Source organism: Sphaerodactylus townsendi, linkage group LG12 (genome assembly GCF_021028975.2).
Source record: "Sphaerodactylus townsendi isolate TG3544 linkage group LG12, MPM_Stown_v2.3, whole genome shotgun sequence".
Classification (NCBI taxonomy): domain Eukaryota; kingdom Metazoa; phylum Chordata; class Lepidosauria; order Squamata; family Sphaerodactylidae; genus Sphaerodactylus; species Sphaerodactylus townsendi.
This window is the reverse complement of record NC_059436.1, coordinates 6109787-6253965: the sequence shown is the minus strand read 5'-3', so window position 1 is coordinate 6253965 and position 144179 is coordinate 6109787. Positions and strand designations below refer to the sequence as shown.

General features: G+C 44.7%; 1 protein-coding gene and 1 long non-coding RNA gene across 2 annotated transcripts; one reads left to right on the top strand and one right to left on the bottom strand.

The window, feature by feature from the left end:
- Positions 1–75333: 75333 nt before the first annotated feature.
- On the bottom strand, positions 75334–139505 carry LOC125442125. The gene is made up of 3 exons (XR_007245945.1): positions 139100–139505; positions 131415–131513; positions 75334–75592 (listed from the first exon to the last, which is right to left on the bottom strand). It is a non-coding gene; the product is annotated as an uncharacterized LOC125442125 (long non-coding RNA).
- Positions 138547–142455, top strand: ZNF703 (zinc finger protein 703). The gene is made up of 2 exons (XM_048513275.1): positions 138547–139036; positions 139839–142455. Exons 1-2 carry the CDS (start codon positions 138755–138757, stop codon positions 141294–141296), a joined length of 1740 nt encoding a protein of 579 aa, XP_048369232.1. The 5' UTR covers positions 138547–138754; the 3' UTR covers positions 141297–142455.
- The last annotated feature ends 1724 nt before the right edge of the window (positions 142456–144179 follow it).

The window sequence follows — 144179 nt, the reverse complement described above, 5'->3', positions numbered from 1 at the left end:
CAGATGCATTTATCCCACATGCTACTGCTAACATATTATTCCTGATGGTGATGGGATGTCATCCGTGATGCAGCAGAACAACCCACTCCCTTATTTTCCATTTGCACAGGCACTGTAGCATTACTGCGCAGTTACATTTTGAAGCAGCAATTCAAAAATGTTTCAGACTCCCCTGCATTTGTACCATGAAGAACTACCAACCCAAAATGGAAGCCACTCATGGGGAAAAGATCTGAAACAGAAAACTACAGTTCCCATCAGCCCTTGGAACTCAGTACATTCTGAGCGAGCAATAGGTACCAGCTGGCTGCATACGCAATGATTAATGCCGCCAAATGCACAGATGAAGATAGATTTAAAATACTGCTCAGTTTAAACTGTGAACAAATCATCAGCACAAGTGAATTGGAATGCTCTATTCCCAAGAAAACTGACACTAAGAGCAGGATACATTTGATTTTCTAACATGCTATGTGTGAGAATGACAATACTACTACTTGCCAAGATGCTATATTATTCTTCCATAAATCTTTGGAATGAAGCTTATTTTTTAAAAACGAAAGGCAGGTGGAGGATCTACTCTTTGAAGCTCTATTACTTTTAGTGCCAGAGACTATATTTAACTAGGACTTGCTGCAGCAAACCAGGGCCTGATTAACAGATGCCAGACCCTGAGCCATGCTGTTTAAGAAGCCCCAGGGCATGACTACCATTAGTATCTCCACCCTGCAATTTCATAATGTTGGGGGGGGGGGTTAAAATCCCCTCATAATCTGAGACCTAACTATGTACTTGGCTTGCATATAACCAGCTGTGGTACAAACCTGATCATAAGGAGAACGATTCCACTGCAGGTCTGAATAGAGCCCTGGGGGCTTACAACCTGTGGTGGGATTAAGAACATAAGAACATAAGAACAAGCCAGCTGGATCAGACCAAAGTCCATCTAGTCCAGCTCTCTGCTACTCGCAGTGGCCCACCAGGTGCCTTTGGGAGCTCACATGTAGGATGTGAACGCAATGGCCTTCTGCGGCTGTTGCTCCCGATCACCTGGTCTGTTAAGGCATTTGCAATCTCAGATCAAAGAAGATCAAGATTGGTAGCCATAAATCGACTTCTCCTCCATAAATCTGTCCAAGCCTCTTTTAAAGCTATCCAGGTTAGTGGCCATCACCACCTCCTGTGGCAGCATATTCCAAACACCAATCACACGTTGCGTGAAGAAGTGTTTCCTTTTATTAGTCCTAATTCTTCCCCCCAGCATTTTCAATGAATGCCCCCTGGTTCTAGTATTGTGAGAAAGAGAGAAAAATTTCTCTCTGTCAACATTTTCTACCCCATGCATAATTTTGTAGACTTCAATCATATCCCCCCCCTCAGCCGCCTCCTCTCCAAACTAAAGAGTCCCAAACGCTGCAGCCTCTCCTCATAGGGAAGGTGCTCCAGTCCCTCAATCATCCTTGTTGCCCTTCTCTGCACTTTTTCTATCTCCTCAATATCCTTTTTGAGATGCGGCGACCAGAACTGGACACAGTACTCCAAGTGCGGTCGCACCACTGCTTTATATAAGGGCATGACAATCTTTGCAGTTTTATTCTCAATTCCTTTCCTAATGATCCCCAGCATAGAATTTGCCTTTTTTACAGCTGCCATGCATTGAGTTGACATTCCCATGGAACTATCAACTAAGACGCCTACATCCCTTTCCTGGTCTGTGACTGATAGCACTGACCCCTGTAGCGTGTATGTGAAGTTTAAATTTTTTGCCCCTATGTGCATCACTTTGCATTTTGCTACATTGAACTGCATTTGCCATTTCTGAGCCCACTCACCTAATTTATCAAGGTCCGCTTGGAGCTCTTCGCAATCCTTTGTGGTTCTCACCACCCTACATAATTTGGTATCATCTGCAAACTTGGCCACCACGCTACCCACCCCTACTTCCAGGTCATTTATGAATAGGTTAAAGAGCACTGGTCCCAAAACGGATCCTTGGGGGACACCACTCCCGACATCTCTCCATTGTGAGAACTTCCCATTTACACCCACTCTTTGTTTCCTGTTTCTCAACCAGTTTTTAATCCATAGGAGGACTTCCCCTCTTATTCCTTCATTGCTGAGTTTTCTCAACAGTCTCTGGTGAGGAACTTTGTCAAAAGCCTTTTGGAAATCCAAGTAGACAATGTCCACTGGTTCACCCCTGTCCACATGCCTGTTTACACCCTCAAAGAACTCTAGTAAGTTTGTAAGACAGGATTTGCCTCTGCAAAAGCCATGCTGACTCTTTCTCAGCAGGTCTTGCTTTTCTACATGTTTTATAATTTTATCTTTTATGATAGAACATTTTGCCCTCAGGCTGCCTCTATGACTGCAGATCCCTTCTCCCACTGGACACCACCCGAAACTGAGGAAGGGAAAGAGAAACAGCCAACTTGCCTAGCCAGTTGCATGTGACTTGGCCTGATGCCCCCTTTGAAAGAGGATTTGTCTGTGGGGCATATCTGGGTGTCCTTCCCTCAGCATGGGGCTTGGGTGTTCCAGGCACTCTCCTCGCAGAGTTGGGCTTTGCTGGAATGGCTACCCTAATTCCTGCTGTGGGCAGAGACAGTATCTAGTTTACGGAAGGGAAAAGAACCTGTCTGGCTCTAATGCGAACTTAAAAACTCTATTTTTACTGAAAATAATTAAAACATTTATGTAACAGAACCACAACTCTTAATCAACAACAAAGTATACATAACTAACAACAAGATAATGAATAATACACACAGAGAGAATCCCAAATACAAAAATATCAAGTCTCTGTAATAAAGGTATCACTTTCAAAGAGATCCAGTAATAGTGTAGATAAGAAGGATACCAAGTGTCTGATGCCTGCAAGCACTCAATGTCCGTGGATGAGCTTCATGTACTCATAGGTCAGTGGTGGCGAACCTTTGGCACTCCAGATGTTATGGACTACAATTCCCACCCGCCCCTGCCAGCAAGGCCAATTGACCATGCTGGCAGGGGCTGATGGGAATTGTAGTCCATAACATCTGGAGTGCCAAAGGTTTGCCACCACGGTCACAGGTGAACGTACAAAACATCAGGATGATGATGAAATTCTTGGCTGCTGGTCAATAGAAGGTGGGAGTGTTACGTCTTCTTCAGCCACTTTAGGCACAATCGTTCTATCATCATCATAATAATAATAGTCAGACGCGTAGCTCCAAGGGGACGGCGGGCACGATGCATCGGGCACACGCCTCTATGGGCGTGTGGCAAGGGCGTTCCGGGGGCATAACAGGGGCATTCTGGGGCTGGACAGGGGCAAAGGATGCACCAGTGCACTGGGTGCTTTTCCCCTTGCTACGCCTCTGAAAATAGTTGATAAAAGAACAAAGAAATAACCCCACAACACTGTCATGGGAGAAACTGTCCCTGTAAAACTTCTTTCTGATCTAGAATGCCTAAAGGGTCTTTGAGACTACAGCCACCCCAGTTATTGTCTTTTCAAGGTATGCTGATTGGCACTTCTTCTAAGATGGCCAATGTAATAGCCCACCCTTTATTCACTTGAAAGAATTTAAAGCTGTGCATTGCATAGCTCTAATGCTTTCTATTTTTTTTTCAAGTGGCAGATTTGCAAAGAAAATTAAAGGGCCAGTTTCAAAGCCATCAGGTGTTAACTCTGTTGCTAAGCCTCCTTTCATCACACAAGCTAGGAAAACTGGTGACTTCCCACGAATTTGCTCTGTAGACTTAAAATGGAGAAATGTGTGAACTTCTGACCACTTCTCTGAACCTGACTTCCCAAGCTTTTGAAGTTCACCCATCCCGACCTCAGAACCCATGTGGAGAAGCCATCAGCTAGGAAAACAGAGTTGGAGAACATCAAAGCGGTGATTGGAAGCAGCTGTGTAAATTGTCGGGAAATTGTACAGAGAGACACATACCTATGTGTTTATCTACTTAAACCTATAGCCTGCCGGGTGCATCTCGGGGTCTTTCTGGAACACATTTCTAATGAAACTGGCATTTTCTGCGGCTTTCCTTCTTGGCACAAGCCAACGAGTCTTGAACAGAGTGCAATGTCTTCTAGCCAGTATTAATAAGACTCCTCTTACAGGGCTTTTTGGGAAAGAAATGGTGCCACTAGACAAGCTCCTTTATGGAGAAAGGTCAGCCCCGGGGCAAGTGTTTGACGGATGGCCTGTAAGCCGGGAAGGAGGAATAGGTCATGGAGAGGCTGTGAAAGGTGGTTTGTGCTAGTGCCAGCTTCAAGGCGGAAGGCATGTGCGCATGATTGAAGGCTGCATCTCGGCTTGGCTCTCATTCATTATCATCAATCACACCCGGCACTGACAGCTCAACAATTTGTAAGTCTCCTAGCTGACCCGTGCCCCATTCAAGTGTTTAGCCTGTATGACTGCTCCAGCTCTGACCCTTCCCAGTGACAGATGACCCTTTGCAAGTCACCAGAACAAAGTCTATGAGAACCACTGAGATCCTAATAGGTAGAATCAAGTTCAAAAGTGATAGGGAAAAAAAGAGGAAATAAATAAGGTGATGATGGGAACTGAAGTTTGAAGCTCAGGTCCCAGCAGGACCTTCCTCATGTATGCCAGCTCTTCTATTTGGCAGGAACAGTTCTGATTTTCACAGTCCCTACTTCATCCTTTCTTTTGGCCTTATTAAACTTTTGCTGTTTTTCAGGGTTTCAGTTTCTTCCCTGGCATCACTAAAATTTAAATCTCTGAGCAGGCAATTGATGAATCATACTTCTAGTGCCCCAGGGTGTAACTATTTGTGTGTGAACACTAAGATGCCATGTAGCATAGTCTGTCAAAGCATGCAAATACACACACATGAACGTTATAGTCTAATGTTGACCAACTTGTCATTGTATACATATAAACAAACACTGAGGCATCATGTAGTTGGTGTTTTAAAAGTGTTGGATCTGAGAGTTCCAGACCCAACTTGGGTTCCCTGTAGTCACACAACAGCTGTGATATTAAAAGAAGAAGAGAGACCAAACAGATTTGTAATACCACTGCTGACAGAGAAAGAGGTCCTGGTAATTCTCCCTCATGGAAACCATGCTGGAAGCAACAGAAATGAATAACTTCACCTCCCCATACTGTTTCTGCCCAGAAAAATGGTTTACGAATGAAGGCAGGAGTGCTTCTGAGCCAGTTTGGTCACTATCTGTCTAGAAGCCATCCCTTGCAGTGGTTGAATGGCTGCAGTCAACCTGAATCCAGCTCTTAACAAACATAATTTTACCATAAAAGAGCAAATATCTTCAGCAGGGCATGATACTGGGGATGTTGGGCTTGCACAGAGATCCTTGGTACAATAATATTCTACCAGTGTCTGAGAATAGTTTTCTTTGGAGAATGGGTTGGGTTCCTTTAAAATTCCTCACAACTTAGACTGTGGGAGGCTGTTTCTTATCAGGGACCAAAGGCTACACTTTCAGTTGTGTGGAAAGATTAAATATTTTTTTGCGATGTGAAACTTAAAACACACACACACACACACACACACACACACACACACACACACACACAAGTGTATTAGGGAGCCATGTCTGAAAGTAAGGGGAGATTTCCTGTACTTAGATGATGGGAAATTATTCACTAATCCCAAAAGAATAACTAAAATTATTAATTATTATTAATTAATCAGGATAACCTTCATATGTGGGATACCTTGTTATTAACATATCTTTTCAGGCCATATGCTATTCCAAATTTTGATAAATAACAATAATTTACCTACTGAGGAGGCAATCAATTAATCACCCAGGTCCAAAAAGGAGTTTAATTTAGATTAGGCAACCACAATAGAAACATCAGGAATGTAGGAGCCCTTAGGATTTGTCTTCCTCTGAAAGATCTTTTCTTCGTGTAGACCTTTGGACACAGCTGGGTTAGAATGACATTTTGCATGAATCCAAGCCTGGACATTTTGCATGAATCCAAGCCTGGTGCCAAATATGTTTCTGGAAGGGAAGCTAAAGGGAGACTTGGAGTTAGGGTTCCCAACTCTGCTGCGACAAATGCTTGGGGGAGAGTAGAATTTGGAAAGGATGTGATGTTACTTGTAGGCGGCACTCTCATATTTCCTTGTATTTATGGTAAATACCATAGAGGCTAGTTGAAATCCTCAGTTACTCACGGGCAAAAGATGGGACATCAAATTCTCTGCAGGGCCTGTTCAATTGGGCAGCTGCTTAGAGTTTAAACAGCTATGCCAACTTAAAGCAGCACAAATTGAAATGGCAGCCCAATATGCTTACGCTTACTTAATTTCTTCATTGTAATGGAATTAGATTTTAAGCACCAGGCACCTAGGTGCTCATTCTAGGGTGACCACTGATGGATATTCTGTTCAGAAAGGTTATAGCTATCCCATGTAACATTATCTGATTATGCAGCACTTGAGCTTCCAAAACACAAAACCACAGTCTCATTAGTGGCAGTGTTAATGTTTCATCCAGGTACGTGGCCAAAGCAGAGGAAGAGATAGGCCTGAAGACGACAATTTGAAATAGATAAAGAAGGTTTTTATGAGGGGAATTTGTTTGCCTAGTCAAATTTCCACTGATCCTTCTACAGAAGATTTTTTTTTTGCTACCTAGTCAAATACAAGACAGTACAATCCTAAACCAAATTACACTCTTCTAAATCCATTGAAGTGGGTTTAAAATGCTGTAACCTTGTCTAAACACTAGAAGTGCCGTATTTTTGCTGCGTTGCTCTTATGGTACAACAGGTATTAATCTTGGTAGCTAGCTAGAACCTCCATGTTCAGAGGCACTGTTCCACTGAATATCAGTTGCTGGGAATAATTTTGAAAAGACAAGTTAGGGCATTACCTACAATGCCTCACCCCTTATACTTTTTGGGTTTCAAGGTGCTTCTAGATTGGTTTTAATATGGCTTTTATGTGTGTCTGTTTTAACGTTTATTTTCTCCCAGTTGTTTTTATATTGTCGTAACCCACCTTGGGTCCTGAGGTGCTCAGGTGAAAGACTGGTGTATATAAATATTTCATATCAGTACGTATTTGAGGGAGAACGTTTTAGAACACATTGGAGAATAACTTGATTGTTGATACTGGCAAAAATGAGTATTGATTGCCCGCTGGAAATCATTGGCATTGAAAATACTATATGGGGCATAGGATTGCTAATTAATTGGCATTACAGGAGTAGAAAACATGACATGCAACGTGGTTTATATTTTTGTCAAACGTAATTTTAGTGGTGTCAAACATTGATATACGTTTATGTTAATCCTGAAACGTGCACGTTGTCTTCTCATTTTGTATTGGAATACCTAAAAATAATAAAGTTTTCAACTGCTCCCTAGCAAAGAAAAGGCCAAGCAAAAATCCCAGGGATGCCAGCCTTCAGGCAGGAGTTCCCCTGGAATTGCTGCTCCTCTCCAGTCAACAGAGATCACTTCTCCTGGAGCAAAGAAATGCTTTGGAGGGTGGGCTCCATGGCATTGTACCCCACTGAGGTCCCTGTCCTTCTCAGGCTCTGCCCCCAAATCTCCAGAAATCCCCTGATCTGGAACTGGCAGCCATACCTCTCCACCCCCACAGGTAGCCGAGATGGGAGGAGGATCCTGGCTATCCTACCAATAACTGCCACTAAGGAGATTCTAGATCAGTGTTTCCCAACCTTTTCGAGGTCAGGGTACCCTTGATCTCACTCTTTATATCTCACGATACCCCTGCTGCCACCTCCACCTTCCCCTCCCATTGCCCCTGCTTGCCACACACCCAACCTTCCCCTCCCAGGGTGAAGGGTAGCACTGGTGGTGGTGGTGGCTGCTGACCTTGTGGCAGGCCCTGCCCCATGGGCCAGCTCCATGTCCTTGCTGGCGCCGGTGGGAGACACCACAAAAATGGGGGGGGGGGGGGGCGGTAGTGTTGCCGTGGTACCCCTGGGACATGCTCACGGCACCCCAGGGTACCAGGGAACCCTGGTTGAGAATGGCTGTTCTAGATGTTCATACTACATATGGTAAGGGAACTTCAGAGAGAATCCTTTTGGACTGAGGTAAAAGGGACTGGAGCATTATGTTGTGAACCTTGTTCCAGTCTACTGCCTGAAAATGATACAGTCTAGGGTTGGTACAGACTAGGATTGCCAGCCTCCAGTTGGAACTTGGGAATCTCCTAGGATTACAACTGATCTTCAGAATACAGAAATCAATTCCTCTAAAGCAAGGGTGTCCAATTCTGGCCCTCCAGCATGCTGACAGGGGCTGATGGGAATTGTAGTTCATGAGCATCTGGAGGGCCAGAGTTGGACACCCTTGCTCTAAGGGAAATGGCAGCTTTGGAGGCAGGAGGATTCTATCATACCCCTGCTGAGCTCCCTCTTCCACCAACTGTGGGTTAGGAAATTCCTGGAGATTTTGAGGTTAGAGCCAGGAGAGGATGAGGTCTGGGGAGGGGACAGAGCTCAGCTGGGTATAGAACTCACCCTTCAAAGATACTATTTTCTCTAAGGAAACTGACCATCGTCATCTGGAGATCAGTTGTCATTCCAGGAGATCTCTTAATTCCACTTGGATTTTGGTAATCCTATTCTTCCCAACTATGCCTCCAGTTTTCCAGGAATTTCCCAAGCTGGAGATGGGCCACAAGCAGTTATGCCCTAGAGTTAGGCCACAAGCAGTTATGCCCTCTCCAGTTTGGGAAACTCCTGGAAATCTGTGGATGGCATTTGTGGAGCTCAACGGGGTTATGATGTCATAGAGTCTGCCCTTCAAAGCTGCCGTATCCTCTAGTAGATTGATCTCTTTTGTAGTTTCTGGAGAATTCCTTGAAGTTGGCAACCCTAGCTATAAGGATTCTTCTTACATAGCGTCACACACTCAGTAACAGCTACCGTAATGCAGCATATGTACACCATAGATCCATAGGGAATGGCATCCTTCACCCACACAGGTGTATGTATCATACACTTAGCTGTCTTGTCCCTGAGTAGCAAAGTCTCCCAACAAATGTCCCTCAGGATCTAGGACTTTTCTAAGACCAGGATTGCTTTAGTTTTATAGTCATGTTGGTCATGGATGAATGGAATCAAGTAAACAACTGAGGTATTTTGCCTCTGACTGATCAGAACATTCAGAGAAAATTCAGAGTGGTTTCCCCTCCTCAAAACTCTTAGGCACCCTTTGTTTGAAGGGGGATGAAGGCGAGGGAGTGAGAGGTGGTCATGGGACAGTGGTCAGCATAGAAAAAAAGTCTCTGTGTATGTGTTTTTTGGGGAAGGAAACTTTAATTAGGCGAGCTTGCAGGCTGGTTTTAACGAAAAGCCAGTGGGAGTCCCGTTTGATCTCCTTGTGGGTCAGGCTGTTTAATTCATCATCGGCCTGTTGAGGGGGATGGACACCTGCCTGTCACATGCTTTGAATCCTTGAAGAGGGCTTTGATCTCCCCGGGCTGTGTGGGAGCGGGGTCATAGAAGTGCATGTTTCCAAGTTGTATTCATGCTTTGCTAGCAGAGGCACTGGGGGGAACAAGGAATCTTCCCAGAGTCACCACCAGCCCCTCTGCATCAGATGTGCTCAGGAGATGCCGAAGCTAACAGGAGTTCATTGAGAGGGGAAAGTTCATCCATAATCTAGGGGGAGGGAAGCCACACATTCCTTGGGAGAATGAATGGGAAGGAGGATGCCCATTGGGGTCTAAAGCTGCATAGATGGTTTGCTTTACTAAGGAAAGATTTACTCAGAGCAGCCGAAGAGATACTTTTGAATTGGAACTATTTCATGTGCATTGTTATTTCTTCACTGAGCATGCCAGTTGCCAGTGGGTGCTAAATATGTACAGAATATTGCCTCTCATTTGCCTTTTTTATTTATTTATTTATTTATTTATTTTTTAAACTTTTATACCGCCCCACCGCCCCACCCCCCAGCCCCCCCGCCCCCCCCCCCACCCCCACCCCCCCCCCCCCCCCCACCCCGCCCCCCCCCCCGCCCCCCCCCCCCCCCCCCCCCCCCCCCGCCCCCCCCCCCCCCCCAAAAGCCCCCCCCCCCCCCCCCGGCACCCCCCCCCCCCCCCCCGGACCCCCCGCCCCCCGGACCCCCCCCCCCCCCCCCCGCACCCCCCCCCCCCCCCCCGGGGCCCCCCCCCCCCCCCCCCCCCCCCAGCCCCACCCCCCCCCCACCCCCCCCCCCCCCCACCCCCCCCCCCCCCCACCCCCCCCCCCCCCCACCCCCCCCCCCCCCCACCCCCCCCCCCCCCCACCCCCCCCCCCCCCCACCCCCCCCCCCCCCCACCCCCCCCCCCCCCCACCCCCCCCCCCCCCCACCCCATGGAATATGCTGCCACAGGAGGTGGTGATGGCCACTAACCTGGATAGCGTTTTAAAAGGGGCTTGGACAGATTTATGGAGGAGAAGTCGATTTATGGCTACCAATCTTGATCCTCCTTGATCTGAGATTGCAAATGCCTTAACAGACCAGGTGATCGGGAGCAACAGCCGCAGAAGGCCATTGCGTTCACATCCTACATGTGAGCTCCCAAAGGCACCTGGTGGGCCACTGCGAGTAGCAGAGAGCTGGACTAGATGGACTTTGGTCTGATCCAGCTGGCTTGTTCTTATGTTCTTATGTTCTTATGTCCTAAAAACTGGGTAAAAGGAACAAACCAGTTATCCAGCAGTGAAAGTGGGGGGGGGGAGGGGAACATCTCATAACACAACTATCAATGAAAAGGAAGGTCATGTTCATAGAAGGGCCCTGCTTAACCTCCTCATGATACCACAGCAGCTTTCATTCCTATCTAGGTCTTCTTCAGCCATATACAGTTGGGGGTCTAACTTTTAGCCCCATGGCACAGAGTGGTAAGCGACAGTACTGCAGTCAAAGCTGTATTTACAACCGAAGTTTGATCCGGACAGAAGTCAGCTGCAGGTAGCTGTATCAAAGTTAACTCGGCCTTCTAGCCTTCTGCGGTTGGTAAAATGAGTACTCAACTTGCTAGGGCTAAAATACAGACAAATGGGGAGGGCAACAGAGAAGCCGATAACAGAGTGGCTGTATGGTATAGCGGTTTGTGTCCCATTAGGATGTAATAGACCAGGGCTCAACATTCCATTTATCCATGAAGGTCATTGGGTGATAGGGTGGGTGATTCTCCCACACAAAAAATGCCTCTAAATACCACCACCTCACTTCTGTCCATTGTAGAGACAGGCTTATCCCACCTCATTGTTCCCTAGTCTTTTTGTCTGCTAACCTGCCTTGTCTGCAATAGTAAGCATGATTCCATGTGCACCAGAATAACAGGTGCAGACTATTGGACAAAAGGACATGAAAAGGGCAGAGAGGACAACAATGGGAGATGCCACTAGTTGATTTTTCACATCTTTGGTCATTTTCAAGAGATAAAGGATGACCAGGCTTCCACCTAGCAACACACACTGGAAAATCTCTTTTAAACAGTCTTCAATCAACCTGGTAACCAATGACAGAAGGGAAATCGGTTTTTGTTCTCATTTCCCTCTCTTCTTCTTATAATCTTTTAATTCTTTGCATCTGTTGCTCTGTGACTCTCATCACTCAACACTGCAAAATCGGACAGAAGTTGAGTGGGGATGGGAAAAACAGGAACAATCAATTTGCCCGTTACAAGTGCAAGACCTCTGCACAAAAACATGAAGGATGATTTGAAACTTCTCACTGTTGTACTTTTTGACCTGATAATCCCAGTATTCCAATTTCTCTCTTCCTTCATACAAATCAAAATGGTAAATGGGTGATTCTTTGCTTTTGTTAATGCCATTTCCTATTCCCTTGTCATGACCTGGATGGGCCAGGTTAACCCAGTCTCATCAGATCTTGAAACCTAAGCAGTGTCAGTCCTGGTTAGTATTTGGATGGGAGACCACCGTGGCAGTCCAGACAAAGATTTTGCAGAGAATGTTTCCCACAAACTGTACAAGTTTCTCTACATTATTAGTGCATCAATAAATCATCATTAAATAGTTGTCATATATTTTATGTATAAATTGTACAATTGTATATGTGAGTAAAGGTAGTCCCATGTGCAAGCACCAGATCATTGCTGATCCATGCAGTGGTGTCACATCATGACATTTGCTAGACAGACTATGTTCATGAGGCTGTTTGCCATTGCCTCCCCCAGTCATCTACAATTTACCCCCACGAGTTGGGTACTCATTTTACTGACCTCAGAAGGATGGACGGCAGAGTCAACCTTGAGCCGACTTCTGCTGGGGTTGAACTCAGGTCATAACCAGAGCTTTGTCAGCAGTACTGCAGCTTATGGAGCTCTTTATGCGGAAGTACAATCTGTCAATTCCATATAAATGATGTATCAAAACTGTACTTATGTTATACAGTACCACAACAATCTAGGGAACCAGAGAAGTAGAATCTGGGATAGAAACATAAGCAAATCTCAAATGAAAAGGAATAAGGACTTTTTCCTTATCCATTTTTTTAACTGTTATGTCTTTTTTAACTGTTATGTCTTTTTGAGAAGTCTCCACAGTCATGATCCTCAATGTGCTGCCTATGAGCAATATGGCACCCACAACTGAGTTCCCTGGCATTGACTTCTTCCTCAAAGGATCTTTTCCCCAGGCAAAGAGCCATTCTGGCTTTCTCTCCTTCACTGGAGCTGGAGGTACTTCAGAAGACTCCAGGAGGCATTATCTCTTCAGGGAAGAAGAGTTCGGATTTATATTCCTGCTTTCCTTTCCTTTAAGGAGCCTCAAAGGGGCTGACAAACTCCTTTCCCTTTCTCTTCCCATAACAGACACCTTGTGAGGTAGGTGAGGCTGAGAGAGTTCCAAAGAACTGTGACTAGCCAAAGGTCACCCAGCAAGAATGTGTAGGAGTGAAGAAACAAATCTGGTTCACCAGATGAGACACTGCCACTCATGGGGAGGAGCGGAAAATCAACCCTCATTCTCCAGATTGGAGTCCACCTGCTCTTAACCATTACACCATGCTGGCTCTCCATTCAGAAAACAGCCAATTTCATGATAGGAAGACATTTGGCTTGGAACCTCTCAGCAGTTGGTGACTGGTCCCAGATGCCATGACAACCATTTGGTGATTGGCTGAGCCTTCCATAGCAGCCATTTATGGTGACGCTCCCTAACACGTTCTCAGAATTCCCAACATGACCACAGGCTCATCAAGGTTGTGGACCTTTGTTCTATAATGTAAATACCATCTCTTAATATCTGGGAAGGATGTTTCAGAGGAAACACTAAAATACTAGTCTAAAGGAACAAAAGAGAGATGAAAGAAGATAATGGGAAATACATGGAGAAGCACACAGTTCTTTGAGTAACTCCTGGGATTTTTGTGGAATTGATCAACATGTCTTAGATTGGGCAACCTACTGAAACTTTTTGGAAAAGCAAGTTCTTCCCAGGGGCCCAAATCTACAGCTTGCTTAACGTATTAATCTACCCATAAACTTGAACTTTTGTTTGTTCTATTCCCTCACATTCACCTTCAGTTTTTTTCCCCTCAAGAATAGAATTTGACAAGCCAGCTCTGAGTACAATTCAGATGCAAACTCTTCATTTTCTTTTGATATATCTGGCACTGAGGTGATAAACTCAGGGCTGGGCTTCATCTGCAGCTCATTAGGTGGAATATTCCTTCATACAAAAACCACACAGAGAAGCGGCTAACACACTGATTAAAAGAGTAACAGATAAATGTTTATTAGGAACTACTGTACATTTGGGATAAGAAAGAGGGAAAGATAGCATGCTGCTATCTTGCAAGCTAAAAAGAGTCTCTGCTACTAACTTCCGAGAAGAAGCAGGATATTAGACATGAGAGTATCAGTCTATGGACAGACAAGAGGACAGACAAAAGGACGAGGGGTCACTAACTTTACAGCCCTCTCTAGCTGATCACTTGCCCGTCCCCTGCTGTGTCTTCTTCTCAGTTCCTTTGCACATTAGACATTGCTGCATCCAAAAAAACTTATTTGCATACAGCAAACTAGCTTGTCAAGACAGAGAAAACCTCTTTCCCCTGGCCACCTTTGACTATTAAGTGCAGAGACATTTTAAAGAGCCATGTTGGTTTAGAGCAGTGGTCCATCTAGTCTGGCATCCTGTTTCTTACAGCAGTTCTCCTAATGGACCAAAAACAGGTCACAGAGGTCAATTCCTTCCCATTATGGTGCTTCCTGGCACTGGTGTTTAACTAGTTTGCTGCCTCCAACTATGGAGGTTCCTTTTTGTCACTATGAATAGTAGCCACTGAAAGAACATTGCTTCATGAATCTGTTTTTCTATGAAGGAGGCTTCAATCATATAAGCCCCACCTGTGGTTTAAATGACCAAACAGGTGTATCCCCTCAGTGAAAACTGGACTCCAATCCTTCTCTATCAGGCAAACTCCTGAACCTGAATCACATTATCTGCGAGTGTAATGCTGGGTTGAGCTTGGTCTCCAAATCCCAGTCAGGTTCAGGTCTCTGCTGAGAAGTGAAGTCCATGTTCTATGACACAGAGGGGGACCCAGCCATGTGACTCTTTAATTCAGCCAGGACCATGACCTCTCTGAGAGACCACACAATGTGCCTGACACGCTGTTTAACGTAACACAATGAAATACTGAAAGAGCTTTGAAGTCCCAACGTGTCGAGGCAGAAGTCTACAGGAGATGTTTAATACTAATTCTATTAGGCATCTGAGTTAATGAATCACAACTGTAAGAAATCATGATAATCCAGAAAGCATTAGTGACAGATTAGCTTCAGAGCTGCCATAAAAGTGCCACAATGCTTACCTAGAGTCATGATTAATGCCGGCAATACTTAGTGGCATTACGGCAAGGAATGGGGTAAAGCCTTCTTCATGACAGCCAGCTTTGCGCTGGCCAAAACCACAGTGGGGAAACAGAGCATAGCTAAAGTTGTTTACAAGGTTTCCTGGGCACACAGCATCCATTCAGCTAGGATACACCCTCCTGTACTTCACAGATAAAAACAAGGACATTTACAAAGTTCTTGTGTCCTCAGACTAAAGATCCCTGTGCAAGCACTTCACGCAGCGGGGGATCCCTTCACAAACCTTCTGCCTAACAAATATCTCTGCAGGAGCCCTCCAACAGACAAGGATTTCTGCAAAAGCCCTCCTCCAAGGAAGGATCTCCCCATGCAAGCCCAAAAGGGACCTCTGCACAAGTCCTCTGATTGTCAGCACTGGGTTGGAAAACTCCTGGAGATTTAGAAAGGTATCCTGGAGAGGGCAGGGCTTTGGTAGGTGAGGAACCTCAACAAGGTATAGTGCCGTAGAGTCCGCTCCCCACCCAAAGCAGCCATTTTCTCCAGGAGAACTGATCCCTGTAGTCAGGAGATTAGTTGTAATCCTAGAATGTCTCCATCCAGAGATTAGCAACCCTACCTCTGCCAAACAAGACTCTCTGTTTAAGCTCTCTATTTAACAAGGATCTTGATGCAATCCATTTCACATACAGGATGTGAGACATCTTACACTCGTATCACTTCTCTCTAATTGTTGGGTAACACAGATCATCATTTCTTCTTTTCAGCTTAAACCCTATGCCGCTGAAAAATAAATTGTATAGGAGATCAGTAACGAGCAATACATTGCACACAAACACGTATAACTAAATTGTGACCATCTCTTCAAAGGACTGCATCTTTGGGAAGGCTCCATTTGTAGCAGAGAAGTGATGGGGTTGTAGGAGATACCAAACCCTTTCTCCAGCTGCTACTTTTCCCATTGAAACTTCCCTCTTTCCATTCCTATTAAATGACAGGAATGTGTTAGTGAGGGCAAACTCACATCTTGAAGCCTGGAAGAGGAAAAGTGATTCATTGCAGCAGAAAGTGACAGGGAGGGAAAGGGTTAAGTGCCTTTTCCGGTCTCACCAATTCAGTACCCCAAAACTGTCCGTTCCAAAACTGTCTTAGAAAGAGGGGGACAAAGTAAGGTTCTATTACACATATTTTGTCACAGCTGTTCAGCCTTAAAACTAAGTGGCAATGGATAAAATAACAGATATTACACAAATGGAACAAAAGGTGATGTGGCAAGAAGTTCTCCTTGTCTGCGGTGATCCAAATTTTGTATTTAATAATCCCATTACAGCTTGTTCTTTCTTGTACCCCTTCTCCAAGAAGTTGTGAAATGAAAAGTCCATCGTAGGTATTGCAGCCATAAATCTGTTTTGGTACCATAAATCAAAGTAAACAATGGGGTTGGTACACCGCCCACTTGTTAGCTTTCAGACATCATGAAACAAGCAGTCGGGTGCAAAGTCAAGCAGCTAAGAATCTCAGTATAACGCCACTATGTCACAGTTTGATCTACATTCATTTTCTTTTAATGCCTCTGTTGTCCTGTAGCAAGGCCGTTGTTATTGTAAGTCATCCTCTGGCAGATACACTAGCTGGGCACTAAATGTTTGCTTGCTCGATTTGCCATCTGTCAGAAGTGCTTTGATTGTGTGCTCCTGCATTGCAGGGGGTTGGGCTTGATGGCCCTTGTTATCTCTTCCAACTCTTATGATTCAATGAAAATGAATTCCCCCTTTTTTTAAAAAAAACAACTGCTTACAAACATACTGGGTTTTTTTCCAATGGGGCTCCTGAATGTTTGCAGCCATAGACAATAACAACATTCCTTCAGGTTGTCTCCTTTGCTAAGTCATCCTAGCCAATCACGGATCATGTAATAAAGGTAATGATGGTGCAGTGCTACACAGTCAATCATATTTGTCCACACAATAATGTCAAGATGCCAATTCAAAATGAGGTCAATGCTTCTCAATGAACCGAAGACCAAATAAGTCCCCATTGAACTAAACAAAATGCCTCATTGCAGCAGTGGGGGATTGTTTTTCTACCTCTTTATTGCTCAGGTTTGCTTAATTCTAAAATGGGCTTGTGCCAAATTGCCTATCAAATTACCTACTGGCAAGTGAACTGAAATTAGTTCATCTCCATGCAGTGCCTCCATGTTTGACTTATAGCCAAGCAAAATATGGGTTTAATCATGGGGAAAATTGAACATCATGTTTTAGCAAAAGATACCAGGGTCCTATCGTGGCAGTAGATGCAGAATCAGTTTGCAAACAGAAAGTATTCAGGATTGTCTCCTTTAGCGAAAGAAAGAAAGAAAGAAAGAAAGAAAGAAAGAAAGAAAGAAAGAAAGAAAGAAAGAAAGAAAGAAAGAAAGAAAGAAAGAAAGAAAGAAAGAAAGAAAGAAAGAAAGAAAGAAAGAAAGAAAGAAAGATTTTGCATTGTAACATCCACCTAAATGCTAAAGATGAGTTATTTTTCTCATGTTCCAACCAAAAGTAGTTGGCATATCAAACATTTTTCATTGTACATGAACTAGTGATAAATGCACATGTGATATTGCTGCAATTCCTCTGTCATTTGTAACTTTCTTTTCAGTTCCCAGTTTTACCATATAATGGTGATGTCTATAGGGTGACTGATAATTTTGTGCTATGATATAGCAGAGTGCATCTGCTTCATCTTGCACTTTCAACCATGTGTAACAGCCTTGATTTCTCAAAGAAGCGTTCAAAATATTATGGGTGCAAAGACCTTGTCTCTTGTAAGCAAGCATTCATTTTGATTTATTTTTGAGTTACATTTGTACATGATCTCCCAATTCTATTGGGTTTTTCCTCAAACTAAAGAAGAAGCCTGGAGACCTGGGAACAGTCCTCTGCTCCCCAGCATTTTAAAATGGAAATAGCAGCCATACAGAACCCAGATTTGGATCAGGATGGCATTGGGAAGGGGGTTGACACTATTCCACATAAGATTTCACCAGTCAGAACCAACACCCAGGTCAGAGCATGCAGACATAATACACATGCATACTAAGGAAGCGTGTATTGGTATTTGGGTTTGTATGTATGCTTTTACACTGCTCCTGACTTCAGGGCATATATCCTTCTCTTCCTGCTTTGGGCAGCAGAGGGAAAGAAGCGAGCTTGTTGACAGCATAATCAGTTGGGCATACAAACAGCAATGACTGCAGATCCAGGCCCACTGCTGCCACTAGCTCCTTCATCTGACTGAAAGCAACAAAGTTGCCCTGCTCACTCACCTGCATGTCTTCTGGAGTCACTCCCCACTCCCCACTCCTCCACCTGAGTGACAGAGACTTATCTGGTGAACCAGATGTGTTTCCACACTCCTACATTCCTGCTGGGTGGCCTTGGGCTAGTCACAGTTCTTTGGGACTCTCTCAGCCCCACCTCCCTCACAAAGTGTCTGTTGTGGGGAGAGGAAGGGAAAGGAGCTTGTAAGCCACCTGGAGTCTCCTTACAGGAGAGTGGGGGGGTATAAATCCAAACTGCTGCTGCTGCTGCTGCTGCTGCTACTACTACTACTCTTCTTTGCATCTGCCTTCTTTGGGAAAGGCCCGCTGGCCCAGAAGGTACTGGTAGAAACTGAGCAATACCCTTCTGTGGCACACCAGATCACAGAACAAGCTCTGCTCATTTCCCCATCCTCCTTTTGAAAAGGCAACCAGGGCCAGTTCCTGGTTCCAGAGGGCCATGGCAGCTACCAGACCCTCCTTCTTGGCTATCTTGATGCATGGATGGGGGATCAGCAGCACTGAGCCAATTAGAAGCCATGGGCCAGACAACTTCCCCACCTCAGAGTATGTTGATGCTGGCCCAGCAGGCAAAGTGGAATCATTTAAACTTGAAGGCATGGCTGCAGGCCTAAACAGGTCTACTCAGAATTAAGTCTCATGTTATTCAATGGGGTGCACTTCCAGGAAAATGCCCTTAGGGTCACAGCCTTTTCACAGGGCCAAACTGGAGGAAATATATGGAGTTTTTAAAAACTATACTTTTACTATGTGTGAGAGGGGGTTGGAATTTAACTGAAGCAGAAATGTGTGCCCGGAAAGGCGTGTTAATACTCTCTCCGCACAGCACTTTGCTGATCAAAACTGCCCAACCCATATTTCTTTTCCTTCTGCAGGGGAAATGTCTGGTGAAGCTGCTATCTTTTCTCTCACAGGTGGGAAAACAACTTGAGGGGGTAATTTTGATCAGGAAAACAGCTTCACTGCTGCTCTCAGTGCTTCGCACAGCTACAATAAAGTTCTAAGGAAAATCAGGATAAACACTCACATCAAATGTAACTTGACCCTCATGGGAGTGGAACCTCTGTGTTGGGGCTGTACCACCTCAGTGTTTGGGCTGTACCATCTCTGTGTTTGGGATGTACCACTTCAAACCACAGGTCCAAAGGTTGATGGGATCATCTTCCATACTGAAATGTTGCTGGCACGTAGAAAACCAGCGAGAACAAAGCTTGCCTTAGCTGAACGTCAGAGTCCAATCCATGGGCCCTAAAGCTTGCTGCATGAGCTCCTACAAGTAAACATTCTGTTGAATTTAACAAGTCAGAAGCTTTTTCTTATTCACATGATAGGAGGAGGCTTATTACACAGAGCAGAAATGGGAGATCAATACAAGAAGGAAAGACAAAGGCAACTCCAGTGGTGGGCACATAAGATGTCTTCCTGCCATGAAATATGAGGCAATTGATCAGAGCATTTGACAGAACTGGGAGATCAGTCAGACCACTGAGCAAGCTACTGACAGCCGAGGAAGCTCTGGACAGGCCTCCTGATGACCTTGCTGTGACCTAGCACCTCTGGCTTACCCCGATCTCCTAGTGCATAAAACCGGTCCTTCTTCTTTCTTAAGGGTCTTTTAACATGGAGATTACTATTGTCTTGGAGGCATTTTTCTAAAATGCCAAAGGTGGGGTCTCTAGCCTTGTTCAGGTGTTAATTTGGGTCCCACCAGAGTCCTACATACTAGCCTTGACTCCGGCACCCCATGAATTCAAGGGTAGTGTTTTCATGGAGTCTGATCGTTCCTGTCAGAAAACATGTACCCTGGCAAACGCAGGCATCTAAGGATGAAGGAAGAGGGAAAGCGGCATGGTATGGCCTGATCTCATCATATCTCAGGAGCTAAATGAGACCAGTACTTGGATGGGAGACCACCAAGGAGGACTCTGCAATGGCAAACAACCTCTGCTTCTCGCTTGCCTTGAAAACCCCTTGCTGTCATCACCATAAGTCCATTATGACTTGATAGCACAAGTACTTATGATGAATGGCTGAAGGACGAGGCCCATCACTGGCTTGAGCAGCCAGGTGGACTGAGAGGGGTATGTTTTTGTGGTGAAGCTACAAGGGCTTAGCTGCTAAGTGAAGAAAATGAGGCTTATCATCTCTTAGCAATTTTTTACATGCAGGCAAGACAGCTGCTGTGACTTAGGAGTTATATTGTCAGACAACTGGGTTTGAGTCTACATTCAGCCATAGAAGCTTACTGGGGGTTACCTATGGCCATCCCCACCCCTCATTTTAATCTACCACACAGGGTGGTTGCAAAGACAAACTGCTAGAGGAGCGAATGATGTGATAAGATGCTTTGGGTCCCCACAAGGGAGAAAAGTGGGATATAAACAAAATATGGCTGAGATAAATTAAACTGGTGGAGCCAGTGTGCATTTACCGAAAACGCTACCAGGCTGTTTGCTGGAAACAACCTGTGTTAAAGTTAGGGCTGTTGATTTGAAAATAAATGTGTAAACAATCATTTCCTTAACCTTTTTTATTTACTTCATGAAAAATGAAACTGCCATGTAAATGCTAAGAACTGTTACAGGAAAGAAAGACTCATGGCGACCCTAACATGACTACTAATATTGAGTGATGAATTTCATGCAACCCTAGATCTAACACCACAGACTGCAGTGATCTTCAGCAGAATCAAATCAACCAGGCAAGTGAAATAATACAAAAATAAAGGAAATACATCCCCTGGTGTTACACAACTATCCCTGTTTTCTTCTAAGAAATGTTGGAAAGCATAAGATAAATTCAGGAATCCATATTTCTGAGAAATGAACAGAAGTTCTAAGCAGATTTATACCTTGCTAAGGTCACTAAGTTGATGGACTTAGGAGGCTGTAACTCTGTCTTGTCAAAAGCTTTCACAGCCAAAATTAACTGGCTGTTGCAAGTTCTCCAGGCTGTGTGGTCGTGGTCTGGTCATTTTTGCTCCTAATGTTCTGCCCACATCTATGGCTGGCATCTTCAGAGGCAAGTCAGGGCAGGATGTGTTTTTCTCTGTGATACAGTGTGGACTGACTGTGTGGTGGGGTACATATTTTGTCCACTTCACAGGGGATAAGGCACATTTGTACAGTTCTGGGCAGAGGCTGTAACACTGTTTAGGGTGACACTGTGAGCTGTGACATTCCCTTCTTGATATGTGAACCCTCCTCATCGTGTGTTTCAGTGCTGAATGGACATTTCTTTTTCCTGAAGAGGAATGAGGAGAGCTGAATATACTTGCCCCAATTTCCTTCAGAGCAGCATTTTAAAAAGGAAAGGGGGTAAAAAAAAATGTTCCCTCCCCCCCCCCCACACACACACACAAACACACACCAAATTTGTACAAGTTACCAAAGTGAATTACGAGGGAAGGGCTGCATGATTAACAACCTTCCTGCTTTTAGGCATCTCAGTCATTACTCACTCGAAACCTGAGGCTTCTCAGTTACATACCCTGGCGCAGACCGGCCATTTTTTTTCCCAATGACTGAAAACACATTCTGACAGAAAACAAACTTTTGATCCTGAAGGCTTGGCACGCCTCGGGTCCCTCACCATATTTAATCAATGGGAAGCTAAACACTTTCAATCCGTGATGGCTCATTTGGAGAAGGAGCTCTGGGCCTTTGCTCGTTGCCAGATGTAATAACTCTCCCCTTTTCTTTTCCGAGGACTACTTTTATAATTTTGCTATTTTTCAATGTCAGGCCCATCTTTTGAAGAATTTTTATTGGATTTCCTGCTAGACATCGCCGAGGATTTTCTTTCGCTGGCAGAACTATCAAGCAGAACTGAGGGAGAAAAAACCTCAGTCATCATCTTGGAAATAGGGATTGCATGCAGTCCCAGAATAAGGACAGCCAGAAGCTTGTAATAGAAAGGGCCAATTTCATTTACTTGTTTACATGGGTCAAAGGGGATCTGCCATGCCTGTGGGTCAAAACCCCATTCCAAACCTACGCACAGTGCAAGACATTGGTGGGATACAGATATATCACTCCTCCTCTTGTTTGAGCACCCCTGAATTTATGTGTGAGGCCACCCTCGCTCCGAGTTCTGAACTATCACATACTGCAGCTTGGGCTTTTCCTGGCCAAGCCTTCATGATGCTCAAGAGGCATGCCATTTCCTGTATCTCTAGCCACAGGTCCAGAGGTGGGATGCAGCCTATTCGCACCTATTCTGTAGAACCGGTTGTTAAAATGTTGTCAGTTCGGAGAACCGGTTGTTAACGATTAACTCCACTAGGGACAAGGGGATAATTTCTGTCCCTGGGTACAACAAATCTCGTCAAGGGGGGGATGCAAAATCGCCCCCCGCGGCCCCCCTGCCCCTCATGGCATTCCCATCTTCAAAGGTGTTCACAGAGGGATGTCTGTTACACACTTGAGTGGCTTCAAAGAATGGACAGTGGAAAAAGACACGTTAGTTTTCTTTCAAGGGGAATAGATAAAGTAGTTATAGGAACCTGAAGGATAAGTAGAAAGTACAGGGGAAGGAAATATGGGAAGGAGGGAGGCAAAATAGCAGAGCAACTGTATTTTTGGTGATGTTTTAATTGGGGGAGTTCAGAGAGATAGACAATTAGATATGTTTGTAATACTTTAACAATTGTAAACAGTTTTTGGTTTCTCTCCTTACTTTTGTTATCATATAAAATCAATCAATATAATTATATCTATAAAAAAGAAATAATACACTACCTTTTTTAATACTGTAAACTGTCATTATTTAAATACAGAGGCGGAGCGAGGGGGAATTGCACCTGGGGCGCGTAGAATCGGTGCCCCTGCCGCAGCACTGCCCACCCAGCTCTGGAACACCCAGGCCATGCCCCCACCGTGCCACGCCCCACCCGGCCCCGTTGGCCCCACCACAATCGAAACCTGTTGTTAAAATTTTTGAATCCCACCACTGCACAGGTCTATGGGTCAAGGATAACGACACCTCTTAAGAGATTCCTGTCCCAGGTCCATGAAGGCACTGAGAACCCAGGCCCGATCTGAGAGGTTAACCTTTCACCATCCAAACAATGCCCCAGGGCACTCACCTAAGCTGTACTGCTTACCATTCAAGCAACTTGACCCACACTGCTACTGCAGAGGTAGGCAACCACAAACCTGTTCATCTCTGTTCATTTCTTGTCTTGAAACCGCTATGGAGTTGCCATAAGTTGACTGTACCTTGACTGCATTTTCCACCAGCACCTTGCTTCACTGTAGTGTGTGGAAATGGCAGACTATGCAGAATGCCTTACTAATCATGTGCTGGGGGGCGGGGATGCTCCACTTCCCATTCAAACATTTATTCCCAGGGACACTTTCCTGGGACTAAGCCCCACTGGAGAACATGGGACTTAGTTCTGAACACGGTTGTTTGGGATTGCTTCCATCCCATCATCTCTACACCTCCCAAAGAAGCAGCTGAGCTTTAAAGAACAACTTGAGTCACTCACACTCGATATTTAACAAGACAAACATAAGAATAAGGATTTATCAAATGGGGACCAGAAAACATGCAGGCTGTTTGAGTGTATGTGTGGAGCACAGCCAGAGCCTTTTGAGTTATGGAGGTAGGTGGAAGGAGAAAGAAAGAATGAGCCAAAGGACTGATTGTAATAGTAATAAATATTGTTTAATGCTCAGTCCTATTACACATGTGCCGCTGAGTTCATTGGAACATATGACCAAAGAGATGCAGCAAGGACCAGAGATGTCCATCTGTTGTATCCCACCAGCAAATAACACAATCTGCAAAAGTCAGGCTTGGATTGGGGCCCTGCAAGATGTTTTCAACCCCCACTTGATTTTGCTAATTTAAACCATGATCCCTGGGCTGTTGGTTGCATTTTGAGCAAGAGCAAAAGCACATCTTCCCCTCCTCCCCATTTCAAACTCTATTAACAGCGTGGGAGGTCCAGTTTCAATTGCTAGGGTTGCCAGCCTCCAGATGGTAGTTGGAGATTCCCCGCTATTTGACAACAGATCTCCAAATGGCAATGCTCAGATCACCCGGAATAAATGGCCACTCTGGAAGGTGGACTTTATTGCACGATATCCCAGTGAAGTCTCTCCCTTCCCCAAACCCCACCCTAGCTCTACCCCCAAAATCTCTAGGTATTTCCTAACCCAGAGCTGGCAACTCTAATTAAATCCCTGACTCCTCCATAACTCAATCAGGGCTGCTTGGGTACACTCAATTTGCTAATGTGGTATAGTGGCTAGAGCACTGGGCTAGTATGGAAAGACCTGGGTTCAAATCCTCACTTGCCATAAAATTAACTGGGTGACCTTGGGCTGGTGAATTTCCCAGCCTGACCTATCTCAAAGGGTTGTTGTGAGGTAATACTGGAGTAAAAGAGAACTGTGTACTTCACTCTGAATTGAATGGAGGAAGGGTGGGAATTTTGGAGGAAGGGAATGGAGGAAGGGAAGGGAATTTTTTAAATTATATTTTTAATTACTATTTTTAATTATATTTTAAAGAAAGGTGGAGATTGATGACAGATATCACACCTTTGGGTGACCTGAGTTCCAGGTAAATATGCTCAGATTTGCCGCAGTAGAGTAGAAGGCACAGCACAGAATGGGGATATCCGAAAAATCTTGGTAAAACTAGTATTCCTCCATCATATCCCACCATGATCTGGAAGACTATTGAAAGAGCCCTCTTAAATGCCTCAGACCTGTTCTGACCTGGAAGCAAGCTTCCTTGAACACTTAATTCCGAGTAGGAAGTTTAGGCATTGACTGCATATTCAAAATGCAGACAGATCTGTAGGACCCTTTTCCAAGAATTCTCCAAATCAGGGCCCTCTGAACAGAGCTTTTAGTACCAAGGATTAAGTTGACAGGAAAGATGAGAGCAGTACTTGTGTTCTACACTGATTTTAATTGGCATTTTACAAAAAGCGGTTGCATCCTTTTACACTTCTGAGATGAAGTTGTGTTAGAATGGGAAATGGGACAGGGGTGTATCTACTTAAAACAGCACCTTGGCCTTACCCAGGCACCCTGCCCCTACCATGTACGAGGTGCAGGTGATGGCTGGCAAGCTGGACTCATCCTGCCCACAGTCTCCACATGAAGACTGCAAACAGGGCCAGCTGGGTTTGTCCTGTCCGCCCATCTCCAAGTGGAAGTGGAAGTAGCAAGGGCCCCTTTGAGCCTGGCTGATACAAGACGAATCCAGCTGCAAGATCCAAATCTGGTCTCAGCCCAGTTCAGACTGAAACCAGAAGCTCGCATCCCTCTAGCTGTATACTGTTGGCTCCGCCCCCAAGCTCCAAATTGGGTTTGAGATGGAGCTGGGGGTGGGTGGGTGGAGCCAACAGTATAAAGCTGGATTCAAGCCTGGCCGTTGTTGCTCTCATCTGGAAACCAGGGCTAGCCCACACTGGCTTGCTACATGGAGATTGTGGGTGGGGTGAGCCTGGCTTGCCAGCTTTCAACTGCATCCTGAACTCCATGGGAAGTTCCTCACTGGGGCACAGTTGATTGGGGGGATCACAGATGTGTCCCCCAGAAGTGGAGCCTAGGGCGGTAAATGTTGCCAAGATTGAAGACTTTTTGGTCAGACGGGAAATACTTAAACCCTGAGTTAGACTTTAGGGGTTTTTTGCTCGACATAAATCTGAGTCACTTCTTGACAGAAGAGAAGTTTACTTAGTTCCCTCTGACCCTAAATGCTTTCCAACTCTTAAAAAGAAGGAATAGACCATAGAGCTAGCACTCAGGTCTGTATATATATTTCTTTTTTTTATCCTGCTTCTCAAGAAGACACAATTTATAGTTTTCTATATTTATTCTCCCAACAACCCTGCCAGGTAGGCTAGGCTGAGAGAAGCTGACCAGCTAAGGTCACCACTAGTGAATGGAACCCAGGACTCCTAGGCAGATACTCTAACCACAACACCAGACCGGCTAAGAACCCTGAAGGAAACCCAGCTCTGAGTACTCTGTGCTGACTCCAGCTGTGGCACTTGTGTGTGGACTGGGCAACAAGTCAGGGGAATGGCGTGTTTTTGTAATCTGACCTTTTGCACACAGGTTTTGCTTATGAGCTCATAGCCTCAAATCAAACGCCTCTTGACTGGTGGTGTGTCCATTACAAAGATCTGAATCTTGCAGCCTGCATGCATTAGGAGTGTTCTCACTCCCACACGTTCCCATCGGAGCTGAAAGAATGCCGTCTTCCGCCCGAGGAGCAAAGTCTCTCCTTTGTTCTCGAAGCAAGTTTTTGCTGTCTCAAGGCTTTCCTGGGGCTTTTAAGCCTTGCCTCCCCCGCTCCTTTTCTGTCTTTCTCTAGTGCTGAGGTTAAGAAGTATGCTACAGTATTCAATAAATCGCTTGGCCTGGCATATGACAAAAAGAGAAAATGTAATTCAGATTAAAGTCACCCTCTGGCTAAAGTGATAGTTTATTAAGTAAACTGCAGCGCTGCCAATCAAATCTGCTGGCAAGCGATCCTTTGACATTAATCTTTTTTGATGTGATTTAAGGTACACCTGGGCCTTTGTAGAAGATCTCCCATAATTTCTTTCCCATCTCTCTGGATCAAGCGGCTGAGCTTGGCCTGGTTGACAAATCCCCCCTCCCCCTGTAATCCCTCAAAAGATTGAAGAAATGCTCCAAACGCCCCATTAAATTTATTTTCCGTGCTTTAAGAGACCCAAAACTATGTCCAATAAATAAGTGTTCCCTGTGATTTATTGAAATGCTGCTCTGATTTAAAGTTATAGAGGGGAAAAATGTCGCCCTTGGGAGTTTGAAGACCAGCTTTGCAAGTGAGTCCAGATGTGCCATTTCTAGATGGAGAAGAGGAGGGACTGGATCGGGAGCGGGGGGAGGCAGGGAAAAAAGGGGGAAGAGATTAGCCAAAAAACGCTAAAGGTTTCCGAGTGACAATGGGAGAACCTTGTTTCCAAGCTTTAACATAAAAGGTCCTCGGTTGTGTTTTCTTTCGCACAAAATTTATTGCGCTTGTAGTTACTGGGGGAATCATCAAAAGCCTCGTTCTGGCCCTCGCTTTTGCCGAGCTCCTTTGATAAATATGATACTTAGAAATATGCCTCCCACAAGACAGAAAAGCCATAGAGTTAAAATGAAGTAATCTGTCAGTAAACTCACAGGAATCAAAGCCAGAATGAAACCTGTAAAAGAGAAGGGAGGTGGGGGGGTGGGGGGTGGGAGGAGAAAAGCCATGCATTGGAGGAAAAAAGCAAGAGATTAAGGACTGTCCTTTCCACACTATTTTTATCTGTAAAGTTAAAGAGGGAGATTTATTTTTAAAAGGCCCTCCCCGTTTGGCTTTCAAACAGATGGACTCTGTTCCTTCCTGGCTTTCTGAAGTCCTCCGCAAAAAGAAAAAAAGAAACAACAACCCTACTTTCCTTTTCTGTCTACAATGTGCAACGTCCAGTGACATCATGTCACCCTTGATACAAATGTTTGTGGCAAGAGGAGGTTTTTAGGCTCCTTTCAGGTCTTATGCTTTGTGACATTCCTGAAAGGGGACAAAAGGAAGTCCTCATCATACAGGGTCAGCTCCTCATATGGATCTTGCTGCTGCAGGATATAGTGATGGTCGGAAGGGGATTCAACAAATGTATGGTCCATCAGTGTCTACTGGCCATGGTGATGGCTGAAAAAAAACTCAATGTCCAAAGCCGTTGAATCTTTAAACCACATGCTAAAAACCAGACTTCCTCTGCTCACAAAGAACATTTTGGTCTTTTGACACAGTTGCCCATACACTCAAACTGCTTATACACCATTTTTAAACCATTTTTAGACATTTTTGATTGTATATTCTGCTGCTTCATCTATGTATTGTCAACACTGATTATCACTGTAGACAGCTAGTTGGTAACTGCTCTTGGTGTACATTCAAAATTGCGCAAGACATCATGAAAAGTGGCATGTATAGGGTGTCACACAGTTGCTTCAGCAACGTGATGCCTTCCCCCACACAAAACCACAGTTCCCAAGTACAAATCCAGGCACATATAGTACAAAAAAAGAGAGGGTAAGCTAAGTCCACTTTTCAATCCAGTTTGGAACATGCATCTCCCTTTGTGGCTTAGGAAGAAATGAAACTGACAAGGCGGGGGGGGAACAACTGGTGTTGATGGGGCAAGCAAGCCCATGTATTTATGTGTGTAGGCACTGAAGCGTTTCACTGAATACTCATAAATGCCTATCAACATTTTTTGAGTGTTTGACAGGGGTGATTGTAAAAATGCAAGCAGCCATTAACTGAACATGAGAATGTTTGCTCATCAATCAATATATGACATATTTGGATGCTCTTATTAAGAAACGAAAAAGAAAAAGTCAGCTTAACCCAAGGCTACCCTGTTTATCAACACTTATGGAATGTTTGGCCCAAGTGCTGGAAGTGCCAGGGGCAAGCTAACTAAGTTTTCAGTGCCATCGCAGTTAGAGTTACCAACTTCAAAGTGGGATCAGGAGTTTTGGATTTACGACGGATTTCCCGATTTCCCCTGGAAGAAATGACAGCTTCAGAGGGTCAACCCACCAGCATAACGTCCCTTTTGAGCTCCTACTGTTCCCCAAACTCCATCCTCCCCATTCCCAAATATCCCCGATTTTTCCAAGCTTGAATTGGAAATTCTAACATCTGCAGCTACTGAAACAGGTTGGGAAAAGTTGGGGAGGGGAGGGGGATGCACATCTTATTGTTCCTTAGCCAACTGCAATAAGCCACATGAGAAAGAAGCCCGTGTTAGATTACATCAGGCACCAAATGATTGTGTGGATTAGCTCTGAGACCCAAAGGATGATGATTTAATGAAATTTCATCAGTTGTGGGCAGGAAGTTTGTTCCTCACAAATCCTTTCCCAGGTTCTTGTCCTACATAAACTCAAGAGCTACATTTGATGGAACCCAAGCAGTACTACTCTGCTGGACAGTGCAAATGAGGACGGCATGACTGAATGTTTTCCCATCTTAAGAAAAGGAAGGAAAGCATACAGAAATCTAGGCTATCAGGGAGAAGGCTGTGTTCCCTGACCTGCTTTCCCAAGTCAGAGATTTGTGAAAGAGTATTCAATCATGCAGTCTCCCCCAAACGTCTGTCAGTCCCTGGACTGCACCCCATCTTTTCCCTAAGCACATTGATCATCCCTGCTGTGTGGAGCAACTTATTCCTCCCACCCCCGCCCTGTGCACAGTCTTCTGCCTCCTGCATTGTCTCGGCTGGTTTGGATGGAGTTAAAAGGGAATTGTGCAGCAGCACCTGTGTTTGCACTGCTCAATCTTCAGTTTACTGTAATAAAATAATTTAATACAGTCATAATTTTGTTGGCAAGGCCTGTGTTTATGGTGAGTGATATGGAATGAGGCTGACTGACAGCCGCCTGATTAAAACAGTAAATCAAACGTGAGGCTGCTTTTAACAGGAAGCAACATGAAAATCCAGTTTGAAGCTCAGGCTTCAGTGTGTGCGGCGCAGCCATGCTTAGCAACTTCTGATGGATGCACACCTCTCCTCAGAACCTCCGCCAAGCTATCCCCAGCCACCCCACTACAAAAGAGGCTTGGAAATCGCAAGAAAACAAGCTTTCCCTTAAACCCATTGTACATGAGAACCCTTGGGTTAAGAAACAAACATAGTGGGGAACCCCCTGAGCGACAGAAACGAAAGGATGTCTTAAAGACAAGATGAGGAGAATCAGAGTGAGGACTCGAAGGAAGGTTCCCCAGCTTCCTAACATCAGACAAGTTACTTTTGATCTTTCCCCCTCCATTTCCATTTAACAATAATGTTGTGCTCTGCTCTCCAGTCCCAACATAGTGCAAAGTACAGAATAACCTTGGCAAGCAAGATTTCCTTTGGAAGAGAGGAACACAAGAGAATTGCCTTGGCATTATAAAAATCTTACAATGACATTGTAAAACACTGTTGTTGCTATGAGAAGGAAACAACCCAAATGCAAGGTGAGGCTAAGCTGAAGCAACTGGTGTTTATGTAAAATATTCCTTATGATTCTACCACCTCCCCTGGCCGCCATTTTGGAGACAATGCTGGCAGGCCTGAGAAATGAGGCAAACACACTCTTCCACTCACAGTAAGGGCAGGAAGTGATGTCATCAAGCTGGCTATATGGTCCGTGATTGGCTAAACTGCATAACCAGCAATGTTCGCGCAAAATCTGCTTCCAAGAGAGCCACAAACAGAAGGAAAGCAGCACAAAATCCCATTTGCTGTTCAGAAAAAAGATGTCCACAAAAAATTGACTGAGGATTAAAGCAGGTAGTATTTGATCAATAATAAAATCAGGGAAAGTCTTTAACTGGGGATCTTACCTGAAGACTCACTTTCCAGCAACATCAAATATGACACATCCCCCACAATTCCTATTTCTAATCCACAGATCAGTTTGTGTGTAGCAACTTGGAAATACCCTGGTTTTACAGTTTGCTATACATTAAACATAGGCCCTTTCTGCACAACACAAATAGAACATCTTGAGGACATGAAGGCCTTCAAGCTTTCCCTTCACAGTCTGCAGTGGATCAGGAAGGAATCAGAGAGACTGAATTCTGCTGCTCCACTGTTTCAGTTTCCAAAATCCCATTTCAATTTTGACCCCCCCCCCCCCTTTGTTCAAGCTAAGTCTGTGGTTCTCTAATTTTGGGCCATTTTCTGTTTCTTTGTGTGAAAATATTATTTTAATAGGGTTTTTTTCCCTCCAATTGCATATAAATACTGTAACAGTGGTGTACAGCTGCGGTCTTCAATCTTTCCAGATCCACAACCCAGTTTTAACCCTGCTTCTTCCCAGCAGAGACATGGGACCCAGTGAGCTGCAATAGTGTCAACATCACAGTCACATGACAGGAAGAGAGAAAGCCAGCATATGGTTGCCAACAGTGGTGGGATTCAAATAATTTAACAACTGGTTATTAACAAACACCATTTTAACAACCGGTTCTGCCAAAGTGGTGCGAACCTGCTGAATCCCACCACTGGTTGCCAACCATAGTCTCTATAATAGTCTCTAACTATTATAGCTGATCTCCAGACAACCAACATCAGTTCCCCTAAAAAAAACCAACTGCTTTGGAGGATGGATTCTATGGCAATATACCCTTCCCCAAACCCCATCCTCCATAATCTTCATCCCCAAAATCTCCAGGCATTTTTCAACCTAGTGATGGCAACTCTAGGATCTCATTGGAGGGTGAACTCTATGGAATTTCATTCCACTGAGCTCCCTTCCCAGGACCCATCTCCAAATCTCCATGGATTTCTCAGTCATTGAGCTGGCAACCCTAATTCTGGGGTGCAGACCAAGAGAGCTGGGGACAGGAAACACAAGCTGAGAACCTGAAGATGTACCATTGTGAATAACAAGCCACGACAAAAACCTCTTTACCACTGAGTAAGTTGCCCTCACTGTCCTGTTATTCTTCTCTGTAACTATGAAGAAAGGCGGGAGATGGGGTACCTTCATTCTCTACACAAGCAAAACCAGACCAAAATGTGATGGATATTTAAGGACCTCCAAACCAGTAGGTGGGCCCCGACCAATGGGCTGACCCTGGTTGGTCCCAGGAAACAAATTAATAAAAATACAAGCAGTGGATGGAACAAAGAACTCTGAGGGAAGACATAAAAACAAAAAAAAAAATGAAAAGGAGCATGTCTGTACATGCTTAAAGAAGTCCGATAAGGATCTAGGGAAAGAAAAAAATGAGTGGGACGATAGGGCAGCTGTGAGAGAACCAGAATGGTGCAGGGTGTGGAGCTATACTTCCCTGCTCACTGGGTGGCCAAACAAGACAATATGTTTTTAATGAGGACAGTGAAGATGTGCATTGACATGAATTATGAGCATAAAATTAACACTGGCGCATGATAAACAAGCACCGAAGGGTCAGGCCTACGTGGAAATCAAAACAGTGATTTGGGGGCATTTTCTTTGCCAAACTGGCTCGAAAAGTTCTACCGCAGTAGAGACGAATAAACTGGCCTGAAAACCACTTTACATGGAGCCGGCAGCATAAATAGTAGTTAAAGTGGGTGTAAATTTCAATTATACCCACTTGGAAGCGCACTTACGCTGAGCCTTTGCAATATATTACCAGATTAGATGAAATATTAATTAAAATTAATCAACCACAGACACTGAGATCCCTTGGGAAAGGAGAACTATAAATACACAGCTTTTAAAAGAGAGAAGGGCATTTCCTTTGCTTTTATTTGGATGTTTAAATATTAAAATGTTTGTCAAAGTGGGGAAAGACAAGGCAGGAAGAGGAGGGATGGGTGTCTCAGATCTCCTGGTTTGTCTTCAGTGCAACTAGCAAACAATCACAATGTTGATTTGTATGAAATGTGGCAAGGCGGAGGGAGAGAGTTTGGTTTGGGATTACCTAAAACACACTGAACCTCAAGATTTATGAGCATTTTTATTATGGGCAAATGATTGATCTGTAGTCAGGTTACCCATGAGGGAAGGATGCTTACACTGAGTTCCACCAAATCTCTACAATAGATTTGTCATTCGCTCACCCATGCTGAGTAAACCCCCAGCCTACCCTCGCCCCAGTCTCCCATTCTTGAGACACTGAGGAGGGGGAGAAAAAAAAGTTCCATAGTGACACTTCAGGAATTTTCCGTGTTTCAATGGGCTTTAGCACAGAGTTTAGGGAAAATTCCTAGAGTGCCACCTGGAAGTGACATTACATCCTCTGCTAACTTCACCCTCCCTAAGCACTGCCCTCAAATGTTTTGGGCATTTCATAGCACACCCATAGTAACCCTACTCTTGGATCTGAGCACACAACATGTAGGTTCCTGAGGCCTCTCTGATGCCCCAAACCAAGGGCAGGGAGCTTTTTCCCATCTTTCTTATTACTGTGTGATAATTTCAAAGAGCAACAGCTGGTAATGGTCAGATGAAGCTGCCTTTTCCTCACACCACTGGTCTGCCTAGCCCATTACTGTCTTATGTAGATGGGCAGTGCTTATGCAAAGATTAGCACAGAAATCTGTCCAAGCCTGCTGTCAGAAATCCTTGAAAGTGGACAGCCAGGAGACTTGTATTTAGGGCTTTTCCCCTCGTGTGAGGCCTAGGCAGGAAGGGTCAACAGCAGCTCTAATTCAACTGTCCCTCAGAGTTAAGACCCAGTCTAGACTTAAATGTTGTGTTACCCTTGTCATGCTAGGCTAGGGATCACCAACAATTACGGATCATTACCAGATTACAGAGAGAAAATAGATGGTTTAGAGCAGTGTTTCCCAACCTTTTCGAGGTCAGGGTACCCTTGACCTCACTCTTCATATCTCAAGGTACCCCTGCCGCCACCCTCCACCTTCCCCTCCCATTGCCCCTGCTTGCCACACACCCCACCTTCCCCTCCCAGGGTGGAGGGTAACACGGGGGGGGGGGTGGCTGCTGACCTTGTGGCAGGCCCTGCCCCGTGGGCCAGCTCCATGTCCTTGCTGGCGCCAGTTTGAGACACCACAAAAATGAGGGGGGGTAGTGTTGCTGTGGTACCCCTGGGACATGCTCATGGCATTCCAGGGTACCAGGGAACCCTGGTTGAGAATGGCTGGTTTAGAGGGTAGACACTATGACATGTATCCCACTGGAGTCCCTGTCTTCTACAGGTACCATTCCCAAATTCTAGGAGTTTCCCAGCCTGGATCTGACAACCCAACGCCCATATCTGCCACCAGTGACCAGGAGGAATCTGCAATCCTAGACTAGGCTGTATGTAAACATGTTGGATATTGTGCTGTTGCTATGTGTTTGGATTTCACAAGAGCCTGCTTTCATTCAGTCAAGCAAGAGTTAACTGCTGAAGTCACATGTCTAGAATCACATGAGTTTCTGGAAAGAGTTCTGTGTTTCTTCCTCCAGCAAAAGAGGAGAGTCAGACAGACAGGAACAGATAGGCTGCTCAGACGCTCAGACTGAGCACTTGTATTGATAGTTTGCTGCTCCTATGTTTAGTGTAAATTTACTTCCTATCTACTGAAGTTGTACAAAACAAATCACTTGCATGTCTCCCCTGTTATTTGCTCTGGTAATTCATGGCAATGCAACATATAGTAATCATTTGCAACAGAGAGCAGTTTGGAGAAGTAGTGAAGAGTGTTGTTCTGGGATCTGGGTGACTTAGGTTTGATTTTCTACCTTGCCTGTGGGAGCTTGACAGGGTGATCTTGGGTCAGTCATTTTCTTTCATCATAACCTATTGCACAGGATATTTGTCGTGAGAATAAAATTAAGGAGAGCAGAGCGATGTTGTAAGCTGCTTGGGTCCCCGCTGGGGAGAACAGCAGGGTATAAATACCTAAAAGGAATTGGTTTTTTAAAAAGAGACCTGGATTATATTGTCAGCATAGGAAAATCCACAGGAAAATCTCATGCTATGATAATGCAATATCCAGATAAGTGCAACTTGGTAACCAGGTTTGTTTCCCCACTCCTCCACCTAAAGTCTGCTGGGTGACCTTGGGCCCGTCACAGGGCTCTCAGAACTCTCTCAGCCACGCAGAGGCAGGCAGCAGCAAACCACCTCAGAATGCCTGTTGCCTTGGAAACCCTATGACCGTGGTGGCGAACCTTTGGCGCTCCAGATGTTATGGACTACAATTCCCATCAGCCCCTACCAGCATGGCCAATTGGCCATGCTGGTAGGGGCTGATGGGAATTGTAGTCCATAACATCTGGAGTGCCAAAGGTTCGCCATCACTGCCCTATGGAGTCGGCCAAGGTCAGGTGAGACTTTATGGCACTTTCCACCATCATCCTATCTACGGAGTCTTCTCTATTGACCCTTTGTCTCCACTAAGGACCACTGCCACTCAGAGAACCCTGACAACCCTGCCTCCCCACCCCTCAACCTAAAATATTCAACTAGAATTAAACCGAGGTTTAGAATCCTGGCTGGTGCGTGGCAAACTCCAGTTTGTCAGAACACCTGCAATTGGAAATAACGGCAAAGTAGACAACTGGGAAGTTTTCAATCAAGCTTTCTTGATTGAGAAGTCAGGAAGAGGGAGTGGCATGTGTAAACAAGCTGTGTTCATGTCTGATGCCAACAAACTTTTGTTTAATTATAGGTTGTCACCATGTCTAAACACCATCTTTGGCTGTATTCTTTGAACTTGTGATTGTCAAGGTTTTAAAAGAAAAGCCAATCCCAAAATGCCAGCACCCGCTCCCTTCCTCTCCCCTGGTATGCCATAAAGCATTCTTATCTGGATGCAAAGTGAGAAAACTCTGGTATCAGAGAAGTTGGTAGCTGGTTTTCATTTGCATTAGTCACAACAGCATATATAGGAAAAAACCCTGGGAAGTAAGAATTCCCTAAGACATACTGCAGAGCACCACACAAACAGGCCTGATTTATGGATCTGAGTAGGATATAGAAAGGCTAATAAAGGCATATGTTTACATTACCAACATCAGAAACCCTTACATAGAAAAAGCTTGCTTGAAGAAATAAGCCTTGCACTGTCTTGCAGCATGGAGCCTCCTTAAAGCTCCCTAAAAACATTTTTTTTTCATCTTTTAATATTTGAGGGAAAAAAGTCCTTCTGGCATTACTCCTTGAGAGGCACATAGAAGTTCTTCACCTAGGTCACAGAGCAATACACTGTGATTGGTGGAGATCTGCTTGTATCCCAAAGAATTTGCCTGTTCTTCACAATAGAGTGCAGAAGCTAGGGGTGCCCAGATCCCTCATGGCTGCAGATGGGGATATGAAAGAGGGATAGGAGGTTGCCAGATCAGGTAGGGAAGATAAGAAGATTTTGGGTACAGAACCTGGGAGGACCTCTGGGATGAACGTGGACCTCAGAGAGTTACAATGCCATGGCAGAGGCAATGTGGTGGCTGAACCTTTCAGCACTCGAGATGTTATGGACTGCAGTTTTCCCATCCCAGCCTCCTGCCAATGGCCAATTGGCCATGCTGGCAGTAGGCTGATGTGACTGTTGTCCACGCTTATCTGGAGTGCCAAAGGTTCGCCACCATGGCCATAGAGTCTACTTGCCAAAGCATCCATTTTCTCTAGGGAAAATGATATCTGTTTTTTAAATACGAGGTGTAATTCCAGGTGAGATCCCCAGGCCCTAACAGGAAACTGGCATCCCTAGAAGAAGCACATGGCATCTCTCCTGTTGGACTGACCTGTGTCAAACTGAAAATGGGAGATTTGTGTGCCTCAGTGGTCCCCATGTAAGAATACCAGACATGGACTTTTATGGAGTGCATTCAGAGCTGCCATCTTCTGCCTTTCATTTGAAGTGGATCCATCTAGTGGGAGCTGAAACAAATGATTCTGTTGGCCATATAGTTCAATATCACACTCATTTCAGAATGAAAAGTGTAGCTGTGGAGTCCTCATCCTGGGTAGTCTCGTTAGCTGTCATACAAATTGTGGATTTCCTTCAATTCTTGTGTATGGGGTGCCCAGCTTAGATCAGGACTGCAGTGGACAGATCTGCAGTAGACAGGGCCATGCTGACCCCGTGCCATTTTTTTTTCCAACCTGAAACAGCTCCAGTAACCTATTGGGCTATCCTCTGACATACGCATGTGTTTCCGCAACATGCAAAATAGGGCTCCTCTGAGACTTCTCTAGGTTGGGAAGATGGTGGGGAAAGGGAGGGTCATCTGAATGAGGCATCACACCCATGGGAACTGAGGGAAACCTGCAACTCACCTCTGAATGTTAAGGCTGACTCAGCATGATGACCCCAACCTAAGAAGTGCAATCTATGATGTGTAAAACTGTCTGGGTATGGTTGTCAGATTCCTGTTTTTGGCACTAAGGTTCAGGGTTCATTTGCAGAACTATTGGGGTGCAGGGCCTCACAAGGTGACTTCTGCAGTGCCTGTCTGTTTCCAATCCAATCCAAAAACCTTTATTAGGCATAGAACCAGAAGTACCATACATTCCAAGTACAACAACAGGATAATTGTTACACATCATGGATTAAAAATGTGGCAACTGCTTCAGAAATTTCTACATGAGGGCTATTCAATAGCTTAGACATTTTTAGTTTGTCTGAGAAAAACATAAATTCTAGAGGTAGTAAAACTCCCAGATTGGTTATAATATCATTATACCATTATACTATTTTCATGTGGTAAATTGTTCATTTCTTCAAAGCCACTTGGCTGTGAATGCATACTCATGCAGGTACCGGGTGGTCCAGCTTCTAGTGATATGTAGAACAACTATTTCCTACTTCTAATCAGAAGAAAGCCAACCTATAGTGGTTAAGAGTGATGGAGTCTAATCTGGTGAGCCAGGTTTGTTTCTCCACTCATACACACAGTACCTACTGGGGGACCTTGGGCTAGTCGCAGTTCTCTGAGAACTCTCTCAGCCTTGCCTGCCTCACCAAGTATCTGTTGTGGGGAGAGGAAGGAAAGACAATTGTAAGCCACTTTGGGACTCCTTACAGTTGAAAAAAGTTGGGTATAAATCCAAACTCTTCTTCTTTTTCTTCCAGTCAATATGATATCTCAAGGTTCTACCTCATGAGACTCAGGGTTTAGGATGTTGGTAACTTGGCAACTGTGCATCTGGATGAAATGTTTGTACCTGTCCTTTTCTAGTTAATCACTATACTGAGGTCCTCTCTGATCTGGTTGCTTCTTTTTTAAAAAAAATTTCAAAGCTATTACCACTGATTAACATGATATATTAATTTTGAGGGCAATTGGCAAAGCAATAAGCAAGGCCATACCTGGCTGCAGAGCATGAACAAGGAAGCTTCTCTGCTTTTATCAAATCCATCATCAGTTTGGCAAAGGAGAGTGGAAGCAGTATAAATGAGAAGGCTAGCATTCAAAGAGCACAACTGCGGAAGTTAGATGAAGTGAAGTGGTTCAGTTTCAAATATATAGCATTCCTTTTTTTAAAAAACCCTGAGGAGCTATCTTTGTAGATATACAGACACACATAAGAGATTTCTAGCCACTCAGAAGACAGGTCTGCTGCCCGTTGAAAAGCGTACGCTTGACCTTCCCTCCATGGACCACCTAGGGTTTTTCTGAGTGGTAAGAAAAAAAACTGTCTGTCTATGGAGGGCAGGTCAACCCATTGCTTTTCAACGGGCAGCAGACCTGTCTTTTGAGTGGCTAAGATTCTCTTATGTGTGTCTGAGTAGCTATGAAGATAGCTCCTTGGAAGTAAATAAAAACAGGAATGCTATATGTTGCCAGAATTGGCAGGACTAGGTGAGTACAACTATGTACTTTTCAGGCAGAAAAGGTGCCCAGAATCAGAGCCTGCAGAGCAAACATCTTGGGGCTGCAGAGCAAATGTCTTCGGCCAAGAAAAATAAGATGCCTCCTGAGCTCTTCATTGTGCACAGCCAGGCAGGAGATGTATTGGAGGTGGCTTAGGGAGAAAAGGTACACTTTGAAGCTTAAAAAAAAGACATCTTGAGCAGAAATAAGGCATCCTAAGGACATCTTGGAAGAAAGGCTGTGTGGAGTGCCTTCCCAGGGTGCCTTTTTTGCATCCTCAGGATGTCTTATTTCAGCTGTGCGGAACGGACCAATGATGTGCAAATTAGATTGAATATATATTTTGCAGGAACAATTCAGTAAAGGGACATGGAAAATGACACAGAAATGTTCAAATGAACAATTTGCATGTCAGAGAAGCAAACTTAAATTGGGGCTGGGGGAATGAAAATACAAAGAAGGAGATCTTCAAAAACATACTTAATCCACATTAGGGCCTTTGAGGAGGCTCTCAACTGCTTGGCAGGCTCCTTGTGATCTCCAGCGATCACAGCCTGTGGTTCCCTGAGCCATCTTGGGCTTTTGTGTCCGATGCAGGCCTTGAATGAAGATGAACAAAGGGGAAAGGTGTGTGGCTGTCTGGTGTGTGTGTGTGCCTCTGTGATGGTTAAGGAAATGGGATTCATGATAATTTCCTGCCAGATGCCTGAACTTCTCCAGCTTGCCGACATTTCACATACTGGATATCAAAGAGTTCCTAATAACAAATGTATTTCCTGCCATATTGTATAGTGCTAGTAAGGGAGCTGGGGAATAGAGTGGGGAGGGGGGAGATGAACCAGTGCAAAGTCTGTATATGTGCTGAGAAGTATATGTGTGAAAAAGAAAGCGATCCTGAGGCATTTATCATCCTAATTACCACTTGGTGCTAGCCGTTAAGAAACGTTTTCATATGGCCTCTCTCTTTATGTAAGGGGAGGGGCACTCGCTGGTCACACACTCCCCAACTAGTTGCCCGGGAATTTGTGAAATGTTATCCTTCTCCCTGGTTTTTAGGAAGGGAAGTCTGTGCCTCTGCAAAACACAGTTACACATATTGGATCTGACAGCTTGAATTAATATGTCAAATTCTATGATCCATATTGGCGACAGGCCTTTTGACCCTATCAGCACATTGCTTCCTTGGCTGAAAGTCGTGAGGCTTCAAATTGATTTGGAGTTTTCGAAACATCCTGACGTCAAGGTTGACAAGGAGGGGGAATGAGAGAGAGAGAGATTTATCACCACAGCAGTATGTTTTTGTGTTCAGGGCTGAGAGGGCTAAATTGAGGCATGAAAAGAAAAGGTCCTCTTCTCCAAACCTTATGGCGATATTTTTATCCCATCCTTCTTCAAATGAGTTCAGGGTGCACATACAGGCTTTCAATGTATACTCACAACAACCCAGTGATGTCACATAAACTAAGTACAGCTGGTGTAGCGGTTAAGGGCAGGTGAATTCTAATCTGGAGAACCGGGTTTGATTCCCCACTCCTCCACCTGAGTGGCAGAGGCTTACAGTATTTGGTGAACCAGATGTGTTTCTGCACTCCTACATTCTTTCTGGGTGACCTTGGGCTAGTCATAGTTCTTCGGAACTCTCTCAACCCCACCTACCTCACAAGGTGTCTGTTGTGGGGAGAGAAAGGGAAAGGAGTTTGTAAGGAGACTTTGAGTCTGCTTACAGGAGAGAAAGGTGGAAAATAAATCCAAATTCCTCCTCCTCCTCTTCCTCCTCCTCCTCTTCTTCTTCTGCAGGGCCAGGATCATTGAACCCTGAGAGGGAGTTGCCAGGGCCCAGGTCTTCTGTTGAGGCCTGCTGACTACCACTGACCACGTACCTCCCCTGCTGCCTACTCACTTGTTGCAAGCACTCTGCCATCCTTGCGTCCAGCTGTATGCAATGCCCAGCCTCATCAGGGAACAAACCCATGGGTGGTTCAGGCATTTGCCTGTGCAGGTGGTGAGCAGACTTCGTGAGGGGATGGAGGAATGATGCACAGGCACAGGGTCAGAGGGTGGACAGGGAGAGATGAGATGTCTGTTGGTGGGCAGATGGGGAGTTGGGACTCTGAAAATCTGGAACCAGCTCTGGGCTCGAGCTTTGTTTTAGCATGTGGGATTTGCAACTAGGTCTTGTATCCTCTGTCCAGGTCCTGCAGACCACATGAGTTGCCTTCACCAATCCAGTTTAACTTGGAGATGTTGTATATGAGGTTGCCAACTTCCAGGTGGGGCCTAGAGATTTCTCAGAATTACAATTGATCCCCAGGGTACAGGGATCAGTTCCTCTTGAGAAATGGCTGCTTTGTAGGGAAGATTCCATGGCATTATAATCAATGGAGACTCCTCCAGACTCTACCCCAAATCTCCAGGAATTTCCCAGCCCAAAATTGGCAATCATGATTCTGTTGGTAAGCCTAGTAGTCATAGCCATTAGGATGTCTGCATGTCTTAGGCAGCAATGAATCAGCCATTCCATTTACGTTCAGAGGACAGAATGAATCCAATGATATGATGATTGGAGGAAAAAAAAAAAAAAAAAAAAAAAAAAAAAAAAAAAAAAAAAAAAAAAAAAAAAAAGAAAAAAACAGGAAAAACCTAAAAAAAAAAAAAAAAAAAAAAAAAAAAAACCATTTCATGTATGGAAATGGTACTTGTGTGTGCATGTGTGCAAAACTATTTTTGGCAATGCTGAAAAATAGAGGGATGTATGCTCACTACACATAATGACATACATTTTCCTGTGCCATGAACTCCTACAGGGAATATGTCATGCACAAAGCAGTCCCTAGCCACCAAGTCCTACAACATAGACCTGAGGTCTGTTGATCATAACTTGGGAAGGAGCTGTAGCTCAGTATTATAGCTTCAGCTTTGCATGCTAAAAATTTAGTCCCAGTCTTTGTCACTGAAAATAATCTCATAATGTAGTAAATGCCGGGATATATCTGACTGTTAGGCTCTGTAAAGTCATGGCCAATTACAGCAGACCATGAGGTAGGCAGGACCAATGGTAAAGCAAGCTATGTCCTTTCAAGTGCCAGAAATACTCTGTATGGCTGCATTTTTAACCTTGGAACAGACCTGCTTCCCTATTTGTTTCCCCTCTTGGCATTAACGAGGGTTTAATCCCTGATTGTTGAAAGCTGGTTTGTGCGTGGGAAAGTCATGCAAAGGACCCAGATAATCATAAATCAATATTAACTGTGCATTGCTTATTTTTTTTGTATTTGTTATCCATTGGCCTAAGAAGTTAATATTGACTCACTTGGAGCAAAATGTCAATACCCACAGACCTTGAAGGTCAAGGAAGCATGATACCAACCAAATAAGAATGCAGGCTACCTTGGGAAGGATTAAGGGGGCACCATTTGTATTCCACATGGACAAGCCTGTATTCTGCGATGCCAAAACAGCACAGCAAATTGTGAAAAGATGCGTACTATTTGGCAGAGAATCAGAGCTCTAATTTTTAACCATCAACACAAAATTAGCAAGTTGCTTGGTCTTCTGTGAGCCATGATAACAGGTCTGAAAATTTGTGTGAAAAGTGTCTTGGAGAAGGACTGAGCAGATTTCCACTGGTGAAGCATCCCAGCTTTGGTGCCCTATATCTCTTGCCCCAACCCTAGCAGAATAGGATAAATGTATGCACATTTACTTGATTTCCATATATCTGAATGATTTCTACAGATCATACAATTTGGCTTCACTTTGTGCAGAATTCAAATTACTTGTAAAATCTTGATTGTTGCAAGAACTTAAAAACACCAGCTTGATCAGAGCAAAGAATTTAGCCTAGTACCCTGTTTCTCAGGTCAACAAAGCTCAAAAGACAGCAGTCCTCCAAAGAAGCCAAGACCCTGCAAAAAAAAGGAAAACCCAAACCCCCTGGTTTTTATCTTGGGAGATCTACACACACAGCATTTCCCCACTCCTCAGTTCTTCAGAGGCAGGAAATTGGGACTGAAACAGTGATTCTATATGCAAAAGGGATAAACGAGAGACCTTTTGTAGTGTAAGGTCTTCCTGGATCATACAACACTCCCTATTTTCCAATGTCCTTATTTTGTGCCGATTTTACCTTTCAAAAAGAGCATTTAAAATCTTTTTTATTAGAAGCTGCTAGCATTGTCTTTGTTCAGTGTCTCTAGAGTCCAACTCCTGTTCACGTGTTACAGTGAATGCACATACATCCTGCATGTATATGTATATCTATACATGTACATGCAGGATGTATGTGCATTCACTGTGTTCAAGAAAGTATCAACAGGCATTCACTTTACAAATCAGGCTAGTTTCTGGTACCTGGATAAATGTGGGGCGTAAATCAAAGTTGTAAATGTGTTGCACATAACTTCAGAATTACTGAACGCACATATAAAGAAAAAATCAAGTGTACCCTGCACACAGATTATACATGTGTTCCGCTCGTATGATTAAGTGGGTGGAGATGGGGAGCATTGTGCCAGGATATAGTATCACCCCCAGTAAAAAAACTGGAAGTGACATCATGCTATTGTGACAATGCTCTAGAATATGACAAAACATAGCCTTGGTGGGGGGAGAATCCTAGAGTATCACCCCCAACACATGATATCACTTCCACTTTTCTGCTAGAAGTGACCTCATGAACCAGCACACCTGTGTTCACTTCCAGAATCCTCTTCCTGAACCAGCAAATCTACTAGCACACATTCATGCAAATACGTCCTTATGCATTCTAAAGCACAGACTGCCATTGTCCGCCCTGCTCAAATATGTTTTGAACTGTGATCAGAGCAGTGTTTCTGACATTCCTTTACCAAAATCACTTTCATGGCTTACAAATCTGTGGAAGGCAAAGCAAATGAATACAGCGGGCAGAGAACCGTCATTAGTAATGTGAAATAATGGAAGGTGGATTTAGGCAGAGGTTCGGAGGGATGGAAATTTGAGTACTTCCCTGTTTTCACCTGTGAAGTGTCAGAGAGCATAAATCAAACCATCCAGTCTAGCAGGGGCTAGACAGCTACCACTATGGGGCTTACGAGCGGAATGCAAACAGCATGTTGTTGTGTCTTGCAACAAGTTCAAGCAGTGGCTTTGCGGTGGCTTTGCAGCCCTCACAAAACTGTAGGTAAACCAGGACAGATGGCATTAAATTTCAGCCAGTTTGCTACAATGATCTGCATGAATTCTGGAGCAGGCCGGGCCCCAAACCAAGGTGGGCAGAAGTGAGAGCTCCCTTAGCATAGTCTACATTTTATCCTGTAACTTTAGATAGCATTTTCTATCAACAGGGTCCATTAGCTAGGGTAACAGAACTGTTAAGAAAAGAAGATCCCAGGTTTAGCCCGTTCCCTTGGCCTTCCCATCTCCAGCATGGTGCCAGAACAGTATAGGGGTTAAGAACAGCAGACTCTAATCTGGTGAACCAGATTTGCTTCCCTGTTTCTCCACATGAAGGCTGCTGAGTGACCTTGGGCTAGTCACAGTTCTCTCCAAATTCTCTCAGCTCTGCTTACCTCACAAGGTTCCTGTGCTGGGGAGTGGAAGGAAAGGATATTGTAAGCCCATTGCAAGCTCCTTCTTCTTACCCGCACCTCACCCCACCCTATGACATGACATGACATATCCCCCTAGGGGGCAACGGAGCCCCAAGAACAGCAGGAGGGAAGAATTGGATGTCTCCAGCAGAACCAGTAAAAGCCAACACCTTTTTCCATCTGTGGAAATCCCATGCAGTATTCAACCCAGTGCCTGTAACTAACTGGAAGCCCAGAGCAGATTGCATCAGCTGCTGGCATAGCTACCATTCAACAACCCATCACCAAATGTAAGCAGAATCTTTGGGCTGGGAAATTTCTGGAGATTTTGGAGGAGAGGACAGTTGGGGGGGGGGGGGGGGGGTAGACCTCAGCAGAGTGTAATGCCACAGAGTCCACCCTCCAAAGCAGCCATTTTCTGCAGGGGACCTGGTCCCTGTTGTCTGGAGACCAGCTGTAATTCCAGATCTCCAGGGCCCACCCCACACAGAGGGTGCCAACCGAAGTAGAGTCCCTGAGGTAACAGGCTAGCCAAACTGCCAAATTGCAGCTTTTGGAGCAATTTTGCCTTTGTTTCAAAGCCTCTTTCCCTCCCTCCTCCCTTCCTTCTGGCGCCCAACAATATGTCTGTATAGAAAACACAGCACCGACAACAATGATTGCCCTGCCAGATTTCCGTCGGCTTTACAACGAAGGAATCACAACAAAGAAATGCAACTTCAAAAGCATCCCGGTCTGTTTCCTATTCAGCCCTTCAAGTACAACTCAATAAGGGAAGCTGACAGGCTGCTCTGTTGAGTGATCACAGCTCCGGCTGTCGCACCCTTTTCTTCAGCTGTCAGACTCACCTTCCTCTCTCCTCCCCCAACCTTGTCTTCTCTTCAGAGGAGTGTAGGAGGAAGAGCAAGCCAAGGCCTGTAGCCTCTTCTTCCAGTCGAGTTCATTCCAAGGAGCCCAGCTGAAGAGGGTACAAGACAGGAGCCCGGGATCAGCTCTTCCCACCACATCCTGGTTCCTTTCCTTTGTAAACACTGTTCGCCTTTGAAGGCTTTGTTGGGCGACCTCTTCCTTACAAACCTTAGGCCAAGGGGAAAGTCGATGAATTGCAGACTTCCTAAGGCGATTCTGTAGATTCACAGTTCAAGGTGAGCTTGTAAGCTGGATTTTCCCCACCTTGGAAGTGTGGCGAAATCTGCTCTCTGTTTTGATTGCCTGTCACTCTTGATTCGCCCAATCCTTTTAACAGGCCCAAAGGCTGGCTGTGGTGATCAAGGTTGCTGGCCTGCATGTGGTGAGCCAGTCACCCAATCATATTGTGAAGATTTAAACCCAAATTGGGGCACTCCAATCAAATTTGCCATTGCTAGGTGTAGACCACCAGAGCAAGGCCCTCCATTAATATAACATGTGGCCAGCTTTTTGTATTAATTCCATCATTGCCACATCCATTGAGAGCCAGAGTGGTATAACATCATTCTAGATGCAGGAGACCACATTCAGATCACCACTCTGTTACAGAAGCTTGCTGTAGGACCTTGGGCCTGCCATACACTCTTTCTGTCTCACCTACATCACCAAGCTGTTTTGTTGTGACAATAAAATGGAGGTGAGGCAAGGTTTCCAACTCACAGTTGGATCCTGGGGATTTCCTGTAATTACAACTGATCTCCAGACTATATAAATCAGTCCTGTGGAGAAACTTTCTACTTTGGAAGGTGGAACTCTATGGTATTATGCCTTGGGGAGCGCCCATCCTTCCTCAGATTTCTCCTGCCACAGACTCCACTCCCAAAATATCCAGGAATTTCCCAGCCTGGAGCTGGCAACTATAAGGTGAGGTGAATTATGTTGTAAATACAATACAAAGAAATAAAGTCTTCTGAAATCCAGCACTGCATTCTCAAAAGTAACACAACACTGAATGCAAGCACTTGTGTGGGTGAAAAGCTCAAGGGCTCTGTGGATGAAGTCAGAGCCCTGTTCTTTGTTGGCATCCTTTGCCGTTAAAATTCTATCTGTCGAACTGAGCTGGGGGAGGGGGAATTCTCCAGTTCTTCTTCTTCTTTTTTTGGATGCTACAGTGTCATTTTGTAAGTGCTCCAACCCCAGTCACATCCGTCACTTCTTGTTAGGCTCTATCAGCAGCATAATGTGACTCGACTGATGTAATCGGAGTTGGCACGCCAGCCGAAAGGATCTCCAGGAACCTTCCACGACGTGGTTTCCAAAACCACATGCTTTTCGGCTCTTTCCTTAGAATGGAAGTTTAAAGGGGAGGTTCGGCTCTGTGCGTGAAAATTGGGGTCATGCACTTGCAAATCAGAGTACCGTTTTGGTCGCTGACTGACGTTCTTGAAAGTTTTGCAAAGCTGGCCCGTTTTCCACCAGCACGCAAAGCAGATTCCACCCTCAGAAGTGCTCCTTTGAGATGGCAGTGCTGCCTGTTGCCACGAACTGCCCTTCATCTGGAACTGGTCATTGATTCCTCAAGTAGAAACTGGTCTCCAAAGATGTTTTGAGTATAACCTGTTATTACTAACCACCCGTAATTGATGATATTCAAGAATTCCTAAGAACTGGGCTCCACCACTCCCTCTTGCTCATGCCATGAAGACATGCGGTAACGTTTATGGAACTGAGACTCTGTTTGCATGTTACATGACTGTCTCTAGAGAACCCTATGATGCTTGCAGCATGGATTCCTCTAGAAGGGTTTCTGAGCAAGGATCTTGGATCTTTTGGCATGGTAGTAGGTGCTTCCAAACTTGGTTAATTCAGGAAGATAAGGCTGGGGACATAGACTATGAGAGAAGCCCTAGGTTCCCCTCCCCCATTATATCCACTAATTTTGATTCTGTTGCATTCTCCCTATCCCAAAGCTCAAGTCAGCTTGAATAGTAAAGATAAAATAAAAACCATGAATCTGATGTAAGAGTAACCTTAGTTTCTTCACACCAATTCCATTTGAGAGAAGAAATGGACCTGGGTGGATGAATAGAAGTGGGGTGAGGGTGGGGGAGGAGTTAATGATGTCTCCAGCCTATAGGGGCTCCACTTGTCCTAAGCAACTCACCCTAACAGTGGAGGCCAAGTCCCCTGTCTGTCCATCAGTGGTGCTATAGCCAAGCTGAGCAGTAGGCATGACTTTCCCAACCAGTCTGGGTCTTCTTTCATGAAGGGGCATGGGTGAAGGGCATGACAGGTAGGCCTCCTATTTACCTGCCTGGGGAGGGGAGTTCATGCTCTGCATTCCCACTCCTGAGGAACTGAGCAAGAGATAAATTGACCTCTACACAGTAACATTCTGGGAATTTCCCCTGGTCTCACTGATAAAGACCATACAGACTAGCAAAGGCAGCCTGGAGCACTACCCATAAACTCCAGCCTTCCCTGGCATCACCCCCCAAATCTCATGATGTTTTCCAAAGCAACATTGGTAATCCAATTGACAGGGGTGTGGTGGGGTCTTTTCCAGGGCCCCTTTGGCCTCCTAGTTCATTCTAGGGGGAGTCATTAGTAGTCAAAAAGGGGGAAAATACAGTTGTAAAACAGTCCCATTCCCACTACAGTTGTAAAACAGTCCCATTCTCTAGTAAACCTTTACCTCCAAGAATATTAAAATATAAATGTGGTTTATTTAAAGCCTTCCAAAAATTTCTTACCAAAGTTTCTGCTTGGCTGGTTTTTTGTAATGTTGCTGTTGTAGCTCTCATGAGTGTTTAGCCCTCCTTTATACTTCTCACATGAAGAACACCACCTTCTCCTCCTCTCTCCTCAGACATTTTTCTACTCACTTTCTCCTCAGAAATCTCTCCTGTTTTTCCCTCAACAATCTCCTGCAACTCCTTCTCAGGGACAAAACACCTTTTGCACCCCAAGCCACACTTAGGGGACCAAACATTTAGAGCAGTGTTAAATAGAATCTCTAGTGTGGCACCCTTGGGCCAATGTGTTTTCAGGTGCCCACTTACTTCCTAAATCATAAGCATAAATCTGAAAGCTCCTGAATGAAAACTAAACAAAAGAAACTCTGGATGGCTTCCTACCAGCTAAGTTATCAGGAAAATGCTGAGCTCATGCTAAACAGACTGTGTACTTTCCCTTTGCCATAGCAGACTTCTTTTTGCCTTTATCATATGCCAAGGAAAATGACATCAAAATGGGTGAGATCTTATCAAATATACTTTCTCATACATGTGGCACCCAAAGGCATTATGAGCTATTTCCAAAAAGATGGTGTCAAACCAAGATTGGGAAAGATTGTATCAAGGCCGGGGAAACCCCAGAAAGTGAACAATTAGGGGATAACATCATGCAGATGCGCTAGAAAAATCCACTTCAGTTTGAATAACAAATCTGAGCAAAACATCCATTTGTGTCTCTTGCCCATCACATCCATTTCCAACTCTGCCTAGTCAATTCCTATTATCTTTAGGGATGATTGTCAACTTATTGTTCCTACTTTTTGATCTGAAAATCTCAATTTTGATTTTACTTCTCCCCGGTGTAAGTCAAAACCATGCTTCTTCTTTTCAGTGTGTTTTCTGTTTCTTCACACTGAATTTTCCCCAAAGAATAGGTGCATTTTTCAGCCCTACTTGTGGATCTGTAAATCAGCATTATATGGTATGTATATTAACCATATAAATGACATCCGTTGTGTGTATACTTTATAAACTATGTATAAAACCATGCCACATGCATACACAATGCAAACCAAACAACAAAATTAATAGGCCAAAAGCCAAGATGGAACACCAGGGAGCAAAATATAAATGTTTATTAGGAAACGATATGAAATAGCACCTTTTCCTCATGAAACCCTGGCATATATTCAGCCATGCAGTGAAGAAAATCTAAGCACCCTTAAATTTTCTGGTAGTCATTTCTCCACTTACACTGTAGCCACCTGAGCCCTCTGAAATTTTGCATCTGTGGGCTCTTATGAACAGAACTGTGAAGGGGCTGCTTTGGAAAAGGAAAATCAGCTGAAATTGCCACTCTTATTAAGAAAAACAGTGCTGTTAAATCTTCAGAAAATGGTTACATACTGGACGCAATTCCAATTTTATTTTTTGAAAAGATGCTGAATGCTTTTTTTAAAAAAAGTTTTAATATGCATGCAATAAATATTTTTGAGCTACTTCCTGGGACCTCTAGAAGTAGAAAGTGAGCCAGTGTGATGCAGTGGTTAAGAGCAGCAGACTCCAATCTGGGAGAACCAGGTTTGATTCTCCTCTCCTCCATTGCTGGGTGACCTTGGGCCAGTCATAGTTTTCTGAATGTGTTTTTTGGCAGCAACTGTTGTGTTGTGAGAACATGAAATCCATTGTGAAATTAAATGTTCCATGAAACCTTACGCTTTGTTTCCCCAGTGAACTGCTAGGGTCAAGTATGCTGAAAAATAATCGGATGGGTGATTGTGGATTCAATCAATATCATGCACAAAGTTGTCAGGCAAGAACCTCTGCTGATGCCTATAGGGGCAGGGTGGAGGCGGGCTTAGGCAGCCATCTTCGTTCAGGATGAGGAAATGATCCCTATTTCGCTTTGTTCTTTCTCATTTTGTTTTGTGTTTTCATCCATTTCATTTCTCCACGTTTGGTTGATTCTCTTCCATGGTGTTGTCCTGTTTGGTGCACAACTTAAACATACAGTGCATGTCATTTATATATATATATGGAGAGAGCAGGGTCTCCACTGGCACATCAAACCAGGTATATTTAGGACTCTCTCTACCAGATAATTCATGAGGAAAGTTCTGTGTCATTCTGGGCAGGCCCATCACAGCTATGCATTCTCAGTTTGGGCAAGGATGTAGACTTTCTTGTGGGTTTTTTTAATCTGCTGCAGCTATGCAGGAAAACGTTTGAAATGAAACCATGTCCTATAAAGCAAAGAGCTAACCCCAACTTTCCTTGATCTCTTCAGTGAAAAAGGAGCTTCAGAAGAGATAAGGCAGGGGTGCATTTGAATCTACAAGGAGTGCTCATTAGAAATAGGGGTCTCCATCCTTACCTTGAAACATTCTAATATCTTATGGGCCCACCAAGCATTTTGTGGGACCTCCCAACATGGTCCTGCTTCCATGGAACCATTCCGGGGCACTGTGTGTGTGTAAAATATAATCAACTCACAGCTGACTTATGGCAACCCCAGGAAAAGGTTTTCAAGGCAAGTAAGAAGAGGAAGTGGTTTGCCATTGCCTTCTTCTGCAAAGTCTTCCTTGAGTGGTCTCCCTTCCAAGCACTGACCCTGCTTAGCTTCCAAAATCTAATGAGATCAGGCCACCTTCCCTGCCTCTGGGCACCTGTTCTCAAAATTTCAAAGGCACTTGCAGATTGTTGCATAATGATGCTTTATTCAAGTAGCACATAAAATGCATATATTTCACATGAAAAATTAAGAACAACAAAGCAGAAAAGGGCATAGTAATAAAGAACCACAGGTTTAATGTGCAAAGGTGCAAAATCCAAATAGGAATTTTCCGGTCAAAGCAACCTAGATGAGAAATTAAAAATCATCCTTATCCTTGACATGCAAATCAGGTTGTTCCTACATTTTCACACTATTTTGTACTATTTTTGGTTGGTCCTAACAGGCGTAATGCACAGTCATTGTTTCTGAATTCTATTTTTTGTCAGAAAAATGCAGATGAATTTGCAGTCAATTTTTATGACTCCAGAAGTAATGGAAGATGGTGAGGGGAGAAATGTAGCTGCGAGACAGAGAAAACGTTTGTCTGATGTCCATCTCTCAGCAAAGAAGCCTGATTTAGGGCTACCAACCCAGTGTAGGAGATCCTAGCAGAACATGCGTCAGCTTTTCTATTCCTGGGTTCAGTCATCACCCAAAAGGGAGACTGCAGCCAAGAAATTGGAAGTTTGCTGAGACAGGGAAGCAAAGCCATAAAGCAGCTGGAAAAAGTCCTTAAGTGTCAGCCTGTGTCACTGGTGACCAAGATCAAGATAATTTATGTTACAGTGGAACCTCAGTTTTCATCGGTGATTCGTTCAGAAACACCCGACGAAACCTGAAACCGACAAAAACCAAGATACGCCATTTGCGCAGGCGTAATGCAAATGATGCAGCAAAGTTACATAAAAGTCGCCTTGGATTATCTGAGGCAACCAATGAAAACCAAGGTAATACAACGGCTGGCAACGATCGATGATATCCGAAACCGACAAAATCCGAAGTCGTCGTAAACTGAGGTTCCACTTGGTTTAATATTCCCAGCTATTGTATATGGATTTGAAAGTTGGACAGTGAAGAAAGCTGACAGGAAGAAAGTTGATTCATTTGAAAAGTGGTTGGCTGAGAATTTTACGGACACCCATGGACAGCTATAAAAACAAATGAGTGTGTTCTAGATCAAACCAAACCTGAATGTTCCCTAGAATCTAAATGACTCAATGTTCTTTGTACTTTGGTTACACTGTGAGAAGACAAGACTTGCTGGAAAAGGCAACAATACTAGGAAAAGTTGAAGTCAGCAGGAAAAGAAGAACATCCAACATGAGATCGATTGACTCAATGCGGGAAGTTTGCAGAACTGAATAACATTGTTAATGTTAGGATGTTCTGGAGGTCCTTAATGCATTTGGAGTAACTTAATGGCACATGACCCAAACACAGAGTCTTTCCAAATTTCTCATGTTTTCCTCAGAAATTTGAAAGAAATTCATTGGCTTTATGTCCAGCATTCTAACTGGCACACAGTGCCAGGAAGAGGTTTCAGGACAGGAACACCAGAGAAAGGAGTTACTTCTTCTCCCATACCACCCAAACTGGAGTCCTACACTCCATACAAGGAACTTTAAGCATGGTTTGGTCCTCTAGCCCAGCCAGTAAAATGGCAACTGGCAAACTTGAGATGACCAGTTATCTGAGATTACTTTCCAAAGTGAAGCTTAACATTTTAATTTTAAAAAAAAATCTGTGTGTTCCAAAGACAGACATTTTAGTGTTGCGCCTATGCCTAAAGGTTCTTATCTGTCATAGCTTGTAGCTATGATAGACTGATTCTCTATGAAGTTGTTGAATCAGATTACCGTGGTGCTCTATCTTGTCTCCTGTTCCATTTAACATCTACTTGAAACCACTGGTGAAATCATCCAAAGAGCTGGAGCAGGTTGTCTGTATTCTGATGATGTGTAATTTCATCACTCCTTGACATCTAATTCTAGGGAGGAAGTGGAAAGCCCTAAACCAGTGCTGGAAGGCAGTAAGGAGCTGGATAGGAACGCTCAAACAGAAACTTAATTCAGGAAGAATGTGAGTATCTATGCGTCAATCTTGTTTTTATCCCGCCCTTCCTCCAAGGAGCTCGGGACTGGGCACACGATTCTCCCATCTGTACTTGATCCTCTTGACAATTCTGTGTAGCAGGGACTGGTTGACAGGGAGTGACTGGCCCAAGGTCAACATTCCCTCATATTTAACTGGGTTTTAAAAAAACTGGTAATTTGTGGATTGTATCTAAGATCAAGTGACAGTAATTAATTTGAGAATAAGGCACAGAGACTGATGTACAGAATGTTTTAGTTGCTGATTGGATTAAAGTGGTTTTCAACCATTCTTCATCTGCTAGTCTTTATCACTGAACCGAAAACATTTTACTGCAAGAAAGGGTCTTAGCTAAGCACTGAGTAGTTTTATTGGTAGGGGATAGAGCAGATCTGCCCTGACTCGAAAGACCCGGGTTGGCCTGATCTCAGTGGATCTTGGCAGTTAAACAGGGTTGGCCCTGGCAAGAATTTGGATGGGAGATCTCCAAGGAATACCAGGGAAGTTATGCAGAGGAAGGTAATGGCAAGCCACCACTGTGTCTCTCTTGCCTTTAAAAAAAGGAAAAGACAAAGCCTTATAGGATTACCATCAATCAGCTGTGATTTGAGGGCACTTTACCCCTGATCTGGATAGCCCCAGACTAGCCTAATCTCACCAAATCTCAGAAGCTAAGCAGGTTCGGACATGGTTAGAATTTGGATGAGGAACTTGCAAGAACAGAGAAGCAGACAATGGCAAACTACCTCCCAAGATCTCCTGTGTTGAAAACCCTGTGGGGTCACCATAAGTCAGCTGTGACTTGACACACAAACACATACACAGAGAGCAGATCTGGGGTTTGATTTATAACTCTTCCCAACAGGACTGTACTCTCCTTAAAAAACAGATTTGCAGTTTATTTCTTTGATTTATTTAAAGTATTTTTATGCCGTTTTTCCACCCAATCAAGGTCTACAAGGCAGCAGGCATTAAAAAACATTAAAACATTTGAAGAATTAAAGAGAACATTTAAAATTATTTTAAAAATTAAAGAAAAACACATACACCAATGACACCAGAACCAAGGAGGAAGGTCAATAACCATTACTGAGAGGTACGCGAAATGAAACCAACAAAAAAAGATGGAAGTGCATCTGCACTCAGCTCTACAACCTGAGAAATAAGTGGCAAAGGCCCTTTCCCCACTTACCTTAAGCCCCGCGCTACTCTCCGCAAGTAGCGCAGGGTCCCACTGCACTCCCCACGTCAGGGGCGGCAACAGCACAGCCGCCCCAATGCTGCCGCTCTTGCGCCCCCTCAGAGTGCGGCATCCCTGGCGCTGGCCCGGCGGCACCTTTACGGTGATGACCATAGGCAGAAGCTGCGGAGTGCGATGGGGAACGCCGGGACTCCGCGCCAGAATGCCAGCACGCGCTGAGAGCAGCACGCAGCGACGGCAGCAGGAGGAAAAGTGGGGAAAGGCCCAAAGTTATCCAGGCATCTATTTTCTCAATAATGTTGACTCACCAGCTGCTGCCACTGCTGGAAAATACTTATCTGGCCAAAGCCTTTCTTGCCTTGGTAAAATCTAGATTGGATTAGTGCAAAATGTTATATATGGGCTACCTTTGAAAAATGTCCAAAAACCCCACAGGAGTATATAGTCAGGTGTTCCCAACCCTGAAAAAGATCTGATTTTTTAAAAATTAAATTGGGTCTACAATATCCAACACTGTAATATTCGACATCTTCCAAACTCAAGACAAAAAAATTCCCAACAATTATTGAAAAGATCCAGATTTGGGTCATATTGCACCTGCAGATTGTTTTTGTTTCCCCCCACAACTGTCAGGTAAACTGGAGCAAGAGGATAAAGCAGAGCATTTCTCCCAGCCAGTTTGATCCCAGAGAGAAATCAGGAGAGCTGTTCTTGGCCAGTGGTTACGCATAACTCTGTTAGTAGATCTTAGCAAGGAAGATTCTGGCCAGATTTTGATAGGAACATAAATGCTTTTTGAAAAGTGAACAAAATCTGCTGTAGTAATGTTATTGTCAACTTCCAACTGAATGATAAACATACATAAAAACTAGGAAGGTCTGATGACTTCCAACAGATGTTCCAGTGAGGTGGATCCAGCATTTTAGCTATTTTGATCTAATGGTGTCAGAATCAAGTCTCACTGTGTTTTTAGAATATCACTCTGCTATTTGCAGAGGTAAAGTAACTTCCCATAAAGCCTGTGTCTGCATTATATCATCAATATCAAGAAATCCCACCTGGTCCAACTTACTTTCTAAAAACTCTTGTGGTTGCCAGGAAATGGGCTGGTGGATGGTGTGGTCCCTATAGGTCAGTGGTGGCGAACCTTTGGCACTCCAAATGTTATGGACTACAATTCCCATCAGCCCCAATTCCCATCAGGTGGGAATTGTAGTCCATAACATCTGGAGTGCCAAAGGTTCGCCACCACTGCTATAGGTGCTGCATTGGAGACCTCTTATCTAAAAGGTCACAGACAGATCTCGGCCTAAAAAGACACAGTGGAAATACTATTATTTCTATTACACCAGAAGTCCCCAATCAAGTATTTTTAGGAAATGGATAAGGCTCACTGGGGCTCCTGCCCAGCACTGGAGATCTCATTGCCCATGCAGATTAAAAAGCCATTGCTTTGGCAGACAAAATTCTTGACTTTAATGAAAGGATAGGTAAACTAACAGAATATGCATCAATGCCGAAATTAACATCTTTAGTGCATAATAGACCAATCACAGAATTTTGAAAAAAATGGGATATATTATTAACGTACACAAACTTAGGATAAGAGAAACTATAGAATTAGTTCTATAAAATATAGAATTAGAAACTCATCGATAAATGAGTAGTGGGTATGAGTAGAAAGATATAGTAGATAGATGCTGCTAGACGATCAAAATGAAGAGTAAACGAAAATGTTTTCTAAACTTGTGAATATATCCAAATTTAATAAATATGAATTGTAATAGTTAGAAAAATGTAAGATGGCAAGTTTCATGCAACTGATTTTTCTCTTAATTGTGTTGTTTGTCAAAATTTTTGAAAATTCATTAAAAAATGTAAAAAAAATGACATTGCTTTGGCAGCCTCTGCTACCATGGTATTGGTTCTATTGTCTCTCTTGCTCCTCTTTCTTGATATATTTCTCAGTACCTTTTAATGACTCCTGTCCATGTGTGGGGTCAGGGGATCCACCTGCCATGGTAGCCATTGTGTGATTGCACCCATCACTCTGTGGTCAAATCCGCACTTGAAATTTGCACGCAGATCCAAACCTGTTCGTTGTGAAACCGTGTCCTCTTCATCGGAGTTTCTCCCTCCCCACCACAGCGAGCACACAGCAGACACACCCGGTTGCAGAACTCTTAGCAATCCCCACTACCAGGCAAGCTCGCTTCGCCGGTCTCCCCTGATTGGCTGGCGTGCCTTGATGGGGCAGGACCTTTTTCCACTGCGGAAACGTACATTGTAGGGGCATGATAAAGTGTGTAAAGAAGGTTTGCGTTTGACTGCATTTCCAATTGTACAAACGATTCATTAAATTTATGTCATGAAATGATTAACTTGATTCAAAGTTACACGTTTCACTGTTTAACGTTTGCATCCCCTTCTGCTGGCCAATCGCAAAAGCGGAAATGAAACCAAGGAAAGGCTGCGCGCGCATCACAGCGCTGATTGGTTGCCCGAATTCCACATCACACTCCAGGGCAGGAAACGAGTCAGGGTTTCAACCCTCATCCCTCCCCACGGATCAGCTCTGAACCATGTCAATGGGATCTGTGCCACTTGCAACCAGGTCCTGCTGGAATGTGGACTAATGGGGAGAACGAGCGCCAGAAACAGAATCTGCCACGCAAGTAATGGGGAGGTCGTCCCTCAAACCTGGTTAGTTTGTGTTCTGAAACCTGGCTAAGATGGTAGTGGGGATTCGACCTGTGTCAGAATGCCAAAGGTGCCCACAAGCTTAGAAATGCTAGTGACCACTGCCTTATTCATTTTAAGTTTTGACCTGAATTTTCCAGATAAAGATTTTTTTCCACGTAAAAACTAGGTTTTGGTACTTACGCTCAATCACCTGCTGCTTCAATTTATATCTTGCTCACTGGTCACAAGCAGAGAACTGGTCATTCACCTAGCTGTTGAAATGCATCAGAGCTAATGTGGATATTTCTGGTTTACACAATTACAGAGCTTTCTTGCACAATTGGACTGTACAGAGGGGATAAACTGCAAACAGTTTTGTGTTTCACAACACAGCTTGGTCAACTTAATGATCTGCCCATGATCCCAGGGATACTGTCTGCTCCCCGGTAAATAAGATGATAGAGTTCTCGGTCTAGACACAAGCTAGAATGACCTGACCCTGGACCACACAGCTACAAAGTTGCCTGGCATAGTGCGATGCTTGACATGAACTTTGCCAGGAAAGGTTAAGTGTGATCTGATTGAGATCTCACTTTGTGTATAATCAAGGGGTTTATTTATTTAGAGCATTAATTATCCTGACTTTTTTCCCAGTGGGGACCTGGGACCTGAAGTGCCTTACAATTATATTTTTTAAAAGGTAATTTTAAGCAAGGGAAGGTTGCTTTAAGATCTTGTTTGTGCCAATTTTCTAGTTTTAGCAAGCCTGGTTTTAGTTAAGCACAGAAGAATCATCTTGTTGTGCTGTTCTCACCTCCTGTAAATTACTGTACAAACCAACCTACACCCAGGAGCATTACAACCTGTTGACCAAGTTTCAGAGAGTGTGATTTTGGTCAATAACAAGGTTCTAAGCAACAGCCGCTCACACGTTTTCTGCATGTCCTCTGCTTTAGAACCACAGCACACCTTTCCAGCCCAAACAACACCCAGCACGTTGCCTTCCAAATAAAGTAATATTATCTTGTGGATTCTAACCGATCTCTTCCTTCACCGCCTTGGGTGGGATCAAGACAGAATCCTTCTCACACCTCCGCCCTGTCAAAGGGAACAGGCCTTGAAGAGGCTGACGACAGGGGAGAGAATGCCGGCTAATCTCACCTGTCTCCCTCTCGCAGGTGAAGCTGTTTGACAAGCTGCCACATTTTCCCATCACCAGCTTGACAAAGTCATCCTCAAGGCCTGTACCACACCTGTTATTTGCCGTTGTCAGAGATAGGAAGGATCTGGGGCCCACTGACGCGGCATCTGAGCTGCACCTTTGCTCCTGTGTGAAATGTCACACAGAGAGAGCTTTAATGCCACAAGAAACAGGTCTTCTGTGACCATTCTTCCTTAGAGGAGCAAATCTGCTATGGTGGATAAGGTTTACCCAATCCCATAAAGAGGGTGGGGCTGCAAACTTTCGGAGGCCACTTTAGCAAGATGAACAAAAGCTTATTTTGGGAAGCTTGTACACACATTTTAATGAACATGAGTATCACAAATTTCGAGACAGTGATGGACAGTCTCCTGCTGCCCCGCCCCCACCCAGTTGCCCATTACTGATCAATGTGGCAGTGTGAGGGAAAACATGACATCACCAAGACCATGACATAATTTCTGGACAAAACCCAGAACTGCCATCATAGGGCCTTTCCCCACTCGCTTCCATCCCCCCTATGCCGCGCACCCAGGCGTCCCCACGACCCCGCGCTCTGTGCGGGGTCGTCAAAAGGCGCCGTTCAGAAGAGCGTCTGGGATGCCGCGCGCTGGGGGGTGCAACAGCAGCAGCTTCGGGGCAGCTGCGCTGTCGCCGCCCCTCTCAGTGGGGAGTGCCGAGGGACCCCGCGCTACTCTCCTCAAGTAGCGCGGGGTTTAAGGGAAGTGGGGAAAGGGCCATAGCCACCTTCCAACACTCTAGGAAACTCACAAATCTCCATGGTTATTACCCTAGATCAGGGGTCATTAATCTATGGTCCTCCAGAAGTTCATAGACTATGATTTCCATCAGCTCTGCCAATTGGCCATGCTGGCAGGGACTTTGGGAATCAGAGTCCATAAACATCTGGAAAGCCATAGGATGGCTACCCTGCCCTAGACATTTATGACTTTCCTAGAGAGTTGCAGGGCTCTGCACTAGCCCTATTTATGTTAAAATGCAGGCATACTGCACATACATATATAATCTGTTTGTAAGAAATGGCCAGCTTACTTCACTTTACAAATGAATCTGCAGACCAGTTCTTGGATAAATGTGGGGTTTAAACCCCATGTTCAGGTATACATTTCTTGAGCATTGATGCTCATATAAAGAAAAATCAAGTGTTCATTGTAAATAGATTGTGCATGCATTCACTATAACTTGTGAACAGGAATGTAATTTTTATTTGGACACAGGCTGAATAATTATGTTATATTCAATGCACATGCAGCCAAGTTCATTTAAAATGTTTTGAGGCTGAAAATAAAATGTTTTGGGAGGGAACTAGGAAGAACTCCTCAGAGGGAATGTTTTATTTCTTGCCTCAAAAACATTTTATTTTGGTTGTGTGAAACAGGCCTCTGTGTGACGGAAGGAAGGATGACAGTTAACAGATCATCAGTGCAATCCTAAGAATACTTTCCTGGAAGTAGGCCCCACTGAACAGACCTTAGTCTGATTCAGAACAGATCCGATTAGGATTGCTCTTGGTATCTGCCATGCTGTAAATACTTGTGATAAAAAGAATATTTTTTAAAAATAGTGGACCATCTTTTTAATTGATCATGAAGGTTTTTAATGTGACCCATGAATACAACAAACGTTTCAGCTCTAAAATCAATCCTGAGTCCTTAATAACTAGGATTTTTTTTTTCCCTGTGGAAATTGCGAGCTCCTAATGAGTTGGTTTCATTGCAAACCTGGAAAACAAATTAGAAGTCTATAATGCAAGGCAAAGTCAAGTTCATTAGCAATATCATCAGTGGCCTTTACATACACAAATCGCAAATAACCACACAATAGCACCAGCGAACACAGACTATGTGAAAGTACTGTATAGCGATAACACTTTTAAATATGCAGGCCGCGATACAAAAGGTTACATCTTTGCAAATATCAATTTATACTAAAATAATAAAATATAGGAAAGTTTCACCTTTCTTTGCCTTATGCAACTGGAGCAAAATTTTGCTTCTTAGCAGGAACAATAAAGGAATGTGTATGTGCATATGCACAGCGATTTAAAAAAAAACACATAATCTATCCATTGGGCTCCATTCCATTCCACAATTCTCCACAATATACAAGAGCTGTAGGAACAAGCTTTAGGCTTGTATATACTTTCCCATGTGAAATCAATTCCTTGTACACATATATGCCAGTGAGTTAAATTCAATAATTGAGGACTCTTCCATTGATGGTCTGATTCAATATAATGGTCGTATTCAGTATAAGGGACCTTCACATATTCAAGGTTGATTTGGCATGTAATGCAGGACACAGACTTTTAAAAGTTTGACTAACAGCCTCTAAAACTGCAGTGGGGTCAGTCAGAATGGTCTTGTGGGTATTCAAACTGTGCCCATTCACAAACTAAGCTGTCATTTGATGGACTTGCTTCTTGCGCTTTCTGGTCACCATCTTCATAAGAAGCAATGGATGGTCATCTGGCATAGTCCTTTGCAGGTGGGATAGTCACCCAACCCAAAGCATGCCCAAACTTTAGAATTATGGTTATAGGATGTACCTATTACAAAGCCATCTGCAGGGCAAGTTGCAAGGATTGGCATGACACCTGGAATACCTGCAAAGACCTGGCAGAAGGACCTAGAGACTCATTGACCCAACACTAGAGGCTCTATGGCCCATTCACTTCCACTAGAAGTGGAAGGTTGACCCTGAGATACTTACAGTGCCTTCTGAGTAATCTTACACTGAATGCTGGGAAAGACACCTGGATGCAGTAGAGTGTGACTTTGCTGAGGATGACAGGGCTGAGTATCCCACGACATAATTGCACTCCACACTTTCCTCCAGCAGTGTGTGTGTATTCAATGAGATGGCATGCTTAGTGGAGACTGTATAACATCCTTGTGTGACATCAGGTTGTGACCTTAACTGACTCTGAACATATGGAAAATCAGCTTCATATTCCTGGGTCTACCTGGAAATTTCTGGCAGTCCAGCCATGCATATGCTGATGGATCAACAACTAGGAAGAAGTGATGGGTGTGATATAGATAAAAAGCGCTTCTGCATTCCTGGGACAAGGACTCATTGAATTCCATGCTGTTAACATGTCTGTATGAAAACAAGAAACTTACATGGGCAAGATATGCAAACGAAAGCTGTAACTTGTAATTACAGGGGCAACCCCCGCTTGTTAATTGCAAAAACAAAACCTCTTGCTGCACCCAGGATGGATTTATGACAAGCTGAAATCTCTTCTCAACATATGCCATAATGCTAGAGAGGAATTTGTAACAAGGGAATGAGTGTTTTAGAGGTGTGGTGCTTTGGTGGCACAGTAGCATGGACATTTTTTTCTTCTGGGAATGTTTCCAGTGACACCAAGGTAGAGAGTTTTAAAGGAAGTAGCACAGAACGTTGCATTCTGACTGTTTCACTGGGAGAGATGAGGACTATCAATCTTAAAATGTGGGTAGGACTGCCAGTAAAGTCTGTAGGGATGTATATTGCCACAGAGAATCATGTATTTGGTCCATTTTCATTATTCATGTTTCAGGGTGCGTTTTTTTCTTTTGCACCACAGTATGTAGTTTATGCAAAAATAAGCATCAATGTTTACAGCAGTTTTTCTAACAATTTTTATAGTATGGGGGGGGGGGGTGTGTGACTACAATTTTGTTCCAAAGGGAGAACTCATGTCAAAACTTGGAATTTCCAAATTAAAATGTGTCACTGTAGAATTCAGTAGCAACTAGAAAATTCAATCATGCATTTACAACTTTAAAAAATATATATTAGTTTTTCTAAGATAAAACTAAGTGGAAAAAGATGAACTGAATAATTAACATAATATCTCATGTAGGAAGTTATACAAACAAATTATTATTTATTTATTTAATTTGTATACCGCCCGATCCCCGAAGGGCTCCGGTAGCGAACCTTAGGACCATGGTAGCGAACCTTTGGCACTCCAGATGTTATGGACTACAATTCCCATCAGCCCCTGCTAGCATGGCCAATTGGCCATGCAGGCAGGGGCTGGTGAGAATTGTAGTCCATAACATCTGGAGTGCCAAAGGTTCGCCACCACTGATTATTAGGACATTGGTTGTTGTGGGTTTTCTAGGCTGTGTGGCCGTGATCTGGTAGATCTTATTTCTGACATTTTGCCTGCATCTGTGGCTTGCATCTCCAGAGGTGTATCACAAAGGGAAGTCTGTTACACACTATGTCCAGCCCACAACAACCTGTTGAATCTATCCATGAAAGCCTTCGACAAATTAGGGCATTATTACTGAGCAGAACTGTTTAGACTTGCTCATATTTGTAGAGATTCATTCGGTAGGACAGAGCGGCCTGATGTTGTCAGTGCCTGAAGCCTAAGCTGGATTGGTTACCTCTGTTCATCTCTTCCCTTGGAAGCCCCCTGGGCCTGGGGCTCCCAGGAATGAGTTGAAACCTTATGTCACACAATTATTATTATTAGGGTGATTGGATAGGTGAACGAGAGAGACCTGGGCCTAGATCGAAACACAAAAGAACAGTAGATAACTTGTGATGCTCTGGTCTTTGCAAACAATGGGCTCAAAAACTACATGCAATCTGCTTTCATGGCCCATTTTTCTCTCTCAAGAGGACCATCCCATACTCTCACATTGCTGGTTTGTTTGCAATGTAAAATAAGTGGCATTAGGAGGGTATTCTGCATCTGCGCAGACAACATCATTGCATTGGCAGACGGATCTCCAGATTAGGAGCTGTAAAACTTCTCTTGAACTCCTTCCCCCACCTCAAGTGAGATCAAATAAGAAGTTACAGTGTATTAAAGATTTATTAACTGAAGGCTAAAAGACAAGATATATGCAAATATGCATAATTAAATCACAACAGCTGCTTCTCCTAGGCAAAACACCTTATGGAGTTGGTGATGGATGGTAGAAAGGGGAAAGGAGGAGGTGCTTAACCATTTCCCTGCTGATTTTACACTACTCGAGTCTACTGCTTCTTTTATGGGAGGAGGGTGTTGGTAGAATAAATGTGTCTGAAATATCACTGGCTGTGGGCCAGCTGAAGCAGAAAATAAGAGTTTGGATTTATACCCTGCTTTTCTCTCCTGCAAGAAATCTCAAAGCAGCTTACAAACTCTTTCCCTCCTTCTCCCTGCAACAGACATCTTGGCTGATTTTTCACAGTCAAAATGCTCCGTGGTAGACATGAAGATCTCCTGGCTACACCAGACTATTCTCCATGCCAACAGTGGGGCATTTTTACCATGAAACATCAGCCCCTTGTGAGGTAAGTGGGGCTGAGAAAGTTCTGAGAGAACGGTGACTATCCCAAGATCCCCCAGCAGACTTCATGTAAAGGAGTAGGAAAACAAATCTGGTTCACCAGATAAGAGTCCACTGCTCATGTGGAGAAGTGGAGAATCAAACCCGGTTCTCCAGATTAGAGACCATCTGTTCAATCACTACACCACACAGGCTCTCAAGCAGTTTGTAGTGCCTTTGTAAAAGTGATTTACACTTGAGAAGCAATGTGGGGAGGTGAGAAGTCATCCTTCCATTGGAAGCTACTTTGCTACTACCCTCTCAGACCACCCCCTCACCACCAATTCAGATGTTTGCTTGCACCTGGAACCCAGAGATGGACAAAAGAGCTGATGAGTAGCACCGGAAAACCAGAAGGTGGGACAAAGGGGTAAGCACTTCTCTCTGTATTTTTTCACTACAAATGGCACTCTACAGAAGGTGATTTGCTGGATAGAAGTAGCCTTTGGGGTTTGTATGTAACGTGGTCTGTAGTTCTGACCTTAAGTTACAATTTTTGAGAGTGGAGGTGAGGAAACCTGGCTAGGGCATGGGTATCAGTTCAAGTCCTCAGCTTTGGTTTGGGTTTTTTTGGAGGGGGGGGGTGGAGGAAACAGAAGAAAAATAAATGAAACTTCGGAAAGGACAGCTGAAGTAAGCCAGCATTAATAACAGGGTAATTATTCAGTCTTAAGTGCACAATCACTTTTCATTTTGTTAAAATTTATGACAGGTGATGACAAGTTAGTCAATGAGATGTTTCGCCAGTACTTAAATAGCTGTTAACCAAGCACCTACCGGCAGTGGGTAGCCCCAAGCAAGAAGTGGCGGCAGGGAAGGGGGACTTAACTCCCAAGCCAATGGGTAGAAACAGGTTATTTTGGTTTGCTGAACTAGCCCTTGCAATAAATCATCATTAACAATGCTGTCATTTATCAAAGGGAAAGCTCTTGTTGCAAGAGGCTTTGAAGTCCCAGAACCTATAATTTCCAACCTATAAAAAGGTACCTTTGTGTCTGAGTCATGCCTGAAATTGACAAGAGAGCCAGAAGGGATTGAGGAGTTCATTACTGCAACACACCCATCCAAACAAGCATACTGCTAACACAGGCAAGCTGGTGCAGTCAAGTCTTTCATTCATTGCAACAGGGCACTGAACTGTTGTCTGCCAGGTTTGGGGCCATCACTTTGCTCTTACAGCTATTCTGGAACCCTTGTTTTTGACCCACAAATGATGTCGGCTTGTCATAATAAGAACTTGAGAAGAGCCCTGCTGAATCAGATCAGTGGTCCATCTTGTTCAGTGCCTAGTTTCATGGAGTAACTAATCATTGGGGGGCCATCAACTGGAGGACCATCAAGGCCAAGACCTTCACCTGAAGTTTCCTCCTAGAATTTGGAGATTCTCTTGAGTCACTATGGACCTCCTCCATGAATCTGTCTGATTCCCTGTCTGTGCTTGTGGCCATCACTATGTCCACTGACAGTGAATTGCACAGTTTAATCTCTCATTGAGTAAAGAAGTATTTCCTTCTGGCGTGCAGCCAGCTATTGTGAGATGAGGCCTCAAGAGAAGGGGCTCATTGCAGAAGAGCCTAAACAGAAGTGAAAGGGAGCCAAGTTTGTTTAAAGGAATTGAGTAATACATTATTAACCAGGTAACTTTTTAAAAATTAATGAGTACAGAGCTGTCTACATGCTTCTCCTCTCCTCCATTTTGTCCTCACAACCACTCTGTGAGGTAGCTTAGGCTGTGAGAGAGTGTGGCTGACCAAAGGTCATTCAGTGAAGTTTGTGGGGATTTGAACCTGGGTCTAGTCCAACAGTCTAGCTGGGACAACTCTGGACTCCTAGATGTTAGAAAGGCTTAGCACTTGTCAGTTACCCCTATCGGCCAACATACTAAGGGACAAGTTCATTTGTTGGCTTCTTTTACTTTTTAAAATCTACAGTAATGCCACAAATTGGGTCCCAAAGGAGCTACCAAGAAATGTGCGCAGTGGTAATTCTTAGCTGGATTCAGGCATGCACAGGAACATATGACTTCTCTCCAACTGTCTTCTGATGGTTGTTGATAGCACCCAGAAGCAGGAGAGGAAGTCTTTTAAGTTGGAGTTGGATTCCTGCATGGTGGTGTTATAGGCAGACGTCTCCAATCAAGGCCGGAGCCAGTCCACAGCCAATCCAGCAGTTTAATGCCCAATAGGATATCAGAGCACTAAATGCAGAGGGATGTATCAAAGCCAAGTCAGGAGTACAAACCAAAGTCAAAAAAGGGATTAAGCTACAGGAACAAGATCAGTGGATTCAGAGTTAAAACACAATGTTGCTGCCACACCACAGCTTGGTTTCCAGCCTCTTATATACTAAGCACCCCACCCAACAGTATAAATCCCATATAACTGGGTTGCCTCAGTCTGGCTCCTGAGAACACTTCTCATTGAGACCAGCTCACCCCCAGAGCTGCTGATCTGCTGCTGCGCCTCCTCTCCTGTAAACTGGCACACTGCTTCTTTCGTCATTGCTCACAGGGCTCTGTAACCAAACAGGGTGAGTGAGCAGGCACTGACTCTCACGTATCCGACTTGGTATAAGGAGGCTGGGGAGTCTCAGGGCTTGAGTCTGGCTGTGGTTTTGCCTGACTCTGTGGTTCTGGTCCTGCAGAGACTACTGGAGGCTCAGAATCTGGGTCTATATGCATTGCTTGTATCTCTTGAACCAAACCTGTGCAAGCTCCCAGGTCTACTTCCTCATCTGAGAAGCCCCCAGTTGTGTTGGGCTAGGTTGTAACATGTGGATGGGTGCAGTTTATTCACTAATGTGCCTTTGGGTCAGGGACGGAGTGAGGGGGAATTGCACCCGGGGCACGCATGCACCCTGCGCCCCTGCCACACCCCCATCCACCCCCGCCATCCCCTGGAATGCCCCACCATGCCTCCACAGGGGTGCACACCCGGTGCAGCACCCCTGTCCCCCTGGCGCTACGCCACTGCTTTGGGTAGACTACTGCCTAGATTTTTTCTGTATATTGCCCTGCAATGGCTTTGGCCCTGTCAAATGTCTCGCCATGCATCTCATCCAGAAGCCAGCAATTTGATTAATGCTGCATAGATTTCTTGAAACCTTTGCTAAGGGGTGAGAATGGCTCTCAAGACCTTTCTGTGTTCAATTACAAAATGTGCCTTCACAAAAGAAACTCCTTAGGAGATCCAAGCAAGATCTCAGGAAGAAAACAAGCCCTTCCTGATGGCCTGATTTGAGATCTATCTTTTCCCAGTGATGAATCCCTCCAAAGGACTAGAGCCAAATGAAAACAAACAAGGTCTGTGGAACCACCAAAAGCTGAAGTTGCTGCAAATTCTTACATCCCACAACAACTTAGGTCCCTCCCTTTTCATTTCCATGTCTCTGCATTTTGCACTTCTCACTTTACCAATAGCCCCTTTCCAGGCAAATTTCTTAGTTTTATCTCTTTCCTTGACATGCTGAGCAATCCTAAGGAGAGTCACATCCTTTCAGCTGAGGTTCTGATCCCCTACCGTGAGCAATTGCTTACTTTTTCATCTGGCAGTTCAGCTGTTTATAAGCAGTTCTTGCTTATTTGATGAAATACTTCCCACGTAGTCATACAGTATCAGCATCACTTCACATACCCGTGTTTTTGCACAGTCCAAAACTCTACCCGGAGATATGTTCCCTCCCCAAACACTTGACTCTTGCTATGTGTTTGCAATAAAGAGACCCTTTACCCAAGTTATTTGTAAAAAGCTCACTGCACCAGTGATATATACAGTGGTTTGCCAGCTCAGCCAGACTGAAATGGCAGTCAGACAGCTCTAATTTAAAAGGCTCTGTGCCACATTTCTGCCTAATTCAAGGGAGATCCCTTCCCTTTCTGGACTTGCCTTCCGATCAAGACTGTGTGCAAGATTTGTTCTTTTTTTTACATAATGGCTTTGCCTGGGCTTTTGAAACATTTTGTAAATAAGAATGACACTCATGATGTATACCTGACTTGAATTTGCTACATTTGGGTAGGGGTAAGGCAGTATAAGAGCATTCAAGGTCACATTTTTGGTCTCCTGCATTGCTTTTCAAATTAATTTTCTCTTGAACGGAGTCTTCATCCAGAGAGTCTTTATCCAGAGAAGTCTTCATGCCCTGGTTTTGCTATCTGGGAGAACTGTCCTTCGATGCTGATTTCCTGATTCACGCTGCAATGGCTTGTGGGTGTTTTTCCCCTAGTCATAAATCAGACTGAAAAATACAGTGAACAAAGTATTGCTTGGGAATCAACAATGTGAATCTTATATCATCCCAGCAGGCCAGCTGCCACAGAGAAAGGAACACACCCAGAATATGGAGCAAGAGGAAGATTATGGTCTTTCCTTCGGCAGAAGAGAAAGAAACTGTCTGAATCTCAGCTCCTCACTGTGGATGTGGGGGGTGGGGGGGTGGGGAGCTTATAAAAGAATGAAATATTTATGGGCTGACCCTGTTTGTGAGACAGTCTGACTCTGAAAGGGGGCTTATCCAGCAAAAGAAACTCCTGTCAGTACAACCATGTTCACACATACAGGCAGCCCCATGTATTCTGCTGGTAGAGATTCAACGCGTTGGTCTTACCAGTGAAATCAACTGGGCTCCAAAGCATTTAACTTTTGGTGGAATTAAGCATACTATAGTCAGGTTCACATCCCTACTATACCAGGAAGCTTGCTGGGTGACTTTAGCCCAGTCACACGTTCGCACCTTTACTTACTTCACCGGGTACCCAAAACAATTCATATCATTCTCTTCTTCTCAGTTTTATCCTCTCAACAGCCAAAGATTGCCCATCTTCCATGGCAGAGTAGGAAGTCAAACCTGGGTCTCCCAGATCTTGTTCCAACCATCTATCCACACAGGCTTTCCTGATGCTTCCAATGAAAGGTGATGGACAGTTTCTTCCAAAGGTACAAGTCTTGTGTTCCTGCTCTTCTTACTGAGTTGTTGTGAGGACAAAAGCAGAGGAGAGGAAAATGATGTGTGGTGCTCTGGTCTCCTTGGAGGAAGGGTGGGATAAAAATATCATAAGGGGGCTGACACAAATACCCCACACAGAATTTGCCCTTCCTTATCTAACCATGCCATCCCATGCAGAATTATACCCTTCTAAGACCACTGACTTCAACAAGAAAAGTATAACTTGGCTTAGGATGACACTGTAACCCAGGGTCCCACACCACTGTCTTATTCCTCTAACAAAACCATTGGGGACTGTGTTGATGGAATTCCCAGAACTGCATGTGTTTGCATCCTTAGAAATCTGGCACAAATTCCACAGGGTTACAGCAAAGGAGCTATTAGCAGCTTTATCGATCCAAAAGTCTTTTCAGGCCAAAAGCAAAATCTAAAATCTAGATCTACATAATACTTTCTACATAAAAAAGGTTCTGCATAATACTTTTTATTAAGACCAACCAAATGGTCCTAGCAAAAGGTATTGTGTGGACTATGTTCAGCATAAACGGCCTTCTGTTTTACGTTGTACTATGTATGGGCTGATATCCAAACAGTACAAACATACTAATACTTAATGTGAACCGGAAATGAAAGTTGCAGAAATTTATCCCAAAAAAGCACAAAATTTTGCATTTGGACACTTTCAAATTCCTCATTTAAGTTTCCAAGGTATTTATTTTAATGCTTACTAACACATGTCAAATCCAGTACCTTTTTGTTCAAGACTTGCTCGGCCTAGCAGAATACCTATCTCTAGAATACTGGAAAGAAACAACTCTCAACTGCTCCAGCTCCTTAGAAAGGGTTTTAAGCAACTGTTAGGTCTTGGAAGCTTAAACCAACAAACAGACTCTGAGGTATTGATCAGATTGTTGTGCTATTGGAGCACTCAAGCTTGGGAAAGCCAGTTCTGGCCAACCTGCTCTTTGCCATCCCCTTTATTCCCCATTGTAAATCCCCCCTCCCATTTTCCCAAGAAGTTATGAAAGACAGAAAAACAGTCCCTGGAGCAGAGGCGCCCCAAGGTCGATAGCAGATTGTAAGAAAGAGCCACCTGGCTTCCTGCTCCATGAGATAACGGATGCAGTTCTTTCTTTCATGGGACCAGAGGGTCAGGGGAAGCCTAATTATCTACAAAGCATGTGAAGGCATAAAGTAAGAATCGATGGCCCTTTCTGCACGGGCCTTTTACAGCGCCCTAGGGACGGCAAAAACGCCGTCCCTAGGGAGCTGTTCACATGGGGGCGCAGCTGCATCACAGCCGCGCCACCCTCGCTCCCCCCAAGCGGCGCGAAGCCACTGTTTCCAATCCTTGCTCCCCGAGCAAGGTTTTCTGGAAACAGCAGCCTCCAGCCGCTGCCGTGCGAACTCCAGAGTGGTCTCACAGGGCAGGGGGCATATCCCCTGGCCTCGGCGACGTGCCGGAAGGTCACAGGGAAGGTAAATTGATCGGGCGACGGTGCAGCGCTGCGCCACCTTCCCTGTCTTTACCGGGACCGCTTTGTCGCACGAATCGGTCCCGGGGAAGAGTGTGCGGCATCATATATGCCAACACACACCCCAGCGTGGCCGTGTGGAAGCGGTCAAGGAAAGAATGCCCCAAATAGTGATGGCTACATATAGCAGGCTGGTTACATATATCTTTCAGCAGCATTCGTTTGTTGTTTTAAACAGTTACATTGATTCAGGAATGCATCTTAATCACATAGATACTATCTCCCTGACAGCAACCTGGAAAATGTGGGTTCCTATGAAAGCTGAATGTTTCGATACTATTAATGTTTCTGGTCAGATTCCTACTGATTGGGATGCTTATATTATTATCTCTGTTTACAAGAACAGAAATGGAACCCAACCTAGCAATTACAGATCCATTAATGGAAGCATTATCATTGCTAAATTGTACGCTGGATATATGCTTGCTAAATTGGAACTTTATCCCTGAACAGCAGCCAAATTTGGCTGCTTCTGCTTCCCTTTGTTGTTCTCTTGCTCCAAATGCTAGGTTGCAAGTATCTTAAAGCAGGTACTTGTAACTGAGTCCAATGCTCTTACCATTGCCCTCACTCTTCTTGGGTTGCCTAACTCCCAAAATGCCTGGTCAGATTCAGCTCTCATCCTCCCTGATACACCAACAACTTCATAGGTAGATATAGTATATTAATTCATTTATAGCACTTGAACCAAAACGATTGCCTTCCCCCGGACACAGACAATGCTGGGTAGATGGACTAACATCTAGAGCAGTTTCATATTATCATGGGGTTCAAATGCAGAGCAAAGAGAGAAATTAATGAAATATCCCTTCCCCTGGCATGGAGATGCAGAGGAAGATATCTTGACTCTTACTGTCCCCATCTTTATAGTCTTTGTTCTGCTCAGACATGGCCTGATCCTCCCACCCTGTGTTGATTTCTGGAGATGGTACTGAAATGAAGCTGATGTTTGATCTCAGTTGCAACCATGTAAACATGTCCTCGCTGTTGCATCAACCCTGCAATAGCACAGATGGTGATCCATCTGTAGCATCCTTTAATGCTGACTGAGACAGCAAGGAGCAGGCTGTCAACGAAAGGTGCTGCTCACTTGCAAAGGTGAAACAAGGCCACACATTCAGATGCTGAAGTTCTAAATGAAGATCTGTACATGCGCAAGAAAGGAAGAGGGCATTCAGACCTACACAGTGAGGCCAGTGCTGTGGAAGGGCACTCGCTCTGTTACGGACAAAGGCAAAAAACACAAGGACGTGATGGTAAGAAGGCAAGACCAAACAAGAGAATACGTGTACAGACTACAATAATTACGCAAATCCCACAAAGTGGGATACAATGCCTTATACTGTAAATTATTTCATGGTTCATTATACAGAAACTTCTTACTAATAACAGTCGGTAGAATTATTTACTGTGGAAAATAGTCTGCTGAATCACGATTCCAGCAGGTTTACAGCCACACAATTCAGACTGACACACAGCCTTCTCCCCCAGATTCAGCTAAAAGGGACAAGGTTTTTTCCCTGTTTGCCAACACAGTGACAGTGCACAGTGCAAACTGGCTAGGAATTAGTAAGTCACTAACTCTCTTTCACCTTCCCCAAGGCAGTTTTACAAAGTTTAACAAATTTATTTTTTGTTTCTTTTTAAAGGAGGAGGATGAATGTATGTTTAATAGAATACACAATAAAATATATTACATTCATGATTTTTTAAAAGATGGACAGTTCACCTGTAGCACAAGGGGAGGGCTATAACTGGCTATGGAGGGCTGGTTTACCTGTTACAAAGTACATATGGTAGATGTAGATGGATGTCTACATGTGGTCTGCGAGTTCTGTTCTTGGAACTCAATCCCCAGGGATTCAGGGACCTGATTCAGATAAGGACCATAATCGAGGGTGGGGGAGCTCCAAGTCTTCCCCACTGCAAGAGTTTCTTGCTTTGAAACAGCCCCAGGGAGTTGATGTTTTCCTTGCTGGGAAAACCTGTGTTGCCCATAGTATGTTTAAGTTTCTTTAATGGAACAAATAAAAGCTCCCCAGGGCCATTTGAGGAAGTGGGGTGTGAATGAAACGTTTTAGTGCTCTCTCCCTGGGTGCTATGTCCCAAGCCTGAGTCAGGCACCTGCCTACACCTCGGAACTTATTCCCAAGCAAAGTTCTCATAGACAGGCCTGTAAAGCAGGCCTAAGCATGAACCTATAAAGCTGCTTAATACTGAGTCAGACCATTAGTCTATCAAGGGCAGCACTTTCTACCCTGACTGGCAACACTTCTCCAGGGTCTTAGTTCAGAGGCCTTTCACATCACCTCTTGCCTGATTCCTTCAACAGGAGAAGCCAGGGACTGAACTTGGGATCTTCTGCATTCAAAGCAGATGCTCTATCACTGACCTATGACCTCTCCCCGTGCATTCCATTTGCTGGCCAATAAGGTAAGGAGAGACGGTTTGAGTTACAAGAGAGAGAGGGAAAAGCCACAGCAAGTCCTGATTTGTATGTATGTCTGTACACACGTGCAATGTCCCCTTAGAGAATCCAGCCATAAAGGAAATCCTTTTGCATTTGTTTGATTCTTTCCTTCACTCTTCAGTGAGGCGACCTGTGAGTCATGCTGCCCTTTTCCAGCAGCCAAAGACAGTTTTATTTGTTATTTATTTGTGTGTTTAATTTATACCCATACCCTCTTCCCAGAGGCCTACTTTCAACATTTAAAAGAATAAGAGCTGGTTTTTATACTCTGCTTTTCTCTATTATAAGGAGTTTCAAAGTGGTTTCCAATCACTTTTCCTTCTACCCCATAACAGGCACCTTGTGAGGTGAATGGGACTGAGAGAGTTCTGAAGAACTGTGACTAGCCCAAGGTCTACCCAGCAGGCTTCATGAGGAGGAATGGGGAAACAAACTGGATTTCCAGATTAGACTCTGCTGCTGTTAACCACTGTGTCACACTGCCTCCCAAACACAATAGATATGAATACAATACAAATAAATAAATACAAAAAATAGAGAATTGAAATCAATTAAAACGTCCACAACAAATGACTCAATGAAATTAAAACAACTGGTAACCTCCTCATATTATAACATGAACCAAAGGCTGCATGAAACAGAGCAGTGTTGAACAAGAAGAAGAGGAGGACGATGACGACGATGACAATGACGACGACAACGACGACAATGACAACTATGACAATGACAACAACGACAATTAATTTGGATTTGTACCTACTCTTAACCACTACACCATACTTCACAGAATGCTGAAAGGTGCCATAGGGCATGAATTTCCCCAGGGAACTGATTCCAAAGAGAATGAGAACCGATTCCAACTAAAAATGCCCTTGCCCTGGTGATTGACAAGTGAGAGAGGATGATCAAAGGAGGTGAAGGGAGATCATGTTGGGTGAAGAGGTCATGTTGGGAGAAGGGGTCCCTTAGGTAGGATGGTCCCAGAGTATTTAGCACGTTGTAGGTCAAAACTAGCACTTTGAATGTGCACTAGAAGCTAACCAGAAGCCAGTGCAGGTGCTGAAGTATTGATGTTATATGTGAAGGACAGGGGAGCACAGACAGCAGTCGAGCAGCCGCATTTTGGATTGCATGAAGTTTCAAAGCATCTTCAAATGCTGCTTTACGTAGACCACATGGCAGTAGTCTATTATGGAGGGGACCATCGCATAATCACAGTGGCAAGGTCAGAATGGGACAGATGGGGAACAGCTGGAAGGCTCAGCATAGGTGATAAAATGCAGGTGGAGATTCTAGTCTGCTACTGATTCCAAACCTGGCAGCCAGGTCCTCACAGAGGGAAGAGACTTTATCCACACAAAAATTGTCACAAACAAGTCTCAGCTAACAGCCAGATTGTGACCCATTTTAGGAACCACTGTAAGAATGGTCAGTTGACAAATTAGTCTAAACTGTGCTGAACACAAACTAGTGGATGAAGGGGAGACAGAGATCTCTTTGATGCCTTCTCTGCTACTTCACAGGCCTTCAACTGGGCTCCATAAAGTGTTCTCAGTGTTTCAACCCGAATCTACAGCAAGAATTGCTCTAGCTGTCAAGCGCTCTCTTTATGCATCCAAGTGTTCTCTCTGTATATCAGGGGGGAAGGACTCATCTAACCAAGTGACATGCACCTTGCCTGCCTCCATGAACATCTGGCACAAAGACTCTTCACCTGTCACTCTTCCCCAAATGACTTTTGGGAAAGCAAAGATGGTACTTTATAAATAATTTAGGTCTCATCTGGGTTGGCAAACAACTGACTTTCCAAAGTACTTAACTCCAACATCATACGCTTCCAGACAGAAATGCAAGTCTTACATCTAGATGACTGACATTGCAGCATTAGGCTCTGAGACCTATCCACATTTTTAAGAGGAGGAAATTTTGCCAGTATGGCTTTTATTCTCAGCATTGCAGCACAGGAATACGATGTCCTTTGCCTGTCCTGTACAGGCATGAGTGTTCTCCAGATGAGAACCTTTTTTATTTATTTATTTGGGTATTTATCACCCATTTTTTCTCCCCAACAGAGACTCAAAACAGCTTACAACATTGTTCCCCTCTCTTCCAGTTTATCCTCACAGCAATCCAGTAAGAGAATGTGCCTGGCCCAAGATCACCCAGTTTCCTTCCATGGCAAGAGTGGGGATTCAAACTCTTGCATACTCTTAACCACTATATCATACTGCTTTCACCTACCACGCTTGCTCTTGGTGACTGCTTATATCCTGATTTGCCCTACAAATATAGGAATGGCTTCATTGATGACAACTCAGCCTCAGCAACCCACTTTCTGTGTGATTCTGGCTCAGATAGCCATGGCCAACGTGGTGCCTGTGGGTGCGGCACTCTGCCTGGCACACTAATTTGTCCTCTGTTAGAAAACTACTTCTGAGGATTATTCCGCACAGTATATTTATAACGAGTTGCAATCGCTACAGATGAACTTGTTTTCCCTTTTGATAAATGGAAAACGAATGCATTTATAACAATGGCAACTTGTTATAAATATGTTGAGCGGAATGAGCCTGGGTGATGCAACAACTTCCGGGTGATGATAGAAGTTTCTTTTGTAGAATAAGAGTATTTGTTGTTTTAAAACCATCCTCAAAACTGGGAGTCTCCACAAAGTGGAAGAGCTCCAAACTCTACACATCCAACCACCCAAGATTTCCTCTGGTTTCTGGAAGACTGTTCAAAAAGCACTGGAAGGGCATGGCTTGCTGCACTGCCATTAAACACACCGGGGGGGGGGGGGGGGGAAGGCACAACCGAAAGAGCCTTCGCTTAGGTGGGGAGGGGCAACAGGCAGGGGTTCATTTGCACCCACATCCGAAAATTAAAATGTTATGCCGCTACTGTTCCCTGGCTTCCTGGTCCTCCCAGTGAACCGGGGTCCCTGGAATTTTGTACATTTGGCAGTCCTGCTCGCTACCACAAATCTTTTTGAATCAAAGAAACTAAGGAATGTACTTGCAACTTTCGATTTGCAAAGCTTGCGCTCCAACATTGTTATGGCGCTTCCTTCATGTTACGTAAATAGTTGCACACAGTGATGCACAAAAAGCAACATGGATTGGAAAAGTACAGAAGCATCCTAGTAAGGCACAGAGTAGTCCTTTGTTATTTTGGAAGGCGTTTCTACCATCACAATTGACAGCTTTGGGACCCAAAGGACTGCCTTTTAAGGAAGAATTTAGGGAACAGATTTTATGATGAGCACGCATTATTGTGGCGAGGCACAGATTCCTCTTTGCCTTGCCTCCATTTTGTCCCTTTCCGTTTGCATGCCTGATTTGTTGATCAAATCCTGCAGGAGACTCCAAGCGTGTAAGAAGTTAACATCAAAGGCACCAAAGGAAGGCAACAGGGAAAGTAAAGGAAAGGTGTGACATTAACGTCTGGCACTCCACGTGCATCTGCATTTTAAGCCTGGCTAGTCAAGACTTCAGCTTTGCTGCCATGTTGAGCGAAGAAAGAAAACACGCCAACCACAAAGCGCATAAAGAAGTTGGCTGCCACATGCAAGCCTCTTCACAAGTCACAGCAGCCTGCAAAGTGTTTCACCCCATCGAAGAGGCAGGCAGGCACTCAAGTGCCTATCACAATGTTGCTCCTCTGTCAGTGTTCTGCTCCGCAAAGCTTGGCATTCTTTCCAGTGCTCAAATCTGAGCGCCGACACAGCTGAACATCTTTTAGTGAGACGTGTGATACCGCTGTCTCTGAACATGCCTTCCTCTTTCATTCTTGTTCAGTTTCAGGCTTTCCATTGGATCTTGGATACAGCCCTCCCCCAAGTATTTTGCAACTCAAAGTAAAATACCAACATACCATATTGTCCAAATATTTCATTTTTTCTTATAGGGTTGTAAGGAAAAGGTTCACATTTCTCTGTATAACTCTGCAAGGAAAAGAGAGAGGAATTTTTTTAAAAAAAGAAAAGAAAGAAAGCTGGATATTCAGAGATTGTGGCAATAGAGCATCAGAACATTGGTGCACATTTTCACAGTGCCAACTGGAGAGGGTTTAGGTTTTTTATAAGTGTTCCAGTGGCACAGCAGAGGTAAAATGTAGGGGGAAAGGCAGCTTGTTGTTTTGGATGCAGCCATACATAATTAAATCCCCTGAAACTGCTATAAATTGGTCATAAATAAATGTTTTTTTAAAAAAAAATACACTATTTGGTGTATATCTAAGTACTCTGAAGCAGTGGTAACAGTTGCCACTCTGTTTAGAGTGCCACTCTGTTTTAGAGTGCTAACGGTTGCCACTCTGTTTTAAAAAAAGACAGAGGCACCTGTTCAGCAGGTGTTCAAGTCATTTGCTGTGATCCAAACAGACCAAGTGATTGGTTCACGTCCGATTGTTGCATTCAAACATGGTAAGTTTGACTGTCAAACACATTCTGTACAAAATTTGCAGCATCCCTAGATGAAAATACAACCCCTCTTATACACAGCATCTCACGTTGATATGTAATCCCTTTCAGGCCCCCACCCCACCCTTACATAAGGCTGAACTTTTTTTCCCCTTTGCTGTTTAAATAGATCTTGACAGTTGACTTTAAAAAATGTTAAAACATTTTAATAGGACATTCAATATCACATTGGATCTGGCTGTAGAATAGTGGCAACTCCAAAAGCAGTTAGCAACATTACCTATCTGGGGTTAGAAAAGAAGTAATATGCAAGGTGTTGGGGGTGCCATCTTTGGGGCACGGAGCAGGAGTCACTGGGGATGTGTGGGGATGTTGTGAATTTCTTGCATTCTGCAGAGGGTTGGCCTAGATGAACCTGGAGGTCTCTTCCAACTCTATGGTTCTATCATTCTAAGCAGTTTTGCCCATGTGCATGCATTTTACACATGCACACTAGATTCAGAGTGCACTTACAAAGATTTAATGCCTCAGTAAATGTCTCATTAAGATTCCCTTAAGACCAAAATAGAGGGCCTTTCCCCACTTACCTTAAGCCCCGCGCTACTCTCTTCAAGTAGTGCGGGGTCCTTGGGCACTCCCCACGACAGGGGCGGCCACAGCGAAGCCGCCCCGACGCTGCTGCGGTCGCGCCCCCTCAGCGCGCGGCATCCCTGGCACTGGAGAAAATGGCACCTGTTGATGACCCCACGCAGAGCATAGGGTCGTGGGGACACCCAGGAGCGCACCAGGGATGCCGTGCGCTGAGAGCAGCACGCGGCATAGGGGGGATCGCTTCGAGTGGGGAAAGGCCCAGAAACTAAATGGGAAAAGATGTATCAGGGACTTGTAACAGAAAATAGGTTACTTGGGAGATTGACTTTTGTGGGGGTTTTGGACTGTGCGGGCGTGGTCTGGTAGTTTTAGCTCCTAACGTCTTGCCAGCATCAATTATTGGTCTAAGGGAGACTTTTTGTGGGCTAGGATACCTTTATTAGATGCATGGATTTTTTTGCTTCATCTAATTTGTGTCATTCTCACCTGTTTCATTTTATGCTTGCAACAGCCCTGTGAGGTAAGTTCAGTTGAGAATGGGTGACTGGACCAAGTCACCCAGAAAGCTTCTGTGGCAAAGCAAGGATTCGAACCTATGTCTCCCAGATCCGAGTCTGATACTCTAACCTCTCCTTTACAGTGCTTGATATCTTCAGTTGATATCCTCAGTTAGGAGACACAGTCCTTCAGGAATAGATCAAAATGTCAGAAAGAGCCAAAAGGCCATGAGATTCAAAAGTTGCCTGTCTCTTTAGGGCAGAATTGAAGGTTCAGTTGCAAAGCTTGTGTGACAGTGATAGGGGTTTTATCAGTGGGTCTCTTATTTCACAGAGTATTTCTAGAGGATGCCTTACTTTTGCAGATCTGGCTGCAATATTCTTATCTAACAGTTATCTCCCGTAATGGTTTACTGCATTTTATGAGTTTACAACTTGTTCTTTTGCTAGGCACCTTGAATCAAAGGAGATAAGGCGTGGTGTAAATATCTGGAATAAATAAGAGGCTGCATACCCGGGCCTAGCTATATCATCCCAATTTTCTGTAGGTTTCCTTTTCATACCTGGGAAGAAGGGGAGGAGAAACTTCAGTTGAAGAGCTGGGGAGTTCACCTTCTGGACCCTCATAGTAATTCATTACAGAGTCGTCCACTGGGGTGAACATGCACTTAGTGATACGTAGTAACCATTTGCCCAGCCTGCTGTTCAATTTAGAGGAAATGAGTAATTCCAATGACTGCTGGAAGGAGTCTTTTCCCCGCCCCACCAATCAGCTTCAGAATATAACCCCTTTGATTATTTGAATGTGAACTTTTCTTCTGCTCTCCAAATAAAATCTATTCATGGAGAGTCAAGCTCGTTTCAAATGCTCATGCCAAATCCCAAGATGACTTTTACCACATTTTAGGGGTTCCTGTAATACCACGTGCTCTTCCTGTGTCCTAGCTGGGCCCTGTCTGTATATCTCTGGAGTCCCACCCCCAGTAGGGTCTCCTGGCCCCATCACTCATCACCCGTTCTTTCCCACTACTCAAGCCATAATTCCTTCCCCCCCTTTTCCTGATCTCCTGTCAGTCACATGCAGCTAGTTCCCCCTTTGTTTGCTCTGTAGGGGATACCCATTAGCTCCACAGCCTGCTTTCTTTAGGGCTCTGGGTTACATTTGCTGGGAGATTTATGACCTGAGTAGCTTTGATGTGGGCCTCTGATAACCATCAGGGGTATTTGGGTTTCAGGACAAAGTCAGTCAGTAAGCTCTGAATGAAAAGGGTTTATGGGCAGCAATGTTTCCTGGAGCTATTGAGATGGTGAGTGCATTCCAAGGAAAGGGTGGCAATTAAAGTACACAGACTTTTTTTAAAAAAAGAAAGAGCCCCACTCAAAGGCTTTGTGACAGAGCACAGTTTTCCTTGAAGGTGAGGACAGAAGGGGGGGGGGGAGATTTTCATTTAAATCAGAAGCAGCCCTGGAACAAGAGCACAGAAAGGGAGAGCAGTTGAGAATTTGTCAGAGGATTAGTCCAGGGAAAAAGGGAGTTTACAGGCTTTCCCCTTCCGTGCTTGGCTGTTATTCCCTATTAGGCTACTCATGTTTGGCTCAGAGAAGAGGCAGTGAAAACCAGAAGAGCAAAAGCAATGTGAGGTGGGAAAGAAGGGAAAAAGCACACAAATGTTGCTTTTCCTTCCTCCTCTGTGACCCTCCCTAGTGTTGCACATCAGAAGCCCAGGACACACCTCTGAACTTGCAACATTATTTACATATATCATGTCCAGTTATCCCTTCCACATCCCTGGGGTTAGAGAGGCGTGGCACCCCCACGATCTGGATATCTGCATAAAAGTTTGGGCCCTCCCTTGGTACCAAAGAATAAGCCTTTTTGAAATGTTAACTTTGAAAAAGAAATTGTGTATTAAAAGATTTATGGTATTAAAAGATAAAATATGTTGATATTAGACAATACTATATATATATATATATATATATATATATATATATATTAAAAAAATTAATTTCTGAGTTTCTGGTTTCTAAAGTTTTTCTTTGTCGTCTGCAGTCCTTTGTATGTTGTCTGCGGCTTCCCCAAAACTCACAAATAGTTTGCATTTAATTTCTTATGCTGACCTGTGATATATCAAAACCATAATGGGGAAAGTTGGGATGTGAATGCATAAAATGTACAACAACAGTGAAAGAAAGCTGATTACAAAGTTAAGAGAACAGCACAGTAAAAACACCATAATACATACAAGCTAGCATTACCACCTATATAAAGAATGCAATAGAGGTGATTTCAGAACTTCTGCCATTATCCCATATCATTCCGATTCTCATACTGGACAACCCCATTGTATAAATTTAGTGTCTGATATATACTGGGATGAACTCAGATGCACTTTGCTTCGGCGGTGACCTTTCACATCACTCCTCTTGGGAAAGATGTACACAGCAACTGCATCAAGCTCAGAAGCAACCAGTTCTTCCTGTATCAAAAAGAAACTGGCTGTGCAGAGTGCTGATTGACTGGCCATTTGACCATCACAAAAGCACCTCCCTCCCTGTTTCTCATCTGGCTGTTCTCAGTGCTAACTGGCTGACCTATTGCAGCAATGAAGGAGCAAAGTTGAGAACATTCCCTGCAGCAGAAAAACCTGCACCCACTCATGAAGGTAAATACCTTACAGCACCCATTCATGAAGGTAAATACCGGGTTACAGCCTTCTAAATCCATTGGCTGTGCTGTAACTGTGGTTAGAACGGAACTGTTATTCTTTGGTTTTTATTTGCTGGGGGGGGGGGGCAGTCCTTGAAACAAGGTGTATCAGTGAAACGGCCACAATCACTGCTCATGTGAATGTGTGTGTGTGTGTGTATGTGTATTCTCATAATGAATCTGATGGTACATATTCTATGCTGCCTGCAACACAGACTTGTAGAGTAAGCATTGCAGCTTGTATTTGATAGGCAAGTATGCCATGGGGCCCGGAGAAAGCAGTTGACTGGCATTTTGTGTTTAGATAATCAAGAAAGAATGTCGCTGCTGAGTCTGGTCACATGATGGACAAGCCGAAGCCTGAAGAATGACAATTCCAGCAGCTACAACATGTACCCAAGGCGTCCCTAAAACTTTATCAAAATAGACCGTTAAGAACAAAATAGAGGCACGATTAATCTGGGATCGCATACCAGAATGTTGCGCATTCCTGGGAATTTAGGGAGTGTTTGGGGCATTTTCACCATGGATGAGCATATACTCTGCCATCTCACCTAGAGACAGCTCGCACAATAAGTGACTAACCTGAGGCAAAGACTGACAGATGCTCTGATGCTTGGAGAACATTCTTTTGCTATGCATTCATTGCGTTCCAAGGCATTCATGTCCAGCCTGAGAATGTGAGCTGAAACCAATTTGCCCCACTTAGAATGACTCTCTGTCTTCAGCCGTACCTGACAGATGGCCATCCGTCACATCCATGTGATGCAGAGCATTAACTCACAGGTAAAATGGACATACAGTCAACTCCCTGCTCATCAATTAGGCAAAGAAAGGCTGACCCATATTATAATTCCTCTGATGAAATCTGGAATCTGGTGTAATTTTGGGGAGTTTGTGCCGGTCTTTCACAATGTTTACTGCATAGTCATGTTGACCAAGTTTGTTTCTTTAGATTTATTTCCTTTCTTATCTCAAAACATACTTCAGAAGGTATGGGGAGGGGCTGTGGCTCAGTGGTAGTACATTTGTTTTACATGCACAATATCCCATGCTCAATCTAGGGCATCTCCGGTTTAAAAAGGAGGAGGTAGTAGATGATGTGAAAGACTCTTGACTGAGATCCCGGAGAACTCCTGCTAGTCAAAGGGGACAATCCTGACTTTGATCAATGTTTCATCCAGTCCCTATAAGGCAGTTTCGTGTGTTCTCTTTACCTTAAAGCAACAAGATGCTCAAAAAATTAATCTGAAAGAGATGGCCTTGGCTCTGATCCAGAAGTTACAGAACAGGAACTTGATTTTGGTCTTTTCACATCTATGCCAAGGTTGAATTTGCTGATTTCTTGGAAGAACCAAGTCTTGAAAAGTCTTTTAGCCCTTTTCGCATGAAGAAGCTTCTCCAACCCCTTGATCATTCTAGTTATCTTTATTTGAACTTTTCCCAGTTCTGTGGCTGTGATGTCATCAGGGCTGGAATTTGGTCTGGAGTTTCTGCCATCCTGGCTCAGCAAGGGACAGATGCAGATTGTAACTAGAGATAAGTAAGGTCTTTCCCATTCAGTTGACCTCCATTTTTTCCTTCCGTCTCCCTAGTGCATTCTGGGAATTTACTTACCAGAATGTCTGAATGAATGATGAAGGGAGCCCCTGAAACTATTAAGACCAGACTCTAAAATGACCTAACTATTTCACTGTTCTATGATTATCCTTTTTCAAATGGGATGACCATTTCTTTGAATGGCTTGCAGCTGAAACTGCTCTTTCCTGCATTGATTGCCATGCCAAAAAGCCATAGCAAAATGTGCTGAACATTTATACACCATTTCATGTCACAGGAAACTGGAGTGCTTTCATAAATCGTAAGAACTAAAGTTTGTCCATATTACAAAAGCACATTTTTCTTTGGATTTCTATGCAACACAATGACCAACTTGTGTGCTCCAAAATTGCCCATATGTGTTGCACAACAGAAATGTTCTTAAATCTATGCAGAGCTAAAAATGCACACCATTTTTTAAGTGTGCTGGAATCCCCCCTCCCCAAAAAATATTTTAATTAATGTGCATGGCCATTATTCATAAGATATGCTGTTCCTGTTTGGAAAATGTCACCATATCCCTCCAGCTATTTTTGATGTTTCACTTAAGGATTTTTAACATCTTCATGAAGTATAAACAAATCATCCTGACACAATTTGCAAAGAATTTTTTTAAACTCATAATCAGTATTTAAAAGGAAAACAAAATAAATATTAATATTTCTTAAATCACACAAGTAAAGAAACAAAGTTGACTTTGACAGCGAGTGATTTATAGTACAGAGAATTATTCAGTGGTGCGTAAGATTACAACTATTTTTTAAATTTTACCTTTTGTTGACCTGTAATGAAGAATGTCATAATAAGATAGTGGGTTGGATCCACTTAGCTTTTTGTTTTTAACTCATTTATGCCCAAATCCTCTCCTTATCACAATTCCCCTCCCTTGTGATTTTTATCCATTTAGGTCTCATGATCCAACATCAGAGAAGCAGAAATCAACTGTGTGGGATTTGTCCTGTTGAGTGACACGGGGTTCTAATCTCTAGCCAAGGCTGGATAATTTATTTATGAGGCCGCTTAATCAGATCATCCAGAGCCTTGGGGTTGGGTATTGCCCCTAAGCACATGACACCCTGCTCTACAATTTATTATCCAAGCCTCCAGATTCACTCACGCAACCAGTGCTTTCAGGTCAGCTGGCTAAGGTACAACAAGCTGAAGCTGGATCCAGACAAGACAGAAGTAGGTTGAAGTTCTAGAGGGATTATCTCTGCTTGACCCAGATGGAGAGGGGTTGGCCTTTGCAGAGCAGGTTAACAGCTTGGGGGTGCTCCTTAGGGTTACCAACTCTGGGTTGGGAAATATCTGGAGATTTGGAAGGTAGAACCTGAGGACTGCAGGGCTTATGGCAGGAAGAGACGCTACTTATTACTTAGAAGCCACCTTGAACCAAGAAGAAAGATGAGATATGAATATTTAAATAAATAAATAAATGTATAGCCTTTTGGGACCTTGTCTGGAAACTGGAGGAAGGAGAAATGTGACGATCAAGAACCAACTTATGTTTCCAAGTATGGTGTGAGGCATTTGCTTCAGGAGGAAATGAAGACTCTGTGTGGTTCCCTTGCCACCTCGTGGAGAGAGCAGCCAAAAACTCCCACCTGGGCATTGCCACTGAATGGCTCCATCCCTTCCAAGACCCCGTAAGGGAATCCCTGAAATGGGGGAGGCAGCTCACAGGCACAATGGATCTGTACCAATCCCCTAACCACCATCTCAGCTGTGACAGAACCATAGAAATAATTAAACGTAAAACCAGTGACAGGTAAACACACTTCATCATACCAACTATCTTCTGTTCATGTTGCCCTCATTCTTTTGCCTAATTCTGTAAATCTGGCAGAAAATAGACAGTGGAGTCAGTGAACAATTAGTTCTTGTCAGACATTTCCCATCCATTACATTAGTCGTATGCTTATGGAGACTGAATATTCTCTGTGCTTCCTTTGGACCAGCATATCTCCAGAACTGAGCGCCAAGAAATTGAATAATATCTGATGACTTTCATCTTCCCAGTAGTTAGATTTATACACACAAAGTCTTTCCTGAACTTTACTTAAATATCATGGGATGGAGAAACCAGCATGAATATTAACAGGCTGTCTGAAGAAGGGTACAAAGAAATATGAACAGAAGTTCAAGCACGCTCACAAAACACAGCTCTGAGATCTGATTATAAGAACAAAATTGCACTCACAACCAATTTTTTAACCAAAGGGTAGAATTGATGAGTCTATGTCTAAGGAACACTGGTACACTGGGGTATGTGCTTATGCAGAATGTATTAAATGTAGGATACCCCTTAAACTAATTGGGCTAACTCACTTCAGATGGTCTGCGGTGGGTTTTCTGGACAGTGTGGCCTTGGTCTGGGAACACTGAGGTCTGCACCTAAAACTGTGACATACCTCTGAAGATGTCAACCATAGATGTGGGTAAAATGTTAGGAGCAAAAACTACGCAGCTACATGGTCTGGAAAACCCACAACAGCCAACTGGTTCTGGCCATGAAAGTCTTCAGCAATACATCACCTCACATTGCTAGTTAGCTGTGATGACGATGATTTTTTGTTTATATCCCACCTTTCTCTCCTGTAAGGAGACTCAAGGTGGCTTACAAGCTCCTTTCCCTTCCTCTCCCCACAACAGACACCTTGTGAGGTACGTGGGGCTGAGAGAGTTCTGAAGAACTGTGACTAGCCCAAGCAGAAATGTAGGAGTGCAGAAACACATCTGGTTCACCAGAGAAGCCTCTGCCACTCAGGTGGAGGAGTGGGGAATCAAACCCAGTTCTCCAGATTAGAATCCACCTGCTCTTAACCACTACACCACTCTGGCTCTCATGTCCATCTCTTGATCACTCTCATTTATAGGAAGAGAAATATAATAAGACAAAATGACCATTTTGAAAAAGGGACTACTTTAGAATGGCAGAGAAGGCAGAAAACGAACCGTCCTTTTTTTTGCTTGTAACCCTGAACTTGAACGGGAAGATCTTAAGAGGCTAAGCAACCAAACACTGTCATCTCAGAATAAACACGGGTCTATCTATACCTTAACACTATGGAGAGATTTATGCCTCCTCGCAACGTCCTTGGAACTAAGTGTCTTTCTGGAAACCTTCCCGTTTCCTCCAGCAAGCTGAATTCCAGCAACAGACTAAGCCAGAGAGGATATGGAATTAATCTTTCCTTCCACTTCTGTCTTCGATAGAATCCCCGCTCGCTCCAAGTCCACACCTTCCTTCTGCCATGGATTACAAAACCCTCCGGATAGAACCGGCAGGAGCTGGGAGCCCAGATGGGTCTGCTCCAGTCAACATGTGCAGTAAATTTCATTTTTACATGTACACAGCCCATATAATACAGCCTCCGGCGTGATTGCTGGGCAAGCAGAATCCAATTAAAAAGTTTCATTTCCTTATGCTGAGTAGTGTAATTTCAGACACCTCATCTGTCCTGGGTAGAGTGCAGCGCTAAGCAATGTGGCTGCTTGTTTTGTTACCTTTTTTGTGCCCAAGTGAACACTGACAGCTCGGTTCCCAGCTGCAGTAGCTTCATTCTGCACATGGAAAGGTCAGGAGGGGTGACCTCGCTCCAAGTGCTGGATTAAAGCACTTGGGGGCTATTACCTGGTTAAACAGACCAGATGTCCGTATTTTTGCCATGGCCGCCCCACTGCTCTGTGGCCTGCCCAACGGTTAGATTTTCTGCACTTTTCAGCACTGTGCTTTATGGCAGCCTTTATAGCAGGCTTGCTGCTATCCAAGATCCACAGTGCTTTCGGTGGCAGCCTGTTGCTGTTATTTTTTATTTCATCAAAAGAATGTAGCCTGCATCTTGTACTAGTTAATCAGATGGATAGAGTTTTTTAGGACTGCAAAGTGCTTTAATTTTAAAAAAAATTATTAACAGAAGTAATATTGTTCGTTCTTTTTGCTGACATCCTGCTTTTCTTCCCAATGAGGATCCAAAGTGGCTGATGATACAGATGAAAAAACACAACAGAAACAAACAGGGAAGGGAAGGAAGGCTTCTGAGGGTCAACCACATCTTTTTTCTTCTGTACCTGATACATGGCCCCATTCGGTGCTATGACCCTCAGGACTTTAAGAAGAACCATTTGTCCCTTGCCCTTCATCTTGTGCCAAAGGATTTGTACCTATGAGTACAACAAGGCCTTAAAATACATGTGTGCAGAGAAGAAAACAAAGTCCATCAGATGCTGCTCACCTGCTGCTAACTAGCACAATCTTCCCTAGTCCCCTGCCAAAATGAGATAGAATGCTAAATTTTCATATAGAATTAGGGTTGCCAGGTACCACCAACTGGTAGAGGTCTTACCAGGCTTAAAATGTGGCCTAGGTTTTGACATTGCTTACATGATGATGTCACTCTTGGAAGGGACACCTGTGACAGCAAAGCCTAGCCTCCTTTTAAGCCTGGTAAGACTTCCACCAGGCAGTGGGGGCCATAAGCAGAGGATCCCTCACCCCCAGCAGGGTTCTGGCAACCCTTTCAAGAATGCAGTTCATTCATTCAATAATCCTGTGTTCTACATAATTCTTGTAAGTCTATATAATGATCTTTTAATCAAAGGATTCTTCCTGCATAGGCTCTTCATAACACATAAAGTCAAAGTTGGATATTATCCTGAAATCTTGTATTCCAATAATCAATAAGAGAAATTAATTCTTCTGTCAACCTGTCAGCTGATTCATTTTTTACAGTTTGTACATAAAAGGAGTTGACCAAACTCTTCTAAGCCACTCTATCAAAAAAGGAGGATAGAAAGCGATACGCTCTTATTTGATGACATTCTCTTTTGCAGTAGATAACAAATTCATCACTAATTCCCATTAGTGCTGACAAGCAAAGTGCTTTAAATTATCCAATCTCACAATAACCCTCTGCGGAAAGTTAGGTCAAGTCACTGCAAAGTTTGATTAAGTCTAAAGGCATCACCCATCTAAAACAGAGACATCTCTAATTACAACTAAAATGCTTGTTTTAGACAACATAAATACCTTTTCAAAATTCCACTATCCCCAACAGCGAACAGATCCCCATAAATTCAGACAGAAGTTGGAGAGGATGAGAGGTCATAATGAGGTCTTTTAGTTATCTTTTCTAAGTACATCTCACTCTAACCTCCTCTGTTTCCTTTTATCCCTGTCACTTCATAAACATGTTCCATTGTCTATTGGCTCAGTTCTCCTCACTGAATTCTCTGGGCTACTTTACCTGGCAGTTACAAGCATATAATTCCAAAGAGCACCCAGCATACAAACCATATTTCCTTTTAAATTACAGCTTGCTTTCTCCTCCCCATAGACCTGTTCGTCACTTTCAAAAATCAGAAAAGTACATCACAAACATTCAGAAACAGAAGAATGGAAGCCACACTACAGCTCTTGCTTTGAAAGCAAAGAGCAGCACAGCTTTCAAGAAGCTGAAGAATGTTAAATTTACCAATCATTTGGCATTTAACTGCTTCGCTGATGACACTGAAAGGCAGAGGTGGGATCCAACCAGTTCTCACCACTTCTCTAGAAGTGGTTACTAATTTTTTCTGAGTGCTGAGAAGGGGTTACTAAAGCAACCTCCCTGCCCAATAGGAACTGGAGGTGCGTGTGTGCGGTGGCGCCATTGTTTGAATCCCACCACCATCGGAACCTGTTATTAAAATTTTTGGATCCCACCACTGCTGAAAGGGATCAGTACGTCACCCACCTTTTGACAAATATGGGGGTAGAGTAGTAAGCCTCAGTATTGCAGTCCAAGCTCCGCTTACAACCTGAGTTTGATCCCAACCGATCAAATAGCCAGTTCAAGGTTGACTCAGAGCCCCATCCAGAGGGAGCAGAATGCGGCCACTCCGGCAGATTTGCCATCCGCAGGGCACTTGCCCTAGCAGAGGGGCAGTTCCTCCGTCTTGCAGCCTCCGTGGCCCTACCTGGCACTGGAATGCGGCGCCAGCATCCCAACACCCCTGTTGCCCCACCAGCATAGTGGGGATGGGTCAGGGGCATGGCCAGGGGAGAAGCCGACCTATGGGCCGCAGATCAGACATAAGTCACCCTTTTGGGTGGCGAACATCCATTGGCAGCGGGGAGACCTCTGCACTTTGCGAGTCTCCCCACACCGCTGGGAAGCCTCTATGGAATGGAAGTAAGTACTGTATCAGTGCCATGGAGTGGAAGTAATACTGTATCAGTTCCATGGCCCACCCTTTGGATGGGGCTGTCTGTCTTCCATTCTTCCAAGGTCAGTAAAATAAGTACCCAGCTCACTAGGTAGACTGGGGTAAAGTGTAAACAACTGGGGCAGCAGTGGCAAACCACCCAGTGAACACAGTCTACCTAGTAAACATTGTGATGTGACATTATCCCATGGGTCAGTAATGACCCAGTGCTTGTGTAACCTCAGCTTGTGGGTTCTGTGGGGCAGTACTTGGAAGGAGTTGCAAAGAACCAAATTTAAACAAAACAGTTTACTTCTCTTTACAAATAACATTAAACATCAACATTTAACATTTACAATTCAAGGTCCTGTTCAGGTTTGCATTTCAAGTCCTTATATTTACAGTCTACTGATATTGCCAAGTCCAGTTCTTCTTTGCTGGTGGTTGGTTTTGAAGACTTCAGAGGCTTGGTGAATGGGATTCAAGATGATGAAGGTTCCCAGAAAACTCTCACCATTTACATACACAAAAACCCTGAAGTCTTCAAAACCAACCACCAGCAAAGAAGAATTGGACTTGGCAATATCAGTAGACTGTAAATATAAGGACTTGAAATGCAAACCTGAACAGGACCTTGAATTGTAAATGTTAAATGTTGATGTTTAATGTTATTTGTAAAGAGAAGTAAACTGTTTTGTTTAAATTTGGTTCTTTGCAACTCCTTCCAAGTACTGCCCCACAGAACCCACAAGCTGAGGTTACAAATTGGCGCCCCACGTTGGGCGCCATTTGTAACCTCAGCTTGTGGGTTCTGTGGGGCAGTACTTGGAATGAGTTGCAACAACAATTTTTAAACAACAAAATGGTTTACTTTTCTTTACAATTAACACTTTTAAAACATCAACATTTAACGTTACAATTCAAGGTCCTGTTCAGGTTGCATTTCAAGTCCTTCTATTTACAGTCTACTGATATTGCCAAGTCCAATTTCTTCTTTGCAAGTTGGCTGGCTCCTGAAGACTCCAAGGGCTTGATGAACAGGTTGCAACATGATGAAGGTTTCCAGGAGAACTCTCACCCATTACAACCACAAAAGAAAACCCTGAAACAATAAACTCCAACATTTACAACATAGCAAAAACAACAACTACCTTCCCAGTAGTTTCCAACAATATTGCAATTACCTTAACAAGGTGTTAAGGGCTTATAGAAATCAAGGTCCGAGTCTGGTAGCCTTGTTCTTCTGCAAAAGAGCTCTTTCAGCCTCTCTGCTGCTCCGAGTCTCCACCCCTTACTGGGTCAACCCATTCTGGGCCAACCCATTCTGGGCATGGGGGTTACACTTGCACAGAAGAAATCCAGCTTTCTAACTGAGACTCAAAGTGGATTACAGGATGTACGTCCATTCAAAGATACATGTAATAAACCCAGTGTAGGTTGATACAGTCAATATGAGGAGACATCAAATGAGCCTTGTGGGGGGGGGGGGTTTCTTCCGTGGCAGTGAACAAAGATGGCTGCCAGCAGTACCAATACAGGATACACATTTCTTTCTGTGTGCTTTAAAAAAAACTGTTCCAAAGCAGTTTATGGGATTCAGTTGTATTAGAGGTGGTGGGGGTAGGGTGGTAAGGCTAAATAGCATGGGATAGCATCTGAGGAGTAACTTGCCAAATTTAAGGTGAGGCCTAAAGTTCTTCTGGAATGATAACTGATCTCCAAATTATGGAAATAAGTTTCCTGGAGGAAATGGTGTCAATAGGCAGACTACATGCTATACCATAAAGTCTAGGAGGAACAAAAGTTAGGAGGAACAAAATCTAGGAGGAATCTAGGAGGAATGACATCGCATCCCCCTCCCCTGCTTAAATTCTGCCCCCAGAAGCCACCATCTCCAGATCTTGTGAGATTTCCCAAACTGAGGTTGGCAACACTAGCAAAGAGACAAGGAGCAAAAACCATGATTCCACTCTCCTGGGATACAATCCATGAGCTAGAGATGATGTGATCTTATCAAACTATGCCTTTGAAAATCAAGTTATATCACTCACAGTGTATTTGCTCTTGAGACTAGGGCCCCTTCCGCACGCAAAATAATGCATTTTCAAACCACTTTCACAACTGTTTGCAAGTGGATTTTGCTATTCCGCACAACTTCAAAGAGCACTGAAAGCAGTTTGAAAGTGCATTATTCTGCATGTGCGGAATGAGCCTAACACTCAAATTTGCCCTCTTGAATGGCTGATTTCTATGCAATTGAAAATATGCAGTATTTCAGGTGTTTGAATATGTGCAGTTGGTGACATTCATCATCACTTAGACCAGGAACCATCCCTTGAAGCTCTAGTGGAACTGAAGTAGTCTTGGGCTTGTGATTCAATTCAACAGGCTGCAAAAACTACAGTTCACATCAATCCTAACAGGAAGCAATACATGGGAAGACAAGAGAAGAGACAGGTCACAGTCAAGGTCTATTTAAGGTCTATTATCTGTTTAAAGAGCCATGTTTTTGGAACAGTTTGCAGCCTATATATGCTTATACACATGGATCCATGTATTTTGCAAGCTTTAGCACACCCATGAATATGTAAAGCTGCTTATAATAAGTCAGTATTGTCAATCTTGATAGGCATCAGCTCTCCAGGGCTCAGGTGAAAGTCTTTCACATCACCTGCTACTTACCTGAAGATGATCTTCCTATCCAACAAATTCTCTGCCACTAAGCCACAGCCACTTGTTACCTTGACATATGGCATGGTTGGATAGCTGATGAGCAACATGGTACAGCAGAAGAAGTAGTGATCAGAGTTTCAGAGCAGGAAGTAGGAGACCCAGACTCAAATCCTCACTTTGCCACGGTGGCCTTATTAATTCTCTCTCAGTTTAACTACCTCAAAAGGTTATTGTAGGAATAATGGAGGAAGAGAGGAGGATGTTACCAGCTTTGGGTCTCTCCCAGGGAGGAAGATCAAGTAGAGATAAATAAATACATCCTAGCACCTGACTGGAAAATTATGTGGTAGCCAGCCACACCCCTTGCCTCATCCAGGTATCTTTCTGATAGGAAATTGGCACATTGCTGGTGGAAGCGGGAAAGCTCCTTCTCTCGAAGAATATGCACATAGTAAACCCTGCTGAATACTTAAAGGTCTTCTGCCTGTGAAGATTATTTCTTCCCTTTCTCTGGGAATAAAATACACAGAAACAGCACCCTCATGAGTAATCAAATCCAGTTACTGTCTGGCATCTGACATGTAAACACTTAATCAAACCTTACTAAACCATTTTCCACAATTAACTGTTTACAGCATTATTCAGAGCTTGGCATCAAGAAGACTCAGACAGAGTCTGTGGGAGGAAAGAGGACAGTCGGCAGTAGGGCTGTGAAAGAGCATAGGCCTGAACAGACCAAGGAGAAAACTGTAGGTTTCAGAATGTAAAGAAATACTCTGCAGGTCTGACGTCTCCATAGGAAGAAAAGAAAGAACTGACTAGAACGGACTACACTCTAGAACAGGGGTAGGGAACCTGCGGCTCTCCAGATGTTCAGGAACTACAATTCCCATCAGCCTCTGTCAGCATGGCCAATTGGAATATATATGTGTGTGTTAAGGCAAGCCATTTTATTATGTGTGTTATAAGTATTAGAGAAATGTAAAATTTAAGCAAGACACTAGCTCTTGCAAGAAGCTGTACAATCACTGTGCTCTGCTCCGAATGATGTTTCTTCTGGGCTGCTTCCCACATAACCACAACGTCAGACACTTTCCTTTAACCATACTGCTGACATTCTGGGACCTTCCTGAGTCGTAAAGGTAGAAAAAGGAAAAGGAAAAAAAACACTTCAACACTTGATCCAATATTTAGAACAAATTGTGACAATAGGATTGCCAACAGGGCTGATCGTTCAGTAAATTTGAATGATCAAGGCCCTTTTCTCACATGGGCGGAAACGAGCCTCCACCGACATAATTTATGCCGATGGAGGCCCTCACTCCCCCTCCAGCCGGAAAGGCGGCTCCGCATGGAGCCACCTCTCGGTCAGCCCCCTCCACTCACCATCATGTCCAGCGTCGCCCTGGAGGGATGCAGCAGCGCCTCCTGTGCGAACAGCCGCCCAGGGATAGCATTTTTGCCGGCCCTGGGCCGCTGTATATCGCCCGTGCAGAAAGGGCCCAAAAGAAGAAAAGAAAAAAGCCATTTTGGATTTTTTTTTGAGGTGGGGGTGATGCCTTGGAAATAAACCAGACCATTCGGCAAAGCCAAATAGCCTGGCTCAAAAAAAGCTAAATAAATTTGGGCTTTTTCGGCTTTCCTAGCTGTCTGTGGGGTCGGGCATCCATCCCTCCCCACTTGCAAAGCAGGTTTCGGTTTTGCAAGCGGTCAGGGGGCCAGCAGGGCTGCTTGCCAAGAGCGGGAACCCTGATCTCTGCAGGCAGCCCTCCCTCCCCACTTGCAAAGCCTGCTCTGACTTTGCAAGCGGGGAGGGGCCCCCAGACAGCTGAGTGCTGGGGTCAGCTCATCTGATGCCTGCATTTAACTATCTGGGGCTTGTGTTTTCTGGGTTTGACTTTAAAACCCCCCCAAAATGTTCAGGTGTTTTAAAGCTGACCCTGAAAATTAACAAGAAAAAGTTGCCCAGCCTAATTGCCAACTCCAGCTTGGGAAGTTCTTGGAGATTTGGGGGCTGCGCCTGGAGAGGGTCTTTGGCTTCTCCTAGAGTGTATAGTATGCCATACGGTTTGCCCTCTGACATTGCCATTTTCTCCAGGGAAACTTGTCTCTGAAGCCTGGAGATCAGTTGTAATTCCATGAGGGATCCAGGCCCCAGCAGGAGGTTTCTATGAACTAGTTAATGGTGTAGAACTGAATGGTGTAACTCATAGGTGTCAAACTTGCGGCCCTCCAGGTGTTATGGACTACAGTTCCCATCATCCCCTGCCAGCATGTTTCTGGCAGGGGGTGATGGGAACTGTAGTCCATAACATCTGGAGGGCCGCAAGTTTGACACCTGTGGTGTAACTGAACTAGTTAATGGCGTAGAACTGATGCTTAGGAGCCTTGATATTTTTCCGATTCTCTGTATTCCTCTCCAAACGGTTCTGCAAACATCTTTTTTCCTCTTTTGCAGAATTAAGAAGTGATGTGGCATCTTCTCTCTTCGCCGATAATTGAAAACAACCTTTCCTTTCCGCACACCAGAAAGTGAAACTGGAAGCTCTGCTAGGCACTGAAAGCCTTGGAATAAAAGATCCAGAGTCTCTTTTTCGAGCAAGTGATTTTCCTTTTGTGTATTTAGTGAGCGATCACCCCCTTCTCCTCCTCCCCATTACATCTGTACCTTACAATTATATACAGTGCCATTCAATTTGAGGAGAGAACGTTTTATATCAATGCAAACCAAAGGGAAGGAAGAGAAACTACACTTAAGGACTGATTCTCTTTTGTGCACAGTATTTTAAATCATAAAGGCAACATCTACATATCATATGGCTCTTTCATGCTGCCAGAATACACTGGTGCTGAAACATGGGACTGTCATTAAATAGAATTTATTCCCCGAGTAAAGCTTGTAAAGAAAATTGCAGGCCCAATAAATAAACAAAAATGACTTTTAATGTTTTAATGGCCAATTTCTTGACCACTGTCAGGAGCAAGATACTGGAATTGTTATTATCATCCTCACTGTCATCATCCAGTTTATTTTTTTTAAATAAAAGCACACCCAGATGGCTTAACAATCCCCAAAGGGGGCGGGGGATTGAAAACACATCAATGCATAACCAATAAAACGTCCTTGGCTAGAAAGTGGGGTTCTATTTCCTGGTGTACTAATGTTCCATTTGCAGAAAGAATTTTGATAGATGAAATAACTAAAAATGTAATTCCTGACTTGCACTTTGAGCTGATAGAGTCTGTTCTCCCCTCTCAGGAGTCTTCCATCTCATTCTGTTCCTTAGCATCAAACCCCTGAAATTCACAGGGCAGGCCTTTGTGAAGTCATGAGGTGGGGGCTGATGACATCATACTTGGACAACATGACCCATGTTTCCAATCCAGGTGGATTCTAATGCATGTAATTGAAATGAACATCCATCATTTAGAGCAGTGTTTCTCGACCTGGGGGTCGGGACCCCTTTGGGGGTCCAACAACCCTTTCACAGGGGTCGCCTAAGACTCTCTGCATCAGTGTTCTCCATCTGTAAAATGGATAAATGTTAGGGTTGGGGTCACCACAACATGAGGAACTGTATTAAAGGGTCGTGGCATTAGGAAGGTTGAGAACCACTGGTTTAGAGGAAGATCCTTTAACTTCATTGCAGAGCATATGCATTGTAGACTGCATCTGAAGGCAACTGACTATGCTAGGAGAAAGGTGGGGCATGTAAATAAATAAATACACAATATACCATCTAGTTCAGTCAGAAAACCACAGAAGTAAAGAAAGGGGCTTTACAGTTGGAATATCAACCACTACAACTCACAGATTTAATGTTTAGAAACACTTGTGGGGAGGGAAGCTGAATCCCGAAGAATGACAATTCTAGCAACTTGTTTGCCCCCCAAATGTAACAAGACATTGCTAAAAGGCAGAACAGGACAAATTAGGGACAGTTATTTACCAGGGGCATGGGACAGGGGCTGTCTGAGCTAAATGGGAACAACTGGAGTACATAGATTGGTTCCAGATCAAATCTGCCATTTCCAGTTCAACCTTCCCACTGCAAACCTCAGATCTTTCCTTGGGGTCCCATCACCTCCAGGAGCAGGATTTCATGGATATCAGTGGGAGGGGAGAGGCAAGAACGTTCCATTCTGCCGTTTGATCTTTTAGTCTGGATCCAACCCTACGGGTGTACTTGTAGAACAGAGAGTGCTAGGAATGCTCAACCGTCTTGGTTTGATAAAGCAGGAGGCTTTCTCCCCAGTCCTGAGCGGAATCACATAATTGTAGATTGTCACATGTTGCAGCCCCATGCCACTGGCAAAATGCCTCTTTTATTGGAATGGGGAGCGGGGAAGGAGGGAGGGAGAGGGGGACTCACAACACCAAAGAGGTGGCAGGCTTCCTAGGTTACAGCAGAAAACACCTGCCAAGGACTTAAGTGCTAACGACAGGCCCAAATGAGTGGCACAGAGGTTAACCCCTGCATTAGCAGTTCCCCCTCCTTGAAGGTCAATGATGCCAATTCAAATGGTGCTAGTGAGAAAAACTTCAATCAAGGGCTGCCGACTCTATTACTTGTGTTCAAACTCTCGCCAGTCATCCATGTAATTGAAATAACTAAGGGGATTTTCTCTGAGCTGGTGCATAGAGAAAGGGGAGGCTGGTCGGAGGCACTCCATGAAAGGAGCTCCTAAGTGAACTGCCCTTTCCCTTGAGACCCATGCTTTTATTTTATTTATTTTCATGTCAGTGGGAGGTTTCATTTAGGAAGGAGGCCGTTTTTCTTCTGGCAAGGGAGATTAGAAGGGCTCTGCGAGGAAGGACGCTTTCTGGAATCTGCCCTTCCAAAAATCTAGAACCGCTCGTCAGAATTTCCAGATGATGGGACATGAGCAAGCTCTTGTGCTCATTCAGTGGCGTTTTACTGGAGGCAAAGGCTTCTGAAATAAAGGCTTTCAATAAGGCCATTGCTTTCACATCCTGCATGTGAGCTCCCAAAGGCACCTGGTGGGCCACTGCGAGTAGCAGAGAGCTGGACCAGATGGACTCTGGTCTGATCCAGCTGGCTTGTTCTTATGTTCTTATGATCAGAGTTTAAGTTAAGTTGAAGAAGGACATCTAAAGTCGCATTGTGCTACACTTTTATTCTAACTTGGAAGTTTCAGTTTCGAGAGCCAGCATGGTATGGTGATTAAGAGTAGGTGAACTCTAATCTGGAAAACTGGGTTTGATTCCCCACTCCTCCACCTCAGTGGCAGAGGCTTATCTGGTGAACCAGATGTGTTTCTGCACTCCTACATTCCTGCTGGGTGACCTTGGGTTAGTCACAGTTCTTCAGAACTCGCTCAACTCCACCTACCTCATGAGGTGCCTGTTGTGGGGAGAGGAAGGGAAAGGAGTTTGTAAGCCACATTGAGTCTCCTTTCAGGAGAGAAAAATGGAATATAAATCCAAACTCTTCTTCTTCAATTTTGCTTTTGTAAATGACATTCGCAATTTGGATTTTTGAAGGAAGATTGACGTCATTTATGTATGTGGCTTATTTTTCTTTTGAGATATTCTAAATCTGTGGTTTCAAAACCTTTGTTCCAGTGGAAAACAAACAAACTTTCCCCCCATCAAAATGGCTTTCACACCATTCTTGTTAACATTTAAACAGCATCTGATAGATCCCTGAAGGATCTGAAGGGACACAAGAAAAATGTCATGCAGAAAATATCTACATGATGGATATGCTGGCATGGAGTAGTGGTTAAAGTGCCAGATAAGGCTGTCTTCTGTACCCTTCTGCTGGCAATCCTCTACTCTGAGTGGCAGCAACAAAAATATTTTTTAAAAAAAATAGAACAGCAGCAGCAGTGGCATCCCTACATGACTTATAGCATAGGTGTCGAACTCGCGGCCCTCCAGATGTTATGGACTACAGCTCCCATCATCCCCTGCCAGCATCATGGGAACTGTAGTCCATAACATCTGGAGGGCCACGGGTTCGACACCTATGACTTATAGGAAAGACTGGTTTTTCCTGGAAGTGACATAGCACGGTACAATGATGTCACATCCTCCATGTCCCCACCCCCAACCCTCCCACCAGTCTCCAGGCTCTGCATCTACTGCCAGGCTAGGATCTCGGAGGCCCAGATACGAATTTCCACTGGATTTCTGGGTAACCTTGGGCTAGTCACCTCTCACCCGAACCTGCATCACGGGATTGTTGGAGGAGTGAACAATGCAAGGTAGATTAGGTTGAGAGACTATGATTCTCCCAAGGTCACTCAGAAAAGTTTTGTGGCAGGGCAAGGGTTTGAACCTGGGTTACCAAGATCCTAGTCTAACATTCCAACAAGTACACCCCACTGGGTCTAAATCTCCTATTAAGCAGTTTCATTGGGTGGCTCCAAGTAAACCATGTTTTGAATGAGTCCAATGGAAAACAAACTCGTTTATCATTCCAATTTATAGAGTAAGTGCAAAGCATAGTTGGCCTGTTCAGATGCAGTGACAAACTAGGGTTTACTGGAAAAGAGGAAGTAACTATAACTAGTTTGTTTGTGGGGAGGGAAACTGGGAGGAAGGATTAGAAGAATGAGCCCAATGCTTCATGTGGGGTCATTCAAATAATGCACCCCATAGCTTGGCATTATGCCTGAACCCAGCTAGTACCTTTTCCCTGGCATTATAGCATTGCAGAGAGGCCAAAAAGACAAAGGGAAGAAGTTAACTAACCAACTGCAGCTTAAGACATGCCTGTACACTGCGGCACCAGTTCATCATGCCGACTGTCATAGCAAAATCAATTCCTTGTGTACTTTTGGGAATTACAGCTCTCATTTGGGTGTGATTTATTTGCTCTATAACATGAGCCAGGCTATTTGTTTCAGTGTTGCAAAAGTTCAGCTAAAATTGCTTCAAGTTCCTGGTTTTCAGAAATGGCATAATGTCTGACTGTCAGCTTCTCTCCTGTGAAATATGGATTATTGGGTGGGAAGGAAACCCTTCCCTCCAGGGCTGTCAGTTTGCATTGCACAAAAGTTCCACTGTACCTTTTTCAGGAAAATAATAGTGCTTAGTTTCTCTTGGTGTTTTTCTAGGTGTCCAAAATGATCTCATTAAAATTGACATTGCCAGTATGACAACCCCTAAATTTTAGTAGGGCCGAGGCTCAAAAACAGTGGCTGGCCTTAGAGCCACCATGGTTGACTTCAGACATCACATCAAACCATGATTTGCATTACACAAACTATGGGTTGAACTTCCAAATGGACTAGCAAATCATGATTTCCAGCAATATGAACAGAAGATGATGCCACTAGTCCATCTAACTCACTATTGTTTACTCTGAGTACGCATGGTCTCAGGTTCTTCATAGTCTTCTCTTTAACTGGAGCAACAACCACCATAATTAGGATTTGTCAGTCAAGACTTCATGATAAACAGTGGTTTCTGCTAACCATACATTAGTGCTCAAATTATTTTACTTTATTCTTCATTTCTATTTCACCATACCCCAGCCATAGGCCAGGCTTACAATAACATAAAAAGAACACAACCAATGTAAATACAAGTACAATTTGATAAATAAGATTTTAAAGATTTTTAAATGCCTATCCTATTGCAACAATGGGGCTATTCCATTTGCCAACAGGGAACCAGTCTCAAAGATCTACTTGCCATAAAGAGAAAATAAAAGGGAGAGGGAGAGGAAGGGAAAGGCGGAAGAAGGAGGGAAAGGAAAGGGAGAGGGAAGATAGAGGGAGGCTAGACATATGGTAGGTATATTGTGCCTTAATCAAGGGATGTAATAGTACTTATCTAATCTGCATTGGTCAGACCTCGCCTGAAATATTGTGTCCAATTTTGGGAACTAGAATTCAAGAAGAATATTGACAAGCTGGAATGGGTCCATAGGAGGGTGACCAAAATGGCAAAAAGGTCTGGAATTCATGCACTAGGAGGAAAGACTTAGGGAGCTTAGTATGTTTAGTCTGGAGAAGAGAAGTTTAAGGCAGATGACATGATAGCCATGTTTAAATATTTGAAGGGATGTCATATTGGTGAGGGAGCAAACTTGTTTTCTGCTGCTCCAGAGACTAGAACAAAGAGCTGCTCCAGAGACTAGAACAAAGAGCCCTCCGGGGATAAGGCGGCCTATAAGTCTAATTAAATAAATAAATAAATAAATAATGGATTCAAGGTGAAGGAAAAGAGATTCCACCTAAACATTAGGAAGAACTTCCTGATGGTAAGGTGGGTAGCCCTGGTAGAACCATAACTTGAACCCTCAGAGCAATTCCTTCCATATGATCCCTTTCTTAGCCTGTATATTTTATCCTTCCTCTGATGCTCAGAAACCATAGATAAGCTATTCTGTTACTTGTTTTTCCCCTACTGAGTAGTCGAGAACAATGAATAACCTCTTGGAATTGCATCCACTTTGTGATTCAAAGGAAAAGTGGGGGAAAGGATCTCCTGTTGCCGCTCTTGGCACATTCCCTTCCCCTTTCTTAGTTTTCTTCAAAGCACTGGAGAAGTTGCACATGTAACTTGATATCTGAGCAAAAATAGCTAAGGAAAGTATGGCGTTTTCAACAGGCGATCAGGAAAAATTGCATTCTCAAAAGTTCAGGCCTTTTCCCGCCCCGAAAGGAGTGCTCTGTGACTGCTTGATGAAACCACCTACATTAGGGTGACATTGTTTTCAATTTGCGATCAGGTTTTCCAAATATACCCCTTTGTCAAAACCTCGGCAGTCTCTCATTCTCCCCCTTTATTCGTCTCACTGCTGTGGCAGTGAAAATGTATTGCCTTTCCAGTTAGTGATTACACATCATCACATACCTAATTTATAACACCATACCCCAAAGAACAGATGTAATAAAGTGAGGCCAGGAAACAGCAATGTTATAAAACAGAGCAGTCAACTCAAAGGGCTCAGTATGTGTGCAGGAAAGAAAGCCTTGTGCATACCCGCTTGGGGGCTTTCTGCTCATAAACCCAAGCTTGTAAACTTCTGTCTCTGTGTATGCACAGGGACATGGACATATAAGCTTAGCAGGGAATTCATGCGTATTGATGTAAGCATGGGAAGGAGCTATCGGGTTTTCCAACAACAAATGGAGTTCTACAAATGAATTATGTTAAAAACAGGAGACTTAAGTTGCATCCACATGTGATCAGATGTCACACTGTTGTTGCGCTATACCAAGAATTCACATTTTCCTGTGCGGGCACGCCAAGCCAAGCCAAATGATCACCATGATACAACATCAGTGTGATAGCTGTTGTTTGCACCACGACTGTCTTGCCCGCACAAAGGAAATTTAGTTGCAAATAAATTTTGATAGTGCTTTAAAAAAACAGAACCCATATTTGATTGTACCAAAAGCAGGATTGTGCATACCACCAAATGTAAAATCAAATGACATCAGAAACACAGATGGAAAAACACAAGAGTCTTTTGGCATCTTAAAGACAAACACATTTATTCTGGTATATGCTGATATGCAAAATCCTATTGCATCAGATGCACAAAGTCTTGTTCCCATGAATGACTGCTTATGCTAAAAAAATGTGTTGCTATGTAAGGGGCACCCTGACCTGGGTAGCCCAGGCTAGCCTGATCTCATCAGATCTCAGAAGCTGAGCAGGGTTGATCCTGGCAAGTATTTGGATGGGAGACCTCCAAGGAATTCCAACATTGTGAGATAAGAGTCAGGCAATGGCAAACCACCTCTGGTTGCCTCTTGCCTCTAAGCCCCCACCAGGGGTCACCAATACAGATGAATGATGGCAAAAAGTAAAGTGCTTCTGTTTTTGTTGCAGCAGATGAAAACTATACTCTGTTTCACATAAAGATGTTAGTTCAGTTAGTTGAGGTGCAGCGTTGAGGAAATTGTACACTTCCACAGTGGAATATAGTCCACATTAGAATATAATAACTTTCTTTTCCACAAGTTCAAGACCTACCATAAGGTGCTATTTTGATTGGATAAATACTGAGGCAGATGTCACCCCGAGCCATTTCAGATCAGGAAGACGATACAGGATAGGCTGAAGGCCCATTTCTCCCCCACAGTCCTGATCTGAATTGGGTCCCTGCAGTGACTGTGATTTTCATTTCCACCAACTGGTATCTGGCTGAGGGAATATAGAGTCAGGTTGGGAGAACCCAACCTCCAACCTGATAAAAAATATAACCTTTAGGTTGGCCCTCAGTTTTATGGAGAAGGACAAGCAAGACTTTTGTTCTAATTAGCATCTTCTAAAATTGGTAAGGGGGATAAAAATCCCTCTCTCTTTCCAAGGTCCCCCAGCAACAAGGCAGCTGAACTGAGATCTCTTTTTGAAGAGGAGCTACCTGAAGTGGTATTTTATCTTCGGGCATTTCTCTTCCACAGAGAGATGAAATCTATGAAAGAGGTTTGAAGAATAATCATTGGAGATAGACATAATACCCTCGGCTCTGATAAACCATGCCCAGACAAAAGTTTGAAGAACAATGGGCTGCGCTTATGCTGATAAAAAAAAATAGAGAGAGAATGCAACTTAGCCTCCATTATGATGACTTTGAATTTGAAAGCACAATGTAAAATTCCTAACATTTAATTATCAATAACTTTTTTGTTATTGTTGTTTAATAATCCTGGGTAATAAAAAAGGGCCCCTCTCAAGGGCTCAGCATAGATAAAAGAATGTAAATGAGTGATAAAGTGTTCTGAATTTAGCTCCCACAAAGAACTTGTAAAAGCCTATTGTTCTTCTTTGAATCAGCAAGGGGGTTATACATCTATCTCTGGCTCGTCTGGTTGCGTCCTTGGCTTTTCTTCCCTACCAGGAGATTTCTGCTAAAATACAGCAATCAGGCAAAGAGAGGTTTTAGAATCGGAACAACTGTCCCAGTCTGAAGACTGGAATGAGCTACCTTGACCTTAAGGAACCTACAGAGCGTTAATGCTCTCTCCTCCAACAAGATGACTGGGAGCAGCTGCTTTTGCTACAATTCCATACCTGCGGATTCTCATAGTTTACAATGTATTCATATTCCTTGAAACCAACACGCAACTGAAAGCTGATTTCTGCTTTCACTTCCAGACAAAAAAAGTACAATAACAGCCTTGCTGAAACAGAGTTAAGATTTCTCTACCAGTGTCCACCTAGTAAAGAATAACCCTGCTGGATCAGACCAAAGGTTCATCTTGTCCAGCATTCTGTTTTCCACACTGGACCACCAGATTGCCTCTGCAAAGCCAAGCAAAGAATTCACCACAGTCCTCTCCACTGCTCAAGTAGCCATGCTGGCTGGATCAGACCCATCGTCTATCTAGCTCAGTGGTTCTCAACCTGGGGATCGGGACTCCTTTGGGGGCCGAATGACCCTTTCACAGGGGTCGCTTAAGACTCTCTGCATCAGTGTTCTCCATCTGTAAAATGGATAAATGTTAGGGTTGGGGGTCACCACAACATGAGGAACTGTATTAAAGTGTCGTGGCATTAGGAAGGTTGAGAACTACTGATCTAACCCATTATCCTGTTTCCAATGGTAGACAGTTAAATGTCACATGAATGCCCCCATGCTACATTTCTTGCCCACTGACTGCCCTCCAAAATCTAACAATCAGAGGCACCCTGCCTCTGAATACAGTGATTTTATTCAAGGTAAAGTGTGTCGTTGAGTTGCACTGCAGCCAACCCATGAAGTTCCATCTCATGGGGTTTTCAAGGTAACAGATGAGCAGAGATGGTTTCTCATTGCCTTCCTCTGCATAACAGCCCCAATCTTCCCTGATGGTCTCCCAACCAAATACTGTCCAGGTCAAAGAAAGTTAGAAAAGATGATCCACTTTTTCTGTACACGGAATAATTTTCTAGACTTCAGGTTACTCCTCAGCTGCCTTTTTTTCGAAACAAAAAAACCTAGCTTCATCAGGCAGCTCCTCCGCCTCCACTACCCTGGTGTTTTCACCGTTTTGACCAATTTGGGTGTTGTCAAAACTGCTAGGTCTTCTGCTATAATGGGGGGCCTCCCATGGCAGTCCCCAAATCCTGCTGATGCTCAATAGGGCAGCGAGGGGGAAATCAGCATCCTGGCAATGCTGTAATTTCACTTCCGGGGCAAACCTGGAAGTAATGTCATTCCATCGGTACACCAATCTCAGATTTACTATTATCTCAGTGGAAGTGACATCACAGCATTGTCAAAAGAACTGTCTTCCTTGTTCCTCACCCACCCACCCATCCCCAATCACCCAATGAGTGATGGCCACTGGCTGGCAACCCTACACATCATTTACAAATTTCAGTTTGAATCCAGGCCTCTCCAGCTCTGGCCCTCCATTCTGATCACAACAACACAGTAGCTATCATTACATTTATCTCTATTCGTAAGAGATTTTTGGAAAATAAAACATTCATTCTCTGCTTCTCTTGAGGGAAAAGATCTGTGGATCAGAATGTATTTTGTGTTCTATCCTTGAACAAAATCCACTGTTAAACACTCTCATGCCTGCCCTCTCCTTATTTGCAGGCTCGCAATTCAGCATCGCTGCTGACAGGATTGGGGCCTTGCTGAGTTTATCCGGCACAGTGTCTTGGAAACCTTAGCCTGGCCTTGTGTATACAGTTTAGAATACGGCCTCGTACAAATAAGTTAACTTAAAAACTAATCACTTCTAAAGGTCAAAACTCCCATTCGTAATCGGGTGGAACAAAAAGCTAATTAGAAGCCTTTTGTCTGAATAAATGAGTATGGAGCATTCTGGGTACTCTCAAGAGCCGCCTGCTTTCGGAAGGGCTCTTGGCAGGGTTATTCTCATCATGAGGCATTTATGAAGAAAACACTTCTACCTCCACAAATGGAAATAATACTGTAGAAATGGTAACGGCTTTAGAACGTGTAATAATGTATCATTAACCTGCTGTTAAGGATTGAAGGGTAAATTAGAACCATAACAGAGATAAAGTCATACTTGACTGTTCTTTGGATATGCACCTCCAGACCCTTGGATGGCATTCTGGATAAGAAGGCATGGAGATTACTATAATGAGACACTAAGGGCCAGAAGTTTAGAAAACAAGAGCTGGGATGGATTTGCAAACTATGGTTGCCAACTGGTTACTCTGGCAGAAGTGTTGTGCCCTAGATTTTTGCAAGTATTTTGTTGCAGGCACAGCAGACCCATTCTCAGTGCTTAAGTCATTTATTTATAAGACCCATATAGAAAAAATCCAAAGCAAAACTTTGAGAGGAACAATAAAAAAAATAACACTGCTAATTTGGACCAGGCTTTCTGGATCACATCAGATCTCTCAAGCTAAATAGTGTTCACTCTGGTTGATATTTGGATGGGAGTCTTTAGCCTGACCTCCCTGTGCCCATTGGATGAAAAGCAGCAACAGGCTACTGCAGAAACGAATGTTTGCTTTGCTTACTTGCTGTGCTGCAGAACTGCTGTAAAAATTGTGATTGAGCACACTTCTGAAAAATGCAAAAGCAAAACAAAGCTGAAAACTGGCAGGTAAAACTTTTTCCCATGACTGAATCTGCATGCTGCTCCTACCCTGCCAGCAAAAGAAAACTTGATGACTCTAGTAGTATCCCAGATCTCTAACCCGAACTGCATAAAGGCCTGGATGTGCTTACTCAGTGGCTAGAAAAAAATAAAAACACTAAAGAACACTGTGTGTGCGTGTAAAAATGGCTGATTTACATATAGTGCTCCTTTTCTCCTTGTGATGTACAACTGGAGAGAGAAACATCTATGGCCAGATCAGGGGGCCAAAGACTGGCATAAGGATAAGATAAAACTGCCTTGCACAGATAGATGAACAGAGATATCAACTGAAGTATATATGCATGGCTCGAAAGGCATTGATCAGCAGAACACAATACAACCTAACAATGTGATGACAGAGAGGAACAAAGAAATACAAAGGCTGTGCCTGATTCCACATTTAGAATGAAAATTGAAATGAGCCTGACAGGCAGTTGCCTGTCTTGCCCTTAACAGCAACTACATTTGCGTGGGTTTTGGAAATCAAGGAGATTGCTAGAAAATAAACAGTAAATAGCAGGACCTGTAAGAAGAGGCCACATTACCACTGTCCGGAGCAAACTGCAGCATTGGAGATGCCAACAAGCTGTCTTTCCCAAGATTCCTTTACAGGCGTCGTGGGCCCCACCGATTTCAGATTCCAGCCTGTTGAAAAATCTTGTGCAGGAGGCCAAAAAAATAACATGCCCATTGCCAGGGAGGAAATGGATAGGATTGTTACCACCAGCTTAGTATGCAGTGCCCAGTACAGAACCTGCTAGGGGTTTGGGCCAAAGTGACCCCCCTCCCTTTTGGAGGGGGTTTATTACCCTGAGAGCCCCCCCCCCCTTGCAGTTCCCTCCAGCTGTCCTGCAGAATTGTCACTCCAGCTGTTATGAAGCAATGGGTTTCCGTTGCCAAGATATGGATTTGGTTTTAATAACAGTTAGTGCAAACATTGTAAATTTACTGCTGCGAGAGAGCGTTTTTGAAAACGTCCAAGTCTGGCTATAATTTTTCAACCGCGCCAGCTGTTTGCGCTCTGCTCATACCTGACATGGCACTTTGAAATAGCAATCACTGTATTTATAAGAAGGGAAGGACTCATAAATATGTCAGGAGAGGAATATACAATGCCATATTTCACCATTTTCTATTTTAAAGTGGTGAGTTATGGCTACAGAAATGTGGGCCCATTAAAGGTGATATGATGTATTTTGTGTCTTGTTCAGGATCCCATCCATCATGGAGACAATAAAGAAAACCGCACTTACTTTCCCTCCCCCCCCCCCCCCCGTCATCTGTAATTTATGATGCCCCCAAAGCTGTAACCTTTTGGCGGGCTTTGCAGAAACTGCTGCACTGTTAGCAACTAAATAACCTTTTATAAGGTTTTAAATGTGTTGCTACAGTCTCGATGCACTTGCCGTATCGACCCGAAAGATCTTGTGGGGTGGGGGGGTGGGAAGGGGGAGAAGGAGAACATGATCTATAGCTGGATCGATAACGGGATATAGATTGTCGAAAGATGCTCCTAATGATTTTTGCCAGCTGTCATCTTTCAGCATGTGTCTCCCAATCTTTTAAGGCTTTCGTCTCTCCACTCAGATTAATTAACCTTGCCAGAGCTCTCAGATCTCTGTGCAGAGGAGAAGAAAGGAGGCTGCAGGGAAGCTGCAGAACCCATGGCTAGTCCCTAGTAGTTAAACTGTCTGAGCGGAGAGATCTGTTCCCAAATGGGAAGATTATCTTAACAGTCACGCAATCCCTCCGCCTTTCCCCTCCTTTTTATTTAACTTTGTCAAAGTTTCTTTCATTTGAAGATTTTAATTGAGTTCTGGAATCTTCAGCATTGGCAATAGCTAGAAGGGGTGGGGAGAATTGTGTTGTTTTGATGACTCTAAAGCTACAAATGTATGCCGTTTACTTGGGAGTATTTGGTTTGTTTGTTTCTCTTGTTCATTCCTACCATGGGTACCCCAAGTGGCTTGCATCATTCTTGCCTCTTCCATTTTATCCTCAAATCAGCCCTGGGAGATAGATCAGGCAGAGAGTGTGCGATTGGCCCACCCAAAATCATGCAGCAAGCATCCATGGCAGGGTGGAGATTCGAGTCATGTCCTCCCACATCCTGACCGAACACTTGAACAATTACACTGCCTCTCTGAATAACATAGGACTTCTGTGTGAACACAATTGGACTGTGTTTACTATGAGACTGAGACAAATTTTCTCAATGCCACTTTTGAGTGGCTTTCCAGCCCCTCCCATGGCTGGTAACAATGTGTGAAAGGCAATAAGTACATTTTGAAATGTGATTGTATCATCTTTTTACAACTGCTGATGGACACGAAGGGAGATGGATTCCAATCTGCATGTTAATCTTCCTGCATCTGGATGTGCATGTGTATGTTACTTATGAAGAGGTATGTTCTATTTCAAATGCATTTTAGTTCATCTTTTGAAAAAACAGGTTTACGTGGCCTTTTATGATGGTTTTTCCGCACAACCAAAATAAAACATTTTGAGGAAGGAAATAAAATGTTTCCTTCAAAAAGTTCTGCACCGTTTGAAGCCCAGAACGTTTTATTTCCAGTCTGAAAACATTTTTAATGCATCTTGTTTTCTAGCAATTCTTTTATTGAAACATTTTCAGAACGTTTCGGGTTCCTGTGCATATCTCTTTAAACCATTTCCCACATCTCTCTGAAGTTCCTGGACATCCTCCTTGGTGGCATTTTCTGAGCTCACTCCGTCGTCTCGCCTGTTTATTTTTGCCTGTTTAAATTTTGGGGAATGATATCTTCGAAACATTGAGAGCACAACCTATGAAAAGTCGCAGCACAAGGCTTTGAAGCGTCAAAGCGTCAGATCCATGGAGAACTTTAAAAAAAGATGAAACAAGCACAACATAGCAGCCCGGAATCATTGCAAGGGGGTGAATGTGAACAAACAGGGAGGCTTGGAAAAATTTTGCAAATGTTTTCACTGACTTGTGCAGAAAAGGCCATGGTGTTTCACTACATGGAGGAAACTTTGGGTTAAGAAACCAAACTCCCATTGCATTGTTTCCAAATTAGAGTGATCTCCCAGCCCGTTTTGCTGCTAAGCTACTCAAAGTCTCTCCTGAGTGCCAGACTCCTGTGGTTTGCAGAAGTAACCTCTCCACTTTTGAGATTTTAATTATTAACACTAGATACTTTGGGGTTCCTAAAGTGCCAAGTGGGAAGCAATTACCAGGCAGAAGACTCCCTGTACTTGGGGCTATTCAATCAAATATAAAAAGGACTTCAGAATGGAGCAAGCAAGCAAAGAGCAGGTATTGACAGTGCCGTGTTCCCAGAGAGCACTTCTTCAGTTGCTGGGCCTTTGTGAATTGGTCTCTGTCATTTACGGATTCCCCCACCACTCCCAAAGCAGCCACCAAATCATTATTAGCATTATAAATAAAATGAGAGGCCGTGTTATTAAATGTAAAATACGCCAATTTCTCCCACGACTCTCTGAATAGTTCATAAATATGACGGCTTAATTTTGTCTGTAATCCAAATGGCTGATGAAGCATTACCCAGCTCTCTGTTAATTGAAGTTGTTAACAAAGCCAGAGAGGGAAAGAGACATTATTATGTATAGACTTTGACTCTTTGGGGGTATCATTGTAACTGATCATAAATGGAAATGAATCTGTCACTTCCACATGCCACTGCGGCTCACCAAAGGAAGAGGAAGCTAAAGTTGAGAGTCAGAAATGCCTGCTGGGACAGAGGGCCACAGATATACAAGGGAGAGACATTTGCGTGTTACAATGAAGGCCATTCTTCAATTAACGAACTCTTCGCCTGTTAATCAGATGAGTTTTATGCAACTGATCAATTAAATCTACAGACATTTGCGCATAAGAAAAAGATAGCCACTCTTAAAATATATACAGCATGCTTCCCCTGTTTTTAAATGAACTCCAGAAATGTCGTAACAGGCACACTTTCAGAAGAATCTCTCACGCACGGGGGGATGCCCTTTGCAGCTGTAGTTTTTATAATTACTTCTATTACACGCAAATAAAAATTTGTTTAAAATTCTGCTGCTTGAGGAACTAGAGTCCTTTTTGTCAACCAAAATATTTTTAGTTGACTAACCTACATGGCTATAGACGAAGCTCCCGTATTCTGAGTTGTGCCATTGGTCCGCCCAGTTTAGCATCTTCTGCTCTGACTGGCAGCAGCTCTCCAGACTTTCAGGCAGAGGAAGGTCTCTTCCAACATCTGAATTCCTTTAGCTGGAGATTCCAGGAACTGAGCCAAAAAAACTTCAATAGGCAGACCATGTGGCTCACAGTTCCCTGCACCTGGAGGGCTGACTGCAGATTTCAAGTAATGACTGTTCATCTATCTCATAATTGCCTACTCTGACTGGCAGCACCCCTCCAAGGTCAGAGAAAGGTCTTTCCCACCATGTTCTGGTTGAAATAATTTAACTGAAGACACGAAGGACTGAACCAGGGACCTTCTGCATATGAAGCAGGAGTGTGTCGTATCGCTGAGCTGTGGTGGCCCTCCCCCAACACACTCACTGAATATTGCAGCATTAACAAGGATGTAAATCAATAGCTGAGCCTTCTGAATTGGAAGCCTGCAGAGTGCTTTGCTTCTGCGTTTTGGTCATCTGCAACAATTCAGTGCTGACTGGGTGATTCCAACTGGGGTGATTCCAGCCCTAACTATTATCCGGATTGCTAATTCCTTTTCATTTAAACTGTGACTTGTTTAACTACATGCAATTATCATTTAAACATGGATGGATGGTACCCTTAAGAAAACATATTTGGTTGACGTTAGTAGATATGGTGAGTCAAACAGAGGCCTCTGTGTTCTAAGCCTATACACATAAAAAGTGCATGGAACTGGAGCAATAAGAATAGTAGTAAGAGTAGACGCTGGGGAGGCATTTGGGACATAATTAGGGATGTAACTGAAGGGTGAGCTGCAGTAATGCAGTCAAAGCTCTGCTCGTGACAGCGCTGGATCCAGATGGAAGTTGGTTTCAGGTAGCCAGCTCAAGGTTGACTCTGCCTTCCATCCTTCCTAGGTCAGTAAAATGAGTTCCTGGCTTGATGGGCATAAAGCATAGATGACTGTGGAAAGCAGGGGACAACCTTTACCTTTAATCAAGGGGTATTCCTGGCCACCTCTTTCCTTTCGGCCTCTTCCCAGCCCCTACAGCAGCATAAGGAGATTTTGCTATATTCTGTATGCAAAGAAGACGACATATTGATCAGAGTCATAAACAAAGAGTCATTATTTCACTGCCTTAAGTATCTATGTTTTGAGCATGCTGTTCAAAGTAATAATTATTTGGCTTCTCCGATAACTGCTTGTTAGTATGGGCTATTTGTTTTATAGAGAGAAGGCTGCCTACTGTGAGAGGGTATTAAATGTTTTATTGATGCAACTGTACCAGGGGCTTTAGAATGTGTGTTCCTTAAACTCTGCCATTCAAAAAACACCAAACAGATCTTATACCCAGCAATTAGATGCAGGTGTTACCCCAAAGAAGCCAAATTCCCTTTACTGGCAACGGTGCCAGACAAAAAGTCAAGAGATTCAGTGGTGCCTCGCATCAGAGGGTGGGAGCAAGCAATTAAAATAGACACTGCAGATCTACACTGCAGTCCTCGTCAGAGTTATACCTTTCAAAACCATGCATCCTGAACAATTCAGTTCCTACTACAAGGATATCCTGGAAGAAAAGTTTTTGGTCTTTTCCCTATTGCTGTTGTCACTGGGATGAATTCACATTCCTTTGGTTTATCTCCTCCCTTTATCTGATTGTTGTCACTGATGGATTCCACACAGGGCAAATATAATAGGTCAGTGGTGGCGAACCTTTGGCACTCCAGATGTTATGGACTACAATTCCCAATTGGCCATGCTGGCCAGGGCTGATGGGAATTGTAGTCCATAACATCTGGAGTGCCAAAGGTTCGCCACCACGGTAATAGGTGTAGAATGCAATACAAACCATTGGGGGGACGGGACTTTGCACAGGTCCCGTCAGGTGGGGAATCAAACCTGGTTCGCCAGATTAGAGTCCACCTGTCCTGCTCTGAACCACTATACCACACTGTAGCTCACTGGCATATTCAGGTCCATCTGTCCATCAGGATGATTCCAAGCTTACATCCAGAAATCGTGGACAAAGCATGTGGTCTATCACTCAGCCACCATGGCTGGTTGATTGCCACAGTTTCATGATATAATTGCAGTTGTCACAAGAACAATATTGTGCATGAACTCACTCTCAATTCTGTATATTCAGCTCAAAAATGACAAGTTAAAAACAAAACAAGAAAAGTCATGAGCTAATGACCTTTTATCCATCCATCCAACCATCCATCCAAGCGCCCCTGCAGGGGTGTGGCAAAGGTCAGGAGGGGCAATCTGGGGGCAGACGGGGCGGGGGTGTGGCAGGGGCACAGGGCACACGCGTGCCCCGGGCGCAGTTCCTCCTTGCTCCACCCCTGGTTGCTGTCATTGTCTTTCAAAGTGTGTGACTAACTTTTTTGCTTCCTAGGCCTGGGATAGACAACGTTCTTGGCCCGAGTACCTAAAAACCACAACGTTTGCCTGTGAAGAAGCTGATGTGCTGGCATGCAAAAAAAAAAGGATGGACAAGGGTTGTACTTTGAGAGCAAGCCAAGCCTCAGTGGCACTGCCAGCAACTCAGGGGCTCACTTCTTGGGTAGACACCTGGTACCACATGCCAGGCAAAATGGTCTGGTGTGCTGCTGTTTAGCAGGCATCCTGAGAGTTGCCTGCCCCTGCCCTAGGTCCATGACCACACAATGTTTCAAAAAGTTTCTTTCAAGCAAGGTTGTCATTTTATTAGCCTGTGTGAATTGGCATGCCATGATTGATTGTGTGAATCGATCTGCCAGGCACACTGGTCTGTCCGCCCAACAGTGACTGCAAGTGAAACCATTACACAGTCAATGATGGGGATTGAAGTGGATGACCAGTGAACCCATTCCCATATCACCAGTCACCACATGCTAATGCAAACCAGATTGGCATCAAAAAGTCAGCCTAGCCAGAAACAGGCCTAGAAAGATTTGTGTGAGTTAGCTGTTCCAGGTGGACTTTTGAAAGGCAAACAAATATCTTTTGTCTCTCTTGGATCCTTTCTGATATATTTCCATCCTGGAATTTTGCAAATATACACTTTCAAGAGCGAGTGACCAGGAGGATCTGGAATGTGTTACTTGAAACAGAGCACATGCAAATTAACGTAGTCTTCACGTTTTGCCGCAGCAATAAAAATAAAGGAGAATGTTGACATCAGCCGGAATGTTGAATTAACTTTTGCATAATGTGGTGTGAGAGTGAGGTGTTGAAACCTGTGCGAGACTTTTCCAAGCTGCAGTGAGGAACCGTTCTGGCAGCCCTGTGGAAACAGTCAACGTTTTCCAGAAGTCCAGGGTGAGCTGCACTTTTTGGCTTCTGGTATAGGCTCTGGGAGGGCTTCCGCTCTGCTTCCCAAAGCCAGCCATTTTGTCTAGTTGTTTCAATGGCTTTATTTCAAGCTTGTGTTCTTACGGGTGAGAATTATGGCCTTGTCCACCTCTGTAAGAAAGAGCTTCTTTGGTTCCAGAAAATGTTGGCCACTTGTTTGGATTCTATCTATGTGGTTGTGCTTAGTCGAGCGACAGGAATGGTTCAAGCTGAGTTATGCATGGTCTGAGCGAAGCAGTCTCACAGTGGTCAAGGGGAAGCTTAGCAGAGCCCTTCTATTTCAGGGAAACACAGCTCAAGCTCCTGCACACAATGTACAATTCCCTGCTCTGCACTCTCTCTGCCAGGTGCCATTCAACTAACCAGTAAGCAGGATTTACTAGCAGTAAATGGAGGACAGTGTCAATGCGTTGAAAGCAACATAATCAAATCCCCAATGACTATGGGAATGCTCTCATCGTTGGGTAAAACTCTATGGTAAAATTTTATGCTAAGTTCTGAAAGTGATGTTGATGTTTCACCACTGGCCTTCATTTACAGTGAGTAAGTCTGCCCACACCCACAGGTTGTCAGGGGGTACTAGCAACCCCACCTCTCATGACATTGGTGGCAAAGGAAAGCTCTTCTGCACATCACATTTCTCATGCCTGTTCACTCACCATTAGTGTGGAGATCCTGGTCAGTTTCTTTTCCTCCACTGACAATGTCACCATTTTGCACTATGTCTGTTTCCGCCCGATGTCGATGGGGGTTGGGTCGGCGCATTCCATGCCAACCCAACCCCCCTGGGACCGTTCGCACGAACAGTCCCAGAAACAGCCGGGAAAACGGCGGCGCGGAGCGTGTCTCTGGCCGTACGGCACGTCGTGTCTTTGGCAGTCCGGCACGTCGCCGAGGCCTGGAGACACGCCCCCCGGAAAGCCCTCTTGCTAACCGCTCCAGCACGCTCGCCCAGAGGCGGGGGCGTGTCCCCAGGCCTCGGCTGACGCCCAGCGCGGAACGGCTGGAAGGCTAAGAGTAAGTTCAAGAGCCCGAAGGGGGGAGGGAGCGCTTTGAGGCTGCTGCCGTTACGCGCGGCAGCGGCTCCTATGTCAAGCCATTTTCCAGAAAACCTATAGCTCCCCTAAAGCAGCTGCATGCACCTGTGCGAATCGGCAAACCCTGGGGACAGCATTTTTGCCAAGTCCCCTGAGGCGCCATTAGCTGCGCTCCGATAATGGAAAGGGCCTATGTTTCAATGACTTAGAAAGGCATGGTTGATATGCAGTTCCATGTGAAGGAGATTACTCTTCACCTTTTGTAAAGTAGCTGCTATTGAGTATTGTACTTCTCTTACTCTGAAGTGACTTCAAGTAAGTGTGGGGGTGGGGGATTTCCACATGCCTTCATTCTTTTGCAAGTATGGCTGGCATTCTATTGTCTGTTATTACATGGTAGACTCCATAGCCTGGTTTTCAAGTGAGAGATGGAAACAGACCCATTTCCAACTTTTCTAATTATTACTTGCTTAATCCCAACTCTTTATAGGCTATGGAAAAAGAGACCGTAGCAATGGTGATAGCCATGTGATTGTCCAAACAACTTGAAATTATACTATATATTACTGTTGCAATTGCTTTAAAAAGATTTAACATATATTGGGATATTCTAATTTTTCAAAGCCTTGCCTGCCAGCTCATATCCAGCTGGGATAAGTAAGGAAAGATGAGTAGAAACATAGAAAGGGGAAAATACAGAGGAAGCTCGAAAAACAAAAAACCCTCTATTCAAGCTTTTTTCTTTTTTAAAAAAATATTTTGAAACTTGTGCTTTTACATGAGGTCGGCCCACAGGCAGGGGTGGGGGACTTGTGATTAGAATGACATGTTTACAAAAAAGGTACTGTTCTAAAATCACATGGTGTAAGGAACTAGAGCATGCAAAAAGTCAATTTGGCTTACAGCATGGCGCTACGTGGTCTCTGCCTGATTTTCTGTGAAATCTGTGCGGCATCTACAAGATAGCTTCAAATCTTGAATTGCAAGCCTATCTCACGTTGTCTCTGATGTCTCCAGCCCCTATACCCACTAATCAACCCTGAGGGAATTAAAATGGGGGGGGGGGCTTGGTTTGATAGTTTCATGTTGTCATTCGAATCACATTCCTCAATGAAGGCTAAAAAAACCCCAACATGAATCAAGAAGATTCTTTTGAAGGCCAGAGGGTAGCTTTAACTATGCATAGATCCATCCTCTCAGGTGAACATACTGACATTGTTCAGCAAGGAGGGTTGCCAATTTCCAGCTGATGTCTGGAGTTCTCCCAGAATGACACCCATCTTCAGACTACAAGGATTATTTCCCCAGGAGAAAATGGCAGCTTCAGAGGGCAAACTCTGTGGTAAACCATAGATTCTAGATGAAATCCCTCCACAAATTTTCCCCTTCACATGGAGGGGTGCCATGCAAGGGAAGGGGAGGGAGTGACGTGTGGCATGCAGGGGAGGGGAGGGGGCCTGGCATCTGGACATGGCCCACCCACCCTAGCAGAGGGAGGAGAGGGAGGGGGAGTGTTGGCATGCAAGGGAAGGGAAGGGAGTGATGGATGGTACAAAAGGGAGGAGAGGGGAGGGGGAGGGGTGGCATGCAAGGGAGGGGAGAGAGGGGGCCCGGCATCTGGACCTGGCCCGCCCACCCTACCAGAGGTAGGGGGAGGGGAGTGAGGGGTGGCATGCAAGGGAAGGAAGAAGGTCTTGACATGGCCCACTCTCCAGGAACTTTCCAGGCTGGAGTTGGCAACTCTATCAGCCACTATTAATGACTTCTTCACAAGGTTGTCACCACATGGGCTGGGCCCTGGGTCACACTTGCAGGATGTTGCGTGTGTGTGGGTTAAGTGCCATGAAGTCTCTTCCGACTTACAGCAGCCTTATGAATTAATGACATCCAAAACATCACATGGTTAACAAGGTTTCACAAATTGAGGGCTGTGGCTTCCTTGACTGAGTCAATCCATCTCATGTTCGGTCTTCCCCTTTTACTTTTGCCTTCTATTTTTTCTAGCATTATTGTCTTTTCCAGTGACCAAAGTGTGATAGCCTCAGTTTGGACATGTTAGCTGCTAGGAAGTATTCAGGCTTGATTTGATCTAGAACCCAATGATTTGCCTTTTTGTCAGCATGGTGTAGTGGTTAAGAGCAATGGGCTTTGGAGAACTGTGTTTGATTCCCCACTCCTCCACATGAGTGGCAGACTCTTATCTGGCGGACCAGGTTTGTTTCTCTCATCCTCCACATAAAGTCTGCTGTGTGACCTTGGGCTAGTCACAGTTCTCTCAGAATTCTCTCCATCTACCTCATAAGGTAACTGTTGTGGAGGCAGGAAGGGAAAGGACTTTGTAAGCCGCCTTGAGTCACCTTACAAGAGAAAAAAGCGGGGTATAAATCCAAATTCTTCTAAACTCTTTTTGTCTCCTCCAACACCACATTTTTTTAAAAAAAAATTTTTTTTTCCTGTCTGTTTTCTTTATTGTCTAACTTTCACACTCTTACGTAGTAATAAGGACTACTATGAAATGAATTATCTCAATCTTGGTCACCAGTGACACATCCCTACACTTAGGAATCTTTTCTAGCTCCTTCATGTTCTTCCCAGTCTCAGTCTCCTGTTTTTTTTTTAATTGCAGTGTATCCCTTTTGCAGAGCTGCTGATTCTACACTTCTGACAATGGGCACTTTAGAGGAAAATAAGAGTTGGCTTTTATACCCCATTTCCCTCCACTTTGAGGAGTCTCAAAGTGGCTTACAATTACATTCCCTTCCCCCTTTCCACAACAGGCTCCTTGTGAGGTAGACATAATAAAGTTAAAAAGATATACAGAGCAATCCAGAACAGAGTTACACCAGTCTAAGCCCATTGAAGCCATTGGGCTAAGACTGGAATAACTCTGTTTTGGATTGCACTGTCGATCACAGGCATCCCCTTTGGACCAGAATTGAGGGTCTTGGCTGCCTATTAATATTAGTGCATAAGTCATAGTAACTATTACATAAAGCCTGTTTAACAAGTAGCTTTTCTTGTGTGTGCCCCCCCCCCTTTCTTCATTCTGTTCCATCCCTGCAGCATTTTCTTTGACATCCTGTCTGCCTGGAAATGCAATGTGTGCTTTTCTCTCCTTGTGCCCTGACTGTGGTTGAGGAAAATAATTGGGTGCAGCCGGGCATGTTGGACGGTGGCTTTAATCCTGATCCAGGTGGCCAGAATCCAGTGCAGGATTTACAGTGCCCTGACCCTGAGCTGTCAAGAAGGAACAGCTAGATAAATGGGGTGGGCGGGTTAGTGTAATAATCGTTTGTTTGATGTGACAGGCTTGATAGGCGTTGATTTACTTACAGACTGATAGGCTTTTAATTGAGCACCTCCATCCCAGGCACATCAAAGGCAGGGAAGTCCAAAAGGAGCCCCTTTTACTGAAAGCTCACCCTGACTGATGAATCCTGTATGGTAATTTTCTTGGGGAAAGGGGGAGTGTTCTCTGGATTGGCCAGACCACATTTTGAAAAAGCCCTCCCCTCTCCACAAAGGGAGCATACTTTTTTCATGTAGCCACTGCTTCTGCCAACCAAAACATTCCTTGCATTTTGCAAGAATATGTGAACACATGCATGTGCAAATGTGAGGATGAGTGCTTGCATACACATGTGTCATAGGCTGTGAATCAAATCCGATTAAACACTGGAAATTCATAATTGGATCTCTCATCTCTATAAATTTATTGCAATAGCAGCTGCTGATTGAGGGTGGCAAACTGGATTGAAGCCACAGTGCTGAGGAAGGGAATTTATTTGAACATGGGATCTTGTATGTGTCATGCAGATGCTTCATGACTAAGCCATGGCCTAGGTGGCCACCTTGGAAGCACCTTAGAAGAGGCTGAGATGGAGACACCATCAGTCACCAGGAACAGATGGACTTCAAGAAAGGTGAAGATTCCAAGCAAAATGATCCAGGGAAGGATATTTCCGTAGTTTTACCCACTGCAAAGAGACCCGGATTTTCCAAAGGGCTTTGAAATAGCCTGTTAAAATTTGCCACTTTTTAAAAAAGCCTCAACCACTCCACATCTTTCCTTTTCCAAATGCTGCCAAACCATTGGCCTTTTCTCATCCCAGAAAACACTCAACGCCATTCTAAGCTTCTGGCTCCATCTGTACGAGGATAATAAACAAAAGATGGTTTGAAAGATGTGACATTTTTTAAAAGGGGGAGATGGGGGAACTTGTGCAATTGTTTTCGAGGTGGTGATTGTATGCAATGTTGGTTTATAGGCTGTTAATGAATTGATTCTTAAATCCTCCACCCACCCTACTTCTTTGAAGCACCAACTAGCTGATGTTGCCCTCAGCCTCCTCAGAGCTCAGCCTGTGTAAGGATGGAATAGAAGAAAGGATTTTCTGTGGTTTGCTAGGACAACAACCACTTCCTCCGCATTACTTGGCAGCAGCATTCTCTCCAAACATAGTGAGGAGAAAGGGTTGTGCCCAGGAAAGATATGAACATGGACCATCCCACGGTCAGCCCACAGGTCCGTGATTATTGTCCATGGTGACTAGAAGCAGTTCTTCATGACATCCAAAAGGCTAAGGTCTTCCCTCCACTTGCTTCTGAGACTATTTCTGGATGTCCAGGATTAAACTTAGAAAATTACCCAGGGTAAGCCAACGCCACAGGATCTTCTCAATTCAGCCTTAGCCGGCAGTGTTGCACATTGATACTATTGCTTAAGGACAACTCCCAAGGCTTTCTAGAAAGGAGAGGTCATAACTAGAGGAGGAGCTAATTGTAACTGAAGCCTAGTTGTGACTTGTTTTGTTAGTAGGCTGTTGTGTTCCAGTAAACACAGTTCTTATAATCATCACCGCCTCCAGTACTGAAATGAATTTTTGGCCAAAAAAAATGGCAGATCCTGAAAAATGTTGAATTTTTCCAGCATTTTTTTTAGCTGCTTCAGCTCCACCACCATTTTTGAAAAATGGAGGAAACCTCTTTCTCCTCCCCTTTCCCTCTCACTTACCTGCTGAATGCTGGTTCCAAAGTCCGCATGTGGGCTCGTACGCAGCAGGCGACCAAGAACTGAACGCTGGGATTTTGGAGGTTGCAGGCAACAGCAGAATATTATGCAGCTTTGAATTTTTCAGGATCAGGTTTAAAACACCCTCCAAAAATTGAAAAAGCAAAAAAAGCCCCGGGGCGGGGGGACACTTCATACTGGTAGGGAGGTTTGGCTTTTTTCAACTTTTTCGAAAATATCTGGGTTTTTTCAAGCCAAACCCAAAAAAAACCTGAAGAAAATGGTACACACCACTAGTACTGATCCTTTACCTCCCTAAAGATGTAACATGGTGGCAGAAGTTGGCACACATTTGCAGACATCACAGACACAGCATACTGAGTACTCAATAAAATAAACCAAAACCTGAAAGTACAGTAATGCTGAAGATGGGTGTAATTAAGGCTGTCAGCATAGCCTCAATAAATGATGAAAGATGTTGAGAGCAGGGCCTGGAGGGGGGGGGGGAGTTCACGGGTATGACATCACTTCCAGATGACTAAGAATTTCTGCTAATCTCTGTGATAAAGACCTCAGAGTCATGAAGGGGATTCCTGGGGCTTCACAATGGAAACTCTTTTTTCTCCCTCCTCAGTTTCTTGAGAGCAGGAGATTGGGGACATGGGCAGGGGTTTATCTGCAACAGGTTGGGCAAATGGTAAACCAAAGTGTCATCATCAACCACTGCCTTTAACTGGCAGCGGTTCGTGAGGAAGCAACCGGTGAGTGGGTGGCTCCTGTAGGGCTGGCACAGCTGCTGGACCTGGGCTTAGCTAGCTGCCAGCAGTCCTCCAAAGCAGCAATCCACCACGAACTTTTCAGGTATTAAATGGCCACTCCTGTTTCTTCTTGTCAGTCGTTTTCTACCACTGAGCCATGGCCAATCTTGACAGAAGGAGCTCAGTTACCACTCGCTTGGAAGGAAGAGGAAGAAGTGAATGAGAGATAGAGGGGGGGGGGTCGTCTCCCTACCCAAGACAAGTTCTTTTTAAGTTGCGTGTGTCAGGTGAACATTAGGGTTTGGAGTAGAAGCTGGTTGTGTGTTTTACTGATCTGCGAGAGGTTTGTGAATTCCCTGCACGGTCACATGCGTGGGCACCACCTCAGGCCATTATGGGAGATGAGACAAAGGGGTTTTTTTAATGAATAAATATAATTAATAGGGTTGAGATTGGGGAGGGGGCTGTTTCAGTGTGCTTGAAGCAATCAGTGCTGGCTGTGCACTGGGTGCCTGTGATGTCAATGAACTTAGCTCCTTCTCTGCTTTCTAAGGTCACACGCATAGGTGCCATGCTGGATCATTATGGCATATGAGGGGGGAAATACGCACTCTCCAGTTTTACCAGAACTCAAAGCCCTTGTCTGGAGCAGCAGTGGTGTAGTGGTTAAGAGTAAGTGCACTCTAATCTGGAGAACCAGGTTTGATTCCCCGCTCTGCCACTGGAGCTGTGGAGGCTTATCTGGGGAACTAGATTAGACTGTGCACTCCAACACATGCTAGTTGGGCAAACTTGGGCTAGTCACAGCTCTATGGAGCTTATTCAGCCCCACCCACCTCACAGGGTGTTTGCTGTGTGGGGCGGGAGGAAGGGAAAGGAGATTGTAAATCCCTTTGAGCCTCTTACAGGAAAGGGGGGCTATAAATCCAAACTCTTCTTCTTCTGAGCAAAAGGAGGCTGGATTTTGAAATACAGGAGGCCCAAACACTTCCTGTTCATAGTCATGGCCTGGGATTTTGATTACCGAGTCATTTATACGATGGTACGAGGGGAAAATTAGCTTTGTTTGGCCTCACACAGCTTTCATTTTAATGTGCAGGTGCCAACCCACATATAGACTGGATTGAGCCTGGATGCTTTGAAGTTTAGAACTGACTACCCATGGTTGGTTCTAAGATCTCATGTCTTTGTCAAGATTTAAACGTACATTATTTTCACACTATCAATGATTAAATATTTTCTTTGAGATTAGGTGGTCCAAAAAAAAATTTTCTGCAAAAGCAGTCAAAAAATGCAAAAGAAAAGAAGGGAAAGGAAACAACCGTTGAAGGACTCCCTTTCCTTTTTTTGTCATTTTCAAACCATAAAAATGCCTATTGTTATGAAGGGCTCATAAATAATCTGATTTTGGCAAGCTTTCATATCAAACAGAAAATGAATAAATTAAACCTGATTTACAGCCCTTTTCTTTCTCTCTTTCTCTCTCTTTTTTTATTAGAGCCGTTCCAAACATTTTATGGAACAAACGTGCCAGACGAATGAAGCCAAATGGTTTAAGGCTCTGGTATTGATATTATATAAATTAAGATATTTTAATTTGCATAGTTTAATTAACTAATATTGCCAAGGAGAAAAGGGAGGGGGGAAAAACAGTGGTAGTAATGACTGTCTGCCTCAAATGAATACAAGCCGTTCCTGAATGTAATTCTGCACCCCATCTTCCTTACAAGATTTTTGGCTTTCTTAACTGCTAAGATGCCTGCTGGTGCTTTATTCTGATGCTGAGTTGCCAGTTTTCCTTTTACCCTTTGATTAGGAATCTCAGACTTTGAGCTGTTTCCTCGGTGGAGTACAGAGGTTGGGCCCAGGGTCCCAACCTTGTCTTGTCCAACAGTCACAAGTGAGTTGTGGGTTATCCTCAGTTCCATGGTGTCCAATTTAGAAGAGCTCCACCCCCCACCCCCCACCCCCCACCCCCCACGCACACTATTTTCCTGACTTGGGGTATGATTTGGATTTATGGGGAAACCCACAGTGTACAAATGGGTTTCACAAATGGAACAAATAGCCCCTTCCTTCATTAGTAAAGGTCAGGAAAACAGTGCAGGGGGGAGGCTGAAGCAGTCACAGTCATGATCTGAATTGGGCACCTCATGCATTGGAATTGAGAAGCTGCAATTTACATGCAGCTGTTACACTTAGGACACAGCATGGGGTCCCTGGACCCAGCTTGTGTACTCTGTACTGTAAGAACCAGCTCAGTGTAGTGGTTAAGAGCAGTGGATTTTAATCAGGTTTGATCTCCCACTCCTCCACACAATTGGCAGACTCTTATCTGGTGAATTGGATTTGTTTCCCCGCTCCTACCCACAAAGCCTGCTGGATGACCTTGGGTTAGTCACAGTTCTCTCAGAATTCTCTCAGCCCCACCTGCCTCTCGAGGTGAGGTGTCTGTTGTGGGGAGCAGAAGGGAGTTTGAAAGCTGCTTTGAGACTCCTTACAGGAGAGAAAGGCAGGTATAAATCCAAACTCTTGTTCTTCTTTTGAATCAACATGTGATCACTACTGTAAATGGAGGTCAAATCGGCTGACTCTCGGTTTAATTTGGGGAACAATATGTATATATGTATTTGTACCCTAATGAGGACCCAAAGTGGCTTACAACACTATTCTCTCTTCCATTTTATCTTCACAATAACAGCCCTGCGATGTAGGTTCCTTCCAGCCCTAGGGTTGAAAACTGTTTGGTTCAATGAGCCAGTGAGATCCTTACCAAATGTATAATGCTATCATTTTACCTTGACAGGAGAAAGATTTCCCTTTCTGAACTCTGAAAACTTCCAAGCATCATTGGTACTAGCGAGCCAGTTCAGTGTACGATTTGGTATTCTAAGAACCATTGGAGGCATTGCACCTAGAAGGGGGGTGTGACTGCTTTGGATAGTGCAGAAGTCTCTGAAATTGTCCAAAAGTGTCATCTTAAAGACTATACCACTGGACTCATATTTCATTTCGCTGTTCATATTTCATTTCGCTGTTGCAGACTAAACAGCTCCCCCTTTGCAATCTTAAATAGTGAACACCTAAACGCATTTTTTTTTATTTTGGCCATTGTTGGGCTCATAAAAGGTCTTTATAAAATTGTGCCCCCTGCCCCCGCCAGCTCAACAACCCAAGGCATGTGTGTTTTGAACTGTTAGATGTCCCTGCAGAATAGACAAGCGAGGGTTTGCTTTTTTCCTCCTCTTCTTCCTAAGGCGCTTTGATAAGTGTGTTGAAGCCTTACTCCCCTTTGCACAATCCATCCTGTAGAATTTCACACCAGGAAGCATCTCCATTACATCAACAACAGGAAGATCCTACTGATTTACCACAAAGAAAAACAGCTGTTAGTCACACATCAAGGGAATGGAAGGGATGGGGGGAAAGAAATAAATTGTTCCTCCTCTCTCCAACTCCCAAAGTTCACACAGTTCTTTAATGTTAATCACCGGGCTGCAGAGAGGATCCAGGGCCTCTCAGTTAATAGTCCCTTTTCCAGCTACGGGCTTGCTCATGAAGGACTAATTGCAACTTGAAAGTAAATACTGTATTTTGATCAATGCCAGAAATATATGCTGCCTTTATTTTTAAAGGGGGGGAAAACACTCTTCTCTTTTGCTTGTCATTTTACATCTTGTGGTTTTGTCAGTTGTTTTAAAACATGTCTCCTGCAATAAATAAGATCATCTTTGTGCACTTGTTCAGCGGTAAGGAAGAAGGCCTTTCTACTGAGCAAGGTAGAACTTGCAAAGTGTGTGTAGGGGGAAGAAATTGCTGACACAAACACATTTTCTTCCCCGGAGTCAGCTGAAAGGGACTGTTATGATTTGAGTAAAGGCTCCCATCATGTTGTTTAAAGGAGAGCTAATAGATGATGATTTACCCATAAAATAAAAGGCGTGTAGCGAACATCCAAGACCAAATGAAACAGCTCCTTCTAAAAAGCCTTTGAGTCATCTTTGTTCCATTAAGGATTGGAGCTGAAATATTATCTGCTCTTGCCTGGGGGTCCGACAGTCCAAGCTAAGTGGAGAAGGGCCCTGATTCAGGACTCTAGTTGAGCTAAGCAGGGCAGGCAAGTCTATGAATCAATAGGAAGTGGTCAATTCAGGCCCAGGGGATTCCATTTTCCTGCCTCCAACCTCCATGTATCATTTTTATGCTCAATCTGGCCCAGAACAGAGAGCGTCATGTTCTCTTGTTGTTTCTGGGGCAAAAAAAGTCTGGACTTAAGCCCTGTTCCACATGTTACCACAAATGTACATACATCCTACATACAGGGTGTTGTGGGTTTTCTGGGTTGTATGGCCATGTTCCAGTAGCATTTTATGACGTTTCACTAGCATCTGTGGCTGGCATCTTCAAAGCGTCCTCTGAAGATGCCAGTGACAGATGCAGGTGAAATGTCAGGAGAAAATGCTATGGGAACACAGCCATATAACCTGGAAAACCCACAACACCCTAGTGATTCCGGCCATGAAAGCCTTCAACAATACATCCCACATACAGTTGCCAGTCTCTTAGTGAGCCCTGGAGATTACAATTGATTTCAAGACCACAGGGATCAGTGCCCTTGGAGAAAATGGCGGCTTTGCAGGGTAGACAGTGTGGTATCACATTCCAGCTGAGGCCTTTCCTCTCTTCCAACTGCACCCTTCCCAGTTCCACCCCCAAATCTCCAGGAATTTCCAGATCTGGACTTGGCATCCCTATGTACATGCATACATCTATTCTACAGATGCCAACCTGCAAATGGGCAAACCAATAACTTTCTCTGTTGTGGCTCATATCTTGCAGAATGGCCTGCCTGGGGAGGTCAGGAAATGTCCCACTCTCCTGGCTTTCTGCAAACTATGCAAAACTGAACTATTCAACTCATCTCTGTATTCTGGAGATCAGTTGTCATTCTGTGAGAATTCCTGGCCTCACCTGGAGTTTGGCAATCCTATTTACAGAACTGAAATGACCCCTGGGGTGCTATTTGCCCTTGAAGAATCTTGTATGGGGGACGGGGGCTAGCTTCCTAGCTGCCCCAGGATTGCTTTAATAAAAGAACCTTAGGAGATCCATTTGCAAATCTCTCGGACAACTTAGTTTGGTCATGGTGTCTAGGAAGGAGAGAAACATGAGAGCTGCACTAAGAGGCAAACTGCTTTACAAGGGAAATTTAAAATGGAAAAGAGAAAGCAGCTTGCTTGTCCAACAGTGAATTAAACATTTCAAAGAAGTACACGAAGAGGAATGGAACAAAGTGAAAACAAAACAGGCTCTAGAGTAGGAAATAGTTGGGAGGGACCAAAGGCTAAGTGAGACACTCAAATCAGAAACATAGGGTTGCCATTCTCCAGGTTGGGCACAGGACAGTGGTGGGATCCAAAAATTTTAATAACAGGTTCTGATGGTGGTGGATTCAAACAGTGGCGCCATCGCACACACGCACCTCCAGTCCCTATTGGGCAGGGAGGTTGCTTTAGTAACCCCTTCTTGGCACTCAGAAAAAAAATTAGTAACCACTTCTAGAGAAGTGGTGAGAACTGGTTGGATCCCACCTCTGGGCACAGAGATCTTCTGGAATTACAACTGATCTCCAGGTGGTAGAGATGAGTCACCACTGAGGAAAAGGCTGCTTCAGAGGGGGGACTCTATAGGATTACTCTCTGCTGAGGTCCCTTCCCAAACTCTGGCCCCTTCTGCACCTGCAGAATAATGCACTTTCAATCCACTTTCAATGCACTTTGAAGCTGGATTTTACTGTGCAGAATAGCAAAATCCACTTGCAAACAACTGTGAAAGTGGATTGAAATTGCATTATTCTGCACGTGCGGAAGGGGCTTCTGTCTTCCCCACTCTCCACCCCCAGATCTTTATCAACCTGGAGCTGGCAGCCCTAAGAAACATTCAGAATTCTCCAAGAAGGACCTTCTTACAAGTTGCAGCTTCCCCAACAGTGTAGCAATCTGATGGGAAAAGCAATGCATGGTGAAATGTTCTGTTGCATGCTACCCTTTAACGTATAATTAACCTCTCCCAGTCTGGCCCTGGCAACCCACCATTCTCTTCAGGCCTGTAGCCATGCACATTTTTGCAAACCAAGAAAAGCAATTCAGCCTGACAAAGAAGATTGTTTTTCTCCCATGTTTAAGATCTTTCAGCATCTTGTAATTACACATTGGCCAGATTTCCTTGTTGAACACATAGATTAGGGTGTTTGTCACGCCTTGTACATATTTCCAGTTTTGTTCCAGCATTTTAAAGGCATTCCACAAGAAGTGCTTTCAGGAGACAACCACCCCCTCCCCACCACCACCAGCACAATAACCAAATTTTTAAAGAGTTGAAAGAAAAGAAACACAAGCTGTAAGCGAAGGCAAGGGACTACTGGAAAAGGTCCATCAATAACAGAGCTTTCTGCAGAGTCACTAACACAGAAAATGTACCAGTAATGATGGATGAAGGGTGATTTCTGTGGTGGCCACTGCCCTGAGAAAACTAACTATTGGCACCAAATACATAAGCGTCACATTTCTCAATACATATGGCCCAAAGCACTGGCTTTAAACATTCATAGTTCTTTGATGCCTCTTTTTGGGTGCAAGGTCAATGATAAATACTTAACCCAGAGGACAAACTGCAAGGACAACCCTCCAACAGTGGGAGCTGGCGTGGTGGAGGGCTTTGAGTGTCAGGCTAGGATCTAGGGCAGGGGTCTACAACCTGCGGCTCTCCAGATGTTCATGGACTACAATTCCCATCAGCCTCTGCCAGCATGGCCAATTGGCCATATTGGCAGGGGCTGATGGGATTTGCAGTCCATGAATATCTGGAGAGCCACAGGTTGCAGACCCCTGATCTAGGGGCTAAATTGGACATCTGTCAGGTCGAGGTTCCCCAACCCAACTTGCAGGTAGACATTATGTCAGGGAAATAATGTTCCCAAATGCATCAGGACCTGATTTGGCTCAGGAATGCAGTGGAGGTGGACAAGGGGCTTGAACTGTCTCTTCTGGGTTATTTTCCTGAGCAGAAGCAAGGGGCCTATTTGTCCCATTGTGAGGTCCCTGGACACTGGCTGCAGCATGTGGAGCTCTACATTGGGATGAACCAAGCTTCCCTGAAGCCTTTTGGCTCCTGAATCCCTTACCCCCTGCATCATGCTCCTGAACCAAACTCAACCCCAGTGCACTGGGATGGGAATGCTAGTGCCCCGATGTATTGTCTGTCTTAACTTGTGGCAGATGCATTCTCTACTTTGGCCTTAGGACAGCCAGGTTCAATTTCCTGTCCATCTATGAATATTGGCCCTTCCCCCAGACCAGGGGTAGGGAACCTGCGGCTCGAGAGCCGCATGCGGCTCTTCTGCCCTTGCACTGTGGCTCCACAAGCCGAGCCGCCGGCCCCATCCTTGCCCGCCCTGCACGCAGCAGGGCGGGAACGCGCAACTTTCTCCCACGGTTGGCTGGAGAGCCTCACCCGCGGAAAACCTTCCTCTCTCACCTCGCCCGCTGGAGCTGGGCGAGGTGCTCCCTAGTGGCCGGAGCAAGGAAGCTGAGCCACCGGCTTCATCCTTGCCCGCCCTGCAGGCAGCAGGGCGGGCGCATCCACGCGCTTCTCAGAATGAGCAGAGTAAAAGGTTAAAAAAAACCCTATATATACAGTGTTATCTTTATTTTAAATGTCAAAAATTATTTGCGGCTCCAAGTGTTTTCTTTTCCCGTGGAAAACAGGTCCAAATGGCTCTTTGAGTGTTAAAGGTTCCCTACCCCTGCCCCAGACTAACCCACCTCACAGGGGTGCTGTGAGGAAAAGAGGCCCTTGAATGCTGCTCTAAACTCCTTGGAAGAAGACAGGATAAATGTAGGGGATAAATTCTTGATGGTTCCTTTGGGAGCACTCTTGCTGGTTTGTGGAAGAATGCTCAAGATGCTTGGAAAATAAAATCTACTTATATTTGCATTCTAAAGCAACTGTGCTACGCAATAAGAATGGATTTGTGAATGAAGGAAAAGCCAACTCTTCTTCTTCTTCCTTAAACTGCTGCTTCAAGCGTGTCCATGCTTGAAGCATGAAGGGATGAACCAGTGTTTGGCTCTTGTGGCCCTAACTTATATCCCTGAGTAGTACAAATTGCCACTTTGGGATCAGGAATGAGTTTTCCCGTAGACTGAGTTGTTCCACCGGGCTTTTGGAGTGTCCAGCCACTGATGTGCCCCCTCCCCCCCCCCAGTTTTTTCGGGGGTCCCTTTAACATCAGTGGGACTTGCCATTACCCCCCTTTTTTCTTTGGGAGGGTTTTAATGGGGGTTTTATTGCTGGCGCCTTTTGTATATTGTTCGCTGTTTTAATGGGGTTTAGTTTTTGTATTTATTGGAGCCTGTTTAATTTTACTTTATTTGCTCCCTTATTATAGTTTCTGTGTTATGGAATAATGTTGTACACCGCTCAGAGCCCTACGGAGGTGGGGCGGTTAATAAAACAAACAAACAAACAAATAAAATTGGCCCAGGGTTCCTGGAGGTTTTTTGTTTTCCTCTGGGTATATAGCAGGGACACTGTGGGAGGGAAGAGGTAGCTGTGAATTTCCTGCACTGTGCAGTGGGTTGAACTAGGTGACCCTGGAGGTCCCTTCCAACTGTATGTTTCTGTGTTTCTGTGCTTCACTCCTATGCCAGACTCCTGTCTGCAAAATACAGGGCACTTAAGAGCTTCAGTTTGTGTGTCATAGCATCCTGTTGTTCAAGCTGAGGCCACTGCTTTCAAAGAACATCCCATGTTTCATTAAGAACAGTGATTTATTATGGCAGATGTGGTCCTTTCTGTTACCAGTCTGATCTCAACATGCCACAGGAAGGGCATTCCTCTTGCAGACTTCCTGCGAGACTTCCGGTTCCTTTGATCAACTACTTGCTCCCTTGAGACCTGATGTTCTCCGCTTGATTTCATGTATTATTTTCAAACTGCCCCAGTGTTATTTATCATGATATGACTACCCTCCTCCCCAGCATATAGTAGGACCCACTGAAGGATTTGCACAGGAGTTTTTTTTTTTTACAGCCATCTAGCAATCTACACATGACCTGGGTGATCTATGATTGCCGGGCAGGGTGTAAAAGCTAAAATCATCTAGAGAAAAAGGGCCAATTGTGATCAGGACTGTCATGTTGGAAAGGGTAATTCAATCCCATGCACCATTTTCATGATTCAGATGATCCAAATCTTTCCCTCCCACCCTGCCCCAAAGACACCCCACTTCAGAATTCATTGCAAAAATGCTTGATGCTTGGGAAAACAGAATCTGCACGTGAAAAAGAAAAAGATAATCAGATTCCATAATTCCCCACAATACTGGTCGATTAGACAGGACTTGTCATCCTCTTTGATCGTTCAATGGCATTTTATTCCTGCCGACACTCCTCTGAACTTGCTGTTCAGTTGTCAATAAACTGGTAACAGGTCTGCGGTGATGCCTGCTAATGCTTCACTAGCTCTCCTCTTACTCCCCGGATAAGACAGTTTTATTTAGAAAGAAAAATGGCCTCAGCTTCAGTCTGAAAGCCATCAATACAATGGCGCTTTAATTATTCTCACACATGCTTTCAGCAAAAATAAACTGCTGGGCAGGCAAAGTCTGGAAACAATGCATTTACAAGAGCTAACATGGCAAATAGCTAGATTGTTGGACTGGTACTGAGGAGACCTGGATTCAAAGTCCCACCTGACATGAAATTTTCTGGGTGACCATGAACCCTGGGGTGGAATCCACTAAAAAACTAAACAGTCTCTAATAGTGTGTTATAGATTTTATTTGCAGCCACCATGCTGAGCCTTCTCTGGTGGTCCTTAACCCAAACCAAGGGGTTTCATAAAGTTATTTTTGATATATGTCTGTAGGTCCTTATGGTCAGTAGGTTGTCACCATGCAGAAACTAACCAGTAATGGTTTGTTTAAGGGTCCTCCACCTCCTATTTGAGAACAGGAGTAACAAATCTCTTGTTCCCTTCTTCTGAGTTTTGGTTATTAATCATGTTACTAATCAGACAAAAATACTTCATCTGCCCTATAAACACAAAGGAATCCTGAGGTAAAACAGACAAACAAACATTTATTCATTTGAGGTTTAGCTAGAGCAGTGAACCTTGAAAATATATACAAATGTCACTTTCAGATTCAGCTGGCCACCGTATCTGCTGGGCCAGTCATTCTCAGCCTAATTTACCTCAGAGTAGGCCTGCCTACCAGGAGGTGAGACCTGGAGAACTCCCAGAATTGCAGCTCATCTCCAGACTACAAAGATCAGTTTCCCTGGAGAAAATGGCAGCTTTTAAGGGTGGGCTCTATGGAATTATACCCTGCTGATGTCCCTCCCTAAACTGTCACATCAGGCTACAACCCCAGATCTGCATAAATTTCCAATCTACCTTGGAGGGTTGTTGCGAAGATAAATTGAAGGAACCATGTAAAGCACCTGAGGAAGGAAGGAAGGAAGGAAGGAAGGAAGGAAGGAAGGAAGGAAGGAAGGAAGGAAGGAAGGAAGGAAGGAAGGAAGGAAGGAAGGAAGGAAGGAAGGAAGGAAGGAAGGGAGGAAGGGAGGGAGGCAGGAAGGAAGGAAGGGAGGAAGAGCAGAGCGAGCAGTGAGCGAGCGAAGCGAGAAACTAGTGAAGCAAACCTGAGCAACAGAAACGAACGAATCAGAACGAACGAACAGAGCAGAAACCGAACGGTGAACAGAATCAGTCCTTTGGGGAATGGAGACCCAGTGGGACTCTACAAACCTCAGTGCAATGCAAAATGCTTCAGAGGTTTTGTCTGATGAAGAAACTCTTAGGAACTGGTTTAACATTTTGCCTTGCGGGCTCTGAAAGTTACAAAGCTTCCCTTAATGCTAGTATCTACTCGCTGACAGCAGCTAGTATGAGACATTGCAGAGGTAATGTATAATAATTCAGACATAGATGTTTACCTCTAGATGCCAGAACTTAATGTTACTGTCAACGACAGAATGTCTGCCCTGATCATCCTTGAGCGAACATTTTCTGTGCAATTGTTTTTTAAAAGGACTTATTTGAATCCAGTTATACTGTTGCTTGGAGTCTCATCCAACTGCTGAAGCTGTTCCTAAAACTGAGTAGCAGCCTGGCTCTTCAGCAGTGATATTGTGAACGTAAGAAGTTAAAAGCTCCATTTGTTTCTCTCCCATACCCTTCTTTGTAGTCAGCACAGCTACTTGTGATGTTGGGGAGGAACAAATGAAAACATTCCACGAAATTTAGTATCAAAAAGCAGTTGCGGGGGAACGCTGATATGTATCTGGGCCATACTGCTGGTGAAAGGAGTTAACTCTTCCCCCATACATAAACATCATGTTCCTCATCAACCCTCCTCAGCACAGGAGAGGTAGGCATGTGCCTTTTTTACCCCGAACAGGCCTAAAAACAGCCCTTGTTGGATAGTTGTGTGTGGGAAAGTAGTGGTGGTAGGGACAAAGATTAAAAAATCTTTCACAACACTGTTGCCTCGATCTATATCTCCCCTCCTGCACCATAACTCAATTGTATCTTGGGAGATCCAGTCACAGCTTGACTCTAAGATTTGGAAATTAAGGTGTTCCAAAATTTCTGCACTGTACCCTACCAGCTTTTCTCCTGAAGGAGAAGAAGAGTTTTACATTGATATCCCACCTTTCTGTCCTGTAAGGAGACTCAAGGTAGTTTACAAGCTCCTTTCCCTTTCTCTCCCCACAAAAGACACCTTGTGAGGGAGGTGAGAGCATTCTGAAGAACTATGACTAGCCCAAGGTCACCCAGCAGGAATGTAGGAGTGCGGAAACATATCTGGTTCACCAGATAAGCCCCGGCCACTCAGGTGCAGGGTTGGGAATCAAACCCGGTTCTCCAGATTAGAATCCACCTGCTCTTAACGACTACACCACGCTGGCTCCTGATGAAAGAGAGGAGTCCCTTTTGATAGCCCCAAAGTTTATGCTAAGAATTATGGGTCCCATGAGGCCAGTGGGGTGTATTTATCCAAAACCACAGCCAGGGGGAGCTTGTCCCATCCCCCAAACTCCACATGGAGTTCAGAGGCACACCTGTTTGACACTGGGCTCAGCTGGGTTTTAAACTGCAGGCTTTGAGCTCCACCTGGCCAGGCTGAGCCCAATGTCAAACTGAGTGCTGGATCTGACTGGGTCCAGCTTTATCCTGCTGGCTCCCCTACCTACCAAGCTTCACCTGATCTTCAGAGGTAGAGCTTGGGCTGCTGTGTGAGCCCAGTTGAATGCAGGCTGGGTTCAACATTCAACTGCCTATCTGCCCCTGAACTCCACAGTGAAATTAGAGGTTGCAAGACACTGGCTGGCAACCCTTAAGGAGCAGCACCTGGGACATGTACCCTGCCTTTGCCCACCCTAGACATGCCACTGTGTGGCCAGGAGCCATCTGAGATGGTGACTAAGAAAAGCTAACGGTATCCAGTCCACTGTGCCTTAACTCTGTGGAGTACCTATCTGATATATTACAGGGTAGAAATAGTAAACATATATCTTTACACTTTTGTCCATTCTTTTGTTTCTCGGGGGGGGGGGGTTTGGGGGGGAGAAAGGTCTGGCAAAGGAGTCCACCCAGGACCCACCTTTGTGCGTGTGAGTTGCTGTTGCTACTGGCCTGCAGCATAAGCAATCCTTATATTTTTCCGCTTTGCTTACCTCTCCTCTTTCTCTTTCCTTTCTTGAATGGCTGCATTTGAAAAGCAGCTCCCTCGTCGCGCACCTTTTGCCATTCATTTGGAATCAGGCTTGTGGTCATTTTTGGAGAAAGGTCTCACAGTGAAGTAGAACCGACAGATCTTGACAAGCCGAGTGATTGATTGTGGTCGGGAAAGTGGTACTTGAGGCATGCCATGTGACAAGGCTGCTCTGCTCAGGGAAAGTGTGCCAAGTCCCTCTTCCCAGAACTCTGAGCACGTGGACTCTGGCTATAATGGGCAGCCATATACACTTAATAATAGCAACATTGTTGCAAACTAAAGCATCTGCCAGGATCTAATATGATTAATTATACAGCATGCTCCCCCTTTTTTTTTTCACTAGGTAGCTGTAACCTAAAACCGGCATTCTACAAACGAAAAAGAGGAGGGGGCAAAATTCTGTTTCCCAGGAATGGAAGCTTTTCTCCCCCCCCCCCCCCCCCGAGGCCTGCAAAGTGTCTACTCACAGTCAGAAAACTCTCCGGAAAGCCTGTTCCTTTCCATTCTGCCAACCCTGCAGCCAACGATTGCCGTGTGGTGTTCCGTTGGCAAATTCTACGCCGTCACTTAGAAATACATGAAAGGAAATGGGAAACTGTCAAACAATCTGAGTTATAAATCTGTTAGTAGTATGCCATGCCAATCAGAGAGGCAGGTTTTCTGGGGATTCAATGGGTAATTTGTTCCAGATAAGCCTAGGATTTTTTTAAAAAAAAAATATCGTAGCAATGACATCACCCTGAATGTACTATGTATTCGCCCTTTAGCATTCCTGCCTACGAGCTGACAGATTGGTTCAGTCTGTGCTGTCTGATATAATGCTTCCTTTATAAATGGGAATCGGTCTGACTGAGGCTGTGATTCTCAAAACCACACACTTCACAGCAATCACACAGAATCACATGGAAGCCCCTTTCAAACTGAGATCAGCAGGGGTTGTGGCTGAGTGGGGAGGCACTTGGCTTGCTTCCAGAAAGTCCCTAGTTCAATCCCTGGCATCTTCAGTTCAAGAGTCTCAGGGAATGTGCATTGGAAATACTCCATTCAGACAGAGAGTCATTACCAGTCAGGTGGACTAGTGATCTTACTTCCTTGGTACCGAACTGGATGAGGCAATAGTTTGACTTGGCTAGCCTGATCTCATCAGATCTTGAAAGCTAAGCAAGGTCCACCCTAGTTAATACAAGATGGGAGACCGCTAAGGAAACCTAGGGCTGATATTCAGAGGCAGGCAATGGCAAATCTTTCTTCCCCTGAAAATCCTGTGAGGTCACCCTAAGTCTGCTTAGGGATGCTTCTTATGCCTTTTGACAGCACTTTCCAGGGCCGCTTCCACACATGCATAATAATTCACTTTCAATCCATTTTCAATGCACTTTGAAGGTGGATTTTACTGTGCGGAATAGCAAAATCCACTTTCAAACAATTGTGAAAGTGGACTGAATGTGCATTATTCTGCATGTGCGGAAGGGGCCTATGGCAGGTTCATCTAGAGGGAAAGTGTTGGGGTTTCGACTGTGAGCAAAGTAATTACGGACATTATACTGCAGAAATCCCTGCTGGTGAAACAAGGGGATGCCACTCAAAACAGAGGCCTCAGCTCCTGTGCGTTGCGGATCTGTAAAATTATTTTGAAGTGATGGTTAATGCAGAGGAATCACATGCAGAGGATTTGGCTGGGTGATGCCTAGTCATCAGATATGATACAACTCGGACAGCTTTGGTCACTGTTTCCCATGCAGGCGATATGAAGCCTCCCTGTGGACACATTGTCCAAGAAGTCTCAGAGCATTCTTAGAACCAGACAGCTCACCTTTGCTTAATTGTCATTGTCTTTCAAATGATTGTGGGAATCCACCTTTTGGGGAGTCTTGGACCCCCTTTTCTAAACTATTGTGGAAATCGACTCCTTGAAATGTCCTAACCGTGAAATATTGATGGTGCTGTTTTTTGCTTCTTCCGCAGCGACGCTTCTTATGCCATCCGTGTCTGCCTTCCGTTTGTCTGAAAAGCTCATGAATCTGCCTGACCATTACTAGATCCTATCTCTGCACTGAAATATTATCTGGCAACCTATGATTACTTTTTTCCCAGCAGCCTTGAAGAATCTCATACTGTGCTGCAGTATCCATGGTCAAATAAAGTGAGTTTTCATTTCCTTGGGTCCAGAAATTCTCTCAGCGCATCAACCTTCTTAAAGTCCATCCTCCCAGTTGATAGGCTCCTGTGGAGAGGCTTGCAAGCAAGTGTACTTCTATTTCTACCATTATATAGCTGCAGATCTACCCTCTGCAGTCACTGGTGCTAATTCACTATAACCACAAAGCTGGAGCCCCAAACAGTGCCTAAGGAAGGCAGAGATATCATTCCCTGAGCCATAAAAGTATATTTTATTTTTGATCCTAGAACCTGGGCAACATCACCTTCTGTCACTGAATACTGGGGGCGTTTGTCTTTGGAGGAAACATGCTCCAACCACTAGGTAACATTATCCAGTGTGGTTTCTCTTTTACTTAACACAACGCCTAAAATCAATCTCCAGCTCCAGATTTATTAATTTGACTACTACATCTTTGTTTCCTTCCATTCTCCACTTTTCAAGGTTCCAGTTAGAGATAGAGATCCATCTGAATCACTCATTGATGCTTTTTGACAGAGTAAGACCATTGATTTCAATGGCCAGCAAAGAGTGTAACTTGGCTTATGAGTTTCAGAGCAACTGGAGACCTTTTTAGGTATGCAAACAGTCTGAATTAAGTCTTCGTAACATCTCTTCGACTCTATCTTACGACTCCTACAGACCTGGACTTTCCATTATTTTATTTATTGATTTTATATGCCGCCCTTCTCCTCATGGGCTCTGGGCAGCTTCCAACACTAAAATATAATTACAATAACCAAATTTAAAACATGATCTAAACATATCTAAAACCACCTAGCAATTTAATTGCAATAAAAACTGTACTACAAGAGGGAAGGTAATGAGGTAGGAAAAGAAGAGGAGGCCAAGATGATAAAAATTGTAGCTGCCTCAACCATACGCATGATGGAACAGCTATGTCTTACAGACCTTGTTGAACTTCATTGGACAGAGTCTTCCACCAGGTTGGGGCCAGGGCAAAGAAAGCCCTGACCCTGGTTGAGGCAAGCTGGACAATTTTTGCTCCAGAGATCACCAATAAATTTTCATTCACTGAATGCAGATATCTTTAGGGGACATACCAGGGAGATACAACAGTCTCCATAAATACAACAGTCCTAGAACGTTTAGAGCTTTAAAGTTTAGCACCAGAACCTTGAACTTGATCCGGTAACCAATGACGTGCTCATCTTCCCCACATGCGTACTTTCAAAGGGAGGCATAACATCAGCCGGATGAAGAGCACTCAAAAGCTTGCTCGCTACTTTGGGATGCTTCAATTCAACCTGATAAATGCATTATTGTTGCTTCAATAGACCAGACGTTTGGCAGAATAGTGGAGAACAGTAAGATGGGTCCTATATATTTTTTCTTTAATATCACATTTCAAAATGAGCATTCCCAAATAAAAAAAAGCAATAAAAGCTGGAGAGAGGCACCGAGCCCTCCGCTCAAGATCCCTCCGCTCGTCAGATGAGTCTCACAATGGGAACTGTGACCAGGGATGATAGAGAGGCACCGAACTGTGACCCCCCCCCCCCCACCGAGAGCCTAGTCCTTTGCACTATGCGGTTATGGAAGCTGTTTGGGTCAGCAAAGGATTGAGATTACTAGCTTACAGTATTCCATAGTCCAAGGCCAGGCCTAGCTGTTTGTAATCCCATGGACCAAGGTATTAGTTTCCTTTACAGTGCAATTCTAACAGCAGTTTTCTGGGAGTAGACCCCATTGAAATCAACCTGAGTAGGATCCTGAGTAGACCTGCTTAGGATTGTTCTCTTAATCAAAGGAACTGTCATAGTGTTTTGCAGTATTTGTGCCGCACAAATAGCAATGACAAGAAAGAGCCACAAGTTGTGAAAGAACAACAGAATGCTGTTGACAGTCCTCATTACGGTACTATATTTTTTTTACACCAGTTTGACATAAAAGGTTGGGATGAGGGAGGAAGCATTCTGATCACTGGTTTCTCCATCTGCTGATAAAGCAAGTTGCCTAATGTTGCATTCTGGGAAAGAGCAACACAAGCAGAGTGGTATAGATGCGATTGTTCCGGTAGTACTACAGAGACCTGTATTGCAGTCCTTACTCCTACTGTGGTATGCTAGGTGAGCTGGGACCAGCCACTGGCACACTTGTGGTCTCCTTCGCATTGAGCATACAATCCCTTTGGGCTGGATTCTTGATACTGGGTTACACACATCTTTCCCTTCTTTAGAACTCACAGCACTCTCAGTATAGAGAATCCGTGCAGTTTCGAAAAGCTCTCACACTGCAACTTTTCTTCTCCCTTCCCAGAGAAAGCTAAGGAGATCCCAATGAGCTAGGCTTCCTTAGGGCTTTCTCACCCCTCCCCGCCTTCACCTGCCCACACCACAGCAGTTCCTCACAGTGTTCGGGCCACCATTTTGGAGCAATCAGAAGGACTTTTTAAAATACGCAGAAGGTCAGAGAAACTAACACGACATTGACTAGATCGAGCAAAGTTAAGTTACTTTGCTAGATCTGGTCAATTTCATGTAAGTTTCTCTAATCTTCCGTGTATTTTAAAAAGTCCTTCTGATTGCTCTGAAATAATTGGTCTGAGCTAGGTCTGCACAGGTAATGCTCTTTGTGGTCAAACAGGTTTAAAATCTAAACTCTGGCAGCAGATAACCTCCCCAAATGGAGGTTGCATGGAAGGAACAAGGAAGGGGTGGGCAGGCAAAATGGTGGCTTGGCTCAGAACACTTTGCAGGAGGAGAATCTCTGTGCAAACAAAAAAAACGCAGGAAAACCCTACTGTGAAGCAAACAGCCACAGGGCATGTATAAATGACTTTTATCCCTCAGCCCAACCCAGGGTTGTTGTGACAATAAAATCTGGAGGGGGGATGGAATCATGTATGAATTTAGATCCATCAGTGGCTGTTGGCCATCACAAGCTAGTGACCTACAAGGAGTCATAGGAGGCAGGGACAATTTGGAAATTCCACACCTTCCTTCTAGGATTCAATAAGCTCTGAAGCAGTTCCTTCAGAGCAGCACTGGTGTAGTGGTTAAGAGCAGGTGCATTCTAATCTGGAGGAACTGGGTTTGATTCCCCGCTCTGAACTTGAGCTGTGGAGAATTCAGATTAGCCTGTGCACCCACACACACGCCAGCTGGGTGACGTTGGACTAGTCACAGCTTTTCAGAGCTCTCTCAGCCCCACCCACCTCACAGGGTGTTTGTTGTGAGGGTGGAAGGGCAAGGAGATTGTAAGCCCCTTTAAGTTTCCTACAGGACAGAAAGGGGGGATATAAACCCAAACTCTTCTTCTTCTTCTCTTCCCTATCCTCCTTTCATCAAGACTCATCTACTGTCAATGTTCCATACTCTTTGAGCATGTTCAGTCTTCATCAAATGGGTATCATTTTCTTTTGGTTAATCTACAAAGCCATACTTTCTACATATCCAGGTCATCCTCCAAGTAGACAGGAAAGCTCCTACCCTTACCTGTGTGTGGTCTCACTGTGTGGCTTTCATCATCCACACAGGAGCCAGCCACTAGACAATTACAGACATGACTAGGTGGAACCTACTGTTTCACAGGTAGTCAACCTTTGTCAGTGGTATCCTACACAGTTACACTCCTCCAAGTCCTTTGATGTGAAAGTGCAGAGGGTCAATCTCAAGGGGAGGCACCGGCTTTTGTGTTCTGTGTCTGGATGTATCTAGTTGTCCACCGTGTCTCCCTGTATTGCCCCTCAAGATCCCTCCGTTCGTCAGAGGAAAACCTGCTGGTGGTCCCTGGCCCAAAAGATATCCGGCTGGCCACCAGGAGGGCCAGGATCTTCATAGCCCTGGCCCCCACCTGGTGGAATAAGTTCCCCAGTGAGATCAGGGCCCTGTGGGACTTGTATTGTTTCCAACAGGCCTGTAAGACGGAGCAATTCCACCAGGCTTTTACATCTGCCCAGCCGGGTTTGACGTGAATTAATTTAATCGTTAGTGGCCTCCTGGGGAAGCAGAAGGGGGTGGGTTGTCGCCATCTATTATTACTGATTTTATGCTGATTATGTTTTTATGATTGTTGTTGTTCTGTACTATTTATATTATTGCTGTTGAACGCCCTAAGCCCTGTAGGGGAGGGCAGGCAATAAATCAAAAAATAAAATAAAAATAAAATAAATGTGTCTTGAGGGTTGCATGGTGCATTTATTTGATCCAGAAACAAGCCTGCACTGCAGGGCTACTCAGGGCAGACCCACCCAACAACACCAAGGGATGAGCCATAGGCTTGCCCTTTGCCTCTAGTGGTGCTGTAGAAAGCAACAATTGGTGAACTGACATTACGGCTGATAAAGGATCTGAGATCAGCAAGCTGAGGGAGGGGGGTTCACTCTGTTTGGTCCTGGCTGTCAGGGACGCTCCAGGGCAGTGGTCCACTAAGAATTCTGCTGGTAAGTTAAATGGTCAGTCCACCCCAATTGGTCCAATCTGACACTGCTGCTCTTATTTTACATATCCATCCATCCATCCCTTCTAAAACATAGGTTGTGGTGGTTTTTAGACAACTCTGGGTGAGCGTGTGCATATGCAAAGTTCCATCAAGTTGCAGCCAATTTATGGGGATCCCAGCAAGTAAGAAGCAGAGGTGGCTTGCCATTATCTTCCTCTTCAGAGTCGTCCTCAGCAGACTCCCTTCCAAGTACTGACCCTGCCTAGCTTCCAGGATTGGGCTATACTACACTGCCTTCTCTCCCATGGACAACTCTTTTAGCAGCTCGATTGACTAGGAACCGCTTTGGGGTCGATTAAAAGCTGTCTTGTCTATTTAGCTCGCCCCACTTAGCTGACTCATCGTTCCAGGCCAAATTATTTGGGCAGGGCGCTCTCATCAACCTGCATTTGGGGCGGGGAGACGAGAACACCTAGCGAGTTTCTATCTAGCGATCAAGGCTTGCAATTTTGCAGCAGACACTTCCCGACTCAGGGCGTCGATCCTCTCAGCTGGCCAGCCAGCAGATTTACCGGGGGAGTGGGGGAAATTCACCACAACCCTTTCTTCTGGAAAGGAAGTTTAGAAGAGTCACTAGGAAGTGTCTTAGCTTGCAGGGACTCATCCCGGATGATTGTACCTGAAAAGCCCACCGATTCTTGTCTCCCTCTAAATTGAGTGGCGAGGTCGGTGAAATGTCTCCCCATGCCAACTTTCCCCACGGCGACTCCCTGCCTGGCCGGGAGCGAAGGAGGAGGGAAGCCAGCCGCGCCCCGATCTGCAATGTGGAGCCGGCGGGGAGCCGCAAGACAGAGGCGCGTTTTGGAAACGCAGCTCCTCCTCGGCCTGGGCGCAGCCGAGCCGTTGCCCGCCCGAGAAGCGCGGGGGCCCTTTAAGCGCTCCTCTTCCTCCCTGGCTTGGCTCCCCCCACCGGGCCGTGGCCCCGCCCCGAGGCCCTTGGCACGTCCCCGATTGGTGGGCAGGGCCGGTGCCTTTGAAGTGTGCTGCAGATTCGGAGCTATTTGACGTGCGGCTCCGGGAACGCGAAGGTTTTTTTTCCGTCCGTCGCGCTGGGGCCGGTGCGGTGGTCCCGGTCGCCCCTGCCCGGCTTTGCGCGCTGCGGTGCTCGGCTCTCCTCCCTCTCCCCCCCTCCCCGGCCCAGCCCTTCCCGTCCCCACCCCCGCCCTGCCCGGCGCGCTCCCCCAAATGAGCGGTTCGCCCGCTGGATCTAACGCCAGGACTTCGCCCAGCAGCAGCAGCAGCAGCAGCAGCAGCAGCGGAGGCCAGAGCGCGGCGGCGGCGTCCACCTCTCCTCCGGCCGCCCAGGCTCCGGGAGCCGCGCTCTCGCACTTGCCCCCGGAGGACCCCCTGCGCCAGGCCAACCGGCTGCCCATCCGCGTCCTGAAGATGCTGAGCGCCCACAGCGGACACCTCCTGCACCCGGAATACCTGCAGCCCCTCTCCTCCACGCCCATCAGCCCCATCGAGGTCAGTAGTAGCACTCGCCCCGGCTAGCCCGTCGGCAGCGGTCGACGCTCGGGGGCCGCTCACCTGCTGGCTTCCGCGGCGGCTGCGCCCCTCGGGCCTCTCGCCCGGCGTCGGTTTTGGGGACCCCACCCGAGGACTCGGCGGAAAAGTCCGCCCGACTCCTCTCCTTCCTCTGCCTTCGTCTCCTGGCGTTTGATGAGACGGCCGCATTTGCAGCCGCCCCTTGTCCCGACTTGCCAAATTCCCCGCAAGACCAGCCCGACGCCGCGAGTCTATTTCCGTGGTGTCTTTTTAAATCCTTCTTTTTATTCCCCCAAGGGAATTTGAAATCTTTGCAAGGGGGGGGGGGGGGGCCAAGTTTGCGAGGCGATCTTCTCGCGCTTCCCAACAGCCCTTCCTTCCTTTCCCGAGCCCTTTGCAGCGACGCAGGATTATATAAATGGGCGGGGGGGAGTGTTTTAATTTTTTTTGCGCTGGAGTCGTGGGGGGAGGTGGAATTTTCCGAGAGAAGCGGACTTTGCGCGCAGTTGGGACCCCTGGGGTGGCGAACGTCCAGGGCAAACTGCCCGGCGGTGTCTGCTGCTTTTGGTGGGATAAAGAGTTCCGAGTTGTGTTTGTGTTAAGGGGCGATGATAGAGGGGAAAGGGAAGCCCCCGGAGGAGAGAGTAGCCGGGCTGCGTCCTATAGGCCTTTCCGAATTGTGTTCGGGCCCCCGGGGGAGGGGAGGCTTTTAGTGTGTTGTGGGGGGATCTGTTTTCCCACCTTGGCCTTACCTTCCTTTCCTTTCCTCCGCGCGCCCCAGCTGGACGCCAAGAAGAGCCCGCTGGCGCTGCTGGCGCAGACCTGCTCGCAGATCGGCAAGCCGGACCCCCCGCCCGCCTCCAAGCTGAGCTCGGGCTCTTCCAGTGGCCTGTCCGGGGCGGACAAGGAGCCCGGCAGCCGCGCCTCCTCGGGCTCCCTCAAGCAGTTGGGCGACCCCCCCGGCGACGACAAGTCCAGCTTCAAGCCTTACTCCAAAGGCGGCGGCGGGAGCAGCGGCGGCGGCGAGCCGCGCAAAGAGGCCGGGGGCGGCCAGCCGAGCCAATCCGGCCCGGGCGCCGCCGAGAAGACGGGCTTCCGAGTGCCCAGCGCCGCCTGCCCGCCTTTCCCCCCGCACGGCGCGGCCGCTCCGGCCTCGTCCTCTTCGTCCGCCTCCTCCCCGGGCGGCTCTCGGGGCGGCTCCCCGCAGCAGCCGGAGTGCAAAGGGCCCGACGAGAAGAAAGAGCTGGAGGGGGTCGCCAAGGCCAGTCCGGAGGGCGCCGGGGGCAGCCGGGCGGGCAGCGGTGCCTCGCCGGGCGCGCACGCCGAGGCCTCCTCCGGGCGCAAGTCGGAGCCGTCGGCCCTGGCGGCCTCGGGCCACGTGGCCCCGGTGTCGCCTTATAAGCCGGGGGGCCACTCGGTCTTCCCGCTGCCGCCCTCCAGCATCGGCTACCACGGATCCATCGTCGGGGCCTACGCCGGCTACCCCTCGCAGTTCATGCCCAGCCTGGATCCTTCCAAGGCCGGCCTGGTGGGCAGCCAGTTGCCCGGGGCCTTGGGTCTGCCCGGGAAGCCGCCCAGCTCCAGCCCGCTGACGGGGGCCTCCCCCCCTTCCTTCATGCAAGGATTATGCCGAGACCCCTATTGCCTCAGCTACCACAGCGCCTCCCACTTGGGCACCGGCAACTGCTCCAGCTGCGTGCATGACCCGGGCAGCCTGAAAAGCGGATACCCCTTGGTGTACCCCACGCACCCGCTCCACACCGCCCTCTCCTCCAGCGCCACGCCCAGCCTGCCGGGGCACCCGCTCTACACCTATGGCTTCATGCTCCAGAACGACACCCTGCCCCACATATGCAACTGGGTGTCTGCCAGCGGACCCTGTGACAAGAGGTTTTCCACCTCGGAGGAACTCCTGGCCCACTTACGGACCCACACCACTCTGCCCGGGGCGGAAAAACTGCTGGCTGGCTACCCTACCTCTGGGCTGAGTTCTGCGGCATCCTGCCACCTTCACCTCCCGCCCACCGGCCCGGGAAGCCCCAGCTCCTTGCCGGGATCGCTGTCTTTGAGAAGTCCACACACTTTAGGGCTAAACAGATACCACCCATACGGCAAGAGCCATTTGCCCACGGCCGGGGCATTGCAGGTGCCCTCTTTGCCCACGGCTGGACCTTACTATTCTCCGTATGCCCTATATGGCCAAAGACTAACTTCAGCCTCTGCACTTGGATATCAGTAACTAAAGCACATCTCCCTGCCCCTGTCTTGTGACCTCTCTTGCCCCTTGCCCTGGACTATATATTTATTGACTGTATGTTAGCTTAAAGCTGGGAATATAAGTGCATTAATACACCAATGAATCAATGGTATGCAAAAAGTCTGTGTTTCCCCACACCACAAAAAAAAATCCTTTATTTTTTGCAGGTGTTGGGGCTCTTCTTAATTTTCTTTTTAAATCCCCCTTTAATTTCTTTACGATTCTCCTGCCCTAGTGCCCTTTTGCATGATTCTCGACAGCAGCAGCAACGACAACAACAGAAATGTGTTTCTTCTTCCTCCCCTTCCCTTTGTTTTATCTTTTTTAAAAAAAAATCAGTTTCTCTTCCTTTTGTACAGTTACTAGAAATGTAATCCCCCCCTTTTGTGTATTGTGTTTGGAGGAAGGGGCGGCGAGAGATTGGCTAGGGATGGTTTCGGCTTTGTTTGGTTTGCAGAATCGGAAGGTGGGTTTGCTTTGCTGGGTATCCCTAGCTGCTGTGTGCCATCTCCTGGGGGAGTCCGAGGGAGGAGCCTAGCTCCGCCAGCAGCTTGGCTAAAACTACTGTTCTTTGTAGACAGGATCCTTCCCTACACGGCTCTGCGTCCTCAGAGCTAGCGGGTGCCCCTATATAGACAGTATTGGCCCGCAAACCCAGCGGGCACTTGGATTGTTGCTGTTACAGAGAGGCCCAGGAAGAGTGGGAAGCAAAGACAGTACCACAGGGGCACCTCTCAAGGTTTTTTTCCCTTTCAAAGACCTGGATTTAAATGAAATTGGCATATTCGAATGACTGGAATAGAGCAACTTTTTTTCACAAGCGCCAAATGGAGAACTCAGAAGAACTTTGCTCAGTATAGGAGAAGCTGGAGCATGTAAGTGAGTCCAGCTCACCTAGGGGGCCATTGGACCCTCCTCTAGAGGCTCAAATCTACATACCAAAAAAAACCCTCACACAAGCCCTCCCTAATCCCCCCCCCCCAGTTACTCTTGCCCTATAGGAATGGAACAGATATTAGGGTGAGGAGCTTGCCCCCCCCCACCCCCCCATCCCCAGTCTGGAAGGCTGTGGATCATTTTGGGTGACTAGAGCTCCATTCCGGTAAGTCTTATTTTGTTAATAAATGAATACTTGGCTATATCTATTCTGAAGTCCGTGCTGTTTTACATTCTCCTTTGTCCCCTGCTTGCGTTGTACACCTTTGGTATACAAAACCATACCCTTTCCCCCAAGGAATCAAGTGTCAATGAGTTTCTTAGGTGATATCAGTAGAAATAAGTGGAGATTGTGTGAGGGGTGCGTGCATTTAGGCCTGGTCGAGCCCTGCCATAGTATAAACACTGCAGAAGGGATAAAATGGACTTGCCATTTCAAACCACAAGCAGGAAATATTTTGAAGCTGCAATACTGTTGCAAATAGAAAACTAGCACAATAGGCAAAGTCATCTTTCTCGTTCCAGAAGGGATTTTGTATAGGGGAGCAGTCAAAAGTGATATCTCCTCTCCCGTAACCCAAAGGAAAGCTGTCTCCTCTCTGTTACATGCAGTGCTTGGGTCTCCCTGCCTCTCCTACAAGTGCTTTTCCTGTACCAACTTTGTTCCCTGAAGCTGGGACTTGTTCTCATTATAGGAAAAATACAAATCAAGGGCGCAGTAAGACTTCAGAGAAGGGAACAGCTGGCGACTTGAGCAATGAAAGCCTGCATCACCATCTAGTGGTAGAGAAAAGCGGTACAGTGAGTGTGGATTGCACAAATTGTGTGTGTGAAACACCTTTGCCTGTCAGTTGCTTATGCTCTATACAGCGCCCTTTATACACCTACTGATAGACAAACAGTCGGCAGTTAGATGCCTCTCCACCGTTTTATTTCTTTGAGCTTTTATTTTTAATTACTGTGACAACTGGTGGTACCAGCCACAAACCCAGATGCTCTTGCAATTTAAGGAGATTTCACCTGTTGTAGAACACTGCTCAAGCCAGTACCTCTAGGTAATCCAGATCTGAATCTCTTGATCGTTTTTTTTAAAAAATGAACTGTAAAGAGTACATGGGGAAGGGAAAATAATTTGAATTTTGCATCTTTATACAGCCAGATTTGGCATGGTTTTCTAGTTGATTATGTTATTAGGTTGTCTCCAGTTACTGTGGATTTGCAGCTAGATTCACCAGAGTAAAGTTTATTTAGTTTTTTTTTTTTGTTGGCTGTGACATTTTGCCTGCATAACAACTAATTGTGCATTTCATTAGCTTCTGTATAATGTGGGCATTATATACATTTGAAATCCTTTGGCTTGATCTAGAATGCCATGTGTGTAGTGCATGAAAGCCTCATCCTCTCCCCACCCATGATGTTCACATGTGGAACAGAGATCGGAACAGGTGTCCAGCCCTCCTGCTTATACAAGAATGCACAGATCCTTACTGGAGCAGAACAGAGAAAAGGATATAGAAGGTGTGATTCATCTGCCCTACACCATTCCCTCTAGTGTCCTGCTGTGCCAGGTGCCATATGTTTAATTGGAATCCAGAGCTGTCTTAGCCATAGTGGGGGTCCCCCCAGGCACCAACGGTGCATCCTTAGATAACAGAATGATGTCCTTGGGGTTTTGCTAGCTAAACCACCTGTGCATTCTAGTCAGTGGCTCAGCAGTTGCTTTGGACAAGCTAGCAAATGGTATCTGATGTTTTTTTTGCTGAAGTTGCTAGAATCTGGGTTCTTCAGTTTGGCTGATCCAATCTTGACAGGGCCTCTTGCTGGATAGGCTTAATTCAGTGCAAGGGTATTGGGAGACTGCTGCCAGTTTTCTTACAGCCTGGATTTTTAAAAAAAGAATTCTACGTCCTTGCCACTAGATTACGCTTC

Bases quoted from the DNA above. Each gene is read 5' to 3' on its own strand.
- ZNF703 (XM_048513275.1), top strand. From the start codon at position 138,755: ATGAGCGGTTCGCCCGCTGGATCTAACGCCAGGACTTCGCCCAGCAGC. The intron at 139,037-139,838 runs GTCAGTAGTAGC...CGCGCGCCCCAG, and splicing joins CGCCCATCAGCCCCATCGAG to CTGGACGCCAAGAAGAGCCC.